We start from the raw sequence: 139,892 nt of genomic DNA, 5'->3' as shown, positions 1-139,892 counted from the left end.
TCCATCACAGCTGGGTAGGAGTGGGTCTGGGTCTCATTCCTTTACTACTTTCATTGTTAAAGATTTTTCCTTTAAACAATTGCAGTCAAAAAGCAAATAATTTTTTACACCATGATGACTTTTCATCTATTATAATGAGATTACTTTGAACATGTTCATATACACACACACATATATATATATATATATATATATATATATATATATATATATGTGTGTGTGTGCACAAAAGTTCTAAGGCACACTTAGGTTTAAAAAGAAGAAAATCATCTGTAATCTCAGAACTACATGGTAAATGCTAGAAAAACAAGCAATACCAAGAAAAATAACAGTTAAGACAATTTTGTTAAAGCTTGTAGAGAAAAAGGAGGTCACATGAAAACCCTCCATGTGGCCTTTGTCTCTTCTTAGGTGGGCATCAATCTCCAGGACCTGAAGAGAATTGAGGGAGGGAAGGGCTCCTCCAGGGGTCTATAGCAACCTCATAGAGGAGTTTCACCTTAAGGGAGAAATTAAGAATCCAGATTTTGAAGTGAGTAGGCTCAGGAAAGAGAAAAGGAATAGATTAGTGTCTGAGTCCAGAAGGCAAAAAGGATAGGTTTGTGTTGGGTGGGCTATCTGTCTAACAGTTCCCACGCTTGGAGCAAAGGGACAGTTTTCACTTAGAGAATCCAGACACTCTGAAGGAATGAGGAATAAAGGATGGGAAAAGGACTTGAGCTTACGGAATCAGTGATCCAGGATGGCTAGCCTTTAAGGGGGAACTTAGAGGAAGTCTCCGGAACCCTGCCTGGGTCTCACTCTCAAGGGCAGAAGTCGAAGGGCTGTCAGAGGCAATGGAGGGGATTTAATGGTAAATGATCTCTGTCTGGAGGTCGTCAGAGAGAAAGACAGAGAGAGAGAGAGAGAAAGGAGAGTGGAGATGGTGATTGCTCCAAGGCAAGGAAGTTACCTTTCTAGAGGAGATAACTGGGAGGTTTATGGCAGAGAAAGACTTAGTGAGCACAGTAGGGGAGCAGGGGGTGTGGGATGGGCTCTAGAACTGAGGACAGAGAAGGACTTGGTGGGTAGAACAGGACAAGGAGACACGTATCTCTGGAGTGGAGGTAGAGGAGGACTTGGGTGTAGGGGAACTCAGACCCCTCACCATTTCATTGGAGAAATATTTAAACCAGTAAGAATAAAATAGAAGGTTCCAAATCTCAGGCCATTGGTGACCATTGTTTACCTGATAGTGAGGCTATATTTCAGTAAACAAGTCAGTTTTCTTTGAGTATGAATCAGTCAGCCCAGGATTCTGACATTTAGACCACAGTCAAGTCAATGGGATGTCTCTGTGAGATGGTTTGTTAAACTGGGCATGGTGATGTATGCTTGTAATCCCAGCACCCATGGGGCTGAGGCAGGAGGACCTCAAATTCAAGGGCAGCTGAAGTTACATAGCAACACTGTCTCACAGGCAAGTGAGGAACAAGAGTTTTACTTATTCTTGAACAAAGAATATGGTTCAGTATATTCGTGAACAAAGCAACACAGACATGGGCCCTGTCTTGGAGCTCAAGTCCACAAGCTCATTGTGGACTCCACCAGGCAGGACAGCTCCCTTCCCACACCAGGCTGCCTGGCTCTCACTCCACAGCCAGGGAAGCTTCCAAGTCCACTTGCTTCTTCTCTAGAAATCTATCATCAGGAGGGAGGTCAGGTGAGCCTTTCCCAGCCACATTCTGTATTGAGTCATCCTTCCAGTTACCCCACCTGGTGGGAATTGAAATGAGATATTGATGTGCTAGATGGTTTAGCAGCTCAGGGTAGAATCCCTTGGAGTCAGGGAAGAGATACTAATCGATACAGCTTCTCTCTGTGTGTGTCTCTCTGTGTCTCAGTCTCTCTCTCTCTCTCTCTCTCTCTCTCTTTCTGTACCATCTCTGGACTTGAACTCAGGGCCTGGGTACTGTCCCTGAGCTTCTTTTGAGGAAGGCCAGGGCTCTACCATTTGAGCCACAGCTCCCCTTCTGGAGTTTTATATATATATAATTTTATATCTATATAATATATAATTATATATATATATAATTTTATTGGAGATAGGAGTCTCATGGACTTTCCTGCCTGGGTTGACCATTCCCTCTTTGATATCTTCTTTCCTGAGTTTCTTGAACAGGCTTCAAGAGTCAGTCTTTAACCTACACCTGGCCTAGATGTGAGGAGGAGAACCTGCTGGGATATCTACTGTGGGCTTTCCCCCCATGATGGTGGGTTTCTGCCCCTTACTTGTTCTCTAGGACTCCTGTGTCCATTTTGGCAATCTATTTTATTTTATTATGTGGTTCTGTTTAATTGGTGTTGGTTTTGGTACAGTTTACATTTTTCTTTTATGCCCTGCAATGAACAATGTCAGAACTACCATAGTCCAAATCTCAATTTCCTACTGAATGGACTGTTGTAATGATCCTCATTGAAGGATAGAGTATACCTCTGAACAAAGAAATACAAATTCTTTAATCTAAACTTCCCCAGAAGTAATTGACCCTTAAAAGTAGATTCAAACTAGGGGAAGAAAAAAGAAGGAAGGGTTAGATAAAGTAACATCTCTGGAGAAACAGCAAAGCAACTTTCATGGGAAGTTTCTAAAAATGTTTCTGCAAATTACAGGATGTGGTTTTTGCTGATCTGATATGTCATAGGAAAGGCACTGATAGCGGTTGTGTTTCTGCAACGTACTGGAGCAATCCTCTTCTGTGACAAGTCCCAAAGACCCCTGCCCTCCACACAACCACACAGTTGCCACGTGCCTCCTCCCCTGAATGTCTCTTGTTATTCCCCACATTCCTCTCCTCATTGAGCTACAGGAGGTTCTAGATGGTTTTCTTCCACCCCAACCCCAGGCTAACAGGCTGGAACTCATCCCTAAGTCCACCCCACCTCACTTCAGATATCAGTTCCATATTCCTTGTTGTTTTACCTATGTTTTTGACCAAATGGCTATGAAGTCTCACCATCCCTCTCTTTACCATTACTTTGTTTAAGTGGCTCACAGAACTAAGGAAACACTGATGCTCACTGTTTTTGCTTTGTTGTGTTTTTTTATCAGATTTATTTAGTTTATCTATTTGTGTTGGCACAATTCACAACAGCCAAGATAAAGATTTAGCTTACACTTTCATCGACTGGTGAATGGATAAGTCTTTCTGGCCTTCATAATTTTTTGAATAAAGTCTGAGTCCAACTATTTATGTTTCCAATACAAGTAGGGTGACAGGTATGAGCCACTGCATCCAGCTACTGGTTGAGGTTAGGTCTCCTATTTATGCCTGGGCTGGCTATGAGCTACGATCCTTCCAATGTCTTTATCTCAAGTAGCTAGGATTGCAGATATGAGTCAGTGGCACTTCTTCCCTGGAGACTTTTGAATGAAGGAATCATTTTTGTGTGGCTGTGCCAGACCTGCAGCTTGAACTCAGGGCCTGAACACTGTCCCTGTTCTCAAGGCTAGTTAGTGCTCTGCCACTTTGAACCACAGCACCACTTCAGTTTATGGTGGTTGATTAGAGGTAAGAGTCTCACGGACTTTCCTGCTTGAGCTGGCTTTGAACCACAATCCACAGATTTCAGCCTTCTGAGTAGCTCAGGTTACAGGCGTGAGGCGCCCAGATGATTTCTGCCAATTTGTAGCACTAAGTCATTAGCTATAGGGCACATATGCAAAGTTGTCCAACTCTATGGTGGTGAAGACTGGGGAAATGGGGACCCTAACTGTTTCTGATGAGAAGACAAATTAGTCAAGCCATGGTAGAAATCAGCTGGAGGTTTCCTCACAAACACCATGCAGAGCTTCCAGATGATTCCTTGTGCAACTTCTGGGGTTATACCCAAAACAATCAAAGTCAGCTTACTGGAGGGATTTTTACTGATTCATGGTTAAAAACAGATAGCGGAAATGTTGTGTATATACACAGTGGAGCTTTCAGCAGCTTTAAAGGAGAATGAAATTATTTTACTTGCAGGAAAATGGATGGAGCTGGAGATCATCAGATTAAGTGAAATAAATCAGTTTTGCAAAGACAAGCATCACATATATTCTCTTATTTCTAGATTCTGCAGTTGTGAACTAAAAGGGGACTAATAGGGATGTAGAAGAGAAAAGGGCAAGGATAGGGAAAATAATAGAAGAAATAAGTATGCTCAAGGTCCATCATATGAGTGGGTGAGAATGTCAGAATAAAACACCTCATTTTGCACAATTAATGTACACTGATTTAAAAATGAAAAAGCCAGCCCCTTGGTGGGGGGATGGATCACACCTACAATTCTAGCTACTCAGGAGGCTGAGATCTGAGAATCATGGTTCAAAGGCAACCTGGGCAGGAAAGTCCATTGTAGGGATCTGATGGATCCCTATGTCGGGGGGTTCCAGACCCCCTTCTCCCCCAATCTTCCGGGCGAGAACATGTCGGGCCTCTGAGGACCCTTTCCACTTCATCTCCCGGGGAAATGCCCAAGCCATTACCAGACTGCTCTAAGCTGGAGTGGGATGCTGAAGTCCCCTTCATCGCCAGCCCGTACTGATGCAGGAAGAAGACTTCAGGGAAACGCTGCGATGGTGGAATGCATCTCAAAGGCTTTAATTTGGGAGGAGGGCTTATATAGCGGTCATGGTGGGAAAGGAAAGGACTTGGGCCATTGGCCATGCTGGACTGCCCATCAGGTGATGTCATGAAACCTCCCCTGTGGGCTGGGCAATCCCTATCATGGTGGCATGCATGTGTTCGCCCCTCAGGGGCGGGGGCTTCTTTTCTGGTTGAGGCTGGAAGGTGGGAGGGGCTCCCTCCCACACTGTCCCAGGGCTGGGGGAAGGGCAGCGTCTCATTCTTGGCACCCTTCCCCCACCAAGGCCAAAACATTCCCCACATCTCCCCCTTTTTGTTTATTCAATGAGCAGGGGATGCTGTAAATACATGACATGTGTGGGCATAAGGCAAATGCTGACATAAGATCTGTGGGGCCCCTTCCACACAACTGGGGTGAGGGGTAGGTAAGGGTCCATCCGTCTGGATTTGCCCAGAAGTCGGAATCCTCAGCTGGTTTCTGTCAAGTGCAGGAAGATGCAGACATCAGCCCTCTTTTGGTGGTGAAGTAGAAGTAGGCTGAAACTCTGGCATTCCTGGCAGTTCACAGTAGCTGATAACTCAAACATAAGTGATTAGTAAAACATTCTTTTATATAAACATTGAAGTGAAGGCGCTAAACCTTTGCGCTTACTTTTCTCAAACATTTCTATCATAGAACATTGGGGTTGAGTGTCAATACCCTCAACTCCTATCTTCTTTCCAACGGGACTCCCCAAGTCTAGCAGCAGGGGGAGAGGAAAGGAAGAAGCACGGTGCAAAATTCCTTTAGTTTCTTTCTGTGACGCTGTAGGCAGTATTGCCACGGCAAAACATTGAGCCATGAGATGCTCAAGAAAGAATCTAGAAAGCAAACAAGGAAAGGAAGCTTGGTTGCCCCCTACCGTATGCAGTCCTACTTTCCATATTTCCATGGAAGAGCAGAAGTCCAACATGGTCCTCCTTTTCCTGGAGAGAACAAGAAGAAAACATTTCTCCAGAGCAGGTGCTCTGGGTTTAATTTTCCAATCTGGAAAAACACATATACAGTACTCCATCCCACACTGATTCGGGATGATTTAAAATTTCTTGATAATTAACATAAGCATAACTATCCTTAATTAATCCTGGGGAATACCCCCCCCCTTTTGTTTTTTAAAATTATGACACCGGTGGGCACCAGGCAGGGAGTATGGGTGATGGTCTTGTCTTCTGTAGCTACTTCCTGCTGAAAGGGGGTGACGTAATCAAGGGCCCCTGGTCAGCCTGGCACCGTCCAGTGTGGCTGGCAAAAGTTCCCATCATTACCACAAGAATGGTCACTAGGGCCAGAGAGTGCTATGGTTTCCTCTGGCCAACTCCTGTATCTTGGGCATACCCAGAAGTTTCCAGGGCTGGGGCCTCCAGGGTTCAGGTCTGTGTTAGGGTGACGGCTATGAACGGCAAATTCCCAGGTTGTAATCTCAGCAAGATATTTTATTCTGTCAAAAGAGACTTTTTTTTTTTTTTTTGGCCAGTCCTGGGCCTTGGACTCAGGGCCTGAGCACTGTCCCTGGCTTCTTCCCACTCAAGGCTAGCACTCTGCCACTTGAGCCACAGCGCCACTTCTGGCCGTTTTCTGTATATGTGGTGCTGGGGAATCGAACCTAGGGCCTCGTGTATCCGAGGCAGGCACTCTTGCCACTAGGCTATATCCCCAGCCCCTCAAAAGAGACTTTTGAAAAGGTCAGGCAAAGTATTGACAAGTTCTCAGAGCTGGTTGGCATGAATGACGTAGAAAACACCCTGGGCATAAGCCAGAAAAAGTTCCATTTGGAGCATAAACCCAATTGTAAAGTGAACAGGTAAGGAGAAATGACTGAAAGAAGTGTTTAGTGATAGAAAACCGGTTTGGCATAGCCAGTCAGAGGCAAAAAATAAATATATATATATATATATATATATATATATATATATATATATATATATATATATATATATATATATACACACATATACATATACATATATACAACTGGCAGAAAAGAAGAAAATGGACAGGAATTATCTCTCTTGATTTCCCGGCTCTGATCCCTTTAGGATAATATGACACCATTCTCCTCTCACTCCACTCCACCTTCCCATCTCCTGGACTGGCTAAGTCCCAGGACTTTTAGCGTTTGTTGCTGGAGTTGTATTTTCCCATCCGTATTTGAACTCGAGGCCTGAGCACTGTCCCTGAGCACTTTTGTTCAAGGCTAGTGCTCTACCACTTGAGCCACGATGCTGCTTTCAGCCTTTTGCTGGTTCTCTGTAGTTGAGCTCTCAATCTGGCTCATTGCCGTTTAACGGGGAGGTGGGATTTTAGAGAGATTTTTCTTTTGCCCGGGCTGGCTTTGAACTGTATCCAGGCAGTCTTAGTCATACAAGCCCTTTTTTATCTCCAATTGAGCAACAGGGAAAAACAACAGAGATAATCCATTTGTAACTCATTGAGAACTGACCAAAAACTGCTTGTTAAGGTTTTGCTATAATACTTAGAGAACATGAGATTTATATGCCATCAACTTGAATCATGCCATTTAATCCCACTGGCAAGTGAAAGAGAACACAGATAAAAGCAGTGTGGAATCCTCAGTCCCAGCAGTGGCTGTGTCCCTCATCCCAATTTGGCAAGTTCCATGCCATGCGATGGAGAAATCTAGGCAAGGCTGCAGTGGCATCTCTGGATAGACTGTTACATCTCGCTCTGGGTTGCCTGTAAATTTTCTATATAGATTGGTTAGGGTGTTTAAAATTTCCCAGAATTCTTGGCTCTGGTAGGCTGATGCCCTTCTGGTTTAAGCAGGGTGAAAAGATTTTCTTAATCACAAAATCCACCTGGCTAGCTCTGTGGCCACTAACATAACTATGGTGATTTAACCTGGAGTAACTGTTAGGATGGGACTATTCACATCCTCACAAGGCTCATAAATCGAGAGAGAGAGAGAGAGAGAGAGAGAGAGAGAGAGAGAGAGAGAGAGAGAGAGAGAGAGCAAAGGATCGTTAGTAGTGAAACCAGGCAGTTTGGGAACAGACTGTGGCAGCTTCCTGTATCCACAGGCTGCCACCGTCCATGCGGCTAGCACATATGTCGACCTGTATCCTATAAAGCAATATATTAATCCTGGGTCAGGAAAGTTGGGGTTAATAGTCACATTTGTATGAAGCAATCCCAATTCCTTGATCATGAGAGTTTATGAGAACACAGGAGAGAAAAATGGGAAGGTAAAATCTTAATTTATGCCAAAGAATTGTTAAGACTAGATGCACACTTAACTTTTAACACACTGAATATAAAATAACACACTGGTTTTATACCATTGTACTTATACCACATGCTGTATTATTTGAACCCTATTTTTCATAGACACCTTTGTTTGCATCGAACATTGGGCTGAAAACCTATTGTTCTGCTTTTAAATCTTACCAACAACCACACATGCGCACACACACACACACACACACACACACACACACACACACACACACACCTGAGCGCTCTTAAAATTGCTTTGATTGGCCATTTAAGTTTTCTGGAATTCCAGTAGCAAATGTTATTAATTTGCCCATAATAGAACCACGTGGTTGAAAAAAAAAACAAAAAGGAAACCTCTCTTAATCACCCACTCCCAACATGACAATTTTTTAAATCACAGCAGACAAGCAAACCCTTTTATCCATTTAGAAAAACTCCTCCAGTTGTTTTTGTATCTTTGAACTGGTAAACATGGAAGTCCAATCAAATTACCTATTGCCGTATCAAAACTTTGTTTTTCTCTTTAATATTTTGTTTTAGTTCACAACTTGAAGCTTTCCCTGGCTTTAACCCTGCCTGCAGCCATAAGTCTGACTTGGAGAGGCAACGTGCAGGCAAGCACGGCGGGGCGCTAGCCCCTCCCATCTGTAGCACAATCACTGGAGGCTTGTTAGTGTGAGTCCCCGCCCAGGCCAGGGGAGTCTGGCATGCCCCTCACCTGGGGAAATGGGTGGGACTCCACCTTCAAAATGGAGGACTCCATTGCGCACCATGTGCATTGACCAGCCAGAGAAAACAGGATTCAACCAACAACAGGCAGAACTCAACCGAACCTCTGAGCTTAACAACCATCAACTCTTTTGTTTCCCTTAAAGGCAGGGGGAGGGAGCCAGGCACAAAGCAGTTTCCGCCCAAAACTACACACTGCTCGAGGTCACCGGGCTGCAGCAGGTCGAGCTGCCCCAGGCCACTGCTGCTGCTGCTGCTGCCCGCGCACCTCAACAGAGGCTCCGGCCCAGGTGGCTTGGAGCGCCACCGCTGCCCGAGGCCACATGGGCCCCAGCGCACGCTGCTGGCCCCAAACCCAGCTCCCGCTGTGTTCTGGCGGCGACCACATGCTTTCGCCGTGAGCCTCCACCGTGTCTGACGGCCCAATCGCAGATGGGGGACCTGGGCACGCCAGGTGCGCGAGGGCTCCCACCGCCATCCCCAGCGCTCCCCCACTGTGCCAGCCACGGGGCCCGGACCACTCGCCCCGCTCCCCGGCGCGCGCGGAATCACTGCCACCGCTGCTTAAGTCTCCGCGGGATGCGCGTCCCGCTCCCTCCACCGCCTGGCACCAGATCGCCATGGCGGGGCAACTCTGGCGCTGTGTCCTGCGAGCCCACCTGCTCTTTGTGCATGCCTCCCCCCATTTGGAGGACATGTCCCACTCCTGAAAACCATGTACTGTACCCCAAAATTCCCGACCATGCGATTCTGCCCCGCGTTCAGGCGCCAGATGTAGGGATCTGATGGATCCCTATGATGGGGGGTTCCGGACCCCCTTCTCACCCAATCTTCCGGGGGAGAACATGTCGGGCCTCTGAGGACCCTTTCCCCTTCATCTCCTGGGAAATGCCCGAGCCATTACCAGACTGCTCTAAGCTGGAGTGGGATGCCGAAGTCCCCTTCATCGCCAGCCCCTACTGACACAGGAAGAAGACTTCAGGGAAATGCCGCGATGGTGGAATGCATCTCAAAGGCTTTAATTTGGGAGGAGGGCTTATATAGCGGTCATGGTGGGAAAGGAAAGGACTTGGGCCATTGGCCAAGCTGGACTGCCCATCAGGTGATGTCACGAGACCTCCCCTGTGGGCTGGACAATCCCTATCATAGTGGCACACACATGTCTGCCCCTCAGGGGCGGGGGGCTTCTTTTCTGGTTGAGGCTGGAAGGTGGGAGGGGCTCCCTCCCACACTGTCCCAGGGCTGGGGGAAGGGCAGTGTCTCGCTTTTGGCACCCTTCCCCCACCAAGGCCAAAACAGTCCCCAACAGTCCGTGAGACTCTTATCTCCAATTAACCAGCACTAAGCCAGAAGTGAAGGTATAGTTCAAGTAGTAGAGCACTAGTCTAGAGTTAAAAAGTGAAGAGACAGTGTCCAGGCCCTGAGTTCCAACCTCACTGCCAGCCTGCACACACACGCACACACACACACACACACACACACGCATGCACATACACACACTAAATAAATAAATAAGAAACAATATGCAAGAGCACCTGCCTACATGTTTCATAGTTTAACGCTTTATTTTTTAATTATGCTTTATATTGAGAGTCATGTATTTATTCATGTATTTATTTAATTGTTCTAGGAACATTAGTTGATAATGTGTGAGTTGGAGGCATGGCTCAGTCGGTAGAGCACCAGCCAAAGACAAAACTTCAGGTACTTGGTTTGAGTCTCAGTCTAACAGAAACAAAGAAAAGATAATTCTAGCCCCTCTCAATTGATTTGGTTTCGATTTTCTGTTAAAACTCACTAGGATTATTTGTATAGGTTTATATCTGGGATTTTTGTTCTGGGGTCCCTGTGTGTAGACATCACTAATATGACATAGTCTTATGTGAAAAGATACATATTAGTCTTGGTATTGGAATGGTTATCCTATCATTTTGTTTTTCTTTCAAAAGTATTAAGCTCTTCAAGTTCTTTTGCATTTTACACAGTAATTTTATAATATTCAAATAGATATCTGTAAGAAATCTTTTCAGGATTTTGGGATTATTACCATCATTAACTAGTTGAGACTTCCAGTTGATGAACATGATATACCTTTCTGTTTATTCAAATCATCTTCACTTTTTTGTTAGTTTTATTTATTGTGTTTGTTAGCATGCAATTTTGTTGGGGATTCATCTTGGCCTTAAGGGGGGAAGGCCGAGGAGAGCGTCCTTCCCCCAGCCCTGGGGCTGTGTGGAAATGAGCCACACCTATCTCCTTCTCCGTCCGGAACCAGAAGGGGTAGCTTTGAGACCATCCCCCACCTTGCGCCAGCGAGCACGTGTGCTCCCTTTTCGCGCGGGCTTTGCCCACAGGGCAGTACTATGGGAAGTGATGTTAGCCCATGAGGGAGGTCCTTGGGAGCTGCTCTTAGATGGACAAGCTTGCCAGCCTATCGCCAGCTCATGCTCAATCCTCGTCATCACTACTATATTACTGTGAGCCCCTCCCAATTAAATTGGATTGCTCTCCGAAGCGTTTCCGAGATCCGTCTGTGCCTGGCTTCCTTGGTGTGTAAGGAGGGAGGAAAAGGGGATCTCGTTCGGCCACGTGCAACTTAGGCTAGCCTGTGTCCCTTCATTCCACCTTGGCCGCCTGCTGGTCAGGTGCCCAGGGGAGAGGGTGAAAAGGGGAGCACTGATAAGGGAGTAAGCTTAGCATCCCCGCACCAGGGGAGGTAAATCTAGCCCGGCACAATTTTGTACATGTTTATGAGATATAAACCTATTTCTTTACTTGGAAATTGTAAATTTTAACCCGCTAATTTTAGGTATAGAAACACAGATACTGGTAGGGCCTCTGGCATTGGTAGCCTTCATGCTGAGTCCTATGTGCCTCAGACCTAGCAGTGACTTGGGCCTCAGGGTGACCATCCATTGAGGCAGTGGCAGGCAAGTGAGGGAACACAGAATTCAGGTACAGAGGGAGCAAGTTCTTTGGTCTGTTTCTCCCACCCCTGGCTGCCCACATTGAGGTGAATTTCCTGCTTCCTGTAGTGTGGGGCATGCATGGGCTGAGGGGCTGGGCTCATCATTGCACTGTGGGGTGTAGTGCAAAATGAGGCTGTAGACTTGTATGTTGGTGTGGTAAATTGGTATGGGGCTCCACGCATGGCAATATGAGTATGATCAGAATCAGATATCCAGGCCTGTCGGGGATGGCTATACCTTTAAGATCTGGGACTGCTGGCTGTTAGCCACTCCCACCTTCTCCCCGGGTCTGGAACCTACCCCAAGCCAGCCCCACCTCTCGTCTGGGAGCACATGTCTCGTAATGGCGCCAGGGACCGGTCCTTGGGGGGACTGTGGTCTCCCCCTCTGCGGGAAGTTCCATGACATCACCGTGATGGACATGCTCACCAGCCTATCGCTAGCACCTGATCAGTCCCTCCCCCTCCCCCGTCATTACTGTTATATAAACCCCTCCCCTGAATAAAACTTTTGGAAGTCGGTAGTCCATCAGACGGCTCCCCGAAATCTCTGTGTCCAGTGTCTGCTCTTAAACGTAAGGGGGGCTTGGGATGGGTGGTTTCGATGGCCCTATTTCATCTCAGCTTAGGCCCAACCAGGACATGCTCTGGCCTCCCAGAGCGTTAACCCCACAGCCCAGGACGCATGCCGCTGCTGCCGCCGGAGCCCTCAGTGGCCATGGGTGATAGGTTTGGGGTGGCCTCCTCCTGCCCCCACCCCCCGGTGATGGGCGTGGCAAATTCCTGGAGGCTGGGCAGGGACTTGGAGCCTCCAGCTCCTGGTAACCCTGCCCCCACTCTGAATTCTGTAGCTGTGGCCTTGCAATTCGTGGGTGCCTTGCAATTCCCCTGAGCTGGGCAGGGGCTTAAAGATATCTTGCTGTGTTAAGCCATGCCGCGTGTCTATGTTCTGTTTATGTCCTGTCTTCAAACTGGTTTTTTCAAAACGTGGCTTCTTCATTTCCTTGCCAGATAAACTGTGAAAGTTTTTACTTCCTAGAAAAGGTTTCTCTTGCTTTTTTATCTGACCACGTGGTTCTATTATGGGCAAAATAATATCATTTGCCACTGGAATTCCAGAAAACTTATATGGGCAATCAAAAAAACAATTTTAAGAGCTTGTCTGTATGTCTATGTGTATCTGTTGGTAAAACTTATAAAAACAAAACAAAAACAGATTTTAAACCCAAACTGGTCATGTTTGGGTACAAGTAAATGTGTCTAAGATGTAAAACCAGTGTGTTAAAAGTCAAGTGTACCTCTGATCCTGACAATTCTTTGGTATAAGTTAAGATTTTACTTTTCCATTTTTCTCTTCTGTGCTCTCATAAACTCTTAAGATCGAGGAATCAGAATCATTTTATACAAATGTGACTATTAACCTAAATTTTCCTGACCCAATATTAACGTTTTGCTTCACAGAATACAGGTTAAAAAAAAATGTGAGCTAGCCGAGTGGATTTTGTGATTAGAAAAATTCTTTTACCCTGCTTGAACCAGAAGGGCATCACCCTCCAAAAGCCAGAGAATACTCAGAACAACCAACCAGGAAATGCTGGGGGATTTTAAATGTCTTTAACCAGTCTGTGTAGAATTTTGCAGGCAATCTAGCAGGACGTGTGACAATCTATCCAGATTTTGAGAGATGCCACTGCAGCCTTGCCCAGATCTCTCCTGCCTGACTCCATCACACATGGCATGAAGCCTGCTAAGCCAGGATGGAAGACACAGCCACTGCTAAAGCTGAGACTTTTACATTATCCTGAATCTTTTCCCTCTCAATTATCATTCATTTTTGCTCTCTTCCGCCTGCCGGTAAGATCAAATGGTATGATTTAAATTGATAGCACATAGATCTCATTCAGTGTTGGTCAATTCTAGACAAGTCACAAATGGGGCTCTGTTTCTATTGTTCTCCTTGTTGCGTTAATTGGATATGAAAAAGGGCTTTTATGGTGAGAGCTCCTCAGATTGCAGTTCGAAGCCAGCCCAGGCAGAAAAATCTCTCTAAAACTCCATCTCCCAATTAACCAGCAAAGAGCCAGACTGAAAGCTTGGCTCAAGAGAACCAGAGAAATGCTGAAGGCAGCACCGTGGCTCAAGTGGTAGAGCACTAGCCTCGAGCAGAAGTACTCAGGGACAGTGCCCTGAGTTCAAACCCCGTGAATGCTGATGGGAGCATGCCATCCCAGCAACAAGCGCCTGAACTCCTGGGACTCAGCCAGTCCAGGAAACGGGGATATGGAGAGGAGTAAGAGGAAAATGGTGTCACATCCTAAATAGAGGCGCCTTATCTCGCTCTTTCAAAACTAATCAGAGCTGGGAGATCAGGAGGAACAGTTGTACCCACCCAGTGCTCATACTTGTCCGTTTTCCTGTTCCTGCCAGTTGTATATATGTATATATATATTTATTTTAACCTTTGACTGGCTACTCCAAACCGGACCACTATCCCTAAACACTTCCTTCAGCTATCCCTCCTTCCTTGTAATTGGACATAATTGGGTTTATGTTCTAAATGGAACTTTTCTGGCTTATGCCCAGGGTATGTTCTCCTATGCCATTCATGTTAACTGCCCTATGAACTTGTCAGTCTTTTGCCTGACCTTTTCAAAAGTCTCTTTTAACAGAATAACATCCCTCACTGAGGTCACCACCTGGGAACTTGCAGTTCAAGGCCATCATCCTTCTACACTGCTGTGCCCAACACATATTTGGACCCTGGAGGCCCCAGCCCTAGGAACTTCCTAATACTTTTACCAACCAAACTGGACAGTGCCAGGCAAATCAGGGGCCCCTGACCATTTTTCCCCCTTTCAGCAGCAAGTAGCTCCAGAAGAAATGACCTTCACCCATACTCCCAGCCTGGTGCCCTCCTGTGTCATTTTTTAAAAAACAAAAAGGGGGCAACAGCCACATGACTAGTTAAGGACAGCTATGCTTACATTAAATATCTTAATTAATTATCTTAAATTTACATAAAAAATTTTTAAATATTCCCAGAACAGTGAGGGAAGGAGCATTGTATGTACCTTTCCAGATTGGGAAATTAAGCCCGGAGCACTCGCTCTGCAGAAATGTCTCTCCTTGCTCTCTCTCTCTAGGAAAACAGAGATCGTGGTGGATTTTTTTCCTGTTTTTCCATGGAATTGTGGGAAGCCTGCCTATGTACATTAGTGGTGGACCGGTGCCAGCCCTGCTTGCTCCCTGGACTCCGCCTGGAGTCCTCAGCGCAATGTTTTGCTGTGGCAATATTGCCCGCAGCCTTGCAAAAATTGGAATGGAGTATTATTACCTTGTTGTTTCCTTTTTGCCTTTCACCCTGCTGCTGAGTTTAGGGGTTCACACTAGAGAAAGATAGGTGTGAGGGTTTAGACACCTTACTTCAGTGTTTGTGATAAAAAAAATGTTTAAAAAGTAGACGCAAGGGTTTAGTGCCTTGCCTTCAATGTTTATGAGAAAAATGTTTAAAAAATAGGCATTAGGATATAGTACCTTGCCTCAATGCATATGAAAAAATGTTTTACTAACCACATGTGTTTAAGTTATCAGCACCTTGGCTGCTATGGACTAACAGAGTTGCCAAGAGCTTCGACCTGCTTTTGCCTCACCACCAGAAGAGGGGAATGATGCCTGCATTATCTTGAGTGGTGCAGAAATGGGCTAAGGACTCCAATTTCTCCGGATTGAGCCAAATGGGTGGCCCCTTCACTTACCCCCCCCCCTTGTGGAAGAGGCCCCATATATATCTTATGTCAGCATTTGCCTCATGCCTACATATGCCATATGTTTACAGCATCTCCTGCTAATTTAAAAAACAAAAAAGGAGGAGAATGTCGGGGATGGCTATACCTTTAAGACCTGGGACTGCTGGCTGTTAGCCACTCCCACCTTCTCCCCGGGTCTGGAACCTCCCCCAAACCAGCCCCGCCTCTTGTCTGCGAGCACATGTCTCGTAATGGAGCCGGGGATGGGTCCTTGGGGGGACTGTGGTCTCCCCCTCTGCAGGAAGTTCCGTGACATCACCGTGATGGACATGCTCACCAGCCTATCGTTAGCACCTGGTCAGTCCCTCCCCCTCCCTCGTCATTACTGTTATATAAACCCCTCACCTGAATAAAACTTTCGGAAGCCAGTAGTCCATCAGATGGCTCCCCGAAATCTCCGTGTCCAGTGTCTGCTCTTAAACATAAGGGGGGCTTGGGATGGGTGGTTTCGACGGTCCTACTTCATCTCAGCTTAGCCCCAACCGGGACACACTCTGCCTCCCTTGGGCGGGAGAAGTGTGTAGGGCTGTCCCCACAACCAGTGAGTGTAGTGCAACACAGGCCCACCATTTAGGGTCCCAAATTCAAAAGCAAAGAGTAGAAGGACCCTATACATTTCATTCAAAGCCAGCCCCAAAGAATATCTTCAGGGGATCTACCTAGAGGAGATGAGGGGCACATAGTACTTTTTATGGAATGAGAAAAAAGATAGCAAGGTTGCAGGCTTGGCAATGTATTCGTTAACTAGGGCATCTTCCTGCTTCAGAAAATGGCAATGAACCTTTAGGTTTGCCATGAATATCACCAAAATTGATCTATAGATTCAACATAATCAAAATTCCAGTGAAATTCTCCACAGAACTAGAAAGAATTGTACATTTCACATGGAAACACGAAAGACTCCAAACAGCCAAAGCATTTCCAAATGAAAGAAAAGAATGCTAGCATCATCACAATACTCAAGTTCAAAGCTTACTGCAGAGCTAAGGTAACAAACCCAGCATGAGCTGGCACAAAAACAGACACATACACTAATGGACTCAAATAGAGGACCAACAATAAACCTACAGTTACAACCATCTGATTCTTCTTCTTTTTTTTTTAGCCAGTCCTGGGCCTTGAACTCAGGGCCTGAGCACTGTCCCTGGCTTCTTTTTGCTCAAGGCTAGCACTCTGCCACTTGGGCCACAGCGGCACTTCTGGCCATTTTCTGTATATGTGGTGCTAAGGAATCGAACCCAGGGCTTCATATATACGAGGTGAGCACTGTTACCACTAGGTCATATTCCCAGCCCCCATTTGATTCTTGACAACTATAAACAATATTTTAGATAACCCTGGCCATGAGAAAAAAGCAAATTACTTTTGTTTGCATTTCTATGATTATTGAAGCCAAACATTTGAAATGTAAAAGACTTGAAGGAAACTTTACATAGAACCATTCTAGTAGCATTGAATAGTACTTACTATAACAGTGTTTAACTCATGCCCCAAATCCCAAGGAGAGGTGAGTTCCTCTAATCAGGCTCATATACATATTTTATGTATCTATTCATCTGCTGGTGAACATCTGGTTTGCTTCCATCTCTTAGCTACCATGTTTAGTGCTGCAATGAACATACATATGCAGACATTTCTTTAGGACTTTGCTTTCAATTCTTTTGGATCTATACCCAGAAGTGGAATTGCTGGACCATACGGTAATGTTAGTTTTTGAAGACCTTCTTTTGTACCAGGTTCAATAAACCTTCTATAATTGGAAAACTTTGAGCTGACTTTGATCAACTCTTTCCTTTTTCTATGCCTCAGCTAGGGCTTCATTGCCACACAATTTGAATGATGAACCCTCTGCGATTTCTGCTGCAGTTGTGTGACAGGGTGGCCTCTATAAATGGGTAAGAGAAATGATCAAGGGATCTGATGTCAAACCTGCAAATAGGAACTGGAATCTCAGACAACCCCCCACCCCACCCCCACCAAATAACAAGTCCTGTCTTTCCATAGCTGGACTGTAGAGGGACCTCTATGGAAACATTGGACTCTAAATCCTGTGAAATGGAGCAACCACTCATTACCTCACTCATAACTCACTCAGCTTTGAAACATAGTGCATTAATGCCAGAGATACCCAAAAGCCATTCATGGGAGATGAGTGAAATGTGTGGATATATTCCTGAAGTCTTCCATTCCTATTTATCTTTATACCACCAAATGCAAAAGCTGTCCAATAAAAATCTGGGCAAGTTGCTCCCTTACATTATTGTTTCTTCTAAGTGTTTAGTGATAAAAATTCAATGAGAGAAACTACCTAGAGTTGGTTAAATTGGTGTCTGAAATTTTCTGACCTTGGACCTTCATATGTGTGTGTACATGTATTCATATATACGCATATCTATGTATGTATGTATAATGGGTATAATAAATACACATAGGAAGGTGAGGAAAAATTCTCCCCTATGTTGTTTTCCTCCAATAGTTTCAAAGTTTCAAGTCTTAAGGAATGGATAAAGAAAAATGTTTTATTTATTATATAATAGAGTTTTGCTCAGACATTATGAAGAATAAATTATTTCTAGTAAACTCCTGGAACTAGAGATGATCATCCTAATTGAAATAAGCCAGTCCCACAAAGATAAATATCACAGGCGCTCTCTTTTTTTGTGGAAGCTGGGAGGGGACTAAGGTCATGAAAATAAAGAGGGCTGATGGGTGAGGTGGTAGGGAAAAGGAAAAGGGAGAAGCAGAAGGAAATAAGAGAGTAGAAGAGGGAGTAAATTGGAGCATATATATGCATTATGGAATGCCATCATTGGATAGTCCTTTACTGTGGACAATTTAATATAAGCTGATAAAAATAATGAATGTGACTGGTTGAGCACCAGCCATCCATGAGCAAGAAAGCCAACTGAGTGCATGAAGCTTTTAAGTTTAAGCCCTAATATAAAGGATGAGAAGGGAAAGAAGAAAGAAAGAGGATGCCCATTTAAAAGAAAATAAGGGGCTGGGAATGAGGCTTAGTGGGAGAGTGCTTGCCTAGCATGCATGAAGTCCTGGGTTCAATTCCTCAGTACCACATAAATAGTAAAGGCTGGAAGTGGTGCTGTGGCTCAAATGGTAGAGTGCTAGCTTGAACACACAGAGGCTCAGGGATAGAGCCCAGGCCCTGAGTTCAAGCCCCAGGACCAGTAAGAAAGAAGGAGAGAGAGAGAGAGAGAGAGAGAGAGAGAGAGAGAGAGAGAGAGAGAGAGAGAGAGAGAGAGAAAATAAGGCCAGGCACGAGTGGCTCTATGCCTATAATTCTAGCTACTCAGGAGTCTGAGATCTGAGGACTGAGGTTCAAAGCCAGCCCAGGCAGGAAAGTCTGTGAGACTCTTATCTCTAATTAATCACAGAAAAAGCCAGAATTGGCACCATGGCTCAAGTGGTAGAGCACTAGCCTTGAGCAAAAAGGAGCTCAGGGACAGTGCCCACAATTCAAGCCCCAGGACTGGCAAAAAGAAAAAAAAAGAAAAGAGGAAAAGACTTTAGTTATTAGTATCATGAGCAAATACAAGAGTCATAAAATTAGCTAACATATATATATATATATATATATATATATATATATATATATATATATATATAACACTTTATACAAGAATATACTAAATGTATTTAATTGAATGAATTCAATTGAAGAACTCAAGTAGGTGGCAGCTAGAACAAGAAACATTTCTAGAAGGCATCAGGAAATGATAAAGATATTTGATTCACAGGGCTTATTCTGTGACCAATAGAACAGACATGGAATTATCCACACCTGAAAATAGCATAGGAAATTAAGGAATGCTAAACACAAAGGACATTCTAAATGCTCTCAAAGAGAAAGAGCTGTAAGGGAAAAATAATTTGACTTCAATTTCACAGCAACTACATTGTACATGATAATGTAGTGGGTTTCCAAAACTAAACTTACTTTAAAGTAGTTTGATTAAAAAAAAAAAGAGTTAGAAAGATATTAGAAAATTCCCACCCCCAGTATATATTCCACACCCAGTTTCTGCTATTAACATTTGATACTAGTATGGTTCACTTGTAAAAATTATTCATCATAAGCTGGTACACTATTATTAATTAAAATCTATTCATTATTTGGGATTTATTTAGTTATTATCTAATGTCTTTTATCTTGTCATGCAAGGTTTGCTGAATGACATTGAGCCATCATGTGTTCTTAAGCTCTCATTGTCTGTGACAGTTTCTCAGACTTCCTAGGTTTTAATGATGGACAGTTTTGAGTATGTATTAAGTAATTTGTAGACTGTCCAATACTTAGAATGCTTTAAATGTTTTTCTGAAGTTTAGTTGTGTATTATGGGTCTTGAGAAGATTATAAATGTAAGAGCTATGTTTATTGCACCATATCAAGGGCACGTACTAAAAATAAGACTTGTCACTCTTGATGTTAGGTGAAGTGTTAACAGTACCAAGGCAGAGTTTCTTCAGGTTTCCACTGCTGAAGTTACTTTGCCCCAGCCACGTGGTATTCTTAGAAAAGGATTTGATTAGTGGGAGTTCAAAATTCAATTCCATGAGGACCAAATATATACATGAATCATTGGAGTACTTCTGTGGGGGAAGAAGTCTATTCTTGCCACTCATTTATGTATTCAATCAGCTTGTAGATACTTATTTCATATTTTGAGTTATAATCCAATTGTCGCTTGTCTGTCTATGCTGGTTCTGGGGCTTGAACTCAGGGCTTGGGCACTGCCCCTTACCTTTATTTATTTAAGGCTGGCTCTTTACTTTCTGAAATGTGTTTTAATATCATTACAAGCACATCAGGGTGATACTAATTTCTTTATAGAAAGCATTCAGATTTTAGGCCTGGGATTTTAATTTAAGTTTATCAAATTAAGAAGACGCTGCTATTATTGCTTCAAATAAAACTATGTAACAGGGTATGAGCTTAGGTTTGGGTGAATATGCCCACATCAAATATCTATACTTCGTGAATAAAAGCTGGGTGGCATAGGAGTAGACAATGGGCAATATTTTATTTCCTAGGAATTGATAACATTTTATGACAGAAAATAAGAAATGCCAGAATTGGAAATGATAAGGAAGCAGATACTAATTTTTGGAAAAGAAATTCCTCTTTTCAGAGTACTCTGGGGCTTTAAAAAAGAATCAGAGAGAATATGCTGAGGTGTAAGAACCCAGACAGGTACATCTGCTAATACTCCAGGTAAAGACAAAATTACAAAGTAACACAGAAAACCATGATCTGTGAGAAAAACCCTAAGAATGTAACTTAAAAAGCTGTTTCTACACTGGATACACTGGTACACTGGATATTGTATATATGCCTATCTGATCTAGGGAAGGGAAAGAAAAATGAGGGTGTAAGATATCACAAGAAATGTACTCACTACCTTATTTTGTAGCTGTACCCCCTTTGCACAACACCTTGTCAATAAAATTTAATTTTTAAAAAAAGCTGTTTCTAGCTGGGCATTGATGGCTCACACCTGTAATCCTAGCTACTCGGGAGGCTGAGATCTGAGGATTGTGGTTCAAAGCCAGCCTGGGTAGTAAAGTCTCCAATTAACTATCAGAAAGCTGGAAATGGGTCTGCTGCTCCAAGTGGTAGAGCACCAGCCTTGAGCACAAAAGTTCAGGGGTAGTGCCCAGGCCCTACAGTGGGATACTGGAACCCCCCAAAATAAGAAAATACACAGAGAAAAAGAGAGGGAACGGGGGGATTCGATGCTCACTGGCTTCTGGACCCCAAGCTCCATAAGCAAGCTTGTTTATTTAGTTCAGTACAGGGGAGGTGACTCCAGGTATGCGCAGAAAACAGGGTATCAGTCTAGTGGTTATAGCCAATAACAAGAGGTATGGTTTGTATACATAATTGACTCCCTTATTGTTAGGGAACAGAGGGAAGCAGTAAACATTTCACTTTAACATAAACATTCTTCTTATTCCCAAGGTCTCATGTTTTATAGGGTTCAAACAGATCTAACTTAAACATCAATAACTTATTTATTTTCTCTTGTCGGTTTGACTTTCCCAGGTCCATTTTACAGCTTTCTGAGTACTGACAAGGTGGCCTTCCAACCTCTTAGCGCTTTACTTGTCTCACAGCTCAGTCTTAGAGTTCCTACATCCCAGGGCAGACAAAAAGGAAAAAAAATTAAGAAAGAAAGAAAGAAAAGAAGATGAATGAGTTGTGGTAGGAAAACCTTTTAGAACACAGGTGATATGGCGTGTGTTACAGTCCTAGTTGTATCACAGCATGAGACGTCCTCACTGCATCGTACAGACCTTTGTGACAGCTCTGTTATGTCATCTCACAAACAAGAGCATCTTGGGAGGGAAAAATTTAAAGTCTGGGCCATCTAGGAAAAGCAGAGACCAACAACAACAGGAAAGCAATGACTAAAGCTGAGAAACTAATGAGTGTAAAATCCAGGAAAGAGGAATGGTAATAAGAAATGCACCCCCAAGAACTGGTTCTTGTGACCCCCTCTTAGCCCTCGGTGGCTTCCATACACCATTTTGGCCATTGGCCTTTGCTTGTTCAAGATGGAAAGAAAAATCCGAGAAAGCATGGCCTGTCTGGGCCAATCCCAACACTCAGATTGGCAACCTGATTCCCTGGCCAGAGGGTTAAAGTTAGCATCAGAGTTGGAAAGAGGGCTGGGGTGAACATAAAAACTACAAGACAGTGTATTCCTTGTAAAACTTGTATTACAAATTACCACAGAAAGGGTAGCGTAATTAACATACATTTATTTCCTCATAGTTTTGGAGCCCAGTGTCTGTAAATCAAGGTGTTGGCAGGGTTGACTTCTGTCTTCAATTATTGATGGACATCTTCTTCCTTATATGAGTCTCATGGACTAGGCCCACCCGTATGACTTCATTTCATTATAATTGCCTCTTAAAATCCTTGTCTTGAAATACAGTTACATCATGAGGTACTAGGGATTAACATTTCTACATATGTATCTGGGCTGGGAATAATTCAGCTTGTATGGTTATTTTCCTCTTCTGTTTTCCACCTCCCAAAACCTACCCAAAGAGATGGCATCAAATTTAGTAGCTTAGCATATCTCCATACTTCTACTTCTTACTGTTTGTAGACTCATTTATACATGGTGATTTCTGCTACCAAACTGAGATTGTAGTATAACTATTTTCCTGGAAATGGCTTTTTAACAAGACATGATGCAATTACTAATGCATGATGGGAATGGACTACTTGATAAGAATATTCAGATCACTGGGTGGATATCTATTCTTTTTTCTGAATAATTACTTATTTATTGTCAAAGTGATGTACAGAGGAGCTACAGTTTCATACGTAAGGCAGTGGGTACTTTTATTGTACAATTTGTTACCTCATTTCCCCCCCTCCCCTTTCCCTCTTTCCCTCTCCCCCTATGAGTTGTTCAGTTGGTTTACACCAAATGGTTTTGCAGGTATTGATTTTGGAGTAGTTTTCTTTTTATCCTTTGTCTCTTGATTTTGATATTCCCTTTCCCTTCCCTAGTTCTAATACCAGTATATACAGTATCCAGGGTACTCAAATGAGATACAGTGATAGCATGGGGACAACCACAGGAAGGGGATACAAGAGGATCATCATCAACAACAACAACAACAAAAACCTATGGTTTCACATGGCATGTTGAAAATAATTACAACAGTGATATAACACTTGTTTCCACAACATGGAGTTCATTTCACTTAGCATCACCTTACATGTTCATAAAGGCATAGCGATTGGGCTCTTGTGATCCTCTGCTGTGACTAGCCTAAACCTGTACTAATTATTCCCTATGAGGGAAACCATAGAATCCATGTTTCTTTGGGTCTGGCTCACTTCACTTAGTATAATTTTTTCCAAGTCCTTCCATTTCCTTACGAATGGGGCAATGTCATTCTTTCTGATAGAGACATAAAATTCCATTGTGTATATGTACCACAATTTCCTGATCCATTCGTCTACTGAGGGGCATCTAGGTTGGTTCCATATTTTAGCAATGACAAATTGTGCTGCGATGAACATTGTTGTGCTGGTGGCTTTAGTGTGGTCTTGCTTGTAATCTTTTGGGTAGATGCCCAAGTGTGGGGCTTCTGGGTCATAAGGGAGCCTTCTGAGGAATCTCCATACTGCTTTCCAGAGAGGCTAAACAAGTTTACATTCCCACCAACAATGTAGTAGGGTTCCCTTTTGGACACATCCCCTCCAGTATTTGCTATTGTTTGTTTTCCTGATAATGGACATTCTTACTGGGGTGAGGTGGAATCTCAGTGTTGTCTTGATTTGCATTTCTTTTATGACCACTGATGTAGAGCACTTGTTCATGTGTCTCTTGACCATTCTCATTTCCTTTTCAGAGAAGTCTCTTTTTAGGTCTTTAGCCCATTTGTTGAGGGGGCTGTTAGTTCTTTGAGGATTTGTTTTGGAGGAATTTAACTTTTTTAGTTCTGCATATATTTTAGATATGAGGCCTTTGTCCATTGTATGGCTGGTAAAGATCTTCTCCCAATCTGTGGGCTTTCTGTTTATCTTGCAAGCTATGTCTTTTGCCCCACAGAAGCTCTGCAGTTTGATGCAGTCCCATCTGTTCACCCTTTCTTTGATTTCTTGCAATTTTGAGCCTTTGTTAAGAAAGTTTCATCCTGTGCCAAGGAGCCCAAGTGTTTCTCCTACTCCTTCTTGTAGTGTTTTCAGGGTATCTGTTTTAATTTTGAGGTCTTTGATCCATTTGGAATTGATTTTGGTGCAGGGTGATATATAAGGATCTAGTTTTAATTTGTTGCAGGTGTTAAACCAATTTTGCCAGCACCATTTGTTAAAGAGGCCTATCTTTCTTCCATCCTATATTTTTAGCTCCTTTATCAAAGATTAAGTAGGCATGGTCCTGCGGGTTCATTTCTGGGTCTTCAGTTCTGTTCCATTGGTCCTCAGGCCTGTTCTTGTGCCAATACCAAGCTGTTTTTATTACTATAGCTTTGTAATACAGCTTGAAGTTTGGTATTGTAATTCCTCCAGCACTGTTCTTTCTACTTAGGATTTACTAACTATTCTTTTCATCAGCTTTTAGAATTTCCCTAAAAGTTTATGTTACTACTAGTAGTCACAACTTTGATAAATGCTTAATGAATATTTTTATATCTATAGATTGCTTTACAGGCAGAGCATTTATATTTACACTGTAAGATTTCTCAGTACATACACTTCATTTTAAAAGATATTATAAAACAGTGTTCCAGAAAGGAAATTACTTCATTTTAATTGTTGTAATCTGTAAATGAATGTTTGCCCACCCTCTGAATTTCATGCTGAAGTTTAATAGCCATTGTGATGATATTGGAAGGTGGGACCTTTAAGGTGTGTTTGGGCCAGGAGGACTCTGCCCTCATGAATGCCCCATTCCAGTAGTGGACTCCCTCTTTCCCTCATCCTTTTGCCGTGTGATGCCTTTTGCCATGTTATGATGTGGCAAGAAAGGCCTTTCCAGATGATAATATATTGGTTCTCCAGTCTCTATAATTGTTCTGTGTAAATTCCTTTCCATTACAAACTCCCTAGTTACATACAACTGTTCTGTAGCAGCACAAAATGGACTAACAGTTGTTACACCCTGAGCTAAAAAGAAATACTATCATGCTTTAGTTAAGGATTGGCACTTACACAAAATTAAGCCTATATTTCTTGTTATACTTATTTTACTTATACCCTATAAGCACAGCATTGATGTCCCTGTCTTGATATTATTATTAGGTTCACCCAGATCAAACTCTGAGTTACTGTAGGTATGGGGACAGGAACTGCTTATTTCAGGACTATGTACCCAGAAATAAGAGCAGAAGGTCCGAGTTTCCCTCCTGACTTCTCTGCCCAGCTGGGGAGGACTGCTTCTCCTGACCAAAGTCACCCATTTGCATACATCCTATCAATGAGACTGATAAACACATCTTTCTTAGGTTTGAGAATAGCTTTCTTTCTATGATGTTTAGGGAAATGAGTCAATAGTTATATAACGTGTGTGTGTGTGTGTGTGTGTGTGTGTGTGTTATAGAGCTTGACACTTCTATGGAGCACTTTTTTTTTTTTTTTGGCCAGTCCTGGGCCTTGGACTCAGGGCCTGAGCACTGTCCCTGGCTTCTTTTTGCTCAAGGCTAGCACTCTGCCACTTGAGCCACGGCGCCGCTTCTGGCCGTTTTCTGTATATGTGGTGCTGGAGAATCGAACCTAGGGCCTCGTGTATCCGAGGCAGGCACTCTTGCCACTAGGCTATATCCCCAGCCCCTATGGAGCACTTTTTGTTTTAATTTTAAAAAAGAAAAGGCCAGGCACCTGTGGCTCATGCCTGTAATCCTAGCTACTCAGGAAACTGAGATCTGAGAATCGGTTTGAAGTCAGCCCCAGCAAAAAAAGTCTGTGAGGCTCTTATCTCCAATTAACCACTAGAGAGCTGAAATTTGATCTGTGGCCTAGTGGTAGAGTGCTAGCCTTGAGCAAAACAGAGCTCAGAGACAGCGCCCAGGCCCTGAGTTCAAGCCCTAGGACCAAAAGAACTGTGGATGATGGCAACCTGTTGACAACCCCATTTCCTTTTTCTCTATAGACCAAAGGTCACTACAGAGTTGAAGGGAAAGGTAAGCTCAAGCAAGGATTACAGGGAAGAAAGAACAGGAAGCAAAAAAGTATGGGCAAAACTAGACAGATACTAGTTGAAATAAAAATTAGTAAATCTAAAGCCACTAAAGAAAGATGAAAGCTTCTTCCTTTTTCCCTTAAATTATAATTTCATTTGATTTTACTTTGTTATTACTGTTAATTTACTTTACCACCTTCTTGTTCTTTTTCTTGCTCTTCTTCTCCTTCTTCTTCTTTCTTCTTTTCTTTTTTGCGCCAGTCCTGGGGCTTGAAGGTAGGGCCTGGGTACTGTCCCTGAGCTTTTTTGCTCAAGGATAGAACTCTAGCACTTGAGCAACAGCACCACTTCTGGCCTTTTCGGTTTATGTGGTGCTGAGGAATCAAACCCAGGGCTTCTTGCATGCTAGGCAAGCACTCTACCACTAAGCCACATTCCCAACCCCTTAACAGATGTCTTGAATTGTACATTCTACTCCCCTAGGCCCCATCTTCTATACTGTATTCCTTCCCCACACCCTCCCTACTCTTTTTCTTTTTGTCAGTCATGGGGCTTGAACTTGAGGCCTAGATGCTGTCCCTGGGCTTACTTTTGCTCAAGGCTAGCACTCTACCACTTGAGCCACAGCTCCACTTCTGTCTTTTCACTGGTTAATTGGAGGTAAGAGTCTCGAAGACTTTCCTGCCTGGGCTGGTTTTGAACTGAGATCCTCAGATCTCAGCCTCCTGAGTAGCTAGGATTACAGGTGTAAGCTACCAGTGCCCAGCTCCTCTCTACTCATAATAGCAAAGTACTATTCCTTATTCATAGCATCCTTAGTCTTCTGGCCATCTTTGGCACCATATAAAATTCCTAGCACCCCATGTCTATTATGTGTCTGGAATACAGATATTATTTACTATTATGCTCTACTTTTGTCATTATTTAGTCAGGTTTTGAGTTAGTGAACCTGCTAGAACTGCAATACACATCCACACCAAGCTGGCTTATACCAACTGCTGTGAAAAGATAGAGATGAACTCAACAGAAACTTAGGCAACTCATACCAAACCACAAGGTGTCCTCAAGTAAATCTCAACGTAGAAATACTACAAATATAAGCACAATAGGTAACATGATACCTCAAGCCACTATACACAACAAATCTCAGAAAGATAGCATAGGAAACATCATACATAAAACTCAAAGGAATGATGATAAATATATTCAATGAAGCTGGGTGCAATGACTCACACCCACAACCCTAGTTACTCAGAAGGCTGAGATCTAAGGATCATGGCTTAAAGCCAGCCCAAGCAGGAAAGTCTGTGAGACTCCATTTACCCACCTAAAAACAAAAACAAACAAAAAATGACAGAAGTGTAGCTGTGGCTCAAGTGGTAGTGTGCTAACCTTGAGCAAAAAAGCTCAAGGACAATGCCCAGGCCCTGAGTTCAAGCCCTAGGACTAGCACAAAAAAAAAAAAATTCAGCAAATTGAAGAAGGACCTGTAAAGCAAGTAACTGAACATAGAGAACACAAACAAATAAAAGAATGCAATGAGACACAGATTTTAAAAGTTGAATAAGCTGTGTGCCAATTGTTCATGCCTGTAATCCTAGCTACTCTAGAGACTGGGATCTGAGAGTCATGGTTCAAAGCAAGTCCAGGCAGGAAAGTTTGTAAGACTCATCTCCAATTATCCGCCAAAAAGTCATACATAGACTTTTCTTTTATTTTTTTAATGCCCATAGAGTAGAAAACAAGGAGAGGATACTGAAGGCTGCAAGAGAAAAAAGGAAATTTCTACACAAAAGGATTTCCATAAGAGAATTAAGCATTAAGCTACAAAGCTTCTGCATGGCAAAGGACACTGTCAATAAGCTGAAAAGACAGCCTACAGAATGGAATAAGATCTTTGCCAGCAATCCATCTGAAAATGGTCTAATAACCAGAGTACTGAAGATGCTTAAAAAACTAAATCCCCTAAGAATTTTTAACCCAATCAATAAATGGGCAAAGGGGCTAAATAGTTACTTTTCAGGCGTTCAAATGGATAATAAACTCAGGAAGGAATGTTCAACATCCCTGGCTACAAAGGAAGTGTAAATCAAAACAATATTGAGGTTCCATCTAACCCAAGTCAGAATGGTGATAATGTCTCAAGTCTGTAATCCTAGCTATTTAGGAGGCTGAGATCTGAGGATTGTGGTTCAAAGCCAGCCCAGGCAGCAAAGTCCCCATGAGACTCTTATCTGCAATTATCTACTGAAAAACTGGAAGTGGCACTGTGGCTCAAGTGGTAGAGCACTAGCCTTGAGCACAAAGAGGCTCAGGGACAGTGCCCAAGCCCTGAGTTCAAGCTCCACAACTAACAACAAAAAATAGAGTCCTTTTCCTGTTTAGATGTGTAATATCAAGTAACAAAATGGAAATTGGGTCCCAACAACACAGAGTTATGGGGACCAGTGACAAGGAAGTAGTAGGAAAGCAAACAAGGACATAGAAGTCTACCTCACAGCCAACCGCTCCACCTGTTGAAGTTGAAGCAGTCATAGATATAAGATGAAAGATATGAGAGGAAAAGATAGACTCATAAAAGACAGAATATTTGTATGTTTTTTTCTAAAATCTGAAGAGAGTTCCTGGAACTCAAGTGCCACCCCTTTTGCTTCCTTTATGGTCTGGTTCTTCTGGCCCTGCAACCTGACAATTGGTCAAGATGTTGCCTTGCACTTGGCTTAGATTTATGAGAAAATTGTATAAAGATTCAGATATACAGATTAGAAAAGTGGCTGTGGTTCCATAAAGAAATATTTTTGTATTGTTAGGATCTGAAATGTCCCTCAAGGCTATATGCTAAAATCTTAGTTGTCACATCTGGAGCTCCTAGGAGGTGGCACAGTCTTTAGGAGGTAGAGTCCCGCAGAAGGAAGAAGGTGACTGAGGGGGTACCTTTGGGCACACCCCACAAACTGAGGGATGTCAGCTCCTGGACCCTGCTCTCTCTCTCTGCTTCTAGGCTGCCATTGGGGGAAGCAGCTTTGCTCTATCCCATGATCCTTTCTTTTGTCCTGCAGCATTGATGACTAACTTTAAGACCTAATGCTTGCTAGGAAGGCACTCTACCCCTTAAGCCACATCTGCAGTCCTTTTTGTTTTAGTTACTTTTTCAGATGGGGTCTCACATTTTTGCTGAGGGCTGACCTGGGATCTCAATCTCCTACCTATCGCTTCCTGCATAGTTGGATTACAAGTGTGAGCCATCATGCCTAGCCGTCCAGTGGTCTTTTTGTGATTGTTCTGCCTAACCTCTTAGCCCATAGTAATGGGACCAAGTGAACATGGACAAGACTCTTGGAAACTATGAGCCAAGACAAGTCATTCTTCCTTTTAATTAGACTATTTTTGGTATTTTTACAGTAATAGAAAACTAACATAGAAAATTGGTCCTAGAAGACAAGTTTTGCTGTTTCTGTGATTATACCTAACAATGGTGTTCAGAAGGCTCTGTAATCATTTAAGTAGGAATTTGGAACTTTTTGGAGAACATACTAAAGAAAGATTAGAATGCTACAAGCAGAGCTGAATAGGTGATACTGGTGGGTGCTCCGAAGACCAGAATGCTGATACAAATGGAGACAATGAAGATCAAACCCATCAGGCATCAGATGGAAATGAGGGCCTGCTGAAATAGATTAGAGAGCATTTGTCTTGTATCTAGTGAACTATCTGTCTACATTTTGCCCATGCCCCAGGATTTTGTGGGAGGCTGAGTTAAAAGGTAATGAGCTAATAAATTGGATTTTAAAAATTCAAATCATCACAGAATTCTGTTAGTAGCATGCCTGCTCCAGTCAGATTTGCTGTAAGAATTAGTAGCAAAAAACAGCAAAGCCAAAAGATTTGAAAAATGTTTACTTTTGTCAGAAAATAAGTGTATTTAAAGCTGTGGCTAAGAAGAGTATGGTTGCTAAAACAACCATTAAAAACAAAAACTGGGTCATTAAAAACAAAAACTGGGCGCCAGTGGTTCATACCTGTAATCTTAGCAACTCAGGAGGCTGATACATGAGGCTCATGGTTTGAAGCTACCTAGGACAGGAAAGTCCATAGACTTTTATCTCCAATTAACTACACAAAAGCCAGAAGTGGATCTGTGGCTCAAGTGATTGAGCTCTAGCTTTGAGCAAAATACTATAGGACAGTGCCCAGGCCCTGATTCAAGCTTTGGTGTGAAAGCAAGCAAGGGAGAGGGAGGAAGAGGGGAGGGGGGGAGGGGGGAGAGGGGGAGGGGGGAGGGGGGAGAGGGGGAGGGGGGAGAGGGGGAGGGGGAGGAAGAGGATTCCCTGCCAGCCTTGGCAGGAAAGTCTGTGACATATATCTCCAGGGAAAAAGCTAAGGTACAGCACCCAGGTCCTGAGTTCAGAACTCAGGCCCAGAAAAAAATAATAATAAAAAGACCCTATCTGAAAAATAACCTGAACCTAAAAGGGCTCAAGGTATGACTCAAATGATAGAATGCTTGTGCAAAGACCTGAGTTCGATGACTGGTAGGTACCACCAAATAAATAAATCCTAAAAGTTAATGAAAAAAATATATCTGCTTACTGATTTGAATATTCCCATCATGGAGTTTTCTCTCATCTGTTTTGTTCATTGAGTTAGTACTGTTCCAAAAAAAAATTTTTTTAAACACATTCTAATAGCAACAAAAAATTATTCTGTGGACGAGCGCGGGAGAAAGAGCTGGAGCTGCAGCTGCGGCCTGCCCCTGGCCAGGTGGAGTGGGACCCAGGCCCCCTGCATGCTAAGACCGTGGAGGGGGCAACGAGGGGCAGTGACGGACAGGCTGAGGAGTCAGTGGCAGTACAACCACGACAGATGGGATGCGCTTCCACGGAGTGGGGAATCTGCTGGGATACAGGGAGGGACAAGGTTGGGGGCCATAGGCTTGGGTTGGGCGGTTCTCTTCCCCTAACCCTGGGACTGGCAGCCTCCAGCTCCTACTCCAAACGGCCCAGAGCCAGAATAAAAACACGTCCAGTTGTCCAATAGGAAGCTCAGTGGATTGTGGGAAGCAGGTGAGGATGACGATGGTCCACCAGTCAGGCAAGCCTCTTCTGGCTGCAGCGGGTCCCCTGAGATCCACTGGCCAGGTGGTGTGAGGTGGTGCAGGCCTGGTAAACTGAAGCTGGCCAAGGGGAGGTCCTGTCCTCAGAGCAGCCTCCCCCAGTCCTTGCTAAGTCTGGCGATTTGGGCCCCCACAGGAGGAGGAATTTGACCTGGAAATCCCCTAAGACTTGGTGCCACTGCAGTTCATGAAGCTGCACAAAGAGCATGCACTAGTGGATGATGCCTGGTTCTGAGACCGAATGACGGTGCGTGGCCCCGGAGCCTGTGCTGAGGTGGCCTTCCCCTGCTACCACTGGGTTCAGGTCTAGGGCATGGTGAGCCTGCCAGAGGGCATGGGTGAGCGGGCAGCATCGGGAAAGTGGGCACAGGGACTGGCTGGAGAGTGCTGGGAGCAGCGGGATGGGAGGCTCAGAGGGGATGCAGAGAAAGGACGTGCAAGGATTGGTATTTGGATGCAAGAAAGGTGGAATCAAAGAAAAAAGAAAATCCAGGCCTGGGAATGTGGCTTAACTGTAGAGTGGGTTGCCTAGCATACATGAAGCCGTGGGTTTGATTCCTCAGCACCACATAAACAGAAAAGGCCCGAAGTGGCTCAAGTGGTAGAGTGGTAGCCTTGAGCACAAAGAGGCTCAGGGACAGGGCCCAGGCCCTAAGTTTAAGCCCCAGGACCAGGGGAAAAAATATAAAGTCTATTAATAAAACACAGTGACAGGGGCTGGGGATATAGCCTAGTGGCAAGAGTGCCTGCCTCGGATACACGAGGCCCTAGGTTCGATTCCCCAGCACTACATATACAGAAAACGGCCAGAAGGGGCGCTGTGGCTCAAGTGGCAGAGTGCTAGCCTTGAGCACAAAAAGAAGCCAGGGACAGGCCCAGGACTGGCCAAAAAAAAAAAAAAGAAAAAAAAAACACAGTGACAGAGGATAAGTGATCTGAAGAACCAGTGTTCCAACAAGATGAGATTGGGGACAGGAGTTGTAACAGTGATGGAAGAGAAAAGCCAACCTAACAGAAGGAGTTAGCAAGGACAGGTGAGGAGCCCAGGGACTCACAGATGACAGGTGACTCCAGTGGAGAGAGATGACAGAGTGAATAGTATGATTAGAACTAGAAAAGTTGGGAAAATGTGCATGACATACTGAGGGACAGGGAGATAGGCAGAAGGTGGGGATGACTGAAAAGAGCAAATATAGAACTTGTGACTTTCATTGTAATTATAAGAGAGACAACTGAGGAGAAAGAAAGAATGGAAACAACAGGCACCTCTGAGGGACTGATGAACAAAAGTAAGGTAAAATTAGGAACAGATCAGGTTAACAAATACAAACTATGTTGTGAAGAGGTAACAGGTAAACATAGAAACAAGAAAGTATCTTCCAAACAGAAAGGGAAGAAAGGAAAGTAGGGAGAGGGGAGGGAGGGAGGGAGGGGAGGGAGGGAGGGAGGGAGGGAGGGAGGGAGGGAGGGAGGGAGGGAAGGGAGGGAGGAAGGAAGGAAGGAAAGGAAAGGAAAGAAGGAAGGTGCCCACTGTCTCATGCCTGTAATGCTAGCTACTCTATAGGCTGAGGCTTGAGGACTGAAGTTTGAAACTAGCCCAGGCAGAAAAGTCTGTATAAGACTCTTATCTTCGAATAACTAGCCAAATCTCCAAATACCTAGCCAAAATGGAGTTGTGGTTTGAGAGGTGGAATGCCAGCTTTGAGCAAAAAAGTTAAAAAACAGTGCCAAGACCCTGAGTTTAAACCCCAGTACCTGCACAGAAAGAAAGCAGGGGGAGAGGAAGAAAGAAGGAAGGAAATAAAGAGAAAGAAAGAAAAAGGAAGAGAGAGAGAAAGAAGAGAAGCCATTTTTCCTCTAGGACAGGTGAGATAGCAAAGTCAAGGGTCAGTTTCCTTAGTTTATGAAAGTCTAATGAGAGAAGATCAGAAACAGTCTCAGGATGGAAGTGTCGTGAATTAGAATGTCATTTGGAAGCTAGGACAGATTTGGAAGCTATGGACAGATGACAAGGACAAGAGTGATTAAAAAGAAACAATATGGGATAGATGCAGCCACAGCAGGGTTTTAAGAGAATATGTGGATCCGGAAGAAAAGGAACAGGTAGGGAAATTTGAGTTAAGGGTTAAGAATGGATGGCAAACATTATATATTTATCCCAAGACAATTATCATGGCTAAGATTGGTGAAATCAAGAAAAGAAGCTGGATGAGGATAATATAAATGATAAGCAATCACAAGAGTTAGAGACAAAGGAGTAAGAATATGATGTGGTAATAATTAAGAAATAGGGGATTTGTACCATGAGACTGGATAAAGCAAGGTGATCAGCCCTCTTCATATCTCTCCAGCTCGCCTGGCAGGAGGAGACAATGCCTTAGCTGTCTTCCAGAAATATCGAGAGAAGGAACTGGAGGAAAGACATCAGATCTACTGGTGATCATTCATCCACAGGCTTCCTGGTTACCCCACCCTTTCCCTGCCCCTCTCTCTAGCAGACTTCAATCCACCTTCTTGATGCTCTGTCCCCATCTTTTAGCTGGGCCATCTGGAAAGAAGGGTTGCCATTGTCCATAGCTGCAGACTGTAAGGATGACTTACCCCTAAATATGAGATTCCGTGAGGAGAAGAAGCAGGACTTTGAATGGGCCGTCAGTGCAGGGTACGGAAATGGTGGAAGTGGGTGGCAGGCTGTCAGATCCCCAAACAGATGGGATTTGGAAAGTTGGCAGTTTCATCCTTAACCTTGTCATAGGTGTCTGGAAGTTGCCCCCAAGCATGTTTGTACCTTCCTGGCATCCTGGAACCATCTGGAGGACTTTGATCAGATTTACTGGCGCGAGAAGAGTGTTCTGGCTGGTTAGTGGCTCTAAGTCTTTATAACCTTTGATAGTCATCTCTTCTTTTCTTTCTTTCTTTTCTTTGTTGTTGATGTGGGCCTTGAACTCAGGGCCTGAGTGCTGTGCCTGAACTTTTTTGCTTAAGGCTAGTACTCTACCACTTTGAGCTACAGTGCCACTTCCAGTTTTCTGGTGGTTAATTGGAGATGAGTCTCAAGGGCTTTCCTGCCCAAGCTAGTTTTGAACCACAGTCCTCAGATCTCGGCCTCCTGAGTAGCTAGGATTACAGGCATGAGTCACCCGGGCCCAACTGTTTTATAATGTCTTTTTTTAAATTTTTTTTTATTTTTTGCCAGTCCTGGGGCTTGGACTCAGGGCCTGAGCACTGTCCCTGGCCTCTTCTTGCTCAAGGCTAGCACTCTACCACTTGAGCCACAGCACCACTTCTGGCCATTTTCTGTATATGGGGTGCTGGGGAATCGAGCCCAGGGCCTCATGTATACGAGGCAAGCACTCTTGCCACTAGGCCATATCCCCAGCCCCCGTTTTATAATGTCTTGATGGCCATTTTTGATGGCCTACCTGTTATGCTTCATGTGTGACAAAATAAGAACTTCTTGTCAAATACGAACATAGTGTGCCTAGTGGTCTCATAGAGGCCTCAAGTCTGAGTAAAAGATGATCACATCTCTATAACCCTTGGGTAGTTCCTGTAGAGAGGGACCAATAGTAGATATCTTCTTTCTCCTCCCCCACCTCCACGACACAGAGAAGGTTCACCAGCGCTGGCAGGATGATGAGCTTTTTGGCTACCAGTTCCTCAATGGCGCCAACTCCATGCTGTTGAGACGCTCCACCTCGCTGCCCTCCAGGCTTGTGTTGCCCTCTGGGACAGAAGAGCTTCAATCCCAGTTGGAGAAAAAACTCCAGGTACTTCCTCCCATACATGGTTGTTCTCTCTTCAGTAGTGTGGCCAGCAGAAGTGGTGAGGATAGACCACAAGGTGAGTATGAAGGAATGGACGCTGCCGCACTAGAGTCCTCTGCTAGGAAAATCTAGAGATTCATATGATATGCAGGGGGAAATACAGGACCAATGGCAGCCAACAAGATAATAGACCATTAGGAGACATTTCAGGAAAGAATGTGATCATCTTGACAAAGGATAGCCTTAGCAAATCTGCAGAGTAGAATGGATTGACAACCCTAAATCCTTATAACTCTGTCCACTAAAAACAGATTGCATGTATCAAGCGAAGACTCCACTGCTTCTTGTCATTTTTTTCCCCTGTGAAATAAGATGCCTTAGAACTGTTGCTCTGGATTCTTCCTTCAGCTCTGCTACTCTGACTCAACTATAGAAGTAGAAAAAATGGCAAGAACCTAGATAGAAGTCTGTACATGTCTTTTCTTTTGCTCTGGCCCTTTGGAGGTTGAGTTTGGAATCCAACCGTACATACACTGATCTTTTCCCCCAGAATGATTCTCTGTTTGAGGCTGACTTTATCCGGCTAGATGGAATTCCAGCCAATGAGATCCAAGTACATAAGCTACACTTGGCTGCCCCCCTCATCATGCTGAAGATGGACAGCAGTGGGAAGCTATGTCCCATGGTCATCCAGGTAAGTGTTCTGGAAATCTCCCCCAAACATGAACTCTGTTCACATTATCCTTTGCCCAGGGACAAAGGCCTCTGTCCCTTGTCTTCATCACCTAGAATGGTCTATCTCAAAGCATGTCCAAATTGCTGGCAGCCTATCATTCCTCATCTGGAAGTCCCTTTCTGACAATCATCATGGCCTCTGTTAGTACTAAGGCTCACAGCAGCCTTTGCATCTGTTGAACAATAGATATTTTTAATCATCTTGTATTTTTTTTTTTTTTTTTTGGCCAGTCCTGGGGCTTGGACTCAGGGCCTGGGCACTGTCCCTGGCTTCTTTTTGCTCAAGGCAACACTCTGCCACTTGAGCCACAGCGCCACTTCTGGCCATTTTCTATATATGTGTTGCTGGGGAATTGAACCCAGGGCCTCATGTATACGAGGCAAGCACTCTTGCTATATCCCCAGCCCCTCATCTTGTATTTTTAATCATCTTGTATCCCTTAGTATTGATGAGTTTTTACTCCTGAAATTTCCAAAGAGAGTTAGTTGATAGGTACCATGAATGCTTCATTCTCACCTTTCTCCTTCCTGTTCCACCTCTCTAGTTCAGCCCCCAACTACATTTCTCCAAGCCAATGCTAGGGCCTCCTCCTCATTTGGACCCCTTCCTCCTAGTACCTCAACCCAACCATCATGGTGCTCACACAGCACCACATCCAGTGAGAAGCAAAGTGGATTATAGCCTCTGAGGAGATAACTGGTTTGCCTTAGAAATCCCTGTCTCTCAGAACACTGAGCACAATGTTGCCTTGCATATGATAAGAGGTCAATGAAAGCTCAACTCCTCTTTCTTCTAGCTCCAGCCTCCCAGTTCCAGCTCTCCCACTCCAACATTGTTCCTGCCCTCAGATCCTCCACTTACCTGGCTCTTGGCTAAATGCTGGGTCTGAAACTCAGATTTCCTACTGCATGAACTCCAGTATCATTGGCTGAACACTCACCTGCTGGGTGAGGTGATAGCTGTTGCCACCATGAGGTGCCTCCCAGGACTGCACCCTATCTTCAAGGTACAGGCTCTGCACCCCGTGTCCCACTTCATGTCTCAGAAGAAGGAATAATTAAAAGCTGTAGAGGGGCTGGGGATATAGCCTAGTGGCAAGAGTGCCTGCCTCGGATACACGAGGCCCTAGGTTCGATTCCCCAGCACCACATATACAGAAAAAACGGCCAGAAGCGGCGCTGTGGCTCAAGAGGCAGAGTGCTAGCCTTGAGCGGGAAGAAGCCAGGGACAGTGCTCAGGCCCTGAGTCCAAGGCCCAGGACTGGCCAAAAAAAAAAAAAAAAAAAAGCTGTAGAGGATTTCAAAAGTCTAAGTGTTCAAGTTGAGAACATAAAACAAAAACCCATTATACTTAACAGGTATTCAAAAGGCACAGTCACCAAGAATCTGTAATGTTTTCTGAGAAGACCCCAAAAAGATTTTGTACCCTGTGATTTTTATTTTGGATGTTTACAGGATTTTAAAGTTGATACACTTTTTTGTTGGTGTTGTTGCCAGTCCTGGGGCTTTAAATCAGGACCTGGGAACTTCCCTGAGCTTCTTTGCTCAAGGTTAGTGCTCTACCACTGGAACTACAGCTCCACTTCCAGATTTTTCTATGGCTAATTGGTAAGAATCTCACACTTTCCAACTGGGCTGGCTTTGAACTGCAGTCCTCAGATCTCAGCCTCCTGAGTTGCTGAGTTTACAGATGTGAGCCACCAGTGCCTGGCTTAAAGTTGAGATACTTTTAAACTAGATGCACATGTGGTTTCACAAAGTAATACAGATAAATCCCATCTATTCTATGAAGTCAATATTCAGCGTCTATTCAATGTGTACTGCAGTTTTCCAGCAGTGGTTCTAGAGTAGAATAGACACCTGATTTGTAAAAATAAGGATGTTGCTTTTGCTGTAGATTTCCCAATCGGATGAACAGATAGGGTACTCATTGGAAAGCACTATAAAGTGCTTGTCTAGCATTCATGAAGCCCTGAGTTTGACTCCCTAGTACCACATAAACAGAAAAAGCCAGAAGTGGTGTTGTGGCTCAAGTGGTAGTGTGCTAGCCTTGAGCAAAGAAGTTCAGGGACAAACCCAGGCTCTAAGTTCAAGCCCCAGAACTGGCAAAAAAAAGGAGAAAATGGAGGGGAGGAAAGGGGGGGTAGAGGAGAGGAAGAGAGATGGAGACAGCGGGGGGAGGAGAGAGCTACAAAGAGAGAGATAAAGTTGGTTAGTTGGTTTTAATGGGGATCTGAGATGTCTTTAGTTTTTCAGAAAACAAGGACTAGTAAAGTAGCTCAATAAAGTCTTTAATCTACCCAAGACAGAAATGGATAAAGAATTCATGTGAACATGGTGGATATAAAAAGGAGGAAACCTGCAAAGACCTTTGATAGGACACAGTAGAAACTGCAGCATCCTGGGAGGAGGGGGAAAAGCCAGTCCATTCTCTTGTTCTGGAATCTCAATAGAGTAACTTTATACACAGTGAGTCCAATATCTATTGCTTTGCAGAAGATACCAAAATAAGACTTGCACTAGCTTTAAAGGGTTTTGCAAGTTTTTATGACATTTCAGTTATAGCAGAAAGGGACAAAAATGTTTCAAGTGTAAGATCCAGAGAAGTTGGAAGAAAGTCAAGGGGTCAAAGATGAGGTGTTCAATTTTTGGCAAGTATTTAGCATGCAAAGTGTCTGAGTAATGTTTCTGTAGGACATCCACATTTTGACCTGAAACTTGCCTATTTAAAAGTGGTTATATTCTGGGGTATCATAGAAAAGATGAACACTAATGGAACTAATTAAATTCTGACTTTTAAAAACCTCATGATGCCACCAAGCTCCGGTAACCCATACATGTAATCAGCTACTCAGGAGATTGAGTGTTGAGGATCTCAGTTCAAAGACAGCTTGGGCTTTCCAGGAAAGTCAGTAAGACTTTTATCTCCAGTTAACCACCAAAAAGCCAGAAGCAGAAGTATGGCTCAAGTGGTTGAGCCCCATCCTTGAGCAAAAAGAGCTAAGGGACAACCCGAGGCCCTGAGTTCAAGCCCCAGTACCAGCACAAAAACAAATCAAGAACAGAAACCCACACTTCATGATGCCTTTGCATCACTGTCTTCTGCCTAGTTTTCACATCTCAAAATCCTTTACTAGTTCAGTCCCCTCCATAGCTATCTCCTATCACAATAACAACCTCTTCCCATGGCAAGCAGCTGAGTTTCTAAAATCAGGATATAGATATGGGCTGTGGCCATAAATGTTGTAAGCGTTACTGTGAAGATTCTCCTTTCAGACTGTGAAGGTCTGAATCCTAGTCTTGGTCCCCACCAGAGGCACCTCCTTTCTAAATGGAGATAACACAAGCTACAGCATAGGGTTGGTTGACTCAGAAGTGCTACATATGTGTGCATATATATATATATATATTGCATATATATATATATATTGCATATATATATATTCTTGACATTATTGATGTAAGTATTAAAATCAGGAATCATTTATCGTCTCTCCTATATAGTTTTTTTTTTTTTTTTGGTATATGTGTGTCAGTACTGGAGCTTACACAGTGGCTTGGCTTTTTCACTCAATGCTGGTGCTTTACCACTTGAATCATACCTCCACTTCTGGCTTTTTGCTAGCTAAGGGGAAACAAGAGTCTCATGGATCTTTCTTCCTGGGCTGGTTTTGAACCAAGATCCTCTGATCTTAGCCTCCTGAGTAGCTAGAATTACAGGAGTGGGACACCAGTGTCCAGAGGGTTTGGGACTTTCTAAGACACAGCTTTTTTCATAAAGTTTCATGTTAATAAGCTGTTTTGATAGCCTAGCACTGGGGTCATTTTTTTTTTCTTGGCCAGTCCTGGGGCTTGGACTCAGGGCCTGAGCACTGTCCCTGGCTTCTTTTTGCTCAAGACTAGCACTCTGCCACTTGATCCACAGCGCCCCCTCTGGCCATTTTCTGTATATGTGGTGCTGGGGAATTGAACCCAGGGCCTCATGTATAGGAGGCAAGCACTCTTGCCACTAGGCCATATCCCCAGCCCTGGGGTCATCTTTTTTTTTTTTTTTTTTTTTTTTGGCCAGTCCTGGGCCTTGGACTCAGGGTCTGAGCACTGTCCCTGGCTTCTTCCCGCTCAAGGCTAGCACTCTGCCTCTTGAGCCACAGCGCCGCTTCTGGCCGTTTTCTGTATATGTGGTGCTGGGGAATCGAACCTAGGGCCTCGTGTATCCGAGGCAGGCACTCTTGCCACTAGGCTATATCCCCAGCCCCTGGGGTCATCTTTTGAGTCCTTCCCTCTGTCCAGCATCACCATTCCATGCAAACACTAAGCCTGCATGAATTCATATATTCTTCATATCTACTGGATAAAATGAAGACAAAATAGACCAGACACTGGTGGCTCACACCTATAATCCTAGCTACTCAGGAGGCTGAGATCTGAGGATTATGGTTCAAAGACAATACAGGCAGCAAAGTCTGAGAGACTCTTATATCCAATAAACTACTCCCCCCAAAAAGTCAGAAATAGAGTTCTGGCTCAAGTGGTAGAGCACTAGTCTTGAGCACAAAAGCTCAGAAACAGTGTCCATGCCCTAATTTCAAGCCCCTGGACTGGCACCAAAAAGAAAGAAAAGAAAAAGAAGACAAAATAGAAGAAAGGAAATCTTGATAAAGATCAAGAGCCTGTTTTTTAATAGCCAAGGTGAAGAGGGGAGAGGGAGCCTAGCTGTGCATAAGTGGGGTGAGAGCAGAATTGCGAATGTAGGAGGATACATGTGACTTCTTAGATTATGATCAATGAGTCACCCAGCTCCCAGCCCTAAAATATCCTGAAAATGTAAGAACAAGACAATTAAATATTGGAGACGTCACCTTCAAAATGAGTAGTCAGGCCAGTTGTGGGGATGTGTGTAATAAAGTATTTTTAAAATATCAAAAGTCTAGGGCCAGTTTTTAAATTGTAACTGTACATTTGGTGTGTCCCCAAAATGTTCTAAACCTTCTCCAAATACCATTCACACAGGCATTGGAGATAAGAAATGCTATTATCTTCTGTTGTTGATAAGGAAGATTTACACTTAGTGGTTTGTTATCTTGGGGAGACATCTAGGTTAGTATCAAATCCTGGACTTGAACCCTAGAGCCTCTCATGGAAGTGGGAGACCATGAGAAGCAGTGGTCAGAAAAGCCAATGAGTCTGTCAAGGCAGCAACAGAGAGAAAAGTATCAAGAGGAAAGCCAATAGAATGCTGGATGTCAGGTTCTACAAGGAAAAGAGGACCCAGTCATTGCCTGCATTCCCTATCCACTCCATTCTCCTCTGCCTTAGCTCCTGGTGCCTCATGTGTGCTACAACATGGAAATCAATAACCGGGCCCGATCTTCACTTCGGTCAGATGGAGGAATATTTGATAAGGTAAGGAGGGAATTGGGAGATGGGATAGTTGGGTTTGTGTTTGTTAGATTTAGGCAGTACTGATGCTTGAACTCAGGGTTTTGTGCCTGCTAGGCTGGTGCTCTACCACTTGAGCCATACCTCCAGCCATTTTTCACTAGTTGTTTTTAGGATTAGGGTCTCGTGTTCCATCAGGCACATGCCTGAACTAGTATCTAGCTACTATAGGTTTTCCATAGTTGCTGGAGAGTGAGCCCAGCTATGGGTTGAAATGGGGTCTTGAGGCCTGCCTAGGCTGGCCTCAAACTTCATTCCTCTCAATCTCAGCCTACTAGTGTAGGTGTGAGCCAGCAGAGTCCAGTGACATAGGACAACTTTATCGAACCTTATGGCCTGCTGTCACTTTTAGGAGCCAGGAACACAACTCTGTGTGCATGTCCTAACCCTAAAATGAAACACATTATTTCTATTTATTTTCTTTTCTTTTTGGATAGTTGTGGGGCTTGAACTCAAGACCTGGGTGCTATCCCTGAGCCTCTTTGTGTTCAAGGCTAGCGTTCTACCACTTTGAGCTACAGTGTCACTTCCAGTTTGGGGTGGTTAATTGGAGACAAGTCTAATGGACTTTCCTGCCTGGGTTGGCTTTGAGCCCCAGTCCTCAGATCTCAGCCTCCTGAGTAGCTAGAAAATAGGTGTGAGCCACCAGGGCCCATTTCTTTTAACTCTGTCTCTAAATCCAAAAGCCTCACATAAACCACTTTGGGTAGAATGCCATTGTTTTCTGGCCTTGTTGCTGCCCTCAAGTGTTCATGTCTTTTGTCCCAGGCAGGGAGCATAAGCAGAGGTGGCCTTGTGCAGCTGCTCCGTCGGGCAGTGGCTCAGCTGACATATGGCTCCCTCTGTCCCCCTGATGACCTGGCTTCCCGGGGCCTGCTGGGAATCCCAAGTGCTTTGTATGCCCAGGATGCTTTAAGGCTCTGGGAGATCATTGCCAGGTGAGGAGGAGCTTAGAATTGGAGGTGTGGGAGAGGGGAGGGGGAAGAGATGTAGTGTTAGTTTGCATAGGGCAAAAGCAAAGTATAAAGAAGAAAATGCAGACAGGAGGAGAAAAGAGCTCTGTTTGGGAGAGAGTTGAGGAATAGGAAGGAGAAAGGGCCAAGGGACTAAATCTAGATACTGGGCTAAGGCTGAGAATCTGACCTAGGAAGGCATGTAAAACATGGCATCTGGCGGTATCGGGGGGTTTTGTGAGAAGACTGGCTAGCAACCTTACAGGAAACTCCTGGAACTTCTGTTTCCTATTAAACAACAGTCCTCTAAAAAAGTATGTAATGTTCACACATGCTGAGACCAAAGGAGTTCTAAGGGGAAGAACCAGGTGTTTCTGATCATATAAAATAATATTTTATAAAAGTATAAAGCTCTTCCTGCTGAGTGCCGATGGCTCCTAGCGAGTGAGGGGGCTGAGATCTGAAAGTCCATGAGACTCTTATCTCCAATTAACCACCAAAAAGCTTGACATAGAGCTTGACATAGGCTCAAGTGGTAGAGTGATAGCTTTGAGCAAAAAAGCTCATGGAAAGTGCCCAGACCCTGAGTTTAAGCCCCAGGACTGGTGTACACATATGCACATACACACATGCACGCACACAGGGCATGTGTGAGCACATACACACACACACACATACACACACACACACACCACATCTGACTTCCTCATTGCTTGTACTTCTTCAGATCAGGAAGCAAACATCTCAAGGGAGACTTCTACTGGAAAGTGGTGATTTTACTGAGCCAGGAATTTTGTTCAACGGTAATCCATGGCTCAAAAAATAAGATGTTCTACCTTGCAAATTGCCTTCAAAGTCAGTTTACAACAGGCACAAGTAAACCAATCTGCATCCTCTTCAAAGCCTTTCTTGTTTGTAGTTTAAATCTTTTAAAATGATCACCTCTGACCCTACCTCCCAATTGCTTTAGGTTGGAACCAGTGGTCAAATGTTCTATGCAAAGTATGATTCAGTGCCATTTAAAATACATTCAAAATAAAGTTAATGTTGACATCACTAGAATAAATGAATAATATATAACCTTTCCAGATGGCTGTTTTGAAAGAGAAAACTCTCATTGGTAATGAGTAAATTCTGGCGCGTTTGATCAAAGAATATGAAATCCTATTACCATGAAAAAAAGTATATAGCTGACACAAAGTATACATGAAGACATTTAAAATGGATACTTTCATTATTGTTTCCTTTATCAAAAAAATTTTTTTTGCCAGTCCTGGGGCTTGGACTCAGGGCCTGAGCACTGTGCCTGGCTTCTTTTTGCTCAAGGCTAGCACTCTACCACTTGAGCCACAGATCCACTTCTGGCCTTTTCTATATATGTGGTGCTGAGGAATTGAACCTAGGGCTTCATGTATATGAGGCAAGTACTCTTACCACTAGGCCATATTCCCAGCCTATCAAAAATTTTTAGTGTACTGTACCAGTACTATACTGTAGTTTTTAAGTAAAATTCATGTTTTTGTATGCTCTCAAATTATTTGCTGCATATAAAAGCTCATTGAAAAAAATGCTGGAAGGAGAAAGGAACCAAAAGACATTCAGAACTTCCCATTTTAAAAATCCAGTATTTACTCCTATTAACACACACTTCATCATTTTCTACACTAATGTGAAGGAAGATCTAGGAATTGTACCAAAGAGAAGGTCTTGAGAGATCTACATCTCTGCACCCTCTACCCCTCTACTGCATAGAGTAACAGTAGCTGAGCAGAGGTGACAGGAAAGAGGTGCAGAGAAAAGAGGTTGGGTCTTCTGCTCTCAGAGAGCTCAGCTAACTTCTCTGGACAGGTACGTGGAGGGCATCATCCATCTTTTCTACCAGGGGGATGATGTTGTGAGAGGGGACCCTGAGCTGCAGGCCTGGTGTCGGGAGATCACTGAAGTGGGACTGTGCCAGGCTCAGGAACGAGGTAAGACCCACCCCAGAGGCAGGAGCTCCTGCCTCTCTGGGGACAAGATAATAATTAACCCCTCATCACACCTCTCTCCCTCCATGCATGAAAAGATCTAAAAGATATCCACACATAATTTTGGTGGTACTTGGGCTTGTTGGTAGGCTGACTCTACGATTTGACCTATGCCTCCAGACCTGTTTTGTCAATGGTTACTTTTGAAACAGACTCTCATTTCCTGCCAGGGCACATGCTCCATCTGAGACTTGCCTAATTTAGGCTGCCTCCTGGGATCACAAGAACCCACATAGCATTGTTTCCCTTCATGGAGATAAACTCCCTTGGACTTTACTTCGCAAACAGATCTAAAACCACTATCTTGTCCAATCTTGGCCTCTGTGTAGATTGAAATGACAGGTGTATACCAGTTATGGGTTGAGAGGGGGCCTTGTAGACATTTTCTGCCTGGGCTGGCCTTGAACTGTGATCCTTCCATTCTCAGTCTCCCAATTAACTAGAAGTAAGCTACTAGTGCTCAGAAACTATCTACAATTTCTAATTCTCAAAATCATACTAGACAGCCAGATTTTCTTCCTGAATGGCCCTGGCACCAAACCTTTACTACTGGCCCTACTTCCATTCATGCCCTTCACTTGCCATAAATGAGCAATCATAACTAGACCAGAACCATAGCCATGAGGGCTTCCATTATACCTTCATGGTTCTCTATTTTCCTGCTTTAGAATTCAATGAGAGAAACTTCATACCAAAGCCTGTGATAAGTCATCATGGCTTTTCTTACCTTCTTTTCCTTCCTGTTACATCCAGCACACACACAAGGGCTAGGCATGCTGCACACTTGCCACAGGGCAAGGCCTTTTCTAAATGTAGCCTCAGTACTGTCTAGGCTTTGAACGCAAACCCTGATGCTAATCTTTTTTTGCTTCAACTGCCTTCCTCATTGTGATCTAGACACTACCTTTAGTATCCTGACCGTGTGTGTGTGTGTGTGTGTGTGTGTGTGTGTGTGTGCATGTGTGGTTGTTGGTAAGATTTAAAAGCAGAACAATAGGTTTTCAGCCCAATGTTCGATGCAAACAAAGGTGTCTATGAAAAATAGGGTTCAAATAATACAGCATGTGGTATAAGTACAATGGTATAAAACCAGTGTGTTATTTTATATTCAGTGTGTTAAAAGTTAAGTGTGCATCTAGTCTTAACAATTCTTTGGCATAAATTAAGATTTTACCTTCCCATTTTTCTCTCCTGTGTTCTCATAAACTCTCATGATCAAGGAATTGGGATTGCTTCATACAAATGTGACTATTAACCTCAACTTTCCTGACCCAGGATTAATATATTGCTTTATAGGATACAGGTCGACATATGTGCTAGCCGCATGGACGGTGGCAGCCTGTGGATACAGGAAGCTGCCACCACAGTCTGTTCCCAAACTGCCTGGTTTCACTACTAACGATCCTTTGCTCTCTCTCTCTCTCTCGATTTATGAGCCTTGTGAGGATGTGAATAGTCCCATCCTAACAGTTACTCCAGGTTAAATCACCATAGTTATGTTAGTGGCCACAGAGCTAGCCAGGTGGATTTTGTGATTAAGAAAATCTTTTCACCCTGCTTAAACCAGAAGGGCATCAGCCTACCAGAGCCAAGAATGCTGGGAAATTTTAAACACCCTAACCAATCTATATAGAAAATTTACAGGCAACCCAGAGCGAGATGTGACAGTCTATCCAGAGATGCCACTGCAGCCTTGCCTAGATTTCTCCATCGCATGGCATGGAACTTGCCAAATTGGGATGAGGGACACAGCCACTGCTGGGACTGAGGATTCCACACTGCTTTTATCTGTGTTCTCTTTCACTTGCCAGTGGGATTAAATGGCGTGATTCAAGTTGATGGCATATAAATCTCATGTTCTCTAAGTGTTATAGCAAAACCTTAACAAGCAGTTTTTGGTCAGTTCTCAATGAGTTACAAATGGATTATCTCTGTTGTTTTTCCTTGTTGCTCAATTGGAGATAAAAAAAGGGCTTGTATGACTAAGACTCCCTGGATACAGTTCAAAGCCAGCCCGGGCAAAAGAAAAATCTCTCTAAAATCCCACCTCCCCGTTAAACGGCAATGAGCCAGATTGAGAGCTCAACTACAGAGAACCAGCAAAAGGCTGAAAGCAGCATCGTGGCTCAAGTGGTAGAGCACTAGCCTTGAACAAAAGTGCTCAGGGACAGTGCTCAGGCCTCGAGTTCAAATACGGATGGGAAAATACAACTCCAGCAACAAACGCTAAAAGTCCTGGGACTTAGCCAGTCCAGGAGATGGGAAGGTGGAGTGGAGTGAGAGGAGAATGGTGTCATATTATCCTAAAGGGATCAGAGCCGGGAAATCAAGAGAGATAATTCCTGTCCATTTTCTTCTTTTCTGCCAGTTGTATATATGTATATATATATATACATACATATATATATATATATTTTTTTTTTTTGCCTCTGACTGGCTATGCCAAACCGGTTTTCTATCACTAAACACTTCTTTCAGTCATTTCTCCTTACCTGTTCACTTTACAATTGGGTTTATGCTCCAAATGGAACTTTTCCTGGCTTATGCCCAGGGTGTGTTCTACGTCATTCATGCCAAACAGCTCTGAGAACTTGTCAATACTTTGCCTGACCTTTTCAAAAGTGTCTTTTAACAGAATAAAATATCTTGCTGAGATTACCACCTGGGAATGTGCCGTTCATAGCCGTCACCCTAACACAGACCTGAACCCTGGAGGCCCCAGCCCTGGAAACTTCTGGGTATGCACAAGATACAGGAGTTGGCCAGAGGAAACAATAGCACTCTCTGGCCCTAGTGACCATTCTTGTGGTAATGATGGGAACTTTTGCCAGCCACACTGGACGGTGCCAGGCTGACCAGGGGCCCTTGATTACATCACCCCCTTTCAGCAGGAAGTAGCTACAGAAGACAAGACCATCACCCATTCTCCCTGCCTGGTGCCCACTGGTGTCATAATTTTAAAAAACAAAAGACGGGGAGTAGTCCCCAGGATTAATTAAGAATAGTTATGCTTATATTAAATATCTTTAAAAAAATTAAAATCATCCCAAATCAGTGTGGGATGGAGCACTGTATGTGTCTTTCCAGATTGGAAAACTAAACCCAGAGCACTTGATCTGGAGAAATGTCTTGTTGCTCTCTCCAGGAAAACAAGGACCATGTTGGACTTCTTCTGTTCTTCCATGGGAATATGGAAAGCCTGACTGCATATGGCAGGAGGTCGGTAGGAGGCAACCAAGCTTCCTTTCCTTGTTTGCTTTCTAGATTCCTTCTTGTGCGTCTCTCGTGGCGCGATTGTTTTTGCCGTGGCGATATTGCCCACGGCTTTGCAAAGGGACTGAAATAGGGAATTGCACTGTTTCTCCCTTGCCTTTCACCCTGCCATTAGGGAGTCCCGCTGGAGGGAAATAGGAGCTGAGGGTTTTGACACTCAACCCCAATGTTTCATGATAGAAATTTTTTTTTAAAAAGTAAGTACAAAGGTTTAGCACCTTCGCTTCAATGTTTATAAAGAAGGAATGTTTTACTAACCACATGTGCTTAAGTTACCAGCCACTGTGAACTACCCGAGATGTCAGAGCTTCAGCCTGCTTCTACCTCACCACCAAAAGTGGGATGATGTCTGCACTTGGCGTAGAAACAGACTAAAGACTCCAATTTTGTGGACTTGGACTGCCTTATGTCTACATATGTGCTATACGTTTACAGCATCCCCTGCTAATTTAAAAAAACAAAAACAAAAAATGAGCAGTTGTTGGGGATTCATGCTGCCCTTCCCCCAGCCCTGGGGCAGTGTGGGAGGGAGCCCCTCCCACCTTCCAGCCTCAACGGAAGAGAAGCAAGCGGTCCCCTCCTCTCGGCTCGGCCACATGTCTAATGGCGGAGGCCTGGCCCTTGGGGGACTGTGATCTTCGCCCACAGAGGAAGTTTCATGACATCACCTAATGGGCAGCCCAGTTCAGCCAATTAGCTAGTCACCCTGGGTCCCTCTCCTTCCACCTTTGTCACCATAATAAATTCTTCTCCCCTCCCTTTGGACGGGTGAGACTCATGGACCATTGAACTGTTTCCCTGATGCCTCTCTCAGCCACCGCTCCTGACACGTGAGGGGACGGGGCGGGGGGGGGGGGTGGGGAGAGGCTTCGGCAACCTTTCCTCGGCTTAGCGCAATCCACAAGAACACGCTTTGCCTTCTGCGGGCAGGAGGTTAAAAAGCCGAGTGTTCTTTTATAGTTTGGAATTTGGGCATCTCCTCTGGAGAAGTGGAGAGAGGGGTCATGAACCCCAACACATGGCTTCTAAATATCTTTCTTTCTTCTCTTAGGTTTCCCTGTCTCCTTCCAGTCTCAAGGTCAACTCTGTCACTTCCTTACCATGTGCATCTTTAAATGTACCACCCAGCATGCAGCCATCAATCAGGGCCAGGTAAGAAAGCCTGGGGGCAGTGTCTAGACAAAGGCGATGTTTGAAAGAGAAATTAGGGAGTGACTGTTCCGAAATTAGAGCTTTAGTGAATTCTGATGATTCCTCCCTAGTTTGACTGGTATGCCTGGATTCCTAACAGCCCATGCTCAATGTGGATGCCCCCACCCACCATCAAGGAAGATGTGACAATGACCACCGTGATGGGGTCACTATCCAATGTCTGGCAGGCTTGTCTTCAAATAGTCGGCACATGGCTCCTGAGCCAGAGGCCACCAGATATGGTGAGGGGGCCTGTATCCCCTGGGGATACTGGTCTTTAAGGTGCCAGATTAGGTTCTGGTCTCCTATATCTTGGAACTCAGAGCTAATGCATCCTTTCTTTCTGCTTCAGGTGGCCCTGGGTTATCACAAAAAAGAGCATTTTTCAGGCCCTGAGCCGAAAGCTGTGCTAAGGAGATTCCAAACAGATCTAGACAGCCTGGAGAGGGAAATTGTGGCCTGAAATGAGGGGCTAGACTTTCCCTATGAATACCTGAAGCCAAGTTGCATAGATAAGTGTCACCATTTGAGTGTAATTTGCTCATCCTTAAAAGACTTCTCTGCTTTCTTGTTCTTTATTTGCTATTATTTTAATTTTATCCTACAACTGAGTTCCCTACTTGAATATTTCATTATCCAAGGCAGTCCTCAGCTCAGTACCCTGTTAGGATGATCTTCAAATTGAAGAGAAATCCACTATCTACTTCTGGTCCTGGAAATTTGACTCATCCATTTGTTATGTAGGATTGGTTTTCGATATGATATTGAAGGCAAATTTCATTTCCTCCATTTGGCTCTTCAGTTATTATAGTAACATATATTCAGAAACTTATCCTTCCTCACTAATCTCCAATGCTGACACAAGTCAAGTCGTTAAGTTTGAATGAGACTGTGAGTTGTCTACTTGACTCCATTGACTAATTTGTTGTTCTTGGTACCACACTGATGTCCTCATTGTGGCACTGTGTCTAATGCAGCCAGATGATTCTTATTTTATCTGCTCTGATTGATTTGTTAAATTGTATCTATCTACAAGTCATGCTGAAATATTTCATACATTCTGGACTCCATTGGCTGGTTGTGTTTCCATGTTTTATGTGTGTGTTCACAAATAACAAAACAGTGGGGTTGGTGGGCCTCAGAAACTCTGCCAAAATAATTTGTTAAAATAGTAGGAGAGATAAAGAATAATATAGAGGGTGAATTTGATCAATGTATATTATGTGCATATGTAAAGTGAAATCTTTTTATCATATACACTAATAAGAGAAAATAGGATGGAACATCACGTATGGTCTGGTAAATAGACAATGAAATGCCTTTGAAACAAAGGTGGTAAGTAAAATAAAGGAAATAAATGAAGTCATCCTCAATATAAGCATGCACGTGAATGTGCACATGCCCGCGCACACACACACACACACACGCAAATTAGTTGAAAATGTTAAAATCGAGCACCAGTAGCTCACCCCTGTAATTTTAGCAAAGTACACAGTAGGCTGAGACATGAGGATTATGGTTTGAAGACAGACCAAGCAGGAATGTCTATAAGACTCATCTCCAAGGAACCAGCAAAACCCAGAAATGGAGCTGTGGCTCAAGTGCTCCAGTGCCAGCCTTGAGTGAAAAAAATAAGGGACAATGCCCAGGCCCTAAGTTCAAGTCCCAGTACAGGCATAAAAAAAGAAAAGGGAAATAAAAATGTTATATTAATCAATACTTTAAATCAGAACTTAAAGCAAAGTCACCACTACCTCTTTTTTAAGACCATTGTTTCTACATAGCCCAAGAAGGCTTCCAGCTTTCCATCCCTCTGCCTTATGCCCCTGAGTGGGATGGTTACAGACTCATGCTCTACACCCAACCATTTTCACCCTTATCATATATGCTTTGGGACAGGGTAGTTAGACCAAACAGAAAGGAAAATTTAGGTTGCAGAAATAATAAAATATCACTAACTGAAAAGTTAATTATATTCCTAGCAATTGAAAGAGACCCAGACTATTATATCACCCCCTGGTGGCAGAAAGAGGTCTGTATGCTTGGCCAGGTGAGCTTTAACAGAACCTCCAAGTAAGTGTTGGGCACTACTGTAGCTCACACTATATTCCTAGCTACTCGAGAGGCTAAGATCAGCCTGGGCAGGAAAGTCTGTGAAACTCTTATCATCAACCTGAAAACTGGAAGTGGAACTGTGGCTTAAAGTGGCAGAGTGCTAGCCTTGAGCAAGAGTTCAGAGACAAGTGTCCAAGCCTTGAGTTCAAGCCCCATGACCAACCAAAAAAAAAGAAACCTCAAAGCAAAGTTTAAAACAGCTTGAATAGCTCCAAGCTACTTAAGAAGTTAAAAGTTAGCAAATTATTCTATTTACTTATTCAACAAGTATTTATTAAGCACCCTGTTCTGAGGAGACTAACTCCCCGATTACACAAATATACATTCTACAATAAATAACTGGAAAGTATAATCTTTTTTTTTTTTTTTTTTTGGCCAGTCCTAGGTCGTGAACTCAGGGCCTGAGCACTGTCCCTGGCTTCTTTTTTGCTCAAGGCTAGCACTCTGCCACTTGAGCCACAGCGCCACTTCTGGCCATTTTCTGTATATGTGGTGCTGAGGAATCAAACCCAGGGCCTCATGTATAGGAGGCAAGCACTCTTGCCACTAGGCCATATTCCCAGCCTGGAAGGTATAATCTTAAAACCCCCCAAAGACTATTGGAACAAAGAAGAGGCAAAGGATACAATTAAATTTTTCTACACATACTGACATGAAAGGGATTTTTTTTTTATTTTTAGGAGAGTTTATACAGCCATCGATTATATACAGAACCACTTCTCAAGTGCCATTTCTGTTCAATTAAGGAATCCGAAAACACCATATGAGAATTAGTGATGGCAACAAAAGATCACTGGTCATTACCTAGGGTACAAATAGACACATGTTTGTTTGATACTTTATTGAAAACAAAACAAGACTTGGCATCTTTTTACCTTCCTTGCACAAGGCTGAAGCAGGAGGCTGGGGAGGGGAAGACGCCGGGATCTCCTGGGCAGGGAGGCTGCAGCGCATCCTCGGGGCTGGAGGGCAGATTAGCCCATGTTCTGTCGGTTGCCATAGCCCCTGGGATGGGTGTCCTTCCAGTCGTCCCACTCCCGCGCTCTGTGGAGCGCCTGCTCGTCATCCTCCTCCTCCTTGTCTTCCTGACTTTCCTGCCGCTGAGGCGGTCTTGGGAACTGAAGTGGGGTCTGGGCGATCCCCTGATCGGGGAACTCTCCGAGTTTCCCGCGCTGCTCATACCAATCACTCACCGTCATGGCTGCCAGGCTCGGATAGCCAGCTCCGAAAACATTGGCCTGGGCCTTGTTGCGCGTGAGCACAAAGGGCTTCATGGGCGGCCGCTCGGGCGTGGGCGCCTGCGAGGTGGAGGCCTCGCCCACGGCGTCCTTCTGGCGCAGGACCCTCATTTCCAGGTCGATGCTCTCGAGCTCGTCCAGGCTGATGCTGACCCAGCGCCGCAGCTGGAGGAGGTGGTACTCGCGCACACGCTCGTCCTCTGCCTGCCCGCTCTCCACCGCCTCCTTGAGCACGCACAGCCGCTGCTCCAGCGCCTTCCTCCGCCGGTACCGCTCCACCTTGGCCTGGCGTTGGGACGCCATGGCCAGCAGGTCGGCGACGGGCGGCGGCGAGCGGAGTGCGGGGTCCTCGGGCTCGGCGGCAGGCTCAGCGTCGTCGTCCGCGGCGGGCGCGGGTGGCAGCTGGCAGTCGGCCAGGCCGTAGTGCTGGCACCCGGTGAGGAAGTGCCGGAAGTGCTCCCGGGCCTGCTGCAGGTGCTCCCGGCGGCGCCCGGTGCCCGCCTGCTTCAGCGTGAGCGCGCCGCGCAGCGCCGGCACCAGCAGGTACTTGAGGTCGGCCGAGGCCAGCTCCTCCAAGTCCTCGTTGCGGCTGAACAGGTCGAGCTGCGCCAGCATCGCCTCCGCCTTCGCCAGGGCCTCCAGCCCCCACGCCACCTTGTCCTGGATCACACGGGAGCCCGTGGGCTCCGTGGCCGCTTCTACCTCGTCCAGAATCTGCCGGCCGCTTTCGAACAGGTCCGGGAGCCGCAGCGGTGGCGCCTCGCCCTCCGCAGCCGTCTCCGCAGCCATCGCCGCAGCCATTCCTGCAGCCATGCTGGGCAGGGAGCACGTGGAAGACCTCGAGGCAAACAGTGAAAAGGAGGGTCACTCTCTGTCAAGGGGCCGCCATCCCAATTCCAACTGCCACCCGACTCCATGCCCGTCCTTGTCACGTTATTAAGTAAACACACGTGAGTTGACTATCGTGGGGCATACCTAAATCCCAGAAGCAGGAAGGTTGTGAGTTCGAGGCCTGCCTGGGCTACGGGGGGGGGGGGGACTGTCTAAATTAATAAACAAGGTCACAAATAAGCATTCATAAACAAACAAATTAGTGGGGAAATGAAAATAACAGAAAATGTTATCTGTAGAAAAGTCTACAATAGTATTTTGAGTGTTAAGCAAGGTTAAACGTTGCTTGCAGGAGCTCAGGCCTCTGAAGCGGTGATCTGGGAACCTCCTGGTTCATCCTTCCTTCCTCCCTTCCTCCCTCCCTCCCTCCCTCCCTCCCTCCCTCTCCTCCTCCCTTTCCTTTGCTCTCCCTCCCTCTCTCCTTCCCTCTCCCTGCACCCCCCTTCCTTTTCTTATTTCTTTGGGCTCGGGTATCCAGTCATACTGTCCCAGATTGTGGGTAGCAACATTGTAAACACAAATATGTACTTTTTCTTGTCAGTTAGAAAGGTTTTGAATTTCCTTTATTATTCCTGTCAGCAAGTATCTGCTAGTGATAAATTCATTTGGTAAAGCTACATTTACTATGGCTTCATCTTATTGAATATGCATTGGATACAAAAGTATAGGTAAGCAGAAACTCCATTTTATACTCGACTTTTCCTTTATCCTTTCTATTAAGGAGTTAGCTACCAGGCTCCTTATTCTTCTAATATTAGTGTATTTTCTCTGGAGTCTCTTAAGTTTTAATGACTTGAATATAAAGTGTGTAGGTGTAGTTTTCTGTGCATTTGCCTATGCTAAAATGACTCCTACACATTTTTAAAATACTTTGTTTACATTTAGTAATTTAATTCACCCTTTCCTACATTCTCCACAAAGTTCCAAGTTTTATTCCAAGTTGACAAACCCACAGTTGGCATGTCACAGAATCCAAAGGCCAGGCCAACCAGGTGCTTATCCTCTCTCTGAATGTCCAGTATTCTATAAGTATTTGAGCAATTTCAGTAACAAAAGGGAACAGGGATGAAACAGCCATATGTGACCTATCAAAATAACATGTGGAAACCACCCACCTGTGGTTCCTGTCTCTGTCTCACCAAGCAGGAGGTGGGGTTCAGCTTAGAACTTGCCCTCTCAAGTGGGTAAGAGAGATCAAAGGTCATAGAATCCCAGAATCATTGGTATACAATAGACTCTCACTTCATAGCATCCCAGAATCTTTGAGCGGGTCACTTACAAGCTTTTCTGGTGAAACTTTGAGAAGACTAAATGACTTGAGGGCTAACACCATCAGGAGAGGAGGAGAAGAAAATGAGGGAGTAGAAGATGTGTCCAAAGTTTAGAATCTGAGTATGATCCGACTATAGAGACTTGGAGGGAAATTGTTTGAGTTTGAGTAACTTTGGACATGTGGGAAGAAATTAAGCAGAAAACTGGCAACTCAGGTCCAATCATGGACTATCATGACTAAATGGAAGACAAAGGTAATTAGGTTCATTTACAATGAGAGATCTGAGACAGATGAATGAGACTAGGAAAGAAGAAGGGCCAGCCTGTAATATAAAGGGGAACATGAGTATTTCCTTGCAGCCTCCTTCATCCTTCATCTCTTAACACTCTCCCTCTCTCCTTCCCTCCCTTTCACTCTCCCTTCTTCTATCCATCCCTTCTCCCTCCCTGCCCGCCTTCTCTCTGTGCATGTCTTATCCTTCCTTCATATAAAAAAGCAAGGGTCTTACTCCACTATACATTTTCAATTTCCTCAGTGCAGCTTCCTCCCCTGGGGCTCCTCTTTTCTCATAGGGGTCATCAGCCCAGCATAACTGGACTGCTTTTGCTAGTTTTAAAAAGGAAATATTTGAGCCACCAATTGAGAGAGCATTCAGCTTCAAGTACGAGTGCCTCCCCAAAGCAAATGGCTTGTTTTCCTCAGGTAACATGCCTACAACTGGTCTTATCTAAAGCCGGTAGCATGGCCCTGACCACTTTCCAAATCTGTTGTCCTTTGTGGCTTTTGTCGTCATAATTACAAAATGGCTTCTCAACAACTAGAAGGAGGCAGCTGTCATTCCAGCTACTCAAGAGACAGAGCCTGAGGATCACAGATTGAGGCCAGTTTGGCAGTGAGATCCCATTTCAAACAATAAGCTTTGGGAGCTACCATATATCTGTAATCTCAGCTACTGGTAGGGAGTCAGTTACTTCTCAAAAAAGGTCTTTCTTGGACACTTTGGCTGAGGCAGGCCTAGGACCACAATTTACACATTTAGCTGTGATGACAGGCATCTACCATAATCCCCAGCTTTTTTTTTTTTTTTTTTTTTTGCTGGTACTGGAGCTTTGAATTTAGGGTCTAGGCACTGTCCCTGAACGTCTATGCTTAACGCTGGCACTCTACCATTCGAGCCACACAGCTCCACTTCCACTTAATTGGAGATAAGAGTCTCACTCACTTTCCTGCCCAGGCTGGCTTTGAGCCATCATCCTCAGATCTCAGCATCCCGAGTAGCTAAGATTATAGGTGTGAGCCACCATACCTCACCATTTTTATACTTTGAAATTACATGTTTAACTATTTTTCTATAAAATCTAAAAGTGGTCTAACATATATTTTATGCCTAATTGTATTTATAACATATATATGTTAGCCTACCAAACAAAAAAATTGCCTTTTATTGCCTATAACTTAAAGTCACTTCTTTATTTAAAATACACTGTTATGGATGTCTCCTAACAGCCATTAATTAAATCCTTTATATGACTAAGTTAACTAAACTGGAAACCATAGTTTATGTATTTTGTGCTTCTGACATCCCACTCTTTTTTTTTTTTTTTGGCCAGTCCTGGGGCTTGGACTCAGGGCCTGAGCACTGTCCCTGGCTTCTTTTTGCTCAAGGCTAGCACTCTGCCACTTGAGCCACAGCGCCACTTCTGGCCATTTTCTGTATATGTGGTGCTGGGGAATTGAACCCAGGGCCTCATGTATACAAGGCAAGCACTCTTGCCACTAGGCCATATCCCCAGCCCCATCCCACTCTTTTCTTCTGAGATAATTTTCTTTTCCTTCTCCTCCCCCACATCCTCCCTTCCCATGGGACTCAAACATGCTGACTCTTTAAGCACATTGGCAGGCACTCTACCACCTGAGCATGCCAACCTCTCATTTTTCTTTTCAATGAAATGTTCTTTTCACCAAGGTTCTTAAGATTAGACATATTAAATAAATATTGTGCGTATATATGGTATATAAAACAAATATTTATATTTAGCCATATATATACTTTATATGTGTGTGGCATATATTCTACAAAATAATCATATTTTGTATAATTTAACTTCATATATTAATGTATATAATACATTTTATATATTTACATACATTACTTTTTTTTTGCCAGTCCTAAGGCTTGGACTCAGGGTATGGGCACTGTTCCTGGCTTCTTTTTGCTCAAGGCTAGCACTCTACCTCTTGGGCCACAGTGCCACTTCGAGCTTTTCTGCTTTATGTGGTGCTGAGGAATGGAACCCAGACTGCTAGGTAAGCAGTCTACCACTAAGCCATATTCCCAGCCCTAAATTATACTTTTATACATACATTCATTTCTCCTCCTGGAAACTTTAAAGATCGACAAGCTAAATTTTCCAGTTTTACCAGCCTGGTACATGTCTCTAATCCCAGCAGAAAGCAGAGGCAGGAGGATCTCCATTTCTATAGTCTAGTAGGAATGCTACAAACTCAAAAATATGTAAATGTGTCCAAAAGTAACTGACCCTGGAAGAGCTACCTAGATCTGTGTGGAGGAAGGAGCACACTTACTGCCCTGTGACTGACAGAACTCAGACAACAGTTTGGAAGAAAACAGTGCTGAAAAACAAAGGCCAGGCCAGGGTCAGGGCAGAGACCAGATTTACAAGGTTGGGGAAGCCGAGAAGGCTCAGTGGTACACAGATATGACATTTAGAGAAAATAATCCATCATTCCAGAAACAGGAAGGCAATAGTTAAGCTATTCTGGTACTTCTATAACCCAGCACTCAGGAACCTCTGAGAATAGCTGATAGAACAATCTAACTCAAGGTTGAGAATGTGGCTTAGTGGTAGAATGCTTGCCTACCATGCATGAAGCTCCAAGTTCTATTCCTCAGTACCACATGAACAGAAATAGACAGTACCGTGGCTCAAATGGTAGAGTGCTAGACTTAAGCAAAAGAAGCTCAGGGACAGTGCCCAGGCCCTGAGTTCAAGCCCCAGGACTGGCAAAAAAAATAACTCATTGAAATATGAGTTCTAAGTAGCACACTAACAGCATTCATATGGTGAGAGTAGACACTTTCAGAATACCACACTGAATTTCTATAAAAAGCAGTCACCAGAAATATGTTTCCAACAGTTGGGTAAAATATATACATAAAGATTTTCATGTTAACTTAAAAAGTTTAACAAAGCAACTGTCAGTGAACAGACAGTAAAAATTAAAAATAATGTGGGAAAAAAGATGACCAGATAATAGAGGAAATTAAAATAAGAACAGGTGGAACTTAGAAAATAGAGGAAAAAAAGCACAGAAGTGATAAAACTAAAAGTAGCATAGTGGGGAATGTTAGAGGATAAATGAGAGAAGTAAAATGAAACAAATCAAGAAACTGATTATAGATTAGGGGTATAGAAGCTGGGTGTGGTGGCACATGCCTGTAATCCTAGCTACTTAGGAAGCAGAGGCAGGAAGATTGTGAGTTCTAGACCAGATCTGACAACATTAATAACACCCTATCTCAAAAACAAAATACAAAAACAAAAGAGTTGGTATGTGGCTCAAGAGGCAGAACTTTTGTGGCTAATATGCATGCATAAGGCCCCAGTTTGATCCCGTGTACCAAGTATTGCATCCTGCCCTAAGAGAAAAGATTAAGAAGTGTGGAACACAGGTAAAACCTTGCCAGTACCCACACAATCCAAGTCCACGAAGAGGAAATCACACCTACAGGACAACAGCTCTAAACTATAACTCAAGCAAATCTTCCTTTTATCTGTTTAGAAAGGACACACCGTATCCAAGGGAAACTGATCAACACAGTAAGCACCACAACACATCTCAGTAGAGTTATTGTACTTTATTTTTTTCAATGCATTTTGATCAAAGTTACCCCTCTCATTCACCCCCATCCCTCCCAACCCCAATCCCTTTTATTTTTTTTATTAAATTTTGTTGACAAGGTGATGTGCAAGGGGGTACAGTTACATAATAAGGTAGTGAATACATTTCTTGTCATATTTGTTATACCCTCCCTCATTTTTCTTTACCTTCCCTAGTTCAGAAAAACATATATACAATACCCAGTGTACCAAAATCATATACAGTAACCATGTGGGGTACGCCAAAGGAAATTCACCTAGAACATTAAACATAATGACAACAATAGAATCCTCCTGTATCCTCTTGGAGTTCTTTTTGCTTATCCTCATCTTATGTAATCATGTGTACATAGCTGTTGAGCTATTGTGATCCTCTGATAAGTCTATCCTAGACTTTTTTAGGTTTGTTTACTAGTATTAATATGTAGTGTCCTTTATCTTTTTGAACTGATTTTAATGAGAAGTCTAGCTTGTCTGAAATCAGGATGGCTACTCCTGCCATTTTGGTAGGTGCATTTGCTTGGAAGATCTTATTCCATCCTTTCATTCAGAGGCTGTTTTTGTCCTTTGCTGTAAGATGGGTCTCTTGAAGACAACAGATAGATATATGTCTTGTTTGCAGATCCACTCTGCCAATCTTTTCCTTTTTATTGGAGAGTTCAGTCCATTAATGTTTATAGTTACTATGGATAGGTGTAGTTTTTTCCCTTCCATTTTTCTATTGAGCTGTGTTTTGCTTTCATTTCCTTTCTTTCTTGTGTCTATTGAGCTGTTTTTCGTATTGGGTTCTGGCTATTGGAGTTTCTGTCTGGAGGTCCTGTTTTCTGTTGGGTGATGGTCTCCTCTTAGAATTCTCTGTAAGGATGGCTTTTTGTTCGTATATTCCTTTAATTTTCCCTTGCTGTGGAAGGTTTTGGTTTCTTCCTCAAAAGCAAATTCTAATTTTGCTGGGTATCTAAGTCTGCGTTGGCAGTTGTTGGCCTTCAGGACTTGGATGGTGTTCTTCCAGGCTCTTTATGCATTCTAAGTTTGTGTGGAGAGATCTGCCGTGATTCTGATCTTTTTTCCGTTGTAGTATTGTTCTTTTTTTTTTTTTACTGCATTCAGAATGTGTTCCTTGTTAAAAATATGAGGACTTGGCTATGATATGTCTGGGGGTGTTTCTTCTAGGGTCTATTCTGCTAGGTATTCTATATGCTTCTGTTATTTGGGTGAGGTTTTCCCTTTTGAGATTGGGGAAATTCTCTGTAATGATTCTATTGAATATGTGTTGTATACCTCTGCTCTGATACTCCTCTCCTTCATCTATTACAATTATACTAAGATTATATCTCTTCTCCCTGTCCACTATCTCCTGGATTAGTCTGCCCTGGAGTTTGACAGTTTCTTGGAGTGCAGTAATCTTCAGCTGAATCAACATCCAAAAGAGAGACTTAAGATTCAAGATGATCAATTCTTTGTGATGTGGCTTCAAGTGTGGTTTGCATTGAGGCAAGTGAACTGTTTATGGTTGCGAGATCAGCTCTCATTGTGGTAATTTCTTCTTTTGTTGAGTTGTATTTTTGATTCCATTTTTTTCATGCATTTCGTTTCTCAGGATGTTAAGGTCTTCTTTAAATGAGGAGTGGACTGTACCTATTTTTTCTTCTATTTCTTTCTTGACTTCCCGAAGATCCTTCGAGAATTCCATTCTAAATTCCTGGAATTGTTTTTTGTATTCGTTCCTGAGGCTTTCGATCATTTCTGCTATCTTTGCCTCAAGTGTTTTTTAATTCTCCATCTCCTCTTCAGTCGTACTGTTTTTTGGAGCTAGCGAGTTGGCTTGATCTTTCATAAAATTTGTAATATTTCTTTGTGATTTATGCATCTGGGATGAAGGAGTTAGGGATTCTTGATTCCCTTCTGCACTTCCTTTCAAGGGCCTGTAGGTGGCAGCCTTGGATTGGCTTTGTGCTGGTTCCCACTGGTGCACCAAGTCCTGGGGACTTGTTTGTATCCTGAGTTCTGCTGTTGAACCTTACTGCGCTATGGGTGAGTGTCGGTTGTTGCCAACGTGGTTACCCTCGCCGCAGTTAGGGGTGGGTAGGTTCTGTGGCTTTCTCTGCAGGCCCATGTTCTGCTGCCATGCTGTGCTGACCCTTGTGGGCCCGTTGAGGGTTCGCAGGTCACTGATTCAGCATGACGTGGAGACTTATCTCTCTTTTTTTGTTTCTTTCCCTGTTAGTTGCTGTGAGTCGAGTGCTCGCCTCTCAGAGTGAGTGTTGCCGCTGGGGAGTGGCTCGCCCACCTGTTCGAGTGTGCCTGTCAGAGTGGGTGTTGCTGCTGAGGGGCGGCCCACCCACCTGTGCACTCCCGCGGGGGAGTGGGTGCAGGACCCTCCTGCTGGAAGGCTAGAACCCTGATCCACACGGACCCTCTGGGGGGCGCGTGCGTGTGAGCTCTCTTGCTTCTTTTGGGGGCACACTGGGGTTTTCTACCTGGGATGGCTTTGAATCACAGTCTTCAGATCTCAGCCTCCTAAGTTGTTAAGATTACAAGTGTAGGCCACACATGCCTGGCTAGACCTTGGTTTTTAGTACTACTTCCTAACAACTTACTATTACTTTCTTTAGCAGGAGGAATGGTAGGAATTCGAGGACAGAGGCTAGAAATGTGCCTTCTGTTAGGCATGAGAGAAAGGAAGAAGAGCCAGTCTGGGAGTTAGGAAGAAAGAACCAGCACAGGGACAAAGAAGCCAATGGCAGAGAGAGATCAGGCAGATAGCTGTTGCCTGGTATAATGTGTGATACATATGTTTACAGAATGCATAGGAAAAAAAGTATGGGCAAATAAACACCAAATTTTTAGGAGTGGTAAAAAACAGCTGAGGCCATTCGCTTAAATTGTACACGAGATTTTACATTCATACACACTATTTTTATAGCTACTAGCTTCCCCCATTCTAGTCAACAATGATGATAAACCACTTTTCTCTCCTACTTCCTTCCTCTATCTCACCCTCTAGTCACTCTTCTTAGCTCATCTTTGACAGTGTCCCCATTCTGCCCACAGAATCTGGTAATCTTCCTGAACCAGCCTGCTCTAATATCCTGAAAGTGTCAGGCAGCTGCTTTTTGTTGGGGTGAAAGTAAACTGTCCTGGAGACCAATATAAAAATAGAGCTTGTGCAGGGTGATCCAGAAAAACTCCGCACAAACATCAGGAAGAAGGAAGCTGCTTGCAGAAAGAAAAGGTTCATAGAAAAAAAAAAGAGAGGAGAGAGAGAGAGAGAGACAGAGACAGAGACAGAGACAGAGACAGAGACAGAGACAGACAGACAGAAAGAGGGGGGGGGAAGGAACGATGGAAAGAAAGGGAAGGAAGGAAGGAAGGAAGGAAAGAAGGAAGGAAGGAAAGAAGGAAGGAAGGAAGGAAGGAAGGAAGGAAGGAAGGAAGGAAGGAAGGAAGGAAGGAAGGAAGGAAGGGGAGAGAAAGAAAAAAACACCAAACACTTTGGTTCTCCTTGAAGAAGGAACAAACATCTCTGATATTTAAAAAGGTGAAGCCAGAAGTGGAGGTGTTGCTTAAGTAGTAGAATGCTAAACCTTGAGTAAAAAAGTTAAGCAGAAGCACAGACCCTGAATTCAAACCCCAGTACAGGCACAAAAATAGGTACATATATACATACATACACACATAAAAATAAATTAAAAGGTGAACTTGGGACACTAAAGTTCGAACATCTCTGGCATGAAACACTTTCACAGGCTGTGCGAAAGCCACTAACAGAAATGCTTCTCAGAATCTTAAACCAGCATGTCTGACTGGTTTAAGGAGCCTGGATGAAACTCTGACTGCACAATCAGTGGATAGAAAAGCACCATTTCCTGCTGCAGAGGTGATGAAGCTTCAGATCTTGTGGGGAATTCTGATAAGGCTTCTTAGAATGAGACAAACAACCAAGTCAACTTCTGAAGAAAATACAACCTGAAGAAGTTTCAGGAACTGCTATTTTATATTATGACTGCTTTTTAAAATTATTTTATAGATTTGTTAAAATCTAGATCGCTCATGTTTTTAAGCCCAAACTCTTTAGACACAGCAGTTGTTTTCAGTTTTTGCTTAGACACAATTCATCTTTGCAGTTAGAATGAAGAAAGCTAGAAATAAAGTTTGGAACAGGATTAATATTGTTTGTCTTGTTAAAGACAAAGAAACTGAAAGTATGACCTTTTCCAAAATAAATCATAGACAGTAGAAACATGTGACAAAGATAATGGTATTGTCAATTGTTATAAAACAGTTTATACACATACACTCCAAAGATTTACAGTATGAAGATGACAAGGAGAGAAGTGAAAAAGTAACAAAAAGTTACACAGACATCACATACTGCCTTATGTGATGTGATAAGAGGCATATTGTCTTTGTAATAAGTCTTTCCAAAAAGCACATAGCTCCATTCCAATCACAAAACAATTATACAAACAATCTGAAAGCCATTCTTGTTAAGGTCATGAATAATAAGTAATAACTAAAAGCTGTTAGAGGCTAAGGAAACAACTAATTGCAATGTAGTTTCCTAAATGGTATTCAGAAGTGACAAATGGACACTAATGAAAAAACTGGAAAAATTCACATAAATTCTGAATCAGTTTCATTACCAGTAAGTAATATACCAAGTGTGGTTTTTTTCCACTCTTAGTTTTGACAAAGAACCTCAGGAATACACTATAATAACATTAGGGGGAACAAACTGGGTGAGACAAATAGTTTGCTGCATTATCTCCATAAATTCTCTGGAAGTCCAAAATCATTACAAAATAAATATCTTACTAAGAAAACATATTGACTCACTCCTGTAATCCTAGATACTTGGGAGGTTGAGATCTGAGAATCAAGATTCAAAGCCAGCCCAGAGACTTATCTCCAGTTTACCAGCCAAAAGCCAGAAGTGGAGGTGCAGCTCCTGGTAGAGCACCAGTCTTGAGCTTTAAAAAAGCTAAGTGACAGCACTAGTCCCCTTCAAAAAAAAATCTTAAGTAAAATGATACATACAAATAGTAAATTTTTCAGCATGCCTGAGGAGACATTTCTGCCAGAAGTTGGTAGGAGTCCACTTCTGAGGGCCCTGCCACCAAAGTGGCAGTAACAGGACAAACAAGATTTAGACAAATTGTCAGTTTATTGATTGTGCTTCAGTGATATGTACCCACATAAGAAATACAATTCAGTTACACAGTCTTTTCTTTTTTGGTGCTAGTCCTAGGGCTTGAACTCAGCCTCTGGGTTCAAGCATTTTTGCTCAAGGCTACTCTACCACTCGAGCTGCAGTTCTACTTGTGGCTTTTTGGTGGTTAATTGGAGATGATTCCCACAGACTTTCCTGCCTGAGGTGGCATCAAACCTGGCTTTGAACTGCTGTCCTCAGATCTCAGCCTCCTGAGTAGCTATGATTACAGGTGTGAGCCACTGGCACCTAGCTTAAGACAGCCTCCTGGTGCTCCTGTCATCCCAGCTACACAAGATGTAGGAGGAAACTGAGGACCTCATTAGAAAAGTAGTGGCTCAAGTGGTAGAGGGCCTGCCTAGCTGAATGCAAGGCCCAACCTTAGGTCCAAACCTCATCACCAACAAACCAAAAAATGTGACTTTTCTCAAATATGAATGGCTAAGCCTCACTCCAGTTATTCTAATTTAACTTGATTTACCTAAGAAAAGTCCAAGTACTGACTTGAGAAGACACTGAATAATGGCTGCAGACTTCCTCTTGGCTAAGGAAATGGGGAATTTTGCTGCTCAGGATTACAGGAATGGAACATAACAATTTTACTCACCTCATTACATTCAATGAAGTTATCATAGGAAAGATGAGTTGTCATCTCTGTGTCACACTTTTATGAGAATTTTTCTTAGTATTAGCCAATTCATAATATTCGTGTACTTGTCCTTTTAACTAAAAGGTTTTTTTTTTTATAGAATCTTGTATAGTTAGCCTAGACTTCAATCCTCCTATTTGTGCTTCTGTCATAGCTTGGGATGACACAGCCAGTCATTGGTTGAGTCTTATGAACTTTTTGCCATCCAGCTGACCTTGAACTTCTATCTGCCAAGTAACTAGGTTATAAGCTAGACTCCAGATTGAACACAAATTTTAAGAAGTGGATCACTAAGATTTAAGTAACCTTAAGTAACCAAAGCAGTTAATAATATTTAGGGACCTGTTCTTTTTGAAAAAGTCATATAACATCATCTTTAGGCTTTGTGACTAGATCATTTCATTAAACAGTAGATGAAATGATGTGGTAATGTGAACCATGGGGGCTGGGAATGGGGCTTAGTGGTAGAGTGCTTGCCTCGCATGCATGAAGCCCTGGGTTCAATTCCTCAGTACCAGGCAGGAGGTATCATCTCCAATTAACCACACACACAAAAAAAAGTGGACCCTTTGCACATCAACTTTATAATTTTTTTTAAAGTGGCGCTGTGGCTCAAGTGGTAGAGCAGTAGCCTTGAATGGAAAAAGCTAAAGGACAGTGCCTAGTCCTGCATTCAAGCCCTAGTACAAGCGCATACACACACACACACACACGCAACATGGTGAATGCTTGTGATATAAGGTTCAAAGCCAGCCCAGGTAAGAAAGTCCATGAGACTCTTATTCCCAAGTTGGAAGTAGAGCAGTGGTTTAAGTGGTACACTGCTATTAGTGAGCAAAAAAGCTCAAGGACAACACCCAGTCTTTGAGTTCAAGCCCCAGGACCAGCACACACACACACACACGACACACACACACACGACACACACACACACACACACACACACACACACCTTAGTGATATACTTCCCTAATACCTATAAAAACAAAACAAAACAAAAGTACATGCCTGGATACCATGGTTCATCCCTGTAACCCTAGCTACTTGGGAGACACAGTAACAAGACTGCAATTGAGGCTACTGGGGAAAAAAAAAATATGAGACCCTATCTGATAAGTAACTGAAGCAAAAAAGGGTACCCCGCTTTGGAGCATTTACCCAAAGGATTATAAGCAAGCACAACTATGTTTCTCACAGCACAATTTACCATTGCTAAAATATGGAACCAATCCAGATGCCCCTCAGTAGATGAATGGATCAAGAAAATGTAGTACATATATACATTATGGAATTCTATGCTTCTGTCAGAAAGAATGACATGGACCCATTTGTGAGGAAATGGAAAGACTTGGAAAAAAACATTTGCTATTTTCTTATCAAGTTGAACTTGCTTAGATCCTAACAGCTATTCCAATTCTAAGTGTACATCCTTGAGAAATTATTTTCTATGTGCACTATTAATATGAAAAGGGTTACATTATTCTTAACAGCCAATTATGGGAAACCACCTGATGATCTATCAACATTGAAATGGATAAATTAATTGGTGTATATTCATAAAACTAAACACCACAGAGTAATGAAAATTAATAAAACACAGCTACATATAGTAATGTTTAATTTTTTTTCTTGTGCTGATACTGGGTGTGCTTAGCTTTTTCACTCAAGGCTGGCTCTCTATCATTGAGCCACAGCTCTACTTCTGGATTTTTGCTAGTTAATTGGAGATAAGAGTCTCATGAACTTTTTGTCTGGGCTGGCTTTGAACCTTAATCCTTAGATCTCAACCTCCTGAGTAAGCAGGATTACAGACATGAGCCACTGGTATCTGGCTTGCAATTTAATATTATAAATACTGAGATAAAGAAACATGATAAATATCATTTAATTTAGAGCTAGGCACAGTGGCCTATACTTGTAATCCCAGTTAATTGGTAGGTAGAAACAGAAGAGTTATGCTCTGAGCTCAACATGGGCAAAATCAGAGACTGTGCTTGAAAAAAAACTGACTAGAGATGTAATTCAATAGTAAAGTATTTGGTGAGAGACCTTGAGCTCAATCCCAGTATTGCCAACAATATCAGTAATAGTAATTACTTAATGTGATTCCATTTAAAGTTCAAAACCAGACAAAACTAAGCAGTGCATGTATAAGTGGTGAAACTACAAAGATATGCAAAGTCATGCTTGTCACAGGGTTAGAAAGGGGTTATTTCTGAGTACAGGGAGAGCTTCGCTGCAGGTGGAACAGAGAGGCATGGAAATGGGATGCTATCAATGTGCTCATTCTTGAACTGGATTGTATTTGCCTGGGTGCTTTTTTAACATGCTTTAAACTATTTTTGGAAGTATATACAAACAGGTATGTGTGTGCACATATATACAAATATTTGCATATTTCATATTCTACTTACTAGAAATAAAAACAAGAAACTATCAATCAAGTAGTCATACTAAGGCAATGGGACAAATCCCTGGCTCTTATCTTTTATGGGGGGAGAGGGCACTGATTCCTCAATAATGAAATGAATATTAAGAAATATTCTTTCTGGGGGCTGGGAATATGGCCTAGTGGCAAGAGTGCATGCCTCCTATACATGAAGCCCTGGGTTTGATTCCCCAGCACCACATATACAGAAAATGGCCAGAAGTGGCTCTGTGGTTCAAGTGGCAGAGTGCTAGCCTTGAGCAAAAAGAAGCCAGGAACAGTGCTCAGGCTCTGAGTCCAAGCCCCAGGACTGGCAAAAAAAAAAAAATCTTTCTACAGAAAAAAATCACATTTATAATATGAAACCTGTATATAATTTTAGAGGATTTATCTAAATCCTCAGTGGATACACTGAGATTCAACCATTAACAAGAAAGGATTTGGAGACTATACTAAAAACTACTGTAAAACTCTTAAGTTTAAGGTCTCAACTTGTAGGACAACTTTTTAAAAACACAAGGCTAGGAACCATAATCCAGGTATTTTATTTTTCTTTCAGACCCAAGGCAGCTCCTTGGACCGCAAAATTCGACAGTAAGATCAGAACACCTCTGAAAGGTCCACAATCACACAGACCAAAATTGGCACAGCAAAGACTAGGGCACTCAAAAGTGATGGGCAAGAGTTTCACAAACTATTTTATGAAAACAGTAAAAGAAATTCTGCTTGACAATTTGTGAAGGATAAAATCCTTCGATCAGACCCTGGGGATAGATGCCAAGACATTCCGTTAACTCATCCACAGGATGAACCAATGGCACCAACTGTGTGACTTATTTTGTTTTGTTTGTAGGGTTTTTTTTCTTGCCAGTCCTGGGGCTTGAACTCAGGGCCTGGACACTGTCCCTGAGCTTTGTTTGCTCAAGGTTAGCACTCTACCACTTGAGCCAAAGCACCACTTCCAGCCTTTTCTGTTTATGTGGTACTGAGGAATCGAACCCAGGGATTCATGCATGCTAGGCAAGCACTCTACCACTAAGCCATGTTCCCAATCCTTGTGCTGTCTTGGAGACAGGGTCTCACTATGTAACTCCAGCCTGGCCTTGGATTCATGATTCTAACACCACCTCTAAGTGCTAGGATTATAGATGTATGCCACTGTGCCTAGCTTTCAGTATATTGTCCAATAATCTTCATATCTTCTTTTAATTTTTTTGTTTGGTTTTGTTTTTTTTGCCAGTCCTGGGGCTTGAACTAAGGGCCTGAGCACTGTCCCGGGCTTCTTTTTGCTCAAGGCTAGCACTCTTCCACTTAAGCCACTGCGCCACTTCCAGCTTTTTCTATGTACGTGGTGCTGAGGAATCGAACCCAGGGCTTATGTGTAGGAGACGAGCACTTTACCACTAGGCCATATGCCCAGCCCCTCTTCTTTTTCATTTTTGCAGTGCTGAACCAAACCCAATGTCTTGTACATGGTAGACAAGTATTTTACCAATCAGCAACATCTCCAATCTCATTATGTAACTTTGACTCCAACTCACTTCGTTTGAAACAAGAAATGATGAGTTTAGTATGGGGCAGTTCCTAGACTGTGTTTTTTAAATGCATAAAGCATTAAGACAATTTGAGGGGATTCTTGGTTAACAATATGGAAATGGCAGAGCCAAAGACTGACATATAAAGCCCATAGTTTAGGCTCATGTGATTTAAAGCAAAATATATCATTCATACACAATAATTTGATGAGTATTAACTAGCATTTGGTTATAAGCTACAGGTACAATCATAAACTCACTGGAACAGGACTAAATGACTGCAATAGGCTCTAATACTTAGTGATATCTTAATAATTTTTACTCAAAGCTGGGTACTGGTGGCTTACATCTGTATTCCCCTCTACTCAGGAGACGGAGACTTTGAAAGATCACAATTCAAAGCCAGCCCCTGCTGGTTAATGGGAGATAAGAGTCTCATGGATTTGTTTGCCTGGGCTGGCTTAGAACCTCAGTCCTCAGATCTTGGCCTCATAAGTAGCTAGGATTGTAAGACTGAGCCACTGGAATCTGGTTTAAAGTATTAAATTATATGATGGAATAAACAGTTTTTAAAAAACATAGAAGCATTTTGTGGAGAGAAACCTTACAAGAGAAATCTCTTGCTATTCTCGTATCTTCTTACACTTAATAATCCTCTTCTTTTTGTGACTTGAAAGATTCACAGGCTAAAATGCTCTTGAGGGCCTTATTTATTTCTGAATTGTCATGTATATATGTACATATGTATGTATGTATATATTCTGCACAGTAGGGACACAATTATATTTTATCAATTTAATATGGTATGCAGTAATTTTTCCTTTATGCCAAAACAATATATGTTCATTATAGAGACTTTAATACAGATAAAGTATATAAATGATCCAACAATTATATTACCCCCAGACAAGTTACTTTGTATATTTTTACATTATTTGTGTAACCAGGAAGAAGGCCCACAAGGAAAATGCCAATGCCTCTTTCTAAAATAATTTCCTCCTAAGGCCTCTGGAGCTCCAGGCTACTGCTTTATTTTCTATGATGTGACCCCATTCCACAAGTCTTGTAGTATACTGATGATGAATGTCCTACCTGTGTTTGTCACAGTTTAGTCAGGAAAACAGACAACACCCTGGGTGTTCAAACCTAAGAAAGAGGAAATTTAATAAGGAAAGTGGATACATAGGAAAATGGAAAATCTGAGAAGCCAAACACAGGATGGTGAGGTAACTCAGAGGTTAGCAAAAGCCAGAGGCAACTGTACTCTAGAGCTAAAGAGAAAGTGCTTTTTATCAGAGCAGAACTGTGGTTCCAAAAACAACCAGAACTGGGCACTGGTGGCTAACAGCCTGAAATCCTAGCTACTCAAGAAGCTGAGACCTGGGCTGGGAATATAGCCTAGTGGCAAGAGTGCTTGCCTCGCATACATGAAGCCCTGGGTTTGATTCCTTAGCACCACATATATAGACAAGGTCAGAAGTGGCACTGTGGCTCAAGTGGCAGAGTGCTAGCCTTGAGTAAAAAATCTGGGGGACAGTGCACCGGCCAACTTCAAGCCCCATGACCATGCCAACTTCAAGCCCCATGACCATACACACAAAAAAAGCAGCCAGAATCATGGAGAGGAAGTTTCCCAATGGTTGCTGGAACCACAAAGGAAACAGTCTGTTTGCACAGAACTAGAGAAACAAAAGGGAAGAGGCCAGAGTCAAAGATACCACAGGAAGCAGAGAGATCAGGAGAAACAACCTAGCCTTTCCTTCCCTCCTTTGGGAAAAGGACCCTGGGAAATGAGGGAAGGAGGGGAACAGGAGTGGGCATAAATAAGCAAATACCCAGCAATTGTCAAGGATGGCCAATCAACCTCCCTCCCCCTGCCCCCAGATCTTCTACTTAATGTTCTTGCCAAATACATTTAAGCAGAATCTAATGGGGAAATGGTCAGATCCAAACTGCAAGACATGTGCAAAACAAGTGACTTAAACTTTTTTTTTAGGACATGCAATGTCATAAAACGATTAAAAAAAAAGACTAGAGAATCTATTCAAAGGCCATGTGACAACTTTTTAAATGTGTGGTCATAGACTGAATACTGAATCAAAAATGTTGAAAATATAATTCCGTGTCCTTTTCATAGTACATGGGATTATAGTTGTACATAAAGGCTAATTTTCCTGAGCATGATATATGTTGGTTGTGGTTATGTAAAATAGTGCCTTTGTTCTCAGAAGACATATGATGAAGCATCTAAAGGTCCAATGCCGTGATCTTTCCACCCAGTTCCATACATATATGCATAGCAACAGGACATGTGATCAGACAAATGTGGCAAATGATAAAACTGGAGAATCTTAAGTGTCCAGTCTATAGGCATTCATTGTACTTGCCTTAAAGGCTAATATTTTTCAAAATAAAAACGAGAAATAAAACATCTCCAAAAAACCGATTAATAACAAGCTAGGGAAAAAAAATCTGCCTTCTGACCTTTTGTTGTTGTAATTAAATGGGGAAAAAAAAAGAAATTGAACCAACCAATTCTTAAAAACTCCAAAAGAATTGGTTAGCTAACAATAAGATTTGGAGATAACAGAAAAATATGAGTAGACACAGGAATTAGATAGCTAAAAGTAAGATGCAAATCCAAACAATGAAGTGAGAGAAAAGACCCAGCAAACTAGTTGTAAAAGCACCAAGAAGACTTATCAGCTGTGCATTAGTGGTTCATGCATATAATCCTAGCTACTCAGTAGGCTGGGATCTGAGAATCGTAGTTCAAAGCCAGCCTGGGGCAGGAAAGTCCATGACACTCTTGTCCCTAGTTAACCACCAGAAAACGGGAAGTGGACCTGTGACTCAAAGTGGTAGTGTGCTAGCCTCGAACAAACGAGCTCAGGGTCAGTGACGAGGCCATTAGTTCAAGCCCATGATGAACAACAAACTAACAAAAGAATGCTTCTCATTTCTGTAAGTCCCTGCCACTTCTCCCATCAGACAGTGAAGTCTCTACTTCTTCTCCTGAGCCTGTTTTGACCAACAGAGTGCAGCAGAACAGAGTGGATGCCAGTTCTTCACCACTCAGTGGTTTCACCTGTTTGTTTTTCTTAGCACTCTGTAACAACCCTGTAATCAAGCCCCATTGCACTGCTGGTGAGATTAGCTTGGCTGCTGTCACTAGCTGTTCTCTACACCTCAGCCAATGTAGATCCTCCCATCCCAGTTGAGCTGGCTCAGCTACCAGACAAATGCTCCTGCCAATCTCTTTCCAAATACTACCATCATGTGCCAATAAATAAATGGTAATAGTTATATAAAGCTGATGAACTTATGTGAGACTTGTTGTGTAGGCTAGTATTGAACAAAGCAGGGGCTGGGAATATGGCTTAGTGGTAGACTGCTTGCCTAGCATGCATGAAGCCCTCCCTGGGTTCGATTCCTCAGCACCACATACAAAGAAAAAGCCAGAAGTGTGAGCTGTGGCTCAACTGGTAGAGTGCTAGCCTCAAGCAAAAAAGAAGCCAGGGACAGTGCTCAAAACATGAGTTTTTGCCAGGCCCTAGGACTGGCAAAAACAAACAAAAATCTCCCTCCCTGCTCTCCCCAGAACTGGGGCTTGAACTCAGGGCCTGGGTGGTGTTCCTTAGCTTTTTGGGGCACAAGATTAACATTCTGCCACTTGAACATAGCTTTACTTGCAGTTTGGGGGGAGGGGTTAATAGGAGATAAGCGTCTCAAGAACTTTCCTGCCTGGGCTAGCTTCAAACCACAGTCCTAAAATCTTAGCCTCTTGAGTAGCTGGGTTAACAAGTGTGAGCAACTAGCACCCTCTTTTTTTTTTTTTTTTGGCCAGTCCTGGGGCTTGGACTCAGGGCCTAAGCACTGTCCCTAGCTTCTTTTTTTGCTCAAGGCTAGCACTCTGCCATTTGAGCCACAGAGCCACTGCTGGCCGTTTTCTATGTGATGCTGGGGAATTGAACCCAGGGCTTCATGTATACGAGAGGCAGGCACTCTTGCCACTAGGCCATATCCTCAGCCCAACTAGCACCCTCTTCTTGAATTTTCAAATGTGTATTCCTTATAACAGCCAGAAATATGTGACCTTTTCTATCCTTCCTCTTGTTTTCCAATGATTCTAGACAGATATCTCTTAGTTCTGCTTGTCTCCCACTCAGTTTCTCTTTTATTGAGTAACAGCACCTGACTTTAAAATAGTGTGTTGTGAACTGCATCATACAAATAGAAAGGCAAATGAAGTTAATGGCTCCAGTGAAGTATGATGGTGGGGTATTATATTAGGGCATCCTCCTCCCTGTTTCAGACATAAATCATGGGCCAGCCTTTAGGAGTGTTTATTCCACCACAATTATTGCCTCTTTACCCTTCTGTGATAAACACTTAATGACCTTTGTGCTCATCATTGCCATTTTTCCTTTAGAGCTCATTACTCTACAGGCATTTCTAAGCAACCCAAGATTTAGTTTTGGAAAAAATGAGAAGCAAGCACCAACTAGGAGAGGAAGGAAAGGGTGATGTGGCTACTGTTAGAGGAAGGTTCGAATGGGGGAAATAAACTGAGCAGCCTCTGGGTGGCTGGCTGGCATCCTCCACTTCCCTGAGCATTTAAAAGAGCCTTTTATGGGACCAGCAGTGAGTAAGATGATGAGTAACACCAGGAAAACTCAGGTTCAGCACGCTGAGATGTGGTGGCACTGGAGCATGGCAGGCTTTAGATGTCTGTCAGAGGGACAAGGCTGTTCTCTGTACTTTGTTCTCCATTACTTCCCCTCTACCTCCCTGGACATGTCAAAGCAGAACATTTCTAGAAAATGGGCTAACAGATTAAGCAAGCAGGCATGGACTGTACCAGGATGTGGCCAAAATAGTGCTAAGAAAACCCTGCCCAGACTCTAGGTGTTATGTCCTTGCTTTAAGCCAGTAAGAAGCCAAGTTACCGTGGTTTATGCCTGTAATCCTAGCTACTCGGAAGGCTGACATAAGAGGACTGCAGTTCAAAGCCAGCACAGGCAGGAAAGTTGGTGAGACTCTTATTGACCACCAAAAGGCCATTAGTGGAGCTGTGGTAGAGCACTAGCCTTGAGCCAAAACAAAAACAAAAACAAAATAAAAAGCCTCAAGAACATTGCCCAGGCTCTAAATTCAAACCCCAGGATAAGAACACAGGCCAAAAAAAGTCTGTATGATAAACTTGGTGTGGGATGTGGCAGTGCATACTTGTAATCCCAGCACTTGGGAGGTTAAGGCAGGAACATCATGAGTTTGAAGCCAGCCTGACTACACAGTGAGACCCTGTCTCAACAACAATAACAAATTAGAGACAGACATTGGTGGCTATAATCCTAGCTACTCAGGAGGCTGAGATCTAAGGATTGTGGTTCAAAGCAAGCATGGGCAAGAAAGTCTGTGAGACATTTATCTCCAATTAACTACCAAAAAACCAGAAGTGGCACTGTGGCTCAAAGTAGAAGAGTACTAGCCTTGAGCAAAAGATCTCATGGACAGTGCCTAGGCCTGGCGTTCAAGCCCAACAACCAACAACAACAAACTATCAGGTAGTAGTGAAGGATATTGTGATGGAAGCCCATCTTTTTCTAGAGTCTGGAGAACTGCTGCTTCGATCCATATTTGTTTCATTCAGTATCTAGTGCATAAGTATAATCCTGGACTCTCCCATCTTTGGACTCCTTGCTCAAACAAAGGTTGCCTTCAAGACTGTCTGTACCTTAGTGATTCCCAGACCCGCCTCTTTCTTGCTTTGTTCTCTCATTTGAAAAAACATATGGCCTCTCTGAGCTTCTTGAGAAAGGATGAAGGGAGGTAAATCTTGCATAAATGAACATGTATTTATTTTGTCCTCATATGATTGGTAATTTAGCTTGGAATAAAATTCTAAGTTGGGAATCATTTTCTTTCAGAATTTTGAAGGCGTTGCTCTGGTGTCTTCCAGCTTCCCCATGGTTTAGGCATGCAAAGACCAATCTAATTTCTGATCTTTTGTATGTGATCTTTGTTTTCTCATTTTCTTTCTCCTTTCTCTTTCCTTCTTCCTTCTCCTTCTCTACTTTTTTCTCCTCCCGCTGGTACTCCTCCTCCTCTCTTTCCCCTCTTTTAAGATCTCTTGGCTCTTATTGCAAAATTGCATGATTTTCGTGTCTACACAAGTCCATTTTCATCCATTTTTCAGGATAGAGAACCTTTTCAGTTTAGAAACTCATGTCCTTCCATTCTGGTAAGTTTTTCTGTGTTGTTTCATTGATGACTTCTCTGTTCTCTCCATTGTGAACACCTATATTCAGATAGTGAACCACCTAGACCTATTTCTCTTATCTTTTTTCCCTATCTCCTTTCTGTCTTCTTAGGAGATTTCCATGTTTGTCTTCCAATTCATCTATTTTAGTTAAAAGGTATGCTACCTTGCTTTAGTCTCTTAATATTTACTACAATCTAATTCTATCCTTATAACAGGGTTGAAATATTTGATCTTTTGTAAATAAATTGTAGATTTTGTTCTGTTTTGTTTTGTTTCTTGCTGGTCATGGCTTGAACTCAGTGCTTGGGCACTGTCCCTGAGCTCTTCTTCTTTGCTCAAGGCTAGCACTGTACCACTTTGAGTCACAGCACCACTTTCAGTTTTCTGGTGGTTAACTAGAGCTAAGAATCAGGAACAGAGCCCAGGTCCTAAGCTCAAGCCCCAGGACCAGCAAAGAAAGAAAAAGGGCTCTGGGCCTGGGTCAAATGGTAAAGTGCTGGCCTAAAAAGTGCAAGGCTGTGAGTTCAAATCATGATGCTACAGAAAAAAATAAAGAACCAAACAAATTCTACAATGTTGGAGCTGAAAATTTCAATAGTGAGCTTCAGCAAAAGATTTAACCAAGTACAATAAAGAACCCATGAGCCTGAAGATATGTAACTGGAAACTATCCTGAGGAGTAAAAAGAGAAAATAATTTTTTATAAAGTGAGGAAAGCCTACAGAACTCATAGAACAATATCAAATGAACCAATGTATATACTAGAAAGTCCCAGAAGGGGTAGAGAATAAGAAAGAGGAAGAGTTATCTTGTCTTCATGGTCAATGATCTGCCTACTTAATATGCTGATCTGGTTTGCAGACATTTATTTTTTTGTAATTTATTTATTAATTAAACAAAAAATTTTTGACAAGATGTTGTGCAAAAAGGGTACTGTTACATAGTAGGGCAGTGTGTACATTTCTTGTGATATCTTACACCCTGTTTTTCTTTCCCTTCTCTAGGTCAGGTAGACATATATACAATACACAATGTACCAAGAACATATACAGTAGCCACGTGGCCTACGCCCAAGAAAATTCGCCTAGGGCTTTAAATGTAATGTTGACATTAGACAATATGTCGACAATAGTCTTATATGAATGTACATACATAGCTTTTGAGCTATTGTATTCCACTGAGAGGTCAATTTTTGAGCTTTATATGTTGAGTAATTATTTGGTTTTAGTTACATAATGTTGGGTCGCTGACCCAATCCTGTGGGAAATACCTTTTGACAAGAAGTTTATGGTTTCACAGACCTGGTCTCCACTGTCTCCCCGTCACCCCATCTTAACAGTCATATATCAGGGAGATCATGCCCCTTTGTTTTCTGTGTTCTAGGCTTGTCTTGCTCAACATTATTTGTTCAAGTTCTGACCATTTCCCTGCGTATAACAATATTGCACCATTCCTAATTGCTATGTAGTATTCCATTGTGTATAGGTACCATATTTTTGGGATCCATTCGTCTGTGGAGGGGCATCTGGGTTGATTCCATATTTTGGCTATTGTGAATTGTTACAGATATTTTATTGAAGACTTTTGAAACAATTGTATTCGGAATACTGAAAGAACTCTTACAAGCCCTTAACAAGATGATAAACAACCCAATAAAAAAAAACTAGGCCAAATATTTTAAGACACTTCACCAAAGATATATTCAAATATATACATGTTCAACATCAATCAGCAGGGAAATGTAAATTAAAACTAAAATGACTAAAGCTTAAAAGACAAGAGAAATCAGGACCAAATGTTGAGGATGTAGAACAACTAGACCTTTGCTGGTGTGAAAGCAAATGGCACTACTGTAGAAACAGCTTGACAGTTTCTCATAAAGTTTAAATGCACAATAACTGCCACATGACTCAGCAATTGCACTCCTTGGTGTTTATCCAATAGAAATAAAAACATATGTATACACAGAGGTCTGACAATACAGACTCATAACAGCATTAAACCATGTTCAAAGCAGGATTGTGTCACAAAGCCAAAAACTGGAGACATTCCAAATTCCCATCAACAGGTTAAGCAGAAAAAAGTAATATGGTATTTCTAAGTAATGAGAAATTACTCAGGAATCAGGTGGCAGTGGCTCACACCTAGCTACTCAGGAGGCTAAGATCTGAGGATTGCAATTCAAAGTCTGCAAGTTCATGAGACTCTTATCTCCAAATAACCACCCAAAACCTAGAAGTAGAGCTGTGGCTCATGTGGTAGAGCACTAGCCTTAAATAAAAAATATCAGAGACAGTGCCCAGGCCCTGAGTTCAAGCCCCAGATCCAGCACCAGAAAGAGAGAGAGAGAGACAGATAGACAGACAGACAGACACAGAGAGAGCCGGAGGGAGGGAGGGAAGGAGGGAGGAAAGGGAAGGGAGGGAGAGAAAGGATTAGAAAGGGGTAACCTAGGAAGACAGAAAAGGCTTAGATGATAATCACCCTATGGCCATCAAACCATGGAAAAGCCCCATTGTCACCCCATCAGCAAGTGCTGAGTGAGAAGTCTAAACTACCTCTCCTGGCTATAACCAAACACACAACATTCTCCTGCCAAAGTGGTATCAAGACAGGACTGAGTGGAAATCTATGCCTTTCATCAGCATATGGTAATGATAGGCACCATCCACTAACATGGCAGGAGAAATCACATGGGGATCCTGGGCCTCTATTTCCATTAAGCAGAAACCAGGTGCTGTTCCCCTTCTTCACTGGAGTGGGAGGAGGCCTAGTGGAACTTCTACCACCACTCAGTGAAGCATGAATAGATGCCATCAGGGGTGCACAGTCATGTGTCCTTTTAGCTCCCAGACAAGTAAGCTTTAAAGAGGTTGACTAAGGAGCCACAACTGTCCATTCCACTGACAGTAACAAGCCCATACCTTTGTTGTCCACCAGGGTAGCGTCAGCAGAGGCCTGCTAATGCAGAAGATGTAAGATCCAGAACCTCCTGACATAATACCCCAAATGCCTATAAATCACTTATCATACTAAGAAAAATCTGAATTTCAGCTGAGAAAAGACTGTCACTAGTTACCAAGATGACTATCAGTAGTGACACACATGTGGGAATTAACTGCCCAAGATTTTCAAACAGTATCATAAAAATATCACAATAAGCAATTATAAGAACAACTGTAACAATTTTTTATTTAAAATTTTTAATTTTTTTGAAAAGTAGAAAAATCTCAGCAAAGAATGAAAGATAAAAAAAATCAATTTTTAGAACTGAAACCATAATAACTAGGATAACTCATTGGAGATGGGGGAGAATGACCGAAGGAGTGGCATTAACCAAGACGCATTTTACTCATAAACTGATATGTTGAATCGGGACCCCTTTGTACACCTACTTAAAGATAATAATAAATAAATTAGGGACTGGGAATCTGGCTTAGTGATAGAGTGCTTGCCTTGCATACATGAAGCCCTGGATTGGATTCCTCAGTACCGCATACACAGAAAAAGCTGGAAGTGGCACTGTGGCTCAAATGGTAGAGTGCTAGCCTTGAGCACAAGAAGCTCAGGGACAGTGCTCAGGCCCTGAGTTCAAGCCTCAGTGACACATAAACAGAAAAAGCCAGAAGTGGCAGTGTGACTCAAATGGTAGAGCACTAGCCTTAAGCACAGAGAGGCTCAGGGACAGAGCCCAGGCCCTGAGTTTAAGTCCCAGGAACAGCAAAAAAAAGAAAAAAAAATCTTCCAGTACCCAAACACAGTGCCCTTTGAGTTGAATGACAAATAGAAGCCCTAGAAACATGAGGGGGGAAAAAGTCAAGTTCCCATCACCAAGTTGGGGAGAAGACCCTACAATTCAAAGGAAGTTACCATCTAGAAATGAACCCAGTAAGATAGCAGAAAATTCACTCTATATCCAAACTTACTTGCACAGATACTGGGCTGTCCAGACAGAATACCACTCGCAGGTTAGCACAATCCTTTAGTCTGTCGGTCTTAGATCCAGGAGCCAAGAGACGAGATGTTGCAGCTTAGAAACTATATCTGCCTTACCCCTTCAATTATTCAGGACCTTTATTCACATGTAACTGAGAAGCCAATTCAAAGTGATATTTTTTAAGTAAAAGCATGTATTGGGTACAGTTAGTCTGACAGAAGGCATGACTAGATTAAGGGGTTGAAACAATAACTTCAGAACTCTCTCTTCTTTCTTTGTCTCTCTCTCATACACACTACCCTTTCTCTAACCTTCCCTCCATGACCCTCACTTCCATGCCAGCTTTATTCTCTGATAGCTTTCTCCACAGTAGGGCACTGGAGTCAGCAAGCCTACAGACTACAATTTTGGTAGCCACAGTGGAAATACAAAGACTTGATTCTATTTCCATGAAGGTTCCAGGAAAGCTCTCTTTAACTTTGACTAGTCCATCCTGGCTATATATCTACCTCTGAACCAGTCAGTGCCCAAGAGAGCGGGAAACTCTCATTACCAGGGTTCAAGAGTAGTACATGCAGAGTAAAATAATCAGGCAGCCTCACAGTCACCAGCAATACCACATGAGAGTAAAAGCAACAATGATCAAAAAGAACAGGAATCTCAGGCTGACTGAGCAACTTTTCGGATTTTATTCTCTTCAATATAATAAAAACTGATCCATTAAAACTTAATTAGCCACCCCAAGGATTTGGGGGATTTTACGGATTAATATTCATCAAAAGCACTTAGAAGAATGACCCAAAATAAGAAGCACAGAATTAGAGTTAGCACCATTTGGGAATGAAGACACAGAATATTTTAAATATTAAAGGAGTGTCACTTGATTTTGTAACAAACTGGTAAAGCAGGATATATTGGTTAAACTAGCTCTTGCTTTTTGTATTTATACCTTGAGAATCATAAGACTCATTTCAATTATCTTCTCAGTCACCAATACATAAGATTTAGTACAGAACAAATATCACTACTGGTTATAAAATGGTGTGGTAGATACTGGAGTGTACCAGAGAAGCAACAGAAAGTATTTTATAAATAAACTAATAATCATGCTCCAAAACTGAAATACTTGCTAAAATGTAGAGAACTTCTAGAAGAGAAAAATCATACCAAATTAAATTGAAGTGGGAAAGAATGAGAGCATCAATGGAAATATTTAGAGAATATTTAGAGAGAAGACTTCTCTCCCAAGAGGAAATGATGATGCTTTGAGGAATATTAGCCACTCAGGAGCTCTACACAGTGAGTATAGAGCAATCACACCCAGCACACAGACTTCCTCATAATCAGTGAATCCCACTCACTCCCTAATTTCTTTTTAAAATTTTTCCTGGAGGGGCTGGGAATGTGGCCTAGTGGTAGAGTGCTCACCTCACATGCATGAAGCCCTGGGTTCGATTCCTCAGCACCACATATATAGAAAACGGCCAGAAGTGGCGCTTTGGCTCAAGTGTCAGAGCACTAGCCTTGAGCAAAAAGAAGCCAGGACAGTGCTCAGGCCCTGAGTTCAAGCCCCAGGACTGGCATAAAAACAAAACAAAACAAATTTTTTCTGGAGATGGTGAGCTTTATTTTGTCTTGTCTGGATAGTGGTTTGATTTGCTCCTGCATGAATTTCCCAGGGTGAAGAGAGACCAAGACAAAGCACAAAATGTAGAGGTCTAGATTTGGTGTAATCTTCTCCCTTGTTTTCATCTTCACCATCCACAGACAGAGCAGCATACTTGCTAAGGAAGGACCAGCAAGGAAAGATGGAAATAAAATATATGGGATGAGTGTTGCAAAAGGCCAAACTGGGAGCTTCAGCTGTGGTCCAGGAGATGGCGGCAACAAAGACCATGGAAGGAGCCAGATAGGAAAGATGACAGAAAGGATCAAGACTCTAGCTCTGCAACTGGGTTAAAGAAACCTGAGGAAAATCCAGCCCATGCCTTCAGTTCTGCAAGCAAGTAGCTGGAACTACTTTTCCCCTACCATTTGTAGGGGATTGCTGTTCTATGTCTGAGCCCCTATCCATCCCGCCTCCCATCCCACCTTCCATCCCACTACCCATCCCCCTACCCATCCTGCCTCCCATCACTTACACATCCCCCTAACCATCCCATCTCCCAACCTGCCACCCATCCCATTACCCATCCTCCGCCCATCCCACCTCCCATCCTGCCACCCAGCCCCTTACCCAGCCCTCCTCCCATCCCACAACCCATCCTGCTTCCCAGCCCAATACTCAGCCTGCCTCCCAGCCCCATACTGTGGCCTGACAATTCATCCCCTTACCCAGCCTGCCTCCCAGCATGCTACCCAGACCAATACCAGTCTGAATCCTAATGATCTTGATACTTGTCTCCGAAGCTATCATCACCTCTTCTAGGTGGGTATTCATCAAAGCTGTCTGTAGCAGGATGGGCTCTCCAATCTGTGTCTGTTTTGTCAGGTCTGGGCCAAAGAAGCATCCATCCCTGTCTTTATCCTGTGCTTGGTCAGCAGCATCTACCCTAATTTTCCTGTTACCTCATGACTATTCATTGAGACCCAGGGCACTGAGTAGGGAGTCCAAGTCCTCAAATTCAGCACCAAAACCTTTCAACTTTTCTGGATTGCTGGGTTCACATGGTAAACACATTGCACAGATAGTTAATCCTCTAAACAGTTCCTTAATAGAGTCTTCAGTTATATCATAGGCAGGTTCCCTAGAAAAGCAGTGTAGAGTAGCAATTTGGGAAGACAGCTCCAGTTGATATTGGGTTCTCAAACAGCCCCTGGAGCAGTAGGTAGGATGGAATGGTCAATTGGGGGTGCCCTATACACAACATCATCCTTACTATCCCAAACTGTTGAAACATCTCCTTCCAGATCACTGTTTCATCAGCCCAGTTGACGAGTTGGGGGCATAGGTGCCAATACCCCCATCCTCAGCACAAAAGTCTGTTAGGGAGACAGTCTACCCTTCTTAGTCTTCTTTTTTCTGAGACTGCCATGTTGGGAGAGGGAGAGAATGCAAAAGCCACTCCCCAATTGCACTGAAAACAAATGTGAATGACAACCCTGGCAGCAATGCAATGCTACCCATGGCCAAGGTCACAGGCAGTCCAGTTAGAACAGTAGTACAGAAGTATACACATATGCACACACATGCACAAAACAATTACCAAACAGTTAAGAATAGTCAAGAAGTGGACCCCATGGCTCATCCGTTCTCTAACTTTGGTTTCTCCAAGAACCAATGAAAAGCCCAAAATATCGTGCCCCTGGCCTTTTCTCTTCCTAAGAGAGTCCAAGGATTGCATACTAGATCCCTGAGGAGTGAGGCCTAGGACAGGGGACTAGAAGGGACCAGGATCACCGTCCCGAGCGCCTCACAGAAAAACTGGAGGACCTTATATAGCCAAAGAAACAGAACTTGAAATTAGAAATAAGTTGTTTTACTTAATACAATGAGGAGAATGCTAGGACAAGTAATATACCTTAATGGCAGAGCATGTGCTTAGCATGCAAGCGGCCTTGTAGTGTAAAAAAAAATTTTAATTGAAAAGTTTGATCTCTAGTACTGAAAAAGGATAAAAGAGGAGGAGGAAGAGGAAAACCTTTCTCAATTATGTCATTTCTGGGGGAAAGAAATAAACAGAAAAAAAGATAAAGCGAAATATTCTTATAACAAGGCACCTGTAGGTTAGGGATAGGGTTAGGGTTAGGTGGGGTGGATAATTGAGAAGCTGTGGATCAAGTCAGCCACAGGAAAATTTCTGCTGGCAGTAATGATTGCCAAATATGTAAAGAATATAGATGGCTAATACTGCTTTACAACAAATCTTGTCTTCACTTCAAATCTTGAAGCTGGGTACCAGTGGCTCATGCCTGTAATTCTAGGTACTTGGGAAGCAGAAAACAGGAAGATAGCAGTTCAAGGTCAGCCTAGACAGGTCAGAAGTCTGTAGGATACCAACTTCAGGAAGGGTAAGTTGGACAAGGAGGCAGGTGTTTGTGATCCCACCAGTGGCAGGAAGCCTAAAGCAGGCAGATGGTGGCTCAGGTGCATACCTGTGCAGGAATCAATAACTATCTCAAAAAAATAACCAGCAAAATACAGGAATGATGGCATGGCTCAAGTGGTAGAATGATAACCTAGCTACTTGAGTTCAAACTACAGTTCTGCAGAAAAGAAAGAAAGGAAGGAAGGAAGGAAAGTTGGGTTGATACACTCATTATGGATATTTTGCATTAATTTTGACTTCTAAAACATTTCATTAAATTACTATTTATCTTGATTATGAAGGGTTTTTTAGCCCACTCAAATGCTGTACTCAGAGCAAATACCTCACTTGCCTCATCTCCATCCTGTTCTTATAGACTTTCCATAAAAGGCTACTACAATGGCACAGCTCAGAGTTAATGACAGCTGTCAAATATGATTCAGCACAAAGTAGAACAGTTTATTAACAATAGTCAAGACATGAAAATTCTCTAGAAATCAATATAAGAAAACTGAACAACTGATATTACAAGACACAGATGAGAATAGAGAGAAAGCTATATAGAGTAGCCTTTGCTACAGGATGAAAAGGGTGGAGTTTTATATTCCCTGGATCTGCTATCCTATCCTATCCTATGGCTCATTGGTTCTGCAATTTTGGTGTCTCCAAGACCCAATGAGGAGCCCAAAATATTGTGCCCCTGGCCTTTTCTCTTGCTGAAAAGAGTCTAAGGATTGCATATTAGGTCACTGAGGAGTAAGGCCTAGGTGAAGGGACTAGATGAAAGGACCAGGATCACCCTCCCAAGCTCCTCATTGAAATGCTGAGTAAAGCCAGCTCCAGAAAAAGTACAGAGTGGTTTGGAGATGACATTAAGTGGGAAACATGCCCAGAAGAAATGTCTTGACACCACAGTTGCTTAAAGACAAACTAGTAACAAATAAGAATAAGATTCAGAATCCATACCTGCTTAGCCACTTCAGAATGAGGAGGTAAGAACCAGGAGGGGCTCCCATAGCTTCATCAAGCAAAGCCTGAGGATCCCTGTTCCAACCCTTGATGCTCTGATAAGTCTAATCTTTTATTCTTCCTTTGAATCCACTAAAAAAAAAAAACTAGGGAAAAAAAGGTAAATTCACAAACATCAATTTTCTAATTTTCTTTGGTCTATTCAAACTCTTGCCACTCTTCTTAAATCTCTGAGATGCCAACTCCCTGCCAACCAACTCACAGAAAAAATACAAGTCAGCACAAAAGCTCAAGGACAACACCCAGGAACTGAGCTCAAGCCCAGGCCTAGTAAGTACACACACATGCGTGCACGTGCATGCACGCACACGTGCACACACATATACAAAAAAGGGGGGAGGGGAAGTATAGACTTGGGCTTAATCTGGAAATACCTGCTAGATTTGAGGTGAAGGAAGCAGAAATGAAAGAAAGGGTTCAGAAACAAACAGTATAGAAAAGCAATAAATCTAACAGCATTTTTTTCTCTCTGAATGGACACAGACAGTTACCTGGAATCAAACCTTTCCAGTCTCTTCTCTGTGCCTTGAGTGTCCTCCCTTGAGCAGCCTTTTGAAGCACACAGCCTGTCTTCTTATCTCTTTCTCCATCCCCCAGTACCCTCCACAACATTTCCATGCTATGCAAAGTCAGTGGAAGAAGAGAGGGCCAGGGCTGGGGATATAGCCTAGTGGCAAGAGTGCCTGCCTCGGATACACGAGGCCCTAGGTTCGATTCCCCAGCACCACATATACAGAAAACGGCCAGAAGCGGCGCTGTGGCTCAAGTGGAGGAGTGCTAGCCTTGAGCGGGAAGAAGCCAGGGACAGTGCTCAGGCACTGAGTTCAAGGCCCAGGACTGGCCAAAAAAAAGAAAGAAGCAAAAAAAAAAAAAAGAGAGGGCCAATCTGATTAAGCAGTAAGAAAGGCATTTAATCAGTTATGTGAGAGATTAAGGCCTTGCTTTTTTGGGGGGGAAGGGCGGTATTCTTTCGTCCCTAAAAGATCTCAGGTCTCAGTAGAGGTCTAACACCAAGAAAACAACAACCACAGCAGAATGCCAAAAGAGAATCCTCTATGAGGAAAGTTGACCTCTCTCTCTCTCTCTCTCTCTCTCTCTCTCTCTCTCTCTCTCTCTCTCTCTCTCTCTGTGACCCTACAGTACACTACATCAGCAAAAAAGAAGCCACAAAACACCAAAGAAGCTAGCTGAACTATGAATTGACTTTGGAAATAAGTGTGAAACAAACTCTATTTTCTACAAGGCAAAAATGACATATGAAAATCTGCAAGTGGCCAGGTCCTGCTATAAAAACCAATGGGGATTTTACAAAATGGATGACCAATGGTACACACCTAGTGCCAAGCACAGAACATGTGAGAAGTAGGCTTAGAAGACAGCAGATGGTGGGACTAGAAGACCCTCTGACTTATTCCTATATCTAGCACACCAAGTCATTTTTTGAGTTAAGAAAGCAATTTACCTATACTGTTCTAGCTCAAGCTACCAGACAAATCCACTGAGAGCCACGACAACGTAGATAGGCACTTGTGCAAGGTACTTCAACTGTTGATTCCTGGACAGTAACAAAGTCCTGAACCAGCCTTCCACTGTTCCCAAAGACCCTGATTTAACTGCTGTTCTTAGGTTTCCTAACCTAAAATCCATAAAGGAGCAGGAGATAGCTTGGAAAGAAAAATTAACCTGGAATCTACTGAAGGAGAAGGGGTTGTACTCTCTTGAGGACAAAGTTTGTGGGAAATTCTTATCACTTGCTAGGTATCTAAATGATTCTATCCTGCACCTTAACCCAGACTGGTATTCTTGAATGCCAAACATTTCTACAGCTACTGTCAAAGTTGAACAGAAAGAAGCTTTCACTACCTTGCCCTGGGCCTCTCTCAAGATGGCCCATGATATTTGGGGTATTTGCCTGGGATGTTTAGATGGGGTGAGAAATGGGGGGGTCGGAGGCAGGAGGGGAGTGAGCAGGGTAGCAAATCTTTAAGTATTGCTTCTCCACCCTCCCCCTACCCCACATGAGGAATCCTGGGTCATTTGGATACAGCTCCAAGACAGCAAAGGCACTGCATGCCATCTAGCAGCAGAGCACCTCCCAAAAGCCAGCAGAGCCTTCCAGTCTAGCCATCCACAAGCTCTCTCCCAATTCCAGCCTAGACACATGATGGGCTTTTCCCACGGTTCTGAAGATGGACTAGCCCCGCCCCTTCTTCCTCCTAATACCTGCACGATCTGGAGACCAGGAAGTGTCCTGTTCAGATTCAATCATACCCAGAGGCTGGGTGGGAGAAGGCAGTCCAGAAGTGTCTGCCACAGCCCAGTTCTTGGCCACACTCAGGCCTGGGCTCTTTTATCTTCGGGTGAGTAGCCCACAGAAGGCGCGGCCTTCCCCACAGCCTGCTCAGCGGCTTGGCTCACAGGTTCCGGCTAGTCTGGGGCGGGACTTGGGAGCTGTGAGGGCGGAGACACAGACCTATCTTTTAAAGTCCTGGAACTGGCCCCGAGGCAACCACCGCCCTAGGTAGTCCTGCGAACCCAGCAGGTCCTGGCTCCCTCCTTTGAACATCTGGAGGGCGCCATGGGCCGCTACTGCATCCGTGTGACCACAGGGGCCTGGGTCTTCTCGGGATCATACAACCGTGTGCGGCTGTGGCTGGTTGGGGCGCACGGGGAGGCGGAGCTGGAGCTACAGCTGCGGCCCGCGCGAGGCCAGGTCAGTGGGTGAAGAGTTGGGACCCTGGCCACTGGCCAGCCGGAGGGGGAGCGGGTGGGAGGCCCACAAGAGCAGACAAGAGACAGAAGGCTGGGAGGGGGGGCGCAAGCTGACAAGTTTTCTGGAGTTAGGAACTCTGGAGCATAGGGACAGGGTTGGAAACGTGTCTCCAACCCCTAAATCATGACAGACTCCCCTGAGCCGGAATAAATATATGATTAGTGGCCAGACAAGAAGCTCTGCCAAGCACCTATGCACTAAGAGCTCAAGAAAGGGATGATATGGGCAAAGGGGCCCTGCGGTCCCTGGTCTTTCTCATGGAAATGGGGCACCTGAAACCTACCAGGCAGGTTGTGCAATAGAGGTTGTGTCACTATATGCCGGGGTGGTCCTGTCCTCAGAGCCTCCCCCAGTCCTTGCTAAGTCTGGCGATTTGGGCCCCCACAGGAGGAGGAATTTGACCTGGAAATCCCCCAGGACTTGGGGCCACTGCAGTTCGTGAAGCTGCACAAAGAGCAAGCACTAGTGGATGATGCCTGGTTCTGCGACCGAATCACGGTGCAGGGCCCCGGAGCCTGTGCCGAGGTGGCCTTCCCCTGCTACCACTGGGTTCAGGGTGAGGGCATGGTGAGCCTGCCAGAGGGCACGGGTGAGCGAACTTATGGCCTGTTCTGCAAGTGCTGGGAGCAGTGGGACAAAGCTGAGAAAGGACAAAGGGGACTTAGAAAAAAGATGAGTCCATGACAGCTGATGAATAAAAATAAAGGATGCAAGGCAGGAAACAGGAAGAAGCTGTGAATTCACAAAGTGCTACCCAGAGTAAGTGGTGGTGCAAATGAGGCTGCAGAAAAGGCTGCATGCTCTCAAGAGCTTGCCTTCCAAGGAGCTGCAGGCAGGCAGCAGGAGGGGCAGCACTGAAGGAAAACAGAAGCAAAATAACAGCAAAAAGGACATCTCTATGTGACTCAGAGCAAGCTGGCATAGAAATTGGTGAGGGACCCATGGAGTAGGAGGTAGGCAATAACAACTACAGAGACAAATACAACATGATGGTGGAAAGCTGATTTGATTGGATGATAACTGAAAGATAAAGAATACTTGTGGCAGGAGATGGGGATGAATAAGGGCAATAGATATTGAAATTTTTACTGTAGCAAACACAGGCAAATAAAGATGGAAACATGAAATATATGACTTTGAGACAGATAAGTCTAAAATACATAGGAGTAGGGACAAGTCAATAAATACAAATGATGTTACATCCAAAAAATGAAGTCTGGTAATGAAAGTAACACAGAATCTTTGGAGGACAGGTAAAGGTGTAGCAGGTGAGATTAACATGAAACATGAAATTAGCCAAGTATGTAGCAGTAAATACATGTGAGCCCATGGGTGACTAAGATTTTATCACTTTGATTGAGATGATTTTTTCCAACCTTGGATGGTAATGAAATATAATCTGGTGGGTTGGGAATGTGGCTTAGGGGTAGAGTGCTTGCCTACCATGTGTGAAGCCCTGGGTTCCATTCCTCAATACCACATAAACAGAAAAGCCTGGAAGTGGAGCTCTGGCTCAATGGTAAGGTACTAGCCTTGAGCAAAAGAAGCTCAGGGTCAGTGCCCAGGCTGAGTTCAAGCCCCCCTCCCCCCACAAAAAAGGCAAAGCCAAAAATACAAAAACAACCAAGCATGACTGAAACCATAGATCCTTACTACATAATGGGAACTGAGAAGAATCAGAGGAGAGTCCTAGGCCAGACAAAGGTAAATGGCTAATCTTAATGTTTCCCCAGCCCGCCTGGCAGGAGACAATGCTTTGGATGTCTTCCAGAAGCATCGGGAGAAGGAACTGAAGGAAAGACAGCAGATCTACCGGTGACCACTCACCCACAGGCCTCCCAATTGCCCTACCCTTTCCCTAACCCCACCCCCATCATTAACCTCAACACCTTCCCTAAAGCACTGTCCCCACCTTTAGCTGGGCCACCTGGAAGGAAGGGTTACCCAGGACAATAGCTGCAGACAGCAAGGAGGAACTACCTCCAAATATGAGATTCCATGAGGAGAAGAGGCGGGACTTTGAATGGGCACTGAAGGCAGGGTAAGAACAAAACTGGAGCTCAGTGTGGCATCAGGGCTGGGACATCCAAGAATGGATGTGTGTGGTGAGGAGCTGAGGGGTCAACTTATGGGTTCATGCCTTAATACTTGCTCTAGGGCTCTGGAGACAGTCCTCAAACGTGTTTATACCCTCCTGAGCTGCTGGAACCGCCTAGAAGACTTTGATCAAATCTTCTGGGGCCAAAAGAGTGCCCTAGCTGGTCAGTGGCTCCCCCATGTCTCCATAACCCCTTGAGGGTCCCTTTTGCTCACCCATTCATTAGACTACATGTTTCCCCTAATTCCTTGCCAAATTAAAACACAGTATACTTACTGATCTCACTGAAGACTGGAGAATGAAAAAAAGGGGCTGGGATACATGATAGGCTAAATGCCTGAGAGAGAGCTAGAGAAGAAAGATAGCCAAGCTGTGATAAACACCCTCCCTCCCATGCCCACTCCACAGAGAAGGTTCACCAGCGCTGGCAGGATGATGAGCTTTTTGGCTACCAGTTCCTCAATGGCGCCAACCCCATGCTGTTGAGACGCTCCGCCTCACTGCCCTCCAGGCTGGTGTTGCCCTCTGGGACAGAAGAGCTTCAATCCCAGTTGGAGAAAGAACTCCAGGTACCTGACCCTGCCAGGCATTGCTCCCCCCTTAGTAGTGTGGTAAAAAGAACTGGTGAGACAAGAAAGCAAAGCTAAGTCACAGAAAAGGAGTCTACTCCTTGGTGCAGACTTCTACTGGAAAAATCTAGAACTGGCAAAGTAACTATAAGTAACACCCAGCATGTATGAGGAAACAGAATAGATCTGTAGGGCACAGATGAGGTTTAGACATGTGAGGAGGAACAATGACATTTGTGTGTATCATTAGTCTGCTGGACTCCAGTGTTCATGGCTAGGAAAAGGCAAAGCCTAGGCCATTGGGGAAGGGGGATGGGAGTGGGACTCAGAGGGGTTTTGTGAAAACTTTCAGACCCTTGGCTTAGGAGAGATGAGCTATCCACCAGGGGGATGCAGGCAGGGTGTATGTATGTCCATAGACAAGCAATTGCAATAGTAACAAAGGAAAGGATAGCTAAGGGAAGTTCTAGCTGCTACTCTCAAATTTTAAAAAAGGATTGCTAAGTGAATGCAAGCCAAGGGAGAGACCAGACCACTAGGGGATGGCAGGGCAGGGGCCTGACTATCAGAGCATGGAGTTAATGCCAGTGATGCACACTGTATTGAGTATGTCTGGTTTTGAATCCAAATCTGCTATCCACACACTGGCACAAGACATTTACCCTTACTAGAATGTTTCTTTACTTTAAACTGAGAGGAAGTGAACCAGCTACTCTTGTTCTACCCATAAAGAAAAAGGCTGGACTGAATGTCCTCAACTGCTTTTGCCCTTTCCTCCCCCTTCCCCCTACTCTAGGGATAAACTCTGAACTCTGAAAATTGATACATTGTTCCTTTCTCCAGGATGGTTCCCTGTTTGAGGTAGACTTTATTCTGCTGGATGGAATTCCAGCCAATGTTATTGGGGGAGAAAAGCAGTACCTTGCTGCCCCCCTTGTCATGCTGAAGCTGGATTCCAATGGGAAGCTGCTGCCCATGGTCATCCAGGTGAGACACAAAACTCTCCTTCTTACCATTCTTCTTTGTTCACTGTTCCCTCTGCTCAGAGAAACTCAGTCCCATAGTCCTTGACTTCTGAACCATATCCTCACTGAGAACTATCCTAATTTCACTGTTTTCTTGCAGCCTGGTCTCCCAATTCACCATTATGTACTTATTCAGGAGACAAAATGGTAGCTGCATGGGGTAGCACACCTGTAATCCCAGCACTTGGAAAGCTCAGGCGGGAAGATGATGAGTTCTAGGCCAGCCTGTACTACATAATGAGCTCCAGAATGGCTAGGGCTACAAAGTAATACCTTGTCTTTAAAAAAGAAAAAAAAAGCCATAATGGCTTCAGGGAGTTCTCATCCTGTAACCAGCAGTTCTCATCAAATATCAGTGTGCTTCTAAGTCACAAGTTCTTGTTAAACACAGTTAGTGGGTTAATGGTATAGCTCATTGGTAGAGCATTTGCCTAGCATATGCAAAGCTCTGGGTTCATTATCCAGTAACAAACTAAAAGAAAATTGCTATGTCCTGCTACCTGGTTCTGATTCACCATGTCTATGGTAGAAACTGAGAATGTGCATTTCTTACAAATTCCAAAATAACACTGATGTTTCTATTTCCATTTCTTACAAATTCCAAAATAACACTGATGTTCCTATTTCAGGATCATACTTAAGAATTGCTGTTTGAAGCTGACTCATGCCTGTAATTCTAGCTACTCAGGAGGTTGAGATCTGAGGATCAAGGTTTTAAGCCAGCCCAGGCAGTCAAATCCTTGAAACTTTTTATCTCCAATTAACTAGAAAAAAGGTAGAAATGGAGTTGTAGTAGAGCATTAACTTTAAGCAAAAAAGCCAAGCAAGAGTTCAAGGCATGAGTTCAAACCCCAGTACACACACACACACACACACACACACACACCACTGTCTAATGTCTTCTGATTCTGCACACTCATTGTGTCTTGAATATCTTTTCTCTGACTAAAAGCAAGCACTGATGACTACTGTAAATTCTACACATCCAGATTCTGCTTTCCATTCTACTGCTTAACCTTATAATTTAACTCCCTGTTTCTGGTCTCTCCTGCATTCAGTCAGACCATAACAGCACTACAGCTAGTGAGAGGCAGTGGGATATGGTTTTCATTCCTAATACAAGAGGATAATGCCCTGGATGGCAATAGTCTTGTTTAAGTCATCTTATTTCTCCAGGAATGCTGACTATGTCTTACAAAAGTGGCAGTTCAAGAAATGTTCAATTTCTCTTTCTCCTAGATTCAGCCTCCCAGTCCCAGCACCCCAGCCCCAACACTGTTCCTGCCCTCAGATCCTCCACTTGCCTGGCTCTTAGCCAAGTCCTGGGTCCGAAATTCAGATTTCCAACTGCAGGAGCTCCAATTTCATTTGCTGAACACTCACCTAGTGGCTGAGGTGATAGCTGTTGCCACCATGAGGTGCCTCCCAGGACTGCACCCTATCTTCAAGGTACAGGTTCTGGTCGCTGTCCCATCTCCCTCAGAGCCAAATGAGGCTAATCTCTCAAGCTCAAAGGATTTTGTCTGTGCCAGTCTTGGGTTTGAACTCAGGGCCTGGGCACTATCCGTTAGCTTTTGTGCTCAATGCTAGCACTTTATCACTTTTTTTAAGCCACAGCTCTGCTTCCAGCTTTTTGGTGGTTAATTGGAGATAAGAGTCTCACTGACTTTCCGGCCCATGATGCTTTGAACCTCGATCCTCAGATCTCAGCCTCGTGAGTAGCTAGGATTACTGGTGTGAGCTATTGGTGCCCTGCTCTCAAAGGAGTAAACAGTAAAACAGCTTTGTAATAAGCTGCAATTGAAAACGAGAACAGCAGAAGACTGTGAAGTCAAACCATTTAACGTTTCTTCAGGACACCATGTAAGGTCGTCCTCTGAAATTCTCAAACATCTGACAGTCTAGCAATAAACTTGCACTGTAGTTGGACTATTGTTAGTAACAAAAAAAAAGGCTTATAACCTAGGACAGTTCAATTTAGCCAAGAAGATAAGTGGATAAGAACCAACCAGAGAACAATATCTGGAGCAAATATGAAATGATAAGAGACAGCATCTAGGCAGTGTAGTACTGATGAAGAATGTTCCATGCCAATCAAGTAGTTGGTTAAGTAGGAACTGAAAACAAAAAGAAATCTGGCAGGTTCCTTATATCTGCCCAAGAGTGAGGAGGATAAAGATCTATATTAGTGTGATAGAGATAGGAATGAAAAGATAGTTACAGCACGCCTGGGTACAAGACTTAAGAGAGACAAGCTGAAGGTCCAAGCAAGTCTCTGTGACACTTCCAAGCCCACAGGTCGGTATGTTATGTCCTAGAAATGCTGTAATTTTATGAGTACTGATTGTTAGGCAGAAGACTGCAAAACAAGACTGTGCTAACTATAAACATGCTCTCAGGCCATGAACCAGTAGTGGCTCATGCTTACAATCCTGGCTACTTAGGAGGCAGAGATCTAAGGATCATCATTTGAACCCAGCCAGCCAGAAGAATCTGTTAGACTCTCTAATAAATCCATTTATCTCTAATAAATAGCAAAAGGCCAGAACCAGAAATGTAACTCAAGTGATGGAGTGCCAGCTGTGAGCAAAAAAGCCAAGTGATAGTATGATATGAAGCCCTAAATTCGAGCCCAAGTACCAGCACAAGAAAAAGAAAAAAATGTTCTCAAAATCCTGATGATACTTTACATATAAGGAATATGTACTTCAGAGAATGTTATTGCAAAAATGATATACATTGATGAACCAGATAAATTGTCAGAAATTGTAAAGTTAGAAGAAGCTACTGTGGGGGCTGGAGGCATGGCTCAGCTGGTAAAACATTAGGCCATGAATGAAAGTGTCAGATGCCAAGGTCAAGTCCCAGCCTCAGACCAAAAAAAAAAAAAAACTAGTTTGGGGGCAAAATTGAGGTGCTTGCAAATACTTTCATGGACTTTGAAGTGTTGACAAAGTATGCAAAAGTAAGTATTTCATAAGGGGCACAACTAAATTGTTTCAGATGAGGACCTCTATTCCAGCCCCCAGCCCTGCCCAATAAAGCTGTGACCTCTTTAGAACTACCCATCTGGTAACAGTCTGATTAACAGGATCTTGGATTTTATTTATTTAATGACACTTCCTTTATCAGGTTCTTGCGTTGAATCTGAGTAAGTGAAACCTGTAGTCATACTTAATATTCCCCTTTGTTGCTCAGCCTCATCCTGTCTCTACTCTTCATCCCATATCAGACTGCTGAGCTGTTAACAGGACACACGTGGAGAGATAAGTGTGCAAATATCCTAAGGATCATCAGTGCAGAGATTCTGATTGCCAGAGTGAGAATCCTGAATCTTGGTTCTGAGATTTATCAGAGACACCCACATCTTTAAATGAGAATGACAGAATGCCCCAGAAGAGGCTGTTAAAATAACCTGTGATACAATTTTTTTAATTCTACAAAAAAATCAGTTTTTGCAATTATCATTAAGGATTATTTATGTGGCATCTTATTTCCTCTTGTGCACTTTGGGTTTTTCTATGGCATTCTGAATCTTTCATAAATTTTCTGAAAAATTCAGACTTATGTGAGCTGCTTTGATATAACACCATCATGTATATCTTTCATTATCTGGACATCAGCAATTCAGATAAATACCAAAACTGGATCAAACCTGGGTGGAAAGGCAGATAAAAAGAAGCCCATGGGCTGGGAATATGGCCTAATCTTAGATTGCTTGCCTTGCATACATGAAACCCTGGGTTTAATTCCTCAGCACCACGTATATAGGAAAGGTCAGAAGTGGTGCTATGGTTCAAATGGTACAGTGCTAACCTTGAGAAGCTAGAGACAGTGCTCAGGCCCTGAATTCAAGGCCCAGAACTTCCAAAAAAAGAAAGAAAGAAACCCATCTAAGCACTGAGTGACCTTTTTTAATAGCTAAGGAAAGAGACCTAATGGTGCCTAACTAAGAGCAGGGGCAGATTTGGTGATAGGCCCTCTGCTGCTTAAGCAAGTAGTTGATATAGCTCCTCTAATTCTGACAGAAAGCATCCTGTAAGCACCTCCCAAAGAAATTCACCAGTGAAATAACCAAAGGATGAAGGTGTAGCACTGATTTAAAAAAAATAGGCTAGTTTATGCTTTGAGGGTATAAAGGATAAAAGACATACAAAGAAAACTGAAATGGATTGATTCCTGAGAGAGCCCTACACTCAAGAGAGAAATAGTAAAGAGAAGCTAGGCACCAGTGGCTCATGCCTGTAATGCTAGCTACTCAAGAGGCTGAGACCTGAGGATCACAATCTGAAGACAGCCCAGACAAGAAAGCCCATGAGACTATCTCCATTTAACCACCAATAAGCTGTGGTAGAGCACTAACCTTGAGCAAAAATATCTCAAGGACAGTGCTGAGACCCTGAGTTCAAGCCCCTACAGACACAAAAAGGAAGGAAGGGAGGGAGGGAGGGAGGGAGGGAGAGAGAGAGGGAGGGGTAGAAAGAAGAAAGAAAGGGGGAAGGAGAGGGAGGGGAGGGAGGGAGGGCAGGAGGGAGGGAAGAATGGATGAACAGGATGATAACAGTTACAATTGGAGGACTTTTATGTATACTTAATACTTCACACATCACTCATAATTACAGACACTACAGTTCTCTGAGCTAAGAGAGCCTAATATTGCCCCCTGTTGACAGATAAGGAGACTGCAGGCTAGAGAGTTACTAACTTGCCATAGTAACTAGTGTACAGTAAAATGTGTATTGAAATCTTAATCACTGTGACTCCAGAGCCAGCGATCATAAAAGCGAGTCATCAGAGAAGCATATCAGTCCATCATGGCAGCAGCATGTGACAAAACATCAAAAGGAGAGCAGGCCACTATAATGGGTACCAGACTCTCAAGGAAAGACCTCCATTAACCACCTCCTCCAATCTCCTCCACCCTAGCTTCTGGTCCCTCATGTCCGATACACTATGGAAATCAACACCAGGAGCCGTACCCAACTTATCTCAGATGGAGGAATATTTGATAAGGTAAGGCAGGAATAGGATGTGAAGTTATCTAATCATCCAGCTCTCTGTGATCTTATAGCACCTTCAGGATCCCAAAACAACCTCTGTGAATGTTCTGACTCTTACCCTATGAGCAGTGTCCCGTTATATATGTGACTTTAAATCTGAGAACTCCATCCCTGAACCTTTATTAAATAGACCATGATTCTCTAGTACTGCTTCTACCACTTAAGACCTGTCAATGCTCTTGTCCCAGGCAGTGAACACAGGTGGAGGGGGCCATGTGCAGCTGCTCCGTCGGGCAGTGGCTCAGCTGACGTATGGCTCCCTCTGTCCTCCTGATGACCTGGCTTCCCGGGGCCTGCTGGGAATCCCAAGTGCTCTGTATGCCCAGGATGCTTTACGACTCTGGGAGATCATTGCCCGGTGAGTGAGAGGGAGCTAACAAATGGAGAGGAGAAGGGATGGAAAACAGGCTCTGGCTTGAGGTCAGCATGAGACAAAACTAAAATGTTCAATCTATTGGAGAGAAGAGGAAGAGTGAGGAAACAATGACTGAAGTCTAAAAATGAAGAAACTAGAATAGGGGCAAGATTAGGAGACCTGAGGGTGGGGAGATCACGGAATCTGGAAAAATCTGGACTTTCTTAGGATAGCTAGCAACCTTGTATAAGGAATTCTTAGAACTACTGTCCTGTATCTTCTCCTTTTACACTAACTAGTATGCCAATAAAAAAAAAACCCTCAGGAAGGCTGAGCTCCTGTGGTAGAGAGTTTGTCTAGTAGATGCTGCTGTGGTGGAGAGCTTATCTAGCAGATGTGTGGACTTGGGTTTGATCTCTGGCATTGCAATGAGGAGGAGCAGAAAGCTCAAAAAAGCAAACATGTTAGGATCTGATACAGGTGCAGTTTGAGTTAGCTGAGCAGAGGCCACAGAACAAAGAATAAAGGACAGAAGCTGGAACATTCTGCTTTCAGAGAGCTCAGCTCCTTTCTGTGGGCAGGTACGTGGAAGGCATCGTCCATCTCTTTTACCAGCGGGATGACATTGTGAGAGGGGATCCTGAGCTGCAGGCCTGGTGTCAGGAGATCACTGAGGTGGGGCTGTGCCAGGCTCAGGACCGAGGTAAGACCCATCCCAGAGGCAGGAGCTCCTGCAAAACTCTGCCAAAATCACTTCTCAGCCCTGCCTTTCTGGAACCCTAACCATCATCACATCTCTGAGTACTATTCACCTTTTTGTTTGTTTGTTTGTGCCAACCCTGGGGCTTGGGACTCAGGGCCTGAGCACTGTCCCTGGCTTCTTTATGCTCAAGGTTAGCACTCTACCTCTTGAGCCACAGAGCCACTTCTGTTTATATAGTGCTGAGGAATCGAACCCAGGGCTTCATGTATTCTAGGCAAGCACTCTACCACTAAGACACATTCCCAGCCCACTATTCACACTTTCTAACACCCAGGATCATCATTTCACACACACCCTCAGGTTGCCCACTGCAGAGACCCTAGCCATCAACCCTTCCTCCTACCCACCTCTTCCCAGTCATACCCATAATCTGCCATGCACAGAACATGAATCATAAGGACTTTTACCCAGCCCCTCTGTGGCTCAGGTTCTGTCTTCATGGCTATTTTCCTACCTGATGATACAAATGTAAAAACTTTACACCAAAGTCCATGATGATCCTTCACAGCTTTTCCTCCCTTCCCCTGCCTGCTATGTCTATTACACACACAGGCACCAGGCATGCTGCACAATTGCCAGGGCATAAAGACATTTGAATCTGTAAGCTCAGCACTGTAAATGCTTTGGGTCAAACCTAAACTCAATATCCTGAACTCTGGGGCTCTGGGTTTCTTTTGGCCAATCTGACTCTCCTCTCCCATGTCCCACACTGCCTCTAACCCTCACATTTTAATCTCCAAAGAATAGCCCTTCCTGGGTTATTTCAAGGTTCATCCTCCCCTCTCTAATAAAACACAGAGTCCAGCCTGAACTCCTTTGAGCCATCTTACACCCAACTACCTCTCATACCTCAGACCAAACCTTGAATTCTATCTGCTACTTCTGTGTGACAACTATAAACCTTTACTAAGGAACTACACTCCCTTCCCTCCTGGAGGGGGTCTCTCCCAGAGGAATCAGTAGCATACCACCTCACCCTTCCAGGACCAAACTCTCTCTAGTGCTTATCAGGTCTGACCCTCGGGCTCCCCATTCCAAAAAATCCCTTGTCAACTTTTCAACAAACTGTAGCTATGTGTGGAAATTTGAAATAAATATTCATAGTGCCTTGGTCCGTTTGGGCAGCTATAACAAAGTACCACAGACTGATAAATTTATTTCTCACAGTCCAGGAATCTGAGAAATTAAAGATCAGTGTGCCAGCTTAGTCAGGTTCTGGTGAGGACCCTCTTCCAGATTGCAGACAGCCAACTTCTCCTTATAGCCTCAAGTGGCAGAAAGAGAACTCTCTGGATTCCTCTCTTCAAGGACTAATGGCATTCTCAAAATTTCCTTCATGATTTAGTTACCTCCCAAAGGCTACAGGTCCAAACAATAACACATTGGGGATTTGGTTTCAACATACAAATTTGATGGGGGATACAAACATTCAGTCCATGACACACATATTAACTCGAACTTCTATTAATTGCCTCCAATTCTTCCTTCACTCTTGTATTCCCTCAGTTCTCATAGCTCATCTTTGCCTAGTTCCTGACAAACTTTTTAGAAGAAGTATAACAATAAAAAGAGGCAATAGATCATCAGAGCCCAAAATTTAAAGACAACTGCTTTCCCCAATTGGGAGATCCTGACAAGCAGTTAAATCTCTCTGGTCTTTGATTTTCCCTATCTAAAAATAGGAGTAACGCCTGCACTGGTGACTCACATCTGTAATCCTAAGGTTGAGAACTAAGGATTGAAGTTCAAAGCCAGACCATGCAGGAAAGTCCTTGAGACTCTTATCTCCAGTTAACCAGCAAAAAGCTGGAAGTAGACATATGGCTCAGTTGGCAGAGCATCAGCACTGAACAAAAAAGCTAAGGGATAGCACCTAAGTTCAGGCCCCAATAGTGGCACAAAAAAGGGAGGGGGAGTAAAAACATATGTTCCACTTAACCAATAGGATTATTGGTCTTTGAGCTCCTACACTCACTGTAAACCAAGGGGCTTAAGATAACTCTTGAGGAAACCCCTCTTATCTGTGACACTAGGAATCCAGGATTTCTCTTATTCCCTATCTTATAACTGAGAGACATAATTTCTTGTCTTGGAACAATAAGCGGCATCCCTAAATTCTTTTGGGGGCTGAGGATACTTGATCATTCAGAATTTTCCAGGCCCTAACCCTTCTATAATAACAATAATAACTATAATTTGTTGAGCACTTATTATGGAACAGGTAATTTTGACATATTAGTTCCTTTACAAAGGCCAAGTATGAGCCACACTTTACAGATTAAAACAAAAAGGTAAGTATAAAATAGTAATTTGCTCAGTGTAACAAAGTTGTAAGTAATTAGGCCAGGACTAAAACCCATATATGATGCAAATATACCTAATTAAATGAACAAATGAACAAATACCCATAAATTCTAAAGTACAGCTCTACTGAGCCATCAGCCTTCATTTCGTTCTTTTTATGCTGAAGTCTCTAAATCCTGTTTCTCTCCTGGCCAGGTTTCCCTAGCTCCTTCCAGTCCCAGGCTCAACTGTGCCATTTCCTTACCATGTGTGTCTTCACATGCACTGCCCAGCATACGGCCATCAACAAGGGCCAGGTACGGACAGCTGAAAGCCCAGGTCCCTGAAGATAAGTGTCTGGACCCTGGGAGACCCAAGGGAGTGATGGGAAACTTAATCCCTACTAAGTTCTAGGATACTAGGGTTGCAGTTTCTTCCTCCAGCTGGACTGGTATGCCTGGGTCCCTAATGCTCCTTGCACAATGCGGATGCCCCCACCTACCACCAAGGAGGATGTGACAATGGCCACTTTGATGAGAACACTACCTGATATCCAGAAGTCCTGTCTTCAAATGACCATCACATGGCATCTAGGTCGTCACCAGCCAGACATGGTGAGAGGGGATCCTAATGAGAGGGAAATGATTATTGGAAAAGAAATAGAGTGAGGCTGAACCCCAGATGCCTTTGTATTCAGCCTAGAGCCTGGCTTATTCTTTGTTAATTTTTCTGTCTCAGGTGCCTCTGGGGCATCACAAAGAAAAATATTTCTCAAGCCCTAAGGCCAAAGCTGTGCTAAGCCAGTTCCATGCAGATCTGGAAAACTTGGAAAATGAGATTACAGCCCGGAATGAACAACTTGAATTGCCTTATGAATACCTGAAGCCTAGCCTCATAGAGAACAGTATCACAATCTGAGACCTAGCATCCCGCCCCCGCCCCAAACCTGGGAGATCCCACAGCTTTAGGAATGACATTTCCATCTTAATTTTATGCTTTCCCAAGTTACTACTACAAAGGCTTTAATTCTCCCCCAATTAAACTCTCTTACATCAGTAATCCTACTCTCCTAGAGGGCACTAATTTTTCTCAGTGAAGAGCCTAAGCGCACTTTAGGCAATACAGTCTTTGCTACAGTTACTCAGTTTTCTCATTGTAGCACAAAAGCACCCAGACATTATGTATGCAAATAAGTGAATGTTTCAATAAACTTTATGGACACTGTGATGTGAACTTTGCATGCTACAAAACATTTTCTTTTTGTTTATACAGGTATTTTCTTTTTTGTTTGGGATTTATTTAGGGTGAGGTGTTTTGTTTGGGGCAGCAATGAGGTTTTTGGCAACAGTGAGGTTTTGGCAGTATTTATGCTGCCTCTACTATTTGCTCAATACACTTTGCATATGACCATGCATCAGTTTCAGAATGAATTTAGCCCTTAACCTTACACCAGCCTAATGTCCAACCTCTACTTCCAAAACATCCAAGAGCAAGACTTGAATTTTCTGGAAAAACCAACTATCTCAGCTAATTCTCCCTACAAGAACTGGACTTCTGGTTGGGAATGTGGCTTAGTGGTAGAGTGCTTGCCTAGCATGCATGAAGGCCCAGGTTCGATTCCTCAGCACCACATGAACAGAAAAGTCCAGAAGTGGTATTGTGGCTGAAGTGGTATAGTGCTAGCCTTGAGCAAAAAGAAGCCAGTGATAGTGCTCAGGCCCTGAGTCCAAGTTCCAGGACTGGCAAAAAAGAAAGAAAGAAAAAGAACTGACTTCATGCTTGGTGGCCAACTTGCAAATTTCTGACTATGTTCCTTGACAATTCCTCTCGATTCCTGTTCCTCCTATTCAGACATGAACCAGTAACATTGCTACAAAGAAAGGTGCACTTAGCCCATAATGAAAACTTTCACAACAAAATGTCTTCAACAGACAATCCAGAATGAAAGAAACATAAAATTCCTGATTCGAAGGCACTTTGCAGCCAATGTGTTAGTATATAACTGTAATCCTAGCACTCACTATAAAGATTCTTGAAAGTTCAAGCAAACTTGGGCTACATACCAGTATCTTGTTTCAAAACAAAATCAAATTTAAAAAAAAAAGCCACTTTCGCATCCCCTTTAATGCCCAGTGATCTCTATGTGCTTCCCAGATTCCAAGTTCTCTTTTACAACCCTATTCAAAATATGCAGCTGGGCACCAATAGCTCTGTACACCTGTAACCCTAGCTAGTCAAGAGGCTGAGATCTGAGGATTGTGGTTCAGAGCAAGGTCAGTCAGGAAAGCCCATGAGACTTATATCTTCAGTTAACTACCAAAAGCTGAAACTGGAGCTGTGGCTAAAGAAATAGAGCACTAGGCTTGGGGGAAACGAAGGGGAGGGGGGAGAAAGCTCAGGGACAATGCCCAGGCTATGATTTCAAGGAGACACACACACACACACACACACACACACACACAGTGCACAAAATAAATGGGAAAATATTACGTTACTCTAGTCCATGACAATCTTTGGCTCTGGGGGAGGTGTCTCAGGATCAGAATGAACTCTCTGGATTATGATGTGGTCACTGTCCTTACTAGGAAAGGTACAAGCTCAGTGGAATGTTGTTTCTCGCCTGAGGAAATTTTTTTCTTCAACCACTGCCATTTCTCTGAACAATTATTACATAAATTTGTCACTCACTAGTAAAGCCTACAAACTTTAAGAAGATGGCCTATTCATATTTTAAAATCTATTTTACTCAAAGGACCAGAGTTTACAGGGAGGTTAACTGGGAAGCAAAGTGACATTTTTGTATACTTACTCCTTTCTCACCTTCATTACCTGCTCATTTAGTCTGTTTTCCCGGGGCTTTTCCTAATCCCACTATTTTTCCTAAAGTATAAGGTATTTCAAGTAAGCTTACTTAAGCAAGCATCTGAAGTTCCAAGAACCCTCCGCAACTAAGGGGTCCTAACGGCCTCGTTAAGGGGCTACCATCTCCTTCTACTGTGTCAAAGGTGCTTTAGGCAGGAACCGTGAATGAAAACGCCACACACGCGTGGGCTCTCGGCGTAAACCTCTCGGTCTCGCTTACCATTTCCCCAACAAAGGACTATGAGGGAAAGTTACCTGACCCCAGGCCTCTCACCATAACCCAGTTCGCCAGGAAGCCGACTCAAGACTTCTCTGGAGGCCTGAGGACTGCTGGTTACTCGTCAGGTGACTGCCCACGTCTGGTCACGTGAGGTGCCGGCGCCTACCATTCCCATCCAAGGGGGGACCCCGAATCCGGAGGCGCTCACCTCGGAAACTCAGGCTCTCACTGGGTCCGTCAAGAATGGGCTTTTAGGGTGAACTATCTCGGCGCATAACCTTGCCTTCTCCCGCAAAACCCCGGGAGGTCCCCCCTCCCCGGCCGCCCCTCGGAAGGTGGTTTGGGCCGTGACCACACCCCCTCCGCCGCCCTCGGCCAGCGCCGTACCCAGCCAGATCCAGCTCTCGGCCCCCGCGCGTCACCGGCGCCCTCGCAGCCTCCGCCTTCCCCTCCACCCTCGGGAGACCCCTGACTCCCTCATGGCGTCGCTCCTGTGCTGTGGACCCAAACTGGCCGCCTGCGGCATCGTCCTCAGCGCCTGGGGGGTGATCATGTTGGTGAGGGGATTGCCCTGCGAGAATCCGAGAGGGCCCGAGGGGCCCCGGGCTTGGGGGGCTGAGTACCAGGGCACCCTGGGGCTTCGAACACCGCGCGCAGGCTAAGGGGATGGTTGGGGTGGTAGCCGGAGTTGAGGCGATAAGCACTCGAAAAATAGGGAACTGTAGCGAGTGGATGTGAAGGCTTGGAGCCTGGAATGGGAGCCAGGGCTGGAAAAGAGAAAAGCTAGGATCCTGAGACAGGCTTGAGTTCAATGGGAATTAGTCTTGGGAAACGCTTGTTCACTAAAAGGGTAGTCGGGTCCTGTTTCTACCCGCCATCACTTGCAGAAATATCAAGTGTGGGTTCCCCCTCACTTCTTCCGCCTGGTCCCATGATAATGACGGGGGCGAGGGAAGGGTAGGAATAGTGCAGGTTCTTGGGAATGACAAGTTGCTCATTCCCACCCATGTCCCAGCTATTTGTTTCCATGTCCCTACCTCACACTCTGCTCCCAGTAGCCATGTCCGAATCCAGCCACAACCGCTCCAGCTCCTAGTTTATTCAGGTTAGTCCCAGGTGCTGGTGTTGGGGCAACATTGAAAATGGGAGGGATTTAAGGAAATGACCAGAGGGTCGGATGTCTGCGCTTAACTACCTATTCTTTTTTCTCCCCTCCCCCCCCAGATAATGCTCGGAATATTTTTCAATGTCCATTCTGCTGTGTTAATTGAAGATGTCCCATTCACAGAGAAAGATTTTGAGTAAGTGATCTGCTATGGGAGGTGAGGCTGGGTGCAAGTGGGAGCTTGACAAGACCTACTATTAAAATGAGTGAGAAATTGCTGGACAAAGAATGTTTGGGTGCTGAGTGAGGTTAAGGAACAGAGAGAAGAGGTGCTCTCTTTAGAAAGTAGTTGAGAATGGACTAGGGAATGAAGCACAGTGGTAGCTCTATGCAGTATGGTAGCTCTAGATTCAATCCCTAGCACCAAAAAGGAAAAATGGAATGTAGTTAACTGCATGTCTTGAAATCAGGCTTCAGCAGCCATACTTGAGGCTTCTCTTAAGAATGTTACTTCTGCAAAATGAATACTGTAACACTTACCCATATATTGGTCAATAAAACTTAAGAAGCCAGATGCCAGTGGCTTACACCTACAATCCTACTACTCACAAGGTGAGACCTGAGGATCAAGGTTCAAAGCCAGCCAGGCAGGAACGACGCTGAGACTCTTTATCTTCAATTGACCACCAAAAAGCCAGAAAGGGAGCTGTGGCTCAAAAGAGAGAGAACTAGCCTTAAGCAAAAAAACTTAGGGACAGTGAGTGCCCAGATCCTAAGTCCAAACTCCAGGACCAGCACCAAAAATAAACCTTAAAAGATAAACCAGGTGTGGTGAGTGCCTATAATCCCAGCACTGGAGAGGCAGAAGCAGGAGAATCACAAATTTGAGGCCAGCCTGTAATATAGCAGGACCCTGTCCAAAAAATAAATAAATAAATCCCAGGGTTGGGAATATGGCCTACTGGCAAGAGTGCTTGCCTCCAATACATGAAGCCCTGGGTTCGATTCCTCAGCACCACATATATAGAAAAGGCCAGAAGGGGCGCTGTGGCTCAAGTGGCTGAGTGCTATCCTTGAGCAAAAAGAAGCCAGGGACAGTGCTTAGGCCCTGGGTTCAAGCCCCAGGACTGGGAAAAAAAAAAAAAAAAGCCGGGGTGCCAGTGGTTCAACGCCTGTAATTAATCCCAGCTACTCAGGAGGCTGAGATCTGAGAACCTATATTCCTAGCCAGCCCAAGTAGAAAAGTCGGTGACCTGTCCAATTAACCAGCTAGAAGTGGAGCTGTGGCTCAGGTGGTAGAGCACCAACCTTGAGCAAGAAAAAAAACTAAGGGAGAGTGCCCAAGCCCCATTACCAGCACACAAAAAGAAAACCAAGGGCTGGGGATATAGCCTAGTGGCAAGAGCGCTTGCCTCATATGCATGAAACCCTGGGTTCGATTCCCCAGCACCACATATACAGAAAATGGCCAGAAGTGGCACTGTGACTCAAGTGGCAGAGTGCTAGCCTTGAGCAAGAAGAAGCCAGGGACAGTGCTCAGGCCCTGAATCCAAGGCCCAGGACTGGCAAAAAAAAAAAAGAAAAGAAAAGAAAACCAAGGTAAATACAAGTGCTCAGGATGGTTCTTAATGTCTGCTGCTTGCCATCCTCAGGAACGGCCCGCAGAGCATCTACAACCTTTACGAGCAAGTCAGCTACAACTGCTTCATCGCCGCGGGCCTCTACCTCCTCCTCGGAGGCTTCTCTCTCTGCCAAGTGCGGCTCAATAAGCGCAAGGAATACATGGTGCGCTAGGGCACGTTCCCGTCTCCCCTCCGCAGCCTCCTCTATTTAAAGACTCCCGAGCCCTCACCTGGTCCGCCCCACCCCGCCGGCGTCTTCCGCGGCACCGGGATGCCCCGTGGAGAGCGGGGATCCCTGGGTCTCTAATCTTTGAGGGCTGTTTCCTCTCTCTCCTGGTACCGAGCCACAATAAACAGCAGCCACCCTCTCAAGCCTCGTGTCTGTGCTTTAGTGAGGAGACGGGCTGAGGCTCGGCCTCCAACATGGGGAATCACGTCCCGACGACGGAAGTGGAGTGAAAGCGGCCGGAAGTGAGGCGGTGTCTTCCACCGCTTCAGCCCTGGTCGTCTAAGTGACGACGGTTGGTGGGGCGGGGAGAGGCCGGCTTTGGGCCAATGAGCTGCGGGGAGGGCGGGACTTCCTGCGCGGGGGCCGGAGCGGCCGGGTCGACCGGCTCTCCGCGGTGCTGGCTCGCGTGGTGGCGGCGGCGGACCGTCTCCGTTAGGTGGTGCGCGGGGCCATGACGTCAGCGTCCACAAAGGTTCGACCTCCCTCCCGGACAGCGCTCCCTGGCGGCCACGGGGGGTGGGCCCCCTGCCTGGCCCTGGTGTCCTCCGCGCCGCGCGGGGGACGGGCGGGCCCGAGCCTGGGGTGGGGCGTGGGGCTCGGGGCGGCCGGCTGGCGGTGGCGCCGGCCCCCCGTAACGCGCCGCCCCGCCCCCAGGTCGGAGAGATCTTCTCGGCGGCCGGCGCCGCCTTCACGAAGCTCGGGGAGCTGACGATGCAGTTGCACCCAGTGGCCGACTCTTCCCCAGCGGGGTACGTGAGCCCGGGCTGGGACGTGGACGCCGAGAGCGGAAGCTGGGACTCGGTCACAGACACGGCCCCTCGCTAGGACAGGGACAAGCGTTAGTTCCTCTTTGTGCCAGACACTGCACCGAGTAGGTGTTAATAAACGACTGTTGGATGAGTGAATGAATGGCAGGTGAAGACTGGGTGCTCCACGACCCAGATTTCTCCTCTTCCCCTTGCTGCGAACCGACCGATTACCGACCGTTACTCCGGCCCCACCTCCCCCAAACCATTGGTGACTCCCTCTGCTGCACACTGTTGAGGGATCGTAAAGCCCCTATTTGTTGAATTGGTTTCCGTAGGCTGCCACAGCTATTGCATGTTAGAGGAGTGTTCAAAAGTGGCAAGGGGATGCAACCTCAAGTAGTTGGGAGCCTCCAGAGTTTCAAGGGGGACCCCTTTATGGATCACTAGAAGGGGCCTCAGAGATTGGTGGGAGGAGGCTGCTTGGCTTTGGGATGCATAGCCCATGAGCAAGCTCCACACCCTCCCATTTTTTGCTGTCCCCTTCCCCCTCCCGACAGTGCCAAGTGGACGGACACCGAGATAGAGATGCTGAGGGCTGCTGTGAAGCGATTTGGGGACGATCTTAATCACATCAGCTGTGTCATCAAGGAACGAACAGTGTGAGGGAGGGTGGCTTGCAGAGAAAGGGGGGAGGGGCAACTTTCTTCCTCTGTACCCATCACTCCATCTTGGAGCTCCCTCTGGTTCCACATCGTTCTTACTTTGTTGCTAGTTTTATTAGCATTCCCTTGAAGATTGGGGGGAAATCTAAGAATTGTCACCATATTTGTGAACTTCAGGAAATGCTGTGGTAACAAGGGCCTAATGAAAATTTAATTTTAAGGGTGCCCAAGATACACGATTATCGTATTTGGTAATGGGAATGTTGTTTTTTGTTATTGCATGCACACTAGTGTTTCTAGGGATATTGTAATTCTGAACTAGTTGATCAGGATCTAAGTCTCAACCTACATGTAAATCAAGCCTTACCTGGTGGCCCTACACTTCTATATGTCTCTCCCAGAAGAGAATTAGAAAATGGTCCTTTCTGGCTACTTAGTTCAGGGACTTCACTCTTTCATCCCATTGGCCTTACATAAGTGAAAAGCTTCAGGTAAAAATGAGAACCTTGCCATTGGGCTGAGCCTTGGCCTGGATTCTTATGAAGGAGCTCCTAGAATTCCTTCAGAGTAACCCATTACACTTTCCCATATCCTCTTCCTTCAGCCTCGCTGATGACCCCTTCCCTAACCTGCTGTCTCCTCTCTTCAGGGCTCAGATAAAGGCCACTGTGAAACGAAAAGTATATGAGGACTCTGGCATCCCTCTTCCAGTGGAGTCACCCAAGAAAGGGCCCAAAAAGGTGGCATCTGGTGTCCTGTCACCTCCTGCAGCTGCCCCTCCACTCAGCAGTTCCAGTGTTCCTGAGGCCGGTGGTCCTGCACTAAAGAAACAGAAGACTGGTGAGGGCTGTGGAGTTGCTGACTAGGGTAGAAGTTAAAGATCCCATCTGAAGTCAATAAGAAGATAGGCCCTGGGTCAAAGGACAGATATGTGTTCCTTTCCCTGTGGTGGTTCCCAGAGGGGGGAGGAATAGTAAAATAGGAAGCTTTGGTGATCTGGGGGAAGGGAAATCTGGGGACCTAGAACCTAGCCTATGCCCCCTCCCAGATGTGACCCTCAGTGCTCTGAACGACTCCGACGCCAACAGTGACCTGGTGGATATTGAAGGGCTAGGAGAAACTCCTCCCGCCAAGAAACTCAACTTTGACCAGGGTAGGAGTCCTTCTCCTCCCACATTGGTGCAGGGGCTTGGGAAGGAGAGGTGCTCAGTGCAGGCAATGGGGTCAGCAAGTAGCAGGGTATTTGGGGAGGTAGGAGTTGTCTTGGAAGACTACTTGAGGCTTGCTCCATCTCTGTCCACTTTACTTCCTGTTCCAGACAGCCTGACCCTGGATTCTGGCCTTCTGCCAACCTCTACTGATGTTCCTCTACTTTCCTGCTGAGCCTCCCACCTCTGACCCTCTCACTGTTCACCTTGGACCTGTGGATCACATGGAAATTTGAGTGAAGCCTTCAGGAGAGAGGGTCAGAGGGCTCCTGGGGCAATCCACCTTGTACCTCCGAAGAACCATCTGTCCCCACCCCCTGACCTCTATCGGATGGACATTTTTTTTTATAAAGAAAACAATAAAGATTCTTCCCACCATAGTGCTGTCAGTTGCTGCTCCCTCTTCTCTCTTCAGCCTTGGGCCCATCCCCTCCTGGAGCTCTCACCACCCTGCCTGGAGCAGCACAGCTAATATTGGCAGACTAGTTTCCCCAATGCCAATATTTCTGTGCTGCTAGAGCCAGGGGAGCTGGGTGTGGGCAACTCTGGAGCCAGAACTTACTCCCATGTCGCTGGCAAGCAGGGTTTCTGAGGCAGCCTTGGGGGCATTAACAGAGCTTTTCATACCTTCTTCCCCACCTTGCAAGAAGCTTTATCACAAGGCCCCGGATGCAGCTTCTCCAGAATGGCTTCCTAGGACCAGGCCACAGCGGTGTCTCCCCTACCCTCGCTCTAACACCACAGTGTGGTTTGGACGTGGCCACAGTGCCGTACAAACCACAGTGTGCTGCTGGGGCGGGGGCAGGATGGATGGATTGAGAGGAAAATACAGCACAGTGCTGTGAAACCCCCATCAGCAAAGGCTGAAAAGTAAGAGAAGGCGGGAAAGGTGAACGTGGTTCCCCAAAAAGTTAGGGAAAACCAGGAATCAGACGGGAGTTGAGCAGGCAACTGGAAGAGGGACCTGGCTATGAGCTCAGTTCGGTAAGATTGGAACCATCTTCCCTCTATAGAAACTCAGCACGGGATCCCTAGAGTGGGGGACACAGGCAAAGAAAATACAAAATCAGTTGGGGAGACCAGCAAACTGCCTCAGCAAGGGCAGGGCCCCAAGGCTTCCTGTGTCCGAAATCCTCCCCTCCCTGGGTCAGAACCCAAGAGTAACTGCTCGGAGAGACCAGGGCCAAGGACTGCAGGATTGGGAGTTGGCAGTCCAGAGGTGGTGGGGCCGGAACATGGTTGGAAGAGGGGGGCCGGAAGTCGCCTTGGGCCCTGGGCCTGCCACAAGATGGAGACCAAAGGCAGGAAATGGAGGCCAGAGGGAAAGGGGTGCATCAGAGCCCTGAAAGAGGGCCATCTGGACCTGGGAGCCAGGTTTTGTGCTCCCAGTGCTGTTCTCATTCCCCATGACCACCCAAGGCCCAAATCTGAGACCCAGAGCGACACCTATCAGCCCATCCACTAGGCCCTGGCAGGCAGGCCCACCCCTGAGAGCCACGTTTAAACAGAGACAAACATGCCTCTCCCTTCCCCCAACCCTAGGCCTTCCCTAGCCCTTTTCTCCTGCCCAGGACCTGAATTTTTAAAAGCACCTCTCAAAGTGCAAATCCAAGGGCCAAAGCCCTCCTGCCATCAAAATAATACACTGTAAAACCCCAGTGTTATCCTCCAGTATCCCATCACACCTTTTACTGCCCCCCTCCCGACACACCCCCCAAAACTCTAAGCAATCAAAAAATATCTAAGATGGTGTATGGAAGCAGTCATTTTAGGCTAGAAGATGCCAGAATTTCTCCCGAAGACCTGTATCTGTGCCCAACAAGCCCTGCCAAAGACTCTTGCTCCTCACTGTGCCCTCCAGAGCCCCCAAAACAACAGCTGCCCTAGCTTCCACCTCGGCAGAACCTTAGTGGGGGTGAAAAAAGAAATCAAACACCATCTAATGCCTGTGGATACTGGGGGCTCCCTGGTGTCAGGCTTTGGTTTCCACCTGGGGGGCTTCAGTTTAGGGGTATAAGAGAAAGCTTCTCCAGTCATTCCCCCAACTCCAAGACTGACAAAGCCCAACCCCACCCCAACACGCACCTCCAAACCTCCCCCCATCCGCCATGTCTCTCCTGAGAACAGGGGACACTTTCCTCCCCACTTACCTCAGCTACTCTCCCCTGAGATGCTGGTCCCCTATTTTGAAAGGAGCAAATTTTGGGGTGCATCCCTCACATTTGGGGTGCAGGAGAAAGGAACTGCCCCACTCGCATCGCTGGCCTCCTTCCTCTTGGCTGGCTCAGGGACTGGGGAGTGCCCTGGACATGGGGGGACCCCCACAAGAGAACTCTGGAGGGGGTTCCTCCACTCCAAGTCAGAATTGGGGACACCCCCCCAAAACCCGTCCCAGCCCATCCGTCTCCAACTCGGCGGGAGAGGCAGCTGCAATGCCCCAGTCAGATTCCCCCAACACTACATTCCTCACCCCATCTAGAGGGGTCCCGGGACCCCCCAAAAATCCCCAAAAAATCAAGGATGTTTGGAAGACGGTCCTGAACTAGCTCTCCAAATTTGGGGTCCTTAGATACCCCCGTTTTTTCAGGAAAATTCTGTCTTTCGTCTGTCTCCCGCCAGCCCTGCTCTGTCCCGATGCCAATTTTGGAAGTCACTCCCTCCTTCCTCCTCCCGGTCTCTCCAGGCACCCCCCCGCACCGGGGGCTAGGGTCCAGGACACCTGGCTTCCAGACAGGGGGGCACTCCTCAAAGGGCTAGGGGCCAGGAGGTCAAGTTCATTGCCCCTGTCTTAAGGAAGCAGGCAAAGCCCGATCCTCCCCTCCCCTCCCCCCTGGCTTGTCTCGGTGGTGGTTTAGGGAAGCCTGGAGGATTGGAATCTGCTATTGCTGTTGCACAGGCAGTTTTTTTTTTCCTTGGGTTGGGGGGGTGGGCGGTGGGAGGGAAAGAGGGGAGGAGAGCCGGAGAGAGCAGGGACCCAGGCGGGAAGATCTGGCCTGGCTCACCCTCTAGCCCCTGCTGCCGAGGAGCCACCCCTCCCCCTCGGCTCACTCAGAGTCCTCTGCCTGCTTTCTGTTTGGGGCTCTTGTCCTAGACGATCTGTGTCCCCTGTTTGCAAGAAACATCTCTTTGTGCCCCACCACGACCCCTCCTAGCCACAGTTCCAAATGCATTGCCCTTATCAGCGGTGTGCACTTTACCTAGTGACACCCCATTTTCTGCGCCTTCCCCTACACTGATGGGATTTTTTTTCTCTCTTTAGAAATAAGGGATCAGAGTGTGAAACTATCCTTTCCTCCTCAGGTCTCAGATCTATCCAGGCACATACTACTAAGTCCAGAAGGAGACAGTGCACCTTTTCCAGATTTTCTCCTCCAAATTCTAGGCTGATTTGGGGGTTCACTAAAGAAATTTCTAGAATCTAGGGTGAAAGGGCATTATCAGGAAACGACATTCCAAACTAGAAATGTATTCTGAGTTAAGTAAGTCTCCAAATCGGCCTCATTTTATCATCCTTCTCCTAGCTTCACGAAGTGTGCTCAAAGAATAACAAAATGCTCATAAATAAAGACACCCCAAAACCTTATAGTCTTCTACTTTGGAAGCCTTCAAACTGTTTCTCCCCTGAAAGTTTCATGACTATCCATACATACACAGGAGTAGCCTCCCCTCAAAGTAAGTCTCTACAAAACTCAAATATAAAACTTTGTTCTCAGTCCCCCCAACCACAAACAGCTTTTACATTTGTTCCTACCTCCCTCCCTATTATGTTCCACTTCAAAGCCATTTTTTAAGCTCCATATTGGAGTTCATGTCCCCCGCAATTTAATCTGAGCCTTGAAACATCTATGGCATCTCAAAATAGACTGGACCCACAAATTAGCACAGGTATTCTGGCTCTACTGCAAGATGACATTGACTCAATATCCAATGTGTGCATGTCAGAACCCCCCCCCCCATTCCCCACCCAAAAAAAATCCCAACCCACAATGCAGCATCCACATAGGCCTCTCAAACTTACTAGAGGCTCTGGAGGATAAATATGGACCCAATGAACCCGGCGCTCTATCATAAACGTCACTACGGAAATGATCAGGTGGCAGTCCACCTCTCACTTCCAAAATCAGCAGGGACCAAAGTAACTCTCATGTTCCAAAACCCACCTCACTATGGAGAATCCTTAGTTGTCTGTCCCCAGTTCCCACTTTTCTCCTGTGCAGCTCCACAGCCATTGCTCCGTCATTGTTGGTCACCTGTATATGCGTCTGAACCCAAATCCTGAGACATCCTGCTTCTCACCTGGGCCCTCTTTTTCATATCAACCTTGGCCACCCCCAAAAATATAAGGGTGTGATCCATGCCTATCTCCCAGATCAGAAAGTTTAAGTTAGGATTATCAGGTGCCTCCTCCTTCCCTCCCCCTCCTCCTCTCTGAGTTTATTCCACTCAATTTTTATATTAATGTTCACTAAAAAGAAATCACCTCTGGAGACATCTGGATATTAGATCTGCCTTTTAATATGTAGCCTAGGCTGGGCTTGAACTCACAATCCTCCTGCCTCAGTATCCCAGTAGTGGGATTATAAATGGGTGCCACAAAGCTCTGCTAATAGTGTTATCTTAATTAGAAAAAAAAAAAATTCCGTGCTCCCAGGCTCAAGCTCCACTCGTCCTATCCACTCCCCTCACTTCCAAAGCCTGTGGATTGTCCACCTCGGAAGGAACTCCAGCCAGAGGGAAAGATCTCGCGATCCCCTAACTTTACCTCCCTCTTCAGAGTACCCCCATAAACTGCTGCGAAGAGACTCAGGAGGTAAAAGTTTCAGCCGCCCAGATACAATCCATCCTGTTCCTGAGTCTGAGCACCCGCTGCCTGACTGGGGGTTGGCAGCGGGCGGGGGGGGGGGGGGGGGGAAGGAGAGGGGGAGCGACAGGGCGGTGCTCGGCCGCCCCCTCGTGGAAGGAAGCAGGCATTGCCGCGCTTTGCCTGCTAGCGGCGCGGGACCCCCGGCGCCTCGCCAGGCCCACAGCCGACGGGCAGGCGGGAGGTCCGGGCCTAAGTGAGCTGGCGATAGCGGAGAAGGAGCGCTTGGGGGAAAGCCCGCCCCTCTCGATCCCCCAAAGGACTCTGGAAACAGTCCTCTGGGGCAAACAGCCGGACGCCTAGCTCTCCCGAGCATCTCTGGGCCCCCACCCGGGGCTTTCCCCACCTCCTCGAGGGGAAGCAGCTGGCAAGGGCCATCCGGCCGGGGGACAATGGAAGGAAACAAACTAGAAATCATATCCGCCCTCTATCCACCCCGCCCGGTCAGAGCACCCCCCCCCCTCCTTTTCTGGGCCCTGCGGAGGGGCCTGTCACAGGTCACACCTTCCCACTGTCTGCACGCTCTGGCCCATCACCACCTCCCCAAACCCGGTGCGCTGCGCTCCCACTGGTCTCCCTTAACGCAGTACACAAAAAGGGACCTTGTTGTTGTTGTATTCATTTTCTCCTTCAACAGGCTCTTGGCACCCATTTCCAAAGGACAGCACACCGATTTTCGCTGTTCCAAGCCCTTGGACGGACGCTCCCCCCTCCCCAATTTCCAGCACTGACACCCCCAGTCTCCTTCCCCAACTCCAATATCTTCATCCACGGTTCCACTCGCAATTAAGCAGTGCACCTACTTTCCTACTACCCCTTGTTTCTGAGGTCCCGCCTTTGAGATGGAGACCCCGCCCCGGGCTCGCCATCTGGAGAGGGAGGGAGGAAGGAAGGATACGGACCCAGGCGTTCACCCCACCTCCACCCCCGCCCCCGCCATCCCGGCCTGATAAAGGAGCCAAGGCCAGAAGGGAGAGAGACCCACCCCCCTTGAGAGGAGAAACGGCAGCCCCTGCAGGACGGGGGTAAGAACGAGACTTTAAGGGAACTAGACTCTTGGGTCCCCTCAACGGGTTTGACTCTTGCTGATGGTAGTTAGGCTTAAGTCCCACGAATTGCGCTAAAATAGAGGTCGGAAACTAGATAGGAATACAGGCCTCGATGGTTCGAGGGGGGTGTGGGGTTCTGGAGCGTGGAGGGGTGCTGGAGCGTGGAGGGGTGGTGGACCGCAGGCCATCCGTGGCCCCCTGGCAGGACCAGGCACTTGAGACCCAGGCGCTCGCGAGCCGGGAAAGGAAGGCGGGGGGGGGGGGGGCCGGCACCACGAGGCTCGAACCCAAGGCGCTGCGGGCAGGATTCCTCATGATCACCAGCATCCCAGCTGTGTGGGAATCTTCAGCTGGCTCCCCGCGCTCTGGGACCTATCTTACAGAGGGAGAAGGGCGATAGCGAGCGGGAGGGCTGGATGGACGCGCTCAATTCAGCAGGGCTGCGTGTGCTGGGGAATCCGGAGGCGCTGGTTCCAGCAGCACCTCGGGGAGATGAAAAGGCAAGGCAGGAAGAGGTCTTAGGACTGCCTGGATCCCCAGCCCTGTCTTCCTCGCTCCCCGCAGGCCTGCGCGTCGCTATGGGCTCCGCGGCGGCCCCCGAGGGAGCCCTGGGCTATGTGCGTGAGTTCACCCGCCACTCGTCCGACGTGCTGGGCAATTTGAACGAGCTGCGCCTGCGCGGAATCCTCACTGACGTCACGCTGCTGGTTGGCGGGCAACCCCTCCGGGCGCACAAGGCAGTTCTCATCGCCTGCAGGTTCGAGGGGCGGGTGGGGCATGTGCTGCCGGAAAGCAGCTTCGAGGGAATCCAGGACCACGCCTTCCACGATCAAGAGGGGCGCCCCCAGAACTGGGGATGGGGTAACCGTGGGGAGGCGGGACTTTCTATAGCAATGTGTATGCCCCTTGGCCCCCCTGCCCCTAACATGATCTATCTACTCGCTTTCCAGTGGCTTCTTTTACTCAATTTTCCGGGGCCGAGCAGGAGTGGGGGTGGACGTGCTCTCACTGCCTGGAGGCCCCGAAGCCAGAGGTTTTGCGCCTCTCCTGGACTTCATGTACACGTCGAGGCTTCGCCTCTCTCCCGCCACTGCACCTGCGGTCCTGGCGGCCGCTACCTACTTGCAAATGGAGCATGTGGTCCAGGCATGCCACCGCTTCATCCAGGCCAGGTGAGGGAGCCCTGGCTCTGTGCTCCCCCCTTCAGCCAAGGGCAAAGGCAAGGAGTATGAAATAGCACTAATGAGCTGGATGCCCAAGGCTCAAACCTATAATTCTAGCTGCTCAAGAGGCTGAGACCTGAGGATGACAGCCAGTTGAGGCAGGAAAGTCCATGAACTTCTCTCTCTCTCTCCCTCCCTCCCTCCTTCTCTCCCCCTCTCTCTGTATGTGTCCGCTTTTGGTCAGTCATGGAGTTTGAACTCAGGATGTAAGTGCTGACCCTGCGTTCTTTTGCTCAAGGGTAGTGCTTTACCATTTGGAGTCACAACTCCATTTCCGGCTTTCTGGTGGTTAATTTGAGATAGGAATTTCATGGACTTTGCTATGTAGGCTGACATCTGCAATCCTCAGATCTCAGCTTCCTGAATAGCTCTGATAACAGACGAGCCATCAGCACCCAGCTAATCCATGAAATTCTTAAGTTGGAGCTGTGGTTCAAGTGGTAGAGAGCTAGCTTTGAGTGAACACGAGCTAAGGAACAGAACCCAGGCCCCGGATTCAGGCCCTAGTACTAACACACACACACACACAATAATAATAAAAGAAACAACACTAAATCATCACCACACTTTTCCTAGCTATGAACCTTTTGGCATCTCCCTACGGCCCTTGGAGGCAGAACCACCTATGCTTCCAACAGCTCCTCCACCAGGCAGTCCCAGGCGATCAGAAGGACATCCAGACCCGCCTACTGAATCTCGAAGCTGCAGTCAAGACCCCCCAAGTCCAACCAGCCCAGATCCCAAAGCTTGCAACTGGAAAAAGTACAAGTTCATTGTGCTAAACTCTCAAGCCTCACAAGCAGGAAGTCTTGTGGGGGAGATGGGTTCTGGTCAACCTTGCCCCCAAGTCAGGCTCCCCAGTGGAGATGAAGCCTGCAGCAGCAGTGAAGAAGGAGCCACTCCTGGTCCCCAAAGCAGGTACACAATGGGAAACTCCAAGCATTTGTAGAGGTTGGCCTCAGTTAGGAGACAGAATGATTTGGAAAATTTAGGTTGTGGTCAGGAGGTAGGTAGATGGGAGTGGGTGTCAGTGGGTGTATGGGAGGGAGGGGAGGTGACTTGGACCATGCAATGAATATGGCTCATTGGCCAATACTAACTCACCTGTGGAGGATAGGCCTTCACCTCCAAGTCTTCCAGGAAAGAACCCCACCACTGACACCACATACACATAATGTCTCCTAGGTTCTCTCCATCTGCTACCACTGGACAGCTCAAATGTGGAACTACATCTAATACTCCCTATCTCCTCACACCTCCGGCTCAAGAGACCATCAGATCACCCTTTCAATGTGCTCATCCACCACCAGGTAAGAGCCCTTATTTTCTGGCTTTTCTCATATATGTTTCAGGCCAGTCTGGGCCAAAAGGCATCAAAAAGGGCCTATTCAAAAAAAGAAGAAGAAAAAAAAAAGGCCTTTTGCAATGGCTCCTAAACTTTATTGCAAATCAGAATCACCTAGGACACTTTAACAACTTAATTACTCAGGTCACACTCCATAGATCAGAATGTGTGGAAGCAAGCACCAGACATTAGTATTTTTTAACTAGATCTTTATTATATTTAAATAGTTGTACATATGAATTACCATCCAGCAAATCAGCTTATGAATACAAAGCATCTTGATTGATGTCATCTCCTTTGTGTGTGTGTGTGTGTGTGTGTGTGTTGGTACTGGGGCTTGGACTCAAGACCTGGTTGTCCCTTAGCTTTTTTACTGAAGACTGGCACTTGAGCTGCAACTCCACTTCCAGCTTTTGTGCTGGTTTATTGGAGGTAAGAGTCTCACAGATTTTCTTACCTGGGCTGGCTTCAAACAATGATCCTCAGATTTCATCCTCCTGGGTTGCTGGGATTGCAGACATGAGTCACCTGCACCAGACAGGCAACAGTATTTTCTAAAGATCCTTATATGCTTTCAGTGAGCTACATAGTTTAAATGTTTTTCTGGCCTCATCAGGCACCAGTGGTTCATGCCTATAATCCTAGCCACTGAGTAGGCTGAGATCAGATGATCATGGTTTGAAGCCAGCTGGGGCAGAAAATTCCCCATGAGACTCATCTCCAATTAACAACTCAAAAAACAAAACAAAACACAGCAACAGAAGTACTGCTGTGACTCAAGTGGTAGAATGCTAGCCTTAAACACCAAGAGGCTCAGGGACCGTGCCCAGGCCCTGAGATCAAGCCCCACAACTGACCCAATCAATCAATCAATCAATCAATAAATAAATAACAGAATTTTCTGGCCTAGCATCATCTGAATCTGAGTTGTCTGGTCAGGGCTTCTCTATCTGGTTCTCATCCACAGTGGTGCAAGAGAAACGACCAAAATAGAACCCTTCACCCATTCACAAGAGCTTCAGCCTGTGACCACCTCAGTTGAAAAAAAAAAAAAAGTGCTATGTGGAGTCCTCTGGAACCTGACAGACATTGGGATCAGATCTCACTAGCTCTAGGGCTTTAGGGGCAAGTCAAATGAGCTCCTTCACAATAAATTGGGAAAAAGAAAACCCACTCCTGTGTGTTTGAGGATTTACCTGCATCAAGGGAGCCCTCAGTAACTATGGTTATCATTGCTCACTCCTTTCCCAGGAAGTGAGTTTTTCAGCTGCCAGAACTGTAAGGCTGTGGCTGGGCGGTCATCTGCGCTGGACCCCTTGACCTCCGGAGACGAGGACAAGCCCTATAAGTGTCAGCTCTGCCGGTCTGCCTTCCGCTACAAAGGCAACCTAGCCAGTCACCGCACTGTGCACACAGGTAGGGATGGAGAGGACCTTGGCCTTCATGCCCACCACTGCTCCGGGGTAAATACAGTCAGTTCCTGACCTCCCTTTGTCCCACCTGCAGGGGAAAAACCTTACCACTGCTCCATCTGCGGGGCACGATTTAACCGACCAGCTAACCTGAAAACGCACAGCCGCATCCATTCCGGAGAGAAACCTTATAAGTGTGAGACCTGCGGCTCGCGGTTCGTGCAGGTAGGGAGGGTCTCCGCGGAGGATTCGGGGGCGACAAGGGTGTGGGGCGGGGCTTGCGCGGGGTCGTTCCGGGGCTGGGCTAGAGGCTCCGTCCCTTCTCTGCCCTCCCTCCCCTCTGCAGGTGGCGCATTTGCGCGCGCACGTGCTGATCCACACCGGGGAGAAGCCTTATCCCTGTCCTACCTGCGGAACTCGTTTCCGTCACCTACAGACCCTCAAGAGCCACGTTCGCATCCACACGGGAGAGAAGCCTTACCATGTGGGTAACCAGTGCGGCCTGGCCTTAGAATTACCTCCCTTTGAACTCTCAGGGCCAAGGATCGGGCCTTGCTGACCAGCCTAGATCTCTTGAGAGTGGCTAGTGACCCGGGATTGGGTGATAAGAGTTCCTGGCCTGGGTGCTTATTTTAGGGAGAGGGCCTGACAGATGTGGGCAGGTTTTGCTAGCTAGTTCCGGGGAACCCCAGAGAGGGTAGATTACAATGAGTTCCAAAGGGCTAATTCTTGGGGGGAAAGCTGGAGACCCAGCCTAGCTCAAAAGCCCCAAGGAAAGGTGGGTTTTAGAAGGGAAGGGATCTGACCCAGTTGTCCCTCCCGCAGTGCGACCCCTGTGGCCTGCATTTCCGACACAAGAGTCAACTGAGACTACATCTGCGCCAAAAACATGGAGCTGCTACAAATACGAAAGTGCACTATCACATCCTGGGGAGACCCTAGTTGGGTTTCTGCCCACGCCACTTGCTCCATAGGGGCCAGAAAAGCTGCAGGATCAGACCTGGCTGCCCTATCAGCCTTAAACAGAAGTGTGTAGGACCACTCTGATATCAGAAACTGCTGCCGCCTTAATCTCTTAGCGGGGAGAGCAGGGGTGGCAGATCCCAGCTAGATCTGCCTCCGTTTTGCTGGTCAAAACCTCTTCCCTACAATCCAGATTGTCCAGCTAGGGGCTGGGAGAAGGGAAAGGCTGCAGGCTCTGCTTTCCTCGTGGGAACAGCCCTTCACCTGCAGCTGCAATCTCATCTGGTGTATTTGTAAATATATTATTTATTAAGGCCTGTGGGTAGCACCAGGACCTTCTTCATTCTGTTGCATTTCCCACTTCTTCCACAAGTGGAATCAAGTGACCTGAAACCCAGAAGGTGAGGTCACAGCTCTGCTGGCAGAGATCATTAGCACTTGGCTTCTCTCCTTTGGCTTGAGTGTTTTGTATTGTTATTGTCATAACTCTTATTTTTAGAATTCTTTCTAATATTTGCTTGTTGGTTTGTTTAAAATGGAGATAGGGGTTCTGAACCTTTTTTTTTTTCTAGGGCAAGCCCTAGAAACATACAGTATGGGTCAGTAACCCTTTCTGGTATTCTGAATGTTACAATTTCTCTAGCAGGCTAGAATTTTTTCCATCTTCTTCAGGGATGGTAGGAACGTTTGTGGCGAACCCAAAAATGGAGATAATAAATGCCCCCTGAAGCTAAGATTATGGAAACTGGATACTGCATCTGCCTGAATGGGTACTGGTTGATGGTCTTTCCTGCAAGACTAAACAGTCCCTTGAAGCTGATCACCTAGATTTTTCTGCACTGCATTCATCTGTCATAGTAGAACCCTCAAGGGGTTAAGTTGAACCCATAATGTTCCCACTGGGCCTGTTCTTAGCACTGAGTTGATAGCTCCATGGGAAAGAAATCTGACATTCCTTATCAGAGATTATGTGACATTTTAGGATATTTCTCAAAATCTAAGAATGTTATGATCTACAGAGTATTATGAAACGCCTTACCTTGACTAAGGTAAAGATTCATGAACCATTATTTACTGCATAAGATCTGAATTTGAAGGATTCCTTGGAGTTTTTTTTTCTACTTGAGACCAGCCACTTCCTTTAGTGGATTTTTAGACATCTATGGATAAGTGTCCAGATTCTAGAAGCTCCTTTGCCTCTATGAATTGCAGGTTCTTTGTAATTTTCTTACTTTAGAAAATCTGGTCTGTCGTGAATGCACTAGAACTTTCCACAGGAAGAAATAAAGGGAGGCTGGTTTTGTTGTAGTTTGGGATTATGATTGGAATTATTGTTGGGATTACAGGTTTAAGAGATTTAAGAGACTGGCTGATTGATGGGCCATCAGTCCTTTCTAGTTGACCAAGTTGCCAGGTAGGATTAAAAGGTTGATTGAGGGTTCAGCTTCACATGTAGACCACGTAGGTATAAAGTTGGGAGTGGTGTTGCCTCTTGCCTAGTGTGGAGTGTCTAGAATGTTAGATATACCCTGAAGCTTTGATTTATAGTCCCAATTATTGTTGCCCTGGGACATATTTAATTATAGACCATGGGTGAAAGATAAGAAACAGTTTAGAATTGGTGGTATGGAACTTCCTCAAGATATGTTAGTACTTGTTATATTGGCTGTCAGTTGGGTACTGGTGACAAAGCTATTCTCTCTCTCTCCATCTTAATCCCCATCACCCCATTGCAGAATTGAAGGTAGGAAAATCAGGAGAGATGTGAGAAGGAGCCATGGTTTCTGTTTAGCAAACTGGATGGGTAATTGGAAGGTGCTGATATGAAATGTAGATCTGGAAAGATTGTTTCCTTGGAATAAAAAAGCTTCTCTGTGCTACCTGCTGTGTTGTGGGTTTTCTCATATGTGGTGATGGTGAGGGGGTGTGAAGAAGATTCTAAGGGTTTGAAAAGCCGGTTCTCCCTCCTAAATAGCAACTTAGATTTAGTGCTCATTTCACTGTCCCATCCCACTAGACATTTCAAATGGCCCTTGTTCTATCCCTGCCCTTGCCTTCCGGCTCATTGTGTAGGAAACCAATGACTTCATGAAGTTTCTCCGGAGCCACCTGCATCCTGCTGGTCTGAAGTCACTTCCTGCCTGAGTTGTAGAGGCAACAGAGAGAAAGTAGAAACCAGTAGTAATACCAAGAGGCTGGGAATCTTGATGCTTAAAACACACAACTATTACCATCGAGGGAAATGGATTGAACTTGAATCCCGTAAGGACAACAGGACTGGAAGTGGTAGTGAGGTGGCCATGTAGTTAAGAGCTACAATGCCAGCTCTACCCTTCTCCCAACAGTGGTATCTTGGCCTCTATCTTATGACCAGTAAACATGCTCCTTCCTGCCTTTTCCCTTCCCTGGGTTTCTCCTCGGTGCACAGGTCTATTCTGGCCCATTGAAGTTATTCTGGTGTTACTTCTCTCTGGGCCTTAAATTCCTCATCAGTGATAAACATCAGTTAAAGTGACCTCTGCTGAACTTTCCAGCATTTATAAGCTGAGATTGTGTTTCTTAATCTTTTAAAACCAATTACCTGATGCAGACTTTTTAAAAACTAACAAAAAACCAAACTAAAGCCTTCCTTTTCCTTCCCCTACAGCTTATCCTCTGCTGAAAATAAGACCAGCTAATATTAATTATCTCATGTCACACACCAGGCCCTAAATGTCTGGAATTTCTACTTTAACTCCTGTGGTAACCCTATATTATTACCCCCAACTTACCAACAGGGTAACATGTTCAGTGTCTTGATCAGATACTAACTGATAAAGTTCAGCTCTTAAATACTGATAGATACAGGGTCCCAACAATTTCTGTGTCTTTGGCATATCTTCTACTAGCCAATGCGTATTTGACTCTGCTTACCAAGAAAATGATACACACACACACACACACACACACACACACACCTCTTTCCCCACTGCTTGATATGAACTTGAGCCCAAGGTTTCAAGGTCTGGGTCTTGGGGAGCTGGAGTTAAAATGAAGTACAGGAAACACAAACCATTAGGATTATGGTGTCTGGGACATGAGTACTGGCCAGTGGGAAAGGCATGTGTCAGTGGCTGGGGTCATAGCTTGTCTTTAGTATGCTCCATCATGAGATCAAAAAGTGCTGTTAGGAAGTGACTTACTAGAGGGCAGAGGAAAAGAAAGGTTCCACCTTTACTGAGGAGGAGGAGGTGGCACTGGTGGAGTCTGTGTGAGCTTACACCCACCCTTCCTCTAGTTATTTTTGGGTCTCAGTGACCTGCAGGCTTCCTGTTAGTTGGAATAGTAATGAGGGAAATGAGTTCGCATCACATAAATGAATGCCAGAGTCCAACAGTTCACCCTCTTCGCCCGTTCCCCTTCTTTTTTTCCCTTGACCTCTGGACGTCTGAGGAATCCAGATTTCCCCGGCTGCATGTTTTCCTGGCTGCATTAGCTGCTGCAGGTGCTTCACCAGGTTGCTTCTTATCTCATAACCTCTGTCCTCTTTCCCACATGCCCTGACAATTCCAGGATCCTTCACTAAGCAAGTCATTGCCTGCCTCTCCACAATCAGTTTGCCCACCACTAGCCCTCACACGTGGATATTTACTGCTGAAATGTGGACGAGCTGTTGACGTCCAAGGTGAAGGGGGATTGCAGCACCTCAAAGCAGATAGTCCCTCCTTGGTCACGTGGGACCCATCCAGGCGGCCTCAGGCCTCTCCTGACGCATGCGCCCAGCCCCCTGCCGAGCCTGAACAATGCTGTAAATCCTGCCCCTCCCTCCTGGTCCCGCCCCCTGCTCCTGAGCCCCGCGTCCTCATTGGCCAGCTATGGTCTGCATGTGGGCCCCCTTTCCCAGGTGCCCACATCCCCTGAAATAAAATAAAAGAAATACACACCTAGACTGGCGTGCGTCAGGGGTGGGGCCGAGCCATTACGTTCTCTGGGTCGGCGGTGCAGAAGGTCCGGCCCGTTTTCTCGGCTGCGGGCCAAGTAGGGCACCGCCTCCGCTGGCTCCTGGCGGCGGTCGGCGCCAGCCGGCCGCCCACCCCCGCCCCTCTCCTCCGCTACCCCCTGCGGAGGAAGGCGCTTGCGCTTCACAGCCCCTTCGGTGGCTTCTCTCCACCTGCCGCCGTTCTTCCCGGCTCGCTTCCCAGCCACCAGGTAGGGTGTGTGGGCCGCGGTGGAGCGCTCGGGAGCTAGCTCCGGCAAGGGGGCTTAGTGGAGGACCCAGCCCCGATGGCGCGCCTGACTGAGCCCCCCGATGGGGGCTGGGGATGGATGGTGGTGCTCTCAGCGTTCTTCCAATCGGCGCTGGTGTTCGGGGTGCTCCGCTCCTTTGGCGTCTTCTTCGTGAAGTTTGTCACCGCCTTCGAGGAGCAGGCAGCGCGCGTCTCCTGGATCGCCTCCATAGGAATTGCCGTGCAGCAGTTTGGAAGTGAGTGCCGATTCCTGGGTCTGAAGTCGTGAAGAGAGAGGGAATGCGGGGACCGGAAAGGGAAAGGGCGAAACGTTCAGGAGGATGCTGGGGGAGGACGCCTGAGGCCACATCGCAGAATGCCTTCCTCTTCCCCAGGCCCAATAGGCAGTGCCCTGAGCACGAAGTTCGGGCCCAGGCCCGTGGTGATGACCGGGGGCATCTTGGCCGCGCTAGGGATGCTGCTAGCCTCATTTGCTACCTCCTTGACCCACCTATACCTAAGTATTGGACTGATCTCAGGTGAGACACTGGACAAGGACAGGAAGAGCCAATGCCTGGATGTTTGGCCCCTGGATTTTTCCTTTCTTCCTACTCCTAAAAGCTTTAGGGGGAAGCTTTAGGGGAACTTTGAGTAACACCTGTGTCCTGAATGGATTTGTTAAAAGGAATAACTAAGTTGATAAACATACTAGGAAAGTTGATGAATTCCCCAGCCAAGGCTAGAAGAATTGGAATGTAAAAAAGAATTTCTGTAAGCTGGTGCCAGCCACTGTGACCATGAAATAGATACCATTAGTTTATTTACAAAGAAAATGTTTAATTGTTTATGCAGCATGGCAAAGGAAGGTTACACAGCCCGAAATAGAGCTGAGGTCTAACTCCAAAGTTCTCTGCTAGTTACTTTATAAACATTAATTGTTATCCTCTCCTTAAGAGTGTGTAAGCTCCATTTTGCAGATGAGCAGAGGGATGCGAGAAGAGTAAATGTAACATGCAAAGTCATACAACTAGGAAGTGTCAAAACCTGGACTGTAACCCAGGTCTGTGGGACTCTAGAGCAAAGTCTGCAGTGTGGTCTGGGGATTATTGGATCCCTTGAGCTCCCCCCAAATCCCCAACACCAATTTCTTAATTTTTGACAGGCTCTGGCTGGGCCTTGACCTTCACTCCGACCTTGGCCTGCCTGTCCCGTTACTTCTCTCGACGTCGATCTCTGGCCATGGGACTGGCACTGACAGGAGTGGGCCTCTCCTCTTTTGCATTTGCCCCCCTCTTCCAGTGGCTGCTCAGCCGCTATGCCTGGCGGGGGGCCCTAATGCTAGTGTCTGCCCTCTCCTTCCACCTGGTGGCCTGTGGCTCACTCCTCCGTCCACTATCCCTGGCCGAGGACTCCGCTGTAGGTGGCCCTGGGGCCCAACTCATCTCCCTCCTCCACAATGGTCCTTTCCTCCGTTATACTATTGCCCTTACTCTGATCAACACTGGCTACTTCATTCCCTACATCCACCTGGTGGCCCATCTCAAGGACCTAGGTTGGGACCCACTGCCTGCTGCCTTCCTCCTCTCAGTGGCTGCTATTGCTGACCTTGTGGGACGTGTGGCCTCTGGGTGGCTGGGAGATGCCATTCCGGGGCCTGTGGTACGACTCCTGATGCTCTGGACTACCCTGACAGGGGTATCGCTAGTTCTGTTCCCTGTGGCTCAGGCTTCCACAACCCTGGTGGTTCTGGCTGTGGCCTATGGCTTCACCTCAGGGGCCCTGACCCCAGTGGCCTTCTCTGTGGTGCCCGAACTGGTTGGGACTGGAAGAATGTACTGTGGCCTGGGACTGGTGCAGATGGTAGAAAGCATCGGGGGACTTCTAGGGGCTCCTCTGTCAGGTAAGGAAAATGGGATTGCCATGTGGGCCAGGGCTGTCACAATAAACAATAAGGGAAGGGACTAGTCCCATTACAATGTATGTGAATGTTGCCTTTGGGGATGGCAGAGTACCACAGCCTACATAGCCAGTTACAACAGCCCCAAAATGAGGGAACGGGGCAAAGGACTTGGGGCTGGGCTGAGCAGGTCTGTGTGGAAAGACAGTGGAACCCTTTAGAGCCTGGGGTTTCAGAGGTCTGGAGCATTCTGATGTCTTCCTTTGGTCCACTGGACCACAACCCAGGTGTCTGGGCCATCTGGTTAAAGTACTCCAGGCTCAAAATGGCAGAACCTTCTGAACTTTAACACTTTTCTTTTAACTATTAACTGAAGATGTAGAAAGAAACCTGCAGGTGTGCCTTGCTTATGCTGGCTTACCAGATCCCCATGCTGGTTTGGCAGACTTTTCCAAAGGCAAGAAAGGGTGAAATTACTTTTTGAGGCTCTTTGAGAAATTAGACTTCTCATATTTATGCAACTATGATCTTGGGATTCCAACTCTTCCAAGATGGCGGGTCTTCCCTACCCCTCAAAATGGGTCTAAGCCACCAGCCCCAGTATACAGATCACCCACGTGTATTCTTTTTCTCTCTTGGACCTAGGCTACCTCCGAGATGTGACCGGCAACTACACAGTTTCCTTTATGGTGGCTGGGGCCTTCCTTCTCGCAGGGAGTGGAGTTCTCATCACTCTGCCCCATTTCTTCTCCTGCTGTCCAGCTCCAACTTCCAGATCCCAGGACCTTGTCATAGAAGCACGGCATACCAAAGATCCCCTGCCCAAAGAAGAGGGGTTGGGAGAGGACTGAACTCCAGCTAGAGGCAGTCAAGTCTGGAAAGTCAGAGCTTGACAGATCCAAGTCTTCTGCCCCATCTCTGACATCCACAAATCACAGTGCCTTACAATTCTTGATATGTCTCCTCAGAGCAGACCAGGAGTTCCTGAGATGTGTGTGCCAAACATTTGTATGTTCTTGAAGACTCTCATTTCTGCTCCTTTGCTCTCCCAATTTTTTTTTAAGGATCCAGGAAATCTTGCTTCACTGAACTGTGAATCAACTGTGAAAATGAAAGGCTGGGAGTGAGCCAGGTGCCAGTGGCTCACACTTGTAATCCTATCTACTCATGAGGCTGAGATCTGAGGATCATAGTTCAAAGCCAGCCTGGGCAGGAAAGTCTGTGAGACTATTATCTTCAGTTAACTACCAGAAAACTGGAAGTGGTGCTGTGGCTCAAAGTGGTATGTAGTGCTAGCCTTGAGCAAAAGAAAACAAAACAAAAAAAAGAAAAAACCCTCAGGGACAGCACCCAGGCCCTGAGTTCAAGCCCCACAACTGATTAAAAAAAGAAGGCTGGGAATATTCTCAAGTTTTAGATGTGATCTCGAGTGTTGCCTCCAAAGTTTCTTCTCTAAAAGACAGATGTTTGGGAAACATAGATGCTAGGTTGAGATAATACCAAATAAGGAAACTGGACAATAGTAATAACTTCAAAAAGACTAAGGGGGGGGGCGGCTGGGAATATGGCCTAGTAGTAAAGTGCTCACCTCGTATACATGAAGCCTTGGGTTTGATTCCTCAGCACCACATATATAGAAAAGGCCAGAAATGGCGCTGTGGCTCAAGTGGCAGAATCCTAGCCTTGAGAAAAAAAAAAAAAAAAAAAAAGAAGCCAGGGACAGACCCTGAGGGACTCAGACCCTGAGTCCCCAGGACTGGCAAAAAAAAAAAAAAAAAAAAAAAAGATGAAGGGCCTCATGTGGTTTGGTCAGCTAATGGAGTCTTGGCTGAGCAGGGGAATAGAGATGTCTGTGAGCTCTGGTGACCCAGATTTCCCCCTCCTGTCCACTTGTCTTCCTTTTCCTTACTATTCCTGTGATTTAGGAGGAAAAAAGAAAGAAAAGGAAGGAGAGAAAAAAAGAAAGGCAAGGGTGAGAGGAAGAAAGGAAGGAAATTAATTTGGCCTAGAACTTTTGTTTTTTGTTTTGAGACCATCTTGCTATTTGTTCCAGGTTGAACTTGAACTAAAGATCCTCCTGCTGAGTGCAGATGCTAAATGATAGGGTGCTGAGTGCTGGCCTTACCAACATGTGCCACGCCTCATTGGATTCTTAGGCCAACTTAGGGAGATTGAAATGCAGGAAAGAGTCTGTGAGATAGAGATACTAGAGTAATTTTTCAGGACCAGGACTTGAACTCAGAGTCTGACCCTGAGTTCAGGGCTTCAGCCCTAGTAACTGAAATGAATAATTCAGAGCGGAAGGAACTCCCCCTTCACTCCCCCACTCCCAACAATTAAAAGCTCATTGACAACTTTTCAAGACTGAGGACTTGGGCAAAGAAAAATGAACTAGCTGGACAGACAGAAAACCTTCCTCCAACACCCAGGACTACTTGGAGTCCTGCTCTGTTTCATCCAGGCTTTTGGAATTTTCAAGGTCCAGAATTGGCTAGTGGAGTTTTCAGGGGAAAAAAATCACATAAAAATTCTTTATTGGGGGATGGGCTTGAACAAGGAGATGATCAACAAGTTGTATCCCGAGTGGAGCCCATGCCTTTTGGGGAGAGCATAACGGCCTGGGACACTGGCAGTAGCTCCCCTCTCTCAGGAGGGGGGGTGGGTGGAGGTGAGGCTGGACGGCAAGTGGGGATGGCCCTAGGCAGCCCCATGTAGATGAAGCTGCCAGAAAGGATGAAAGATCCGCACACTAGGAAAGAGGCTCCGAAGTCTCCAGTCTCATCCCTTAGGAAACCTGAGCAGAAGGGTAAAGGAATTTAGAGGCCCCCTTCAAAGGGCTGAAGATGGTGGTGGCCGAATCTTCAGGGTCAGTCCTTACCTGAGAGGGGGGGGCCTAGGAGTCCCCCGAGGCTCATCAGCATCATCACCAGTCCAGTGGCCTGCACCACACCTCCGATGCCCACCAGCCCCGGAAGCACACCAAAAACCAGCGGGGCGTAACTTCCAGCACTCAGCCCGTAGGCCCCAGCTGCGGCCAGCAGGGGTCCCCCCCAGCTGTCCTCGCTCCCCACCGCGGGCACCAGTCCCACCGCCAAGAGCCCCAGCCCGGTCAGACCCCCGAACACGGCCAGCAGCCGCGGGAGAGGTACCCAGCCCTGGTCTGCCAGCCACCCGCAGACCAGCCGGGCGCTGGCGTCCCCCACTGCAGCGACAGCCACCACCAGCGCTGCCCCGTACCCTCCCAGACCCCGATCTAAAGCGTGGGGGGCTAAGTGCACGTAGGGGACAAAGTACCCACCCCCAATCAAGGCTGTGCCCAGGGCAAAGATTGAAAAGGCCCGGCGCTTGAAGAGACTCAGGCCGAGGGCAGCTAGGGGGCTGCGGGGTGGGGCCGGGGGGTCACCAGTGAGAGCCAGGGGTCGCAGCAGGGCGCCACAGGGGGTGAGGTGGAGGGTGACCGCGCCAAGAAGGAGCAGCGCGCCCCGCCAGCCGAAAGTATCCAGAAGGAGCTGCAAAGCGGGTGCCAGGACCAGCGAGGACACCCCGTTACCCGTGAGCGCCAGCCCCACCGCCAAGACCCGACGGCGGGAGAAGTACCGTGACAGGGTGCCGAGGGCAGGGGCGAACACCAGGGCCCAGCCGGAGCCTGCAAGAGGGTGGCACGGGATGAGAGGAGCCCCCAGACCAGCTCCCGACCCCACCATCGCCCCCGAAGGCGCCGCGCATCCCACTCCCCTCACCAGCGAGGAGGCCCAGGCCCAGGTAAAGGTGCAGCAGGCTTCTGGCAAACGCCGAGAAGAAGAAGCCGAGCGAAGTCAGGACGCCCCCTATCATCACCACGGGGCGCGCCCCCCAGCGTGTGCTCAGAGCGCTGCCTACTGGGCCTAGAAGTGGGCGGAGTCAGTGGGGAACCGGCGTGGGAACCCCCAAACATTCTCCAGCACTTCCCACTGGCTGTTTGACCTCACACTCCTCCCCTTGACCTCTTGACCCCACTCTTTTCTAGACCTCGGTTCCATCAGTAGGTTTTTGTTTTCTTTTTTTCCCCAGGTTGTCTGATAATCAAATGGGTCTCCCATCTCTACGTTCAAGGCGTCTCCACCCCGTGCCCGCCTCCCACCTCGGGGCCCCCCTCACTGGCTGCCTGTTGCACGGCCAAGGCCAGGGCGCTGACCCACGCAGTGTCCTGGGCGCTCCGGTCAAAGTGCTCGGCGAGGTCAGGGAGGGCCAGGCCCAGAGAGCGCAGGAGCCCGTAGGAGAGGCCGTTCACCGCGAAGGCCGAGGCCGCCACCACCCAGCCCCAGCCCCCGTCAGGGGGTCTGGCCAGCTTGGGGGTCATCGCCGTCTGCGGGGGTGGGGGTGGGGAGACACCTGTGAACGCAGGCTCGGTGCCTGCTTCGCCGCCGGCGACTGCGAGCCAGCCTCGGGCTTCTCCCCCCGGTGGGCGCAGCACCCCCCGCCCCGAGCGTGGGGGCGGGAGACCGGCCGCGGGATCGAAGTCTAGGGTGCGCGCGGGGTATGGGAGGGGCGGGGCAGCCGAGCCCCCCTCCCACACCATGGTCCCCTTACCCGATCGCTCCGGGAGTTGGGAGGAAGGGAAGGGCGAGGACGGATTCAGCCGGGTTTTTCTCCCCGCTTCCCGGGCGGGCAGGGCCCGGGAGAGGAGCGAATGCAGAGATAGAGCCCAACTTGGACGGGCTCTCTCCGTAAACAGAGATCACCACCGGGGCCTGAGCCACCTGGGACGCGGGGAGGGGGGGTACCGAGGGCGGGGAGGGGGAGCTGGGACACTCAGCCAATCCGCCAAGCCGCAGTGAGGCCCGCCGCCGAGTCCCACGGGGATCGGATTGTCCACAGGCAACCCCCAGCCCCGGCGGGGAGTGGCGAGGAATGAATGCGAGCGGCCCCGCCCCGCCGGGCTCCGGCCCACGCACCTGCCGCCAGCTGTGCACCCCGGAGTTGCGGGGATTGCAATCCCTACCCAACCAGAGGGCCGCTACCCACGCGAGGGATCCACGCATCGGAGTTGTTGTGGTCCCCAAAACCTTTGGGAATGAGTAGTTCCCTTCTGAGGAGATGGCTGTGGAAGGATTGATCTTCAATGGGTGCCTGATGGCTCTGCGCTCAGCAATAGCAACCACCCCCAAGGGCCGAGGGAAGGGAGAGGACTTCCTAACCGGAGATCTCGGATCAGTGATGTGTTACCAGCTTGTCTCTACAGTAGCCCCAGGGGGAAAGTGCCATTCCCCACTGTGTGGGCGGGTGTTGATAGTGGGGCTTGAACGCTGGGCTTCACACTCTGCTTTTTCTGCTCAAGGCTGCTACTCTATCCTCTTTCCACTTCGGGATTTTTGCTGGTTAATTGGAGATGAGAGTCTCTTGGATATATCAGCTGGGGCTGGCTCAGATCTTAGCCTCGTGAATAGTTAAGATTTCAGTGAGCCATCAGTACCTGGCCGCCATCCCCATTTTACAGCTGGAGTAGCCAAAGCCCAGAGGTTAAGTGATTTGCCCTAAATCTCCATCTTAACAAATGGTGGGAATATCTAAATTAGGTATGCCCAACTACTGTGCAGAGAGAACGGATCCAGAAGAAAAAAAAATTACCATAGTTGATGGAACTGGCCTAGAAAGGACTAGCACCTTTCACAGAGCCAAAGAGCTTATGATTCTGAAGTAAGAGTGACTGGAAGTAGAAAACATCTTTGCCGTCAGATATCTAAAGACCAGCTAAAAGTTTAAGAGCAAAATAAACTGGGCACTGATGGCTCATGGCTGTAACCCTAGCTGGTCAAGAGCCTGAGATCTGAGAATCACAATCGGAAGCCAGCCTGGGCAGAAAAAGCTGTGAGACTCTTATCTCCAATTAACCAGCAAAAACCCGGAAGTGGAGGTGTGGCTCAAGTGATAGAGCACCAACCTTGAGTAAGAAAAGCTCAATGTCCTAGGTTCAGGTTCTAGTACCAGCACACAAAGGGGTTTGTGTGTGTGTGTGTGTGTGTGTGTGTGTGTGTGTGTGTGTGTGTTTTAATAAATAAAAGGAAAGTAAAATATCAGAATTAAGCCCAGGTATTGATACTTGAAAAACTCCAGAGGAATCCTTTTTTGTACTAGTTAGCATTGCTTGACTTCAGTCATTTTAATCGAGATGTATATTTTGGAATGTTAAACAATACATTGAAATCCCAGGTGGGAGCATGCATTAACCAGCAGCCACACGATGGCAGTATTTCTTTATTGTTGAGAAATTTCTACATGTTAGGGAGGGGAAAAAAAAAGAAAAAAAGCTAAAGTTGAGATACTGTAAACCTAAAACTCAGCTTGACCTTCAGTGGTTCTCACTGCCCATAAGAGGGAAAAATCAAATTTCTTACTTTTTGTATAAGACTTTTTATAATAACTAAAGGTAGACCCAGGCTTTCAATTCCATATCCCTCTTTCTCTCACCAGCTTTTCACCTGCCCCATGAATGTTCCTCATCTTTTCTTCTGGACTTTAATATATATCATTTTCTCTGATGGAATGTCCAGATTGGAGTACACAGGAATCCAGGAAAGTTTAAAGAACATTGCCATGGACACTTCAAGAAAGTGGACTCACTGGTTTCCCCAGTCTTAAGTTCTCTTCTAAAAGTCATCAAGGTAGAGGAGCCAGCAGATCCTGAGCCACCCAGGAGGTAGGGGGCCTGCTTCCTGAGAACAGGCTGCTAAGCACTCTGCTGTGATCTCAATGAGGACAAGGAATGAAAGGAGTCACTCTCCCTGGTGAGGTAGAAATATAGACAGAAGCCAGGCACCAGTGGCACACACCTGTAATCCTAGCTATTCAGGAGGCTGAAATCTGAGGATCACAGTTCCAGGCCAGCCTGGGCAGGAAAGTCTGTGAGACTTTTATCTGCAGCTAATCACCAGAAAACTGGAAGTCACGCTGTAGCTCAAAGTGGTAGAGTGCTAGCTTTAAGTGAAAAATCCTCAGGGACAGCACCCAGGCCCAGAGTTCTAGCCCCAGGACTAGGAAAGAAAGAAAGAGAGAGGGAGGGAGGGAGGGAGGGAGGGAGGGAGGGAGGGAGGGAGGGAGGGAGGGAGGGAGGGAGGAAGGAAGGAAGGAAGGAAGGAAGGAAGGAAGGAAGGAAGGAAGGAAGGAAGGAAGGAAGGAAGGAAGGAAGGGGAGACTGGGACCTCCAGGTCTAGGATATGTCAAAAGTACTTATGCAGGATACAAAAGCTAGAAATGCATCCCAGAGCCCTAGACTGGGACTATCAGTTGTGAAAGAGCTAATTTCTCTTCTATATCATGTTCCCTAGATTCTTAGCCAGAATTGGCATCCATTGCCTCATAAAGGTATTATAGCACAGAGGAAGAATGAATCCCCAAGCTAGACTTACCTCAGTTTGACTTCCAGTTCTACCACTTAGCCATATGATTGCAAGCCAAGTTATTCAGCCTCTCTGGACCTCTGTTTCCTCATTCCTAAAATGGGTGGAATAAAGGTAGCTACCTAATAGGGTTGATAGGAGGATTAAATGTCACTGTATGCATGTGTAAGTAAAGCACTTAGAAGAGTGCCTGAGTATATATGACACATGTTAGACACATGACTGCCATTGTTGTGACACAGGGGAGCCTTCAGCACCCCTGCCTTTCTCCACTGTCAATGCCTTAAGGTCAAGGAACCACTTGGGTCTGATGAATTCACAGAATATCATCAGGTGCCAAAGCTCACACTTATAATCCTAGCCACTCAAAAGGCTGAGCTCTTGGGACCGCAGTTGAAAGCTATCCCTGGCAGGAAAGTCTATTAGACTCTGATCTCCAGTTAACCAACCAAAGAAAAAAATCCAGGAATGGAGTTGTGGCTCAAGTGGTAGAGCATTAGCCTTGAGCAGAAAACCTAAGTGACAATGTCCAGGCCCTAGTACTAGCACACACAAAAAAGTGAACAATGAATCACCGAAAGAAAAGAATGCCAGACAGAATCACAGAGTGTGTGAACTTGGTGCCTGAAGACAGCATGTAGCATCAGGCCCCAAGAAAGAGTGGTTAATGGACTAAATTTGTAATGCCTGCCCATGTGAAGAAAGCCCCAGAAGGAGATACTGAGCCATGTAGAATCTTAAGGAAAACCCTAAGAGAGCTAGTGAAGGATTATATATACATAACTTGTTGGGGGGATGCAGGATCTGGGAGTATGTCTATGCTTGTGTACTCTGAAATGGCTCTCTATGGCTTGCTCACAGGAGCTTCCATGGTGGGTTCTTAGGTCCTCTGTGGTTTGAATTCTCAAGGAAGCCCTGCTCTGAGCCCAGCTATTCCTAGGCACATCACCTCTTTAGAAGGTGATTGGGGAAGGAAGGGGCAGGCAAGAATGGAAGGTGATACTCACAGGAAAACTTGCTTTGTTATAGGAACTCAAAAAAAATTTAAACTTGATAGTATTTGGCCTTCTGAGAACTAGTAGCTGCCTCTAATTCTCTAGTTTCCTTCCTTCCCCAACTCACCTAGGGACCAGTTCACAGATCAGCACAGATCTCAAAATGCAGAGCCAAAGCCTAGAAAAACAGTAGAAGAATATGACCTGGGAAGAGGGGAAGGACACAAGGGGCCAGGTTTGAGGTCCAGAGCCAAGAGTACCTCTTTTGAGATAGGCAATGAAGCAGAAGGCAGTATATGAAGCAAGTCTGCCTGAAGGATTATGACAATCGCAAGGACGGAGCATTAGGCCAGTGGCACGTTGGTGATAGGTTAGGGTTGGCACAGGTGAGGCACTTGAGGTTAGAAGCAGGTTGGAGCCAAGGCCTGAGTCCTACTCTATCTGATCCCCCCACCACACATCCTCTGCCAAGCCTGTCTCAGCTGCCTCCTCCAATCCAGTTCCCATCCCTCCCTCAGTCATCGCCCCCCTCCCCCACCATCCCTGTCACATGCTGAAGGTCTGTCTGGTGAGTCTGACACTTGGGGTAGAGACTGGCTCTACCCCAACTCTACCGGGGTAATTTGGGTTTCCACCTTTGGCCAGTGTTTCAGGTTAACTTCTTTGAAGCATTAGCTCTGGCTTATTTAAGGAAAGAAATGGTTCATTACTGGAAATTGGGTAGCTCTCAAAATTACTTAAGGTAGCAGGGGAACTAGGTTTGGTGAAAGTGGGAGCCACTGTAAGTCTAAGCAGGTTGCTAAAGCCACTGGTAGGACCCCAGGTGCCTCTGCTGAAGCCTTCTGTGACCACTGGGCCCTGCTACTGCTCAGACATGTTCTCTACTTCTTTGCATCACTCTTTCAAATCTAAAGCCAGAGCCGCGATCCTGATCACCTTGGCCTGGGCTCTGTGCTCTCATCCTTGCTGGAAGGAGCACAAGAAGAGCAAGCAACTGGTGTTCACGATGTCTGCACACACATATGGTCTGTCTCCCATCAACAGGAAGGTAGAGCTGTGTTTGGTGGTATGTACTGTAGTCCCAACTACTATGGAGGCTGAGACAGGATCCGTTGAATCCAAGAGTTTGAAGCCCTCTTAGGCAACATAGTGAAATACTGTCTCTTAAAAAATAAATAATCCCAGCACTGAGGAAACTGAAACAGGAGGAGCTCAAGTTAGAGGCCTACACAGTGAGATCATGTGTTAAAAATAAATAGGTTTGCTGAGTGCCAGTGGCTTACACCTGTAATCATAACTACTTAGTAGGCTGAGATCTGAGGATCATAGTTTGAAACCAGCCTGGGCAAGAAAGTCCATGAGACTCTTATCTCCAATTAACCACCAGAAACCAGAAGTGGAGCTGTGGCTTAAATGATAGAACATTAGCCTTGAGCCAAAAAAAGAAAAAGGAAAAAAGCTCAAGGACAGCATCTAGGCACTGAATTCAAGCCCCAGGACTGGCAACAAACAAACAAATAAACAAGACAGAAAAAATCTCCATGATTCTTATTTCTAATTAACCAGCAAAAAGCCAGAAATGGAGGTATGGCTCAAGAGGTAGAGCACCAACTGTGAATGAGAAGCCAAGCAGGAGTGTAAGGCCCTGAGTTCTCGCACACAAATAAGAGTGAAGAGAGAGACAGAGAGAAAGAGAGCGGGGAAGGGGGAGAGGGAGAAGGAGGGAGAGAATGAGAGAGAGTAGGAGAGGGATAGACATAGAGACAGAAACAGAGAGAGTTTAATGCCTATAATTCTAACTACTTAAGAGACCAATACCCAGAGAATTGTGGTCAAGGCCAGCCCAGGGGCATAAAGGTTGACTTGATCTCAATCAATAGTCGGAAGTAGTGGCTCCTTGTGTGTGATCCTAGGTATGAGGGAAGTATAAATAGGCAGATAATGGTCCTGGTGAATCCAGGAATGCACAGTAGACCCTGTTTGATAAACAAAGAGAGCAAAAAGAGCCAGGGACACAAAATACCTGTCTAGCCACCACAAGGCCTTGAGTTCAAACCCTAATATTACCTAAAAGAAACAAATAAATAAATTACAAGGTGGGGAATGTCTCCAAGAAAGGAGATCAAACACAAGGTTCTCAAAATGTGCTGAACCTGTTCTAGTCCAAATGAAACCGATCAAGGCAGTGGAAATAGGATTAGAATTGTGGCAGCAATTTGCATGCCTCCTGCAAAAGCAACTGAGCAGCATTCCTGACTCTTTTGTCGATCAATTCCCTGGTATCTGTCTCTGGGGAAAGGAGTCACACTGCTGAGGATTGTTGGTGAGACTTCAGAGGGCTGGCCACTCCATGTCCAATCAGTCACATGATAGGTGCACTAACAATGTAGAATTCATTCTATTACATTTCATCCTGATTTTTGGCCACAGGCTGTCATCTCTTTATCTCTACCTGAGACCTATCTCTGCTCTAGGCCTTGTGCTTCTCCCCTCTTGACCTGAGAGGGGAATGGTCAGATTATAAAGGGCCAGGGAATGATGTCTGTCATTTTCCCCTCTGCTGTGACCAGCCTTTCAATTCCAGTGAGCTTTCTTTTCCCTTCCTTCCTTCCTTCCTTCCTTCCTTCCTTCCTTCCTTCCTTCCTTCCTTCCTCCCTCCCTCCCTCCCTCCCTCCCTCCCTCCCTTCCTTCCTTCCTTCCTTTCTCCTATCCTCCCTCCCCTCTTTTTCACTCCCTCCCTCTTTCTTTCTTTCTCTTTCTTTCTCTTTCTTTCTTTCTTTCTTTCTTTCTTTCTTTCTTTCTTTCTTTCTTTCTTTCTTTCTTTCTTTCTTTCTTTCTTTCTTTCTTTCTTTCTTTCTTTCTTTCTTTCTTTCTGTTGTGCTAGTCCTGGGTCTTGAACTTAGGACCTGGGCTCTGTCACTGAGGTTTTGTGTTCAAGGCTAGGTCTAGATCACTTGAGCCATAGCTCCATTTCTGGCTTTTTTGGTGGTTAAGTGGAGATACGAGTCTCACATACTCTTCTGCCCCGGCTGGCTTCAAACTGCAATCCCCAGATCTCAGCCTCCTGAATAGCTACCATTATAGGTGTGAGCCACCAGCACTTGGCTGTGGTGTATGTGTGTGTGAGAGCGTGTGCCAGTACAGGACTTGAGCTCAGTGTTGGCTTTATTCTGCTCAGGGCGGCTCTCTACCACTTGAGCCACACCTCTATTTCTGGCTTTGGGGGAGTAGCTAATTGGATATGAGCGTCTCTCCAATCTGTTTGCATGGGCTGGCATTGAATGATCTCAGCTTCTTGAGCAGCTAAGATTACAGGTGTGAACCAACAGTGCCCAGCTTTACAGCCAAGCTTTCTGGGCCCATTTGTCCTCCTTTCCAACCCCAACCTAGGACTTTGGCTTTCTGACTTACCTGATCTCTCACGGGTTAGTGACCTGATACCCCCTAGAGCTGCCCTGAGGGACTCAACAGCCCAGTCAGGCCAGAATCTCAACTTTTCAGTTGAGACAAACAACCCAGACCAGAAGTCAAGGTGGGAGGAGACAGGGAGTCAAACAACAAACATATTTTCTTGCACTTGTATGGATGTAAATTAGACATTCTAAAGGATCTTGGGGGAGTGGGGAAGGTGATGATGTGGTAGAGCATTTACCCAGCATGCTCCAGGCCCTGAGTGCCATCTGCAATACCATTAAAAAATACACAATGCGGGCTGGGGATATAGCCTAGTGGCAAGAGTGCCTGCCTCGGATACACGAGGCCCTAGGTTCGATTCCCCAGCACCACATATACAGAAAACGGCCAGAAGCGGCGCTGTGGCTCAAGTGGCGGAGTGCTAGCCTTGAGCGGGAAGAAGCCAGGGACAGTGCTCAGGCCCTGAGTCCAAGGCCCAGGACTGGCCAAAAAAAAAAAAAAAAAAATACACAATGCACAATTTCCTGGACCAAGGAAGCAGAAGGTGCCTGATTCAACATCAAAGCAGAAATACCTGCATGAAGTTGGATGGTATCTGACCAAACTGTGGGAAAGTCGCAAAGCACCATGAAGGTCCAGGAGCTGAAGCTGTCCCTGGCTGCAGCCAGCCAGCCTGCACACACAGCCTGTTTCTTGCCCTTTCACTGGGTAGATTTATTTGTGTGTGTGTGTGTGTGTGTGTGTGTGTGTGTGTGTGTGTGTGTGTGTGTGTTTTGGTAAATCACTTAATAAACATTGTTCCTCTTATCTGCCAGGAATCTCCTTTGCCCTTGCCCAACTCAAGAACATTTCCTCTACAAAGCTTTCTCCTGCCTCTCCTTTACTTGTGAAGCCCTTTAAAGCACGCATACTGGTGGCTGAGGATCAAGGTTCAAAGCCAGCTCAGGCAGAAAAGAGTCTGTGAGACTCTTATATCCAATTAACCAGCAATAAGCCAAAAATGGAGCTGTGGCTTTAGTGGTAGAGTGCCAGCCTTGAGAGAAAAAGCTAAGAGGGAGGAGGCACCAGGCCCTGAATCAAGCACTAGCATGCACTTACACATACACACACACCTACCTGTATATCCTGGCAGCCTACTTAGAATAAGGGTTCCTTCTCTTTCTCACTCAGACAAACAGCTTTACCCAACATTATGTAACCACATTTGAAGCTCGCCTTCTTTGATTCATAACCAGGAGACCTTCAAGTTGGGACTAGCCTGGGTTAAAAACACAGGAAGGTGTGGCGGCATCACAATACATCTAGAGGGCAGTTTTACCAGCCAAGGTCTACAGAGGCGAGGCAAAGCCTTGGACAATTGAGCTAGGTGCCTAGGAGGGCATCCTGTTGTGCAGGGATCTGAGAGGCAGGAAGTTGGTACCAAAGGCACAAGAGCAGAGGTTCAGACTTGTGGCCAGTGATCCCCCCAGGGGGGCGGGGGAGATGACTCAGGAAACCTCAAGATACAGATCTCCTGGCTGTTCTTTTCTACAATTAATGAATCATTTATGAGCATCTAGTACTTATTCAAAGTAAAGGGGTTTGCTATGCTATTTCTACACATGCATACAAGGGGCTTTGATTTATAACTGGAAAGTCAATGCCCCAATCAACCTCCATCCTTGTATACAGCATGGGCAGAATTCAAACAAAGTGCAAAAGTGGGAAAGTTTAGTAGCAAAGAAATATTGTAGGCCAGCCACTGGTGGCTCACACATGTAAACCTAGATACTCAGGAGGCTAAGATCTGAGGATAGCAGTTCAAAGCCAGGCCAGGCAGGAAAGTTCCTGAGTCTCTTAGTTCTAATTAATCACCAGAAAACCAGAAGTGGTGGTTCAAAGTGGTAGAGCACTAGCCTTGAGCTAAAGAGCTCAGGGACGGCACCCAGGCCTTGAGTTCAAGCCCTATGACCAACAAAAGAAGAAGAAAAAAGAAATACGGCAAGCTGGGTACTAGTAGCAAATGTTGTCATCCTAGCTACTCAGGAGGCTAAGATCTGAGGATTGTATTTCATAGCCAGCCCTGGCAGGAAAGATGGAAACTCTTATTTTTAATTTCCCAGCAAAAAGCTGGAAGTGGAGCTCTGGCTCAACTTGTAGAGTGCCAGCCTTGAGCTAAAAAGCTAAGGGATGGCTTAGGGAGGAGCTAAGGGAGGATGTGGCAGGAGGAGAAAGCTAAGGAAGGATGTGGGAGGAGGAGAAAGAGGAGGAGGAAGAAGAGAACAAGGAAGAAGAAATATGGCAGAGAAAGGAAATTACATGGCATGATGATGCCAGGAGAAAATGGCACTTCAGCTCATCTTCAGCCATCTTTAGGGTATAGATATAGCACTGAGGGGCTGGGAATATGGCCTAGTGGCAAGAGTGCTTGCCTCGTATACATGAAGCCCCGGGTTCGATTCCCCAGCACCACATATATAGAAAACAGCCATAAGTGGCGCCGTGGCTCAAGTGGCAGGGTGCTAGCCCTGAACAAAGACAAGCCAGGGACAGTGCTCAAACTCTGAATCCAAGGCCCAGGACTGGCAAAAAAAAAAAAAAAAAAAAAAAAAGACATAGCACTGAATTGAAGGAGAGGAAGAATTAGGGGCCAAGGACAAAGGTATGCATAGTTTAAGAGTCCAGGTTATAGGTGTGGCCTGACTGGTCATCATCTCAGTTCTGGTTCTCCTGGATTCTGAAGAAGTTGTTATGGCTCTCATCACTTGAGGGGAGCAATCTGGTCCCCATGAGACAATGTCCCCCACTCTAGGGTGATCATTATTGACAATTATCCTAGTCTGAGGGTGACCTTCCCTGTGAGGCTCTGTTGTTCCAAAGAGATCATTTTAATCTGTGACATGAAGATGTTCTAGTTCAGTCCTGTCTTTTTTGGAACCCAAGGCAATTGCAAAGTGACTGTGGTGAGAACAGCTTAGAACAATGACAAGCACAACATGGAAACCTGGATGCCAGACTGTGTTTGTTACAAATACACCTTCAATCAACTGGAAGCAGATGGCCTCCAGGGTGAGAATAGCAGCATTAGCCTTTGGAGGGTGAGAACTGATTTAGATTGTAAGAAATTTTCATCCCTGGGTCCAGTCTACAGGGCTGAGGTCATTTGACAGTCTGGAACTCTTAATTACAATATTTTCTCTTAGAGATCCTATGAGTTAATCTTTGCATTTCCTCATAATTCATGGTTAACTGCTACCTATCAATATTCAATATTCTCCCCATCTCCCCTCCTCTGCCTCTTTCCCCTTCTACTTCCCAGCAGCTTTTGCTTCCATGTCCTCCCCCCGTCAATTTCACATACAAGAGCAAACACGATACTTGTCTCTGTGAGATTGACTTATTTCACATAACATAATCATTTCCAGTTCCATCCATTTTCCTGAAAACAATGTAATTTTGCTCTTATTTTAAAATTAAGAAATTATAACTCCTTTTAATTTCTATTATTTTTATGATTTTCACCGTGAAGGACAGTCTTACCTTAGCCTCACCAGTAGCTGGGACCTACAGGTGTGAGGCACACCTGCTTTCTGACTGGTTTTAGGTGGTTGTGGGTTTTGAGCTTATTTCCTTGTTGTTCTATGGAGAGCGGATTTAACCCCTGGCTTATGCAGGGCTTACGGCTAAAGCTTTTAGGAGCTTACATAAATGCTTAAGGTGTACAAAAGTTCATGGATTCCAAAATGCAAAAAAAAAAAAAGTGAAATCCTAAAATAATGAATGTTTTAAAATTTGTCTTCCTGCTTGCTACCAGTGGCTCATGCCTGTAATCCTAGCTACTCCGGAGGCTGTGATCTGAGGATCATGGTTCAAAACCAGCTCAGCAAGGAATGTCCATGAGACTCTTATCTCCAATTCTCCACCAAAATGCCAGAGATGGAACAGTGGTTCAAGTGGCAGAATGCTAGTCTTGAGGGAAAAAGCTTAGAGATAGTGCAGGCCCTGATTTTTAAGCCCCAATAACAGCCCACAACACACACACACACACAGAGGTATGTGAGTGTGCTCACATGTGCATGCACACACATATGCACAAACAAAACCATATTCTTCTGCTATATTGAAAGCAATTTGTAGAATGATTTTTCTCACTGGTCATCATTTCTTAGATCTTCCTCATGAGTGCTGAGAAATTTGGAGTCAATCTCAGATTCAATAAACTCCTTGTAAACAATGAAAGAAAATAGTAAACATTCTTTCAAAAATCTCCACGGTCCATGCAATGTACACTGAACATATTTCGTACTGGAAAGTCAGCGCATCTGGGCTGGATATGATGGTCCTTGCCTATAGTCCTATAGCTATCTGGGAGGTGAAAAGAAGAGGATTGTAATTTAAGGCCAGAGAAGGTAAAAAGTTAGCAAGGCCCTATCTCAAAGAACCAGACGGGCATGGTTGCATATACTTGTAATTGCAACTACGGGGGAGAGAGTTAGGGCAATCTTGGTCTAAAATCAGCTCTGAAGGGAAAAGTATGGGACCCTATTT

The 139,892-nt window shown here is 45.5% G+C and overlaps 7 protein-coding genes, 2 long non-coding RNA genes and 1 pseudogene across 18 annotated transcripts; 8 read left to right on the top strand and 2 right to left on the bottom strand.

Annotated features, from left to right (window-relative positions):
* Positions 1-238: 238 nt before the first annotated feature.
* LOC125365980 lies at positions 239-18,596 on the top strand. Its single transcript, XR_007213765.1, has 3 exons — positions 239-609; positions 1,691-1,697; positions 18,575-18,596. It is a non-coding gene; the product is annotated as an uncharacterized LOC125365980 (long non-coding RNA).
* A 12,860-nt stretch (positions 18,597-31,456) lies between these two features.
* LOC125365504 lies at positions 31,457-49,246 on the top strand (annotated as a pseudogene).
* A 2,239-nt stretch (positions 49,247-51,485) lies between these two features.
* On the bottom strand, positions 51,486-101,178 carry LOC125365505 (immunoglobulin-binding protein 1-like). 2 transcript variants are annotated; one of them, XM_048365618.1, is made up of 3 exons: positions 101,051-101,178; positions 98,515-98,595; positions 51,486-52,734 (listed from the first exon to the last, which is right to left on the bottom strand). In XM_048365618.1, the coding sequence occupies exons 2-3, from the start codon at positions 98,556-98,558 to the stop codon at positions 51,633-51,635; spliced, it is 1,146 nt and encodes a 381-aa protein (XP_048221575.1). In that variant the 5' UTR covers positions 98,559-98,595; positions 101,051-101,178; the 3' UTR covers positions 51,486-51,632. The 2 variants fall into 2 exon arrangements, with proteins under 2 accessions (XP_048221575.1, XP_048221576.1); XM_048365619.1 differs by having other exon boundaries at positions 101,086-101,110.
* LOC125365506 lies at positions 58,234-75,303 on the top strand. The gene is made up of 3 exons (XR_007213710.1): positions 58,234-58,368; positions 64,116-64,121; positions 75,260-75,303. It is a non-coding gene; the product is annotated as an uncharacterized LOC125365506 (long non-coding RNA).
* Positions 85,079-99,186, top strand: Alox12 (arachidonate 12-lipoxygenase, 12S type). Its single transcript, XM_048365616.1, has 14 exons — positions 85,079-85,755; positions 86,203-86,404; positions 87,549-87,630; positions 87,734-87,856; positions 87,973-88,076; positions 88,322-88,482; positions 89,326-89,469; positions 90,747-90,956; positions 94,434-94,520; positions 94,756-94,925; positions 95,504-95,625; positions 98,185-98,285; positions 98,412-98,582; positions 98,707-99,186. Exons 1-14 carry the CDS (start codon positions 85,621-85,623, stop codon positions 98,884-98,886), a joined length of 1,992 nt encoding a protein of 663 aa, XP_048221573.1. The 5' UTR covers positions 85,079-85,620; the 3' UTR covers positions 98,887-99,186.
* A 240-nt stretch (positions 101,179-101,418) lies between the features above and the next one.
* On the top strand, positions 101,419-104,149 carry Rnasek (ribonuclease K). Its single transcript, XM_048366136.1, has 3 exons — positions 101,419-101,607; positions 102,275-102,351; positions 103,808-104,149. The coding sequence occupies exons 1-3, from the start codon at positions 101,530-101,532 to the stop codon at positions 103,947-103,949; spliced, it is 297 nt and encodes a 98-aa protein (XP_048222093.1). The 5' UTR covers positions 101,419-101,529; the 3' UTR covers positions 103,950-104,149.
* A 201-nt stretch (positions 104,150-104,350) lies between these two features.
* On the top strand, positions 104,351-107,005 carry C17H17orf49 (chromosome 17 C17orf49 homolog). 5 transcript variants are annotated; one of them, XM_048366131.1, is made up of 6 exons: positions 104,351-104,478; positions 104,661-104,755; positions 105,313-105,414; positions 106,067-106,257; positions 106,466-106,570; positions 106,740-107,005. In XM_048366131.1, the coding sequence occupies exons 1-6, from the start codon at positions 104,458-104,460 to the stop codon at positions 106,742-106,744; spliced, it is 519 nt and encodes a 172-aa protein (XP_048222088.1). In that variant the 5' UTR covers positions 104,351-104,457; the 3' UTR covers positions 106,745-107,005. The 5 variants fall into 5 exon arrangements, with proteins under 5 accessions (XP_048222088.1, XP_048222087.1, XP_048222090.1 ...); XM_048366130.1 differs by having other exon boundaries at positions 106,736-107,005; XM_048366133.1 differs by lacking the exon at positions 105,313-105,414 and having other exon boundaries at positions 104,354-104,478; positions 106,736-107,005.
* A 5,401-nt stretch (positions 107,006-112,406) lies between these two features.
* On the top strand, positions 112,407-117,619 carry Bcl6b (BCL6B transcription repressor). Of its 3 annotated transcripts, XM_048365723.1 has the most exons (9): positions 112,407-112,511; positions 113,100-113,292; positions 113,486-113,707; positions 114,335-114,676; positions 114,944-115,068; positions 116,355-116,519; positions 116,610-116,740; positions 116,862-116,999; positions 117,341-117,619. In XM_048365723.1, the coding sequence occupies exons 2-9, from the start codon at positions 113,114-113,116 to the stop codon at positions 117,455-117,457; spliced, it is 1,419 nt and encodes a 472-aa protein (XP_048221680.1). In that variant the 5' UTR covers positions 112,407-112,511; positions 113,100-113,113; the 3' UTR covers positions 117,458-117,619. The 3 variants fall into 3 exon arrangements, with proteins under 3 accessions (XP_048221680.1, XP_048221679.1, XP_048221678.1); XM_048365722.1 differs by lacking the exon at positions 112,407-112,511 and having other exon boundaries at positions 112,818-113,292; positions 116,610-116,735; positions 116,857-116,999; XM_048365721.1 differs by lacking the exon at positions 112,407-112,511 and having other exon boundaries at positions 112,818-113,292.
* Positions 117,620-121,631: 4,012 nt separating this feature from the next.
* On the top strand, positions 121,632-124,820 carry Slc16a13 (solute carrier family 16 member 13). The gene is made up of 4 exons (XM_048365727.1): positions 121,632-121,940; positions 122,079-122,222; positions 122,846-123,583; positions 124,226-124,820. Exons 1-4 carry the CDS (start codon positions 121,742-121,744, stop codon positions 124,429-124,431), a joined length of 1,287 nt encoding a protein of 428 aa, XP_048221684.1. The 5' UTR covers positions 121,632-121,741; the 3' UTR covers positions 124,432-124,820.
* Positions 124,821-126,101: 1,281 nt separating this feature from the next.
* Positions 126,102-129,447, bottom strand: Slc16a11 (solute carrier family 16 member 11). 3 transcript variants are annotated; one of them, XM_048365724.1, is made up of 5 exons: positions 128,150-129,447; positions 127,718-127,925; positions 127,321-127,464; positions 126,459-127,226; positions 126,102-126,374 (listed from the first exon to the last, which is right to left on the bottom strand). In XM_048365724.1, exons 2-5 carry the CDS (start codon positions 127,917-127,919, stop codon positions 126,145-126,147), a joined length of 1,344 nt encoding a protein of 447 aa, XP_048221681.1. In that variant the 5' UTR covers positions 127,920-127,925; positions 128,150-129,447; the 3' UTR covers positions 126,102-126,144. The 3 variants fall into 3 exon arrangements, with proteins under 3 accessions (XP_048221681.1, XP_048221682.1, XP_048221683.1); XM_048365725.1 differs by lacking the exon at positions 128,150-129,447 and having other exon boundaries at positions 127,718-127,929; XM_048365726.1 differs by lacking the exon at positions 128,150-129,447 and having other exon boundaries at positions 127,755-127,827.
* Positions 129,448-139,892: the final 10,445 nt, after the last annotated feature.

This window comes from Perognathus longimembris, chromosome 17, assembly GCF_023159225.1.
Source record: "Perognathus longimembris pacificus isolate PPM17 chromosome 17, ASM2315922v1, whole genome shotgun sequence".
Taxonomy (NCBI): domain Eukaryota; kingdom Metazoa; phylum Chordata; class Mammalia; order Rodentia; family Heteromyidae; genus Perognathus; species Perognathus longimembris.
Note: the sequence above shows the minus strand (reverse complement) of the source record. Positions and strands in the feature narration are given on the sequence as shown.

What these genes read in the sequence shown, in the direction of transcription:
- Slc16a13 (XM_048365727.1), top strand. Translation starts at nt 121,742, where the DNA reads ATGGCGCGCCTGACTGAGCCCCCCGATGGGGGCTGGGGATGGATGGTG. An exon ending in TGCCGTGCAGCAGTTTGGAA is followed by an intron (nt 121,941 to 122,078) that starts GTGAGTGCCGAT and finishes CCTCTTCCCCAG; the next exon opens with GCCCAATAGGCAGTGCCCTG. An exon ending in AAGTATTGGACTGATCTCAG is followed by an intron (nt 122,223 to 122,845) that starts GTGAGACACTGG and finishes AATTTTTGACAG; the next exon opens with GCTCTGGCTGGGCCTTGACC.
- Alox12 (XM_048365616.1), top strand. Translation starts at nt 85,621, where the DNA reads ATGGGCCGCTACTGCATCCGTGTGACCACAGGGGCCTGGGTCTTCTCG. An exon ending in GAGCCTGCCAGAGGGCACGG is followed by an intron (nt 86,405 to 87,548) that starts GTGAGCGAACTT and finishes ATGTTTCCCCAG; the next exon opens with CCCGCCTGGCAGGAGACAAT. An exon ending in GTCGTCACCAGCCAGACATG is followed by an intron (nt 98,583 to 98,706) that starts GTGAGAGGGGAT and finishes TTTCTGTCTCAG; the next exon opens with GTGCCTCTGGGGCATCACAA.
- Slc16a11 (XM_048365724.1), bottom strand. Translation starts at nt 127,919, where the DNA reads ATGACCCCCAAGCTGGCCAGACCCCCTGACGGGGGCTGGGGCTGGGTG. An exon ending in GGCCGTGCAACAGGCAGCCA is followed by an intron (nt 127,465 to 127,717) that starts GTGAGGGGGGCC and finishes GCCCACTTCTAG; the next exon opens with GCCCAGTAGGCAGCGCTCTG. An exon ending in GGGCCTGGGCCTCCTCGCTG is followed by an intron (nt 127,227 to 127,320) that starts GTGAGGGGAGTG and finishes ACCCTCTTGCAG; the next exon opens with GCTCCGGCTGGGCCCTGGTG.
- C17H17orf49 (XM_048366130.1), top strand. Translation starts at nt 104,458, where the DNA reads ATGACGTCAGCGTCCACAAAG. An exon ending in GCCGACTCTTCCCCAGCGGG is followed by an intron (nt 104,756 to 105,312) that starts GTACGTGAGCCC and finishes CCCTCCCGACAG; the next exon opens with TGCCAAGTGGACGGACACCG. An exon ending in ACTAAAGAAACAGAAGACTG is followed by an intron (nt 106,258 to 106,465) that starts GTGAGGGCTGTG and finishes GCCCCCTCCCAG; the next exon opens with ATGTGACCCTCAGTGCTCTG.
- Bcl6b (XM_048365722.1), top strand. Translation starts at nt 112,952, where the DNA reads ATGGACGCGCTCAATTCAGCAGGGCTGCGTGTGCTGGGGAATCCGGAG. An exon ending in ACTCCTGGTCCCCAAAGCAG is followed by an intron (nt 114,677 to 114,943) that starts GTACACAATGGG and finishes AATGTCTCCTAG; the next exon opens with GTTCTCTCCATCTGCTACCA. An exon ending in ATGTGCTCATCCACCACCAG is followed by an intron (nt 115,069 to 116,354) that starts GTAAGAGCCCTT and finishes CTCCTTTCCCAG; the next exon opens with GAAGTGAGTTTTTCAGCTGC.
- LOC125365505 (XM_048365618.1), bottom strand. Translation starts at nt 98,558, where the DNA reads ATGCCATGTGATGGTCATTTGAAGACAGGACTTCTGGATATCAG. An exon ending in ACAGGACTTCTGGATATCAG is followed by an intron (nt 52,735 to 98,514) that starts GTAGTGTTCTCA and finishes GTTTGCCTCGAG; the next exon opens with GTCTTCCACGTGCTCCCTGC.
- Rnasek (XM_048366136.1), top strand. Translation starts at nt 101,530, where the DNA reads ATGGCGTCGCTCCTGTGCTGTGGACCCAAACTGGCCGCCTGCGGCATC. An exon ending in CCTGGGGGGTGATCATGTTG is followed by an intron (nt 101,608 to 102,274) that starts GTGAGGGGATTG and finishes CTCCCCCCCCAG; the next exon opens with ATAATGCTCGGAATATTTTT. An exon ending in TTCACAGAGAAAGATTTTGA is followed by an intron (nt 102,352 to 103,807) that starts GTAAGTGATCTG and finishes TGCCATCCTCAG; the next exon opens with GAACGGCCCGCAGAGCATCT.